This window comes from Ctenocephalides felis, unplaced genomic scaffold, assembly GCF_003426905.1.
Source record: "Ctenocephalides felis isolate EL2017-DRISC unplaced genomic scaffold, ASM342690v1 CF-g0.4_SCAFFOLD_01492, whole genome shotgun sequence".
Taxonomy (NCBI): domain Eukaryota; kingdom Metazoa; phylum Arthropoda; class Insecta; order Siphonaptera; family Pulicidae; genus Ctenocephalides; species Ctenocephalides felis.
In genome coordinates, this window is record NW_020537646.1 from 32,293,586 (window position 1) to 32,437,764 (window position 144,179).

Consider the following 144,179-nt stretch of genomic DNA (forward strand, 5'->3'; position numbering starts at 1 on the left):
TCCAATATCATAAAATGTGTATAATTAACACGTTGACTGCGGGTGCATTCAATTTTGGGGTTTCTCAGCATCTTTAAAACATGTTTTCAAATTTCAAAAAAGAGCACTAAGAATTTTGTTCTCTCTTAGCTCAATGACAAGTTGTAGAAATATTTTTCAGAAGCATAACATTCTTACCGTTTCTAACATATTCTTACTTATTACACTTCTCTTTATAAAAAATAATACTCAGTACTTTAATTTATCTTTCCACTATGTCACAAGGAATAGAACTATCAAAGGATCGACTTTTAAGCTTAATACTACTTTTAATTCAATTGATGGATTTGGTATTCAACTGTTCAATTTATTGCCTTTACAGATATGACAACTAATCATAAATTCCACAACGATTTCATCAATTTATTAAAAGCCAACAAATTTTATGGCATTTTTGAATATATTAATTTTGACTTCAAGAAATACATTGGTTCCATCCCCTCCATATTATAAATATCTATTGTTACTAATTATATGTGATATCTTACAAATACAGCATTTTTTGCCTATAACTGAGTATTTCTTAGTTGTGAAATATTTTTCTTCGTTAGCGGATACAGCTCTTTTTTTTAAAAAGAGCTGAATCAGCTCTTTTTAAAAAGCATCTAAAATTTTTTTAAATTTTTGCGAATCAATGGAAATACAGGATCTCAACTGTTGAAGATGCTCTAAACGAAAACTTAATATTAAGTTTCATAAAATCAAGACCCAAAATTATTTTAGCATTCCTTTGTATTTTATATATTGGTTGTTTTATTATTTTAGAAAATTGTGAATTGTATATCTAATACATCTAATCTAATCTAATCTAATCTAACTTTTCATCACCTATTTAGGGAAAAATGAAGAATTGAGAGAAAATGGCTCAAAAAATAAATGTTCACGTCATACTTTTTAACATATATTTATACTAATGCAAACTAATGCAGTCAATAAAATATAGTATAAGATACTTGAGCTATATAAAAGTTGAAAGTTGATAGTCCTGGTATCTCGGACGAATACATTTTCGTTCTTGTATTCAATATCGTGTAGAAGCCATAATACACGCACGTTAAATAGTACCAGGGCATGCGAGGAAATTGAGAATCCAAGTTTAGATTGTTTACGATAATTACGCAATAACGTTCTATGTTATGTTCACATAACTTATAGTTTATGTTCCATTCTTGAAGGAGCATTATCCCTTTTAGTATCAAACTTCTATATGCAGAAAAATATCTTTTGGGAACGAAAGTATATTGGATGTTAATATTTAAACAGTATATAAAATCGCAAGACGTATCTATATAAATAGAACAAACGTTAAGGAGACATAAAATTTAGTTCTTCAAAATGCCGCATTAAGTTCTTAATAAACAAGACTATTAATATCATATCTTCCATAAAATATCAAAATTATAATACTAAGTTTGCAATTAATTTAGTAAACTATATATTTTTCGGGGTGGTGGTAGTGCAGTTGTAAGAGCTTCAGGCTTGTAACCGCAAGGTTCCGAATTCAAACACACTACATTCTATAATTTTTCACCAAGTAGTAGTGAGACATTTTTACTTGAAAATATGCATATTTATACTAACTGACCCGACAACGTTGTTCTGAACTCACTTAATTCATAGTAATCATAAACTCATTAAATATCCCATATCCAATGCCAAAAAAATTAATTTTTGAAGCAAAATCAAATTTTTTTTGGAAGAAATTAAAGTATTTCTTAGTATTGTGAAATAATTCAGTAAAATTCAGACAAAATACGATAGGCATAAGTATAAAAAAAATAATGTATACGCAAGACAATAATTTGATTTTAAACATCACCAATTAAATACATATTTTACTGCAAAATTAATCTTGATTCCATGATGAATAAATATTATAGAACAGCCCACATAGATTTAATTACAGGTTAAGAGGTTTATAAATATTCTTATGTGTCATAATATTTGAGTTCACGAATACTATTCAGATGGCGCAAGAATTTACTTAATGACGTATGTTAATAACAAATATGCGATTAGAGTGCGCTCTATCTAAATGTTCATATTAAAAGCTAATACTATTAGAGATTCATTTTTTATTAATTTGGAAGCATTGGCGCCCTTGGGAGCAAAAAAATTCAAAAATGTCCTTGTTGAGGGCCACCGTAATATATATATATATATATATATATATATATATATATATATATATATATATATATATATATAGTGGTGTTCCATAGCGTAACGGTTAAGTGAAGTACGCTGCCTTGTGAGGACAAAATTGTGAGTTCAAACCCGACTCGGAATAACGTGATATCATGCAGTAGTGATATCAATTATCACTTGAAAATATATATCAAATGAATTTTTGACATCAAAATTAAAGAGAATAGATCAAAGATTTAGAAGCCATTTAATGTAAAGCGTAAAGTACTCGACAAACGACGGGCGGAGCCATTTCTTTCAAATTGTAAAAAGTTTTGTAATTTTAATCAAAAATGCTGAGCCGATTTCGAAATATTTAAAACTTCATCAAAAAAATATGTTTGGAATTGTTTCTCCGTATTTAATTTTTAATACTACTTGAAAGTGGCTTTTGGCCTCAAGGCAAGCTACATGAACTTCTTGAAATATGTTGCAATGTTTTCAATTAAAAATAGCCCACAAATTCGTGCACTGCGGTGTGAAATGGCAATTGGTAATCTCTCATATTTTTTCTGAATCATGTTGAAGCTTAACTCAGTTTATGGACCTGCCCTAGGGCAGTACTACACTTTATCAAGAGTAGATATCAGCTCTAAGTAGTGTTTACTCGTCTTCACCACATAATCTATTAAACCTGATTTTAATTGTCGATCTACTACCTCCAATGCAAGTGATCCATAATGGTAACCGAAACTTATAGTTTGATTTGACCTTTCGTATTATATTTCTTGCTCGCCTGGGCATTACACAAACATGACCCCTCTTCTCCGGTTGCCCTCAGTACGTTTCGAGACCGCCGGATCAGTATGCAAGTACACATGCGATACAAAGTTGCGAAACAGATTGTTTCGTTACAAACTGCAAACTGTAATGGCCGGTAGCGAAATCGGACAGCTACAGCTGTGTCCCCTTAAGCACTTCCAGTTGACAAACTATAGTTGTATTTAGTTTAGCTATAAATGCATCATGTAAAGATTACGCAAATTTCGTGCCGATGGATACCAAACTATCGAAAGAAGCTTCCGAAGATAACAATAAACCTTTCGGAACAGTTCTTAGGCGGAGGGACACCAGATAATTTACTTTCGAGTGTAAGTAGAATGTAATTTAGCAAAAGCCTCGTCAAAATGACCCCAGGTTATCTTTATTTCAGAAAAAGTAAAATTACCCCAATAGTAATATTACAATAGTATTTTTAACTTGCTGTAGGGTTGGCTATAGTGATTGCAAAACAAAATCTAATTTCAAAGGTTTCTAAGTATTTTGGAAAAAATACTAGAAAAAATGAATTTTTGTGTGTTTATTGTGTGGATATAATTTTTTGTTCACGATTTCGAATCTACGGATCAACCAAGTTGAACAACGTAAAATACATATTTCTATTGATGGGACGCTAATTAGTTTTCGCAAAGACAAAGTACTAAAAATAACAGTTGAAAGTATTCAAAAAATATTTTATTTGTGCTAACGTAATAAAGAATTGATTGCATTTTTGAGAAGACATGTCTAACGGTTTTGCAGATACAGATTTTTTTCCAAAAATTGATGTGTTGTTCAAATATAATTTTTATGAATCCTCATTATTGAATGTTTATACATATTACATTAAATTATTAATAAATAGACAGGTTTACAGATAGACAAGTAAACAGAATAATATTTAAAAGAAAATAAGTAGACAGAAGAGGTTGCCAGTTATAACTGGTAAACAAATAGACTGAAAAAAGTAGAAAAGGAAATATGTAGACAGACAGACTGGTAGACTGCTGAACTTATAAGCAAGTAGATGGGTAGATGGGTAGATAGATTAATAGAAGTGGGCTGTTAGACAGGTAAACATCTAGACAAACAGACAGGTAAACAGGTAAACTAGAATAAATAGAGAGAAGGAGACAAGTGGGCAGGCAGACTGGTAGACAGGTAGATCATATATTAATTATGAAATCAATATTGATTAAATCGATTATTTACACATAAAGGAAAATTTATGCAATTTGCGACAAATATTATATCCTTATGGTACCTCTAGTATTCTACAGTTTAAATGTATTTATTTATAGGCGTTAAATCAAAAGGTACATGATTTGAATGATTTTTTTTAATGCACTGATTATAAGTATTTAAATCATCGGTAAACTATTTAAATCTATTGTAAGTTATTAAAACTTTTAGTCAGACAATATTAGATGTAATACTTATAGCCGGAAAGTTTCAATAGCTCAGGACATTCAAAAAATCAAGTTTTGAGACAAATCCTAAACGCACTATATTATTATTAAACTGCAAAATATAACAACCCAATGAAATAAAAACAGCAATATAAGGAGTATAATTGGCATTTTAAATTGATGTCAGAAAACTGCAAAGAAATGTCAGAAACATGTCTTGTCAAAAAGTTTAATTTCATTAAAATTTTCATAAAAACTTGATGAAAAGATGAAATTAACATATCTATAAAATCATGTCTTGTTCGATTGATACATTGAACTTGTGTTGCTTGCTGGATTAAAATAAGTTATTGAATGAGTTTAATGTTGAAGTTATTTCATTCCTGCGTAATAACCACAAAGAAATTTCAGAATAAATTTAAAATAAGGTTTAGAAGTACCTCAAAATTGTGAAAATAATATATTTAAAATTGAATTTATTCTACAAGTTATATTATGATATTACGACAAGCTATATTATGATAATATTACAAATTTATTAGTAATGAATTTTGAGCTCAATTTAAAAAAAAATCTCAAGTAAAAAAAATTAGTCAAGTAAAAATTAAATATATTCGAAATTTTGAGGTGCTTTAAATCTTCTTTTATATTTATTCTGAAGTTTCTTTGTGGTCATTACGCTATTACTACTAACTATATGATAAACATTTAGAAATAGAAATAAATTTTACTGTGGTTGTTAAACTGTACTATTTGTCACGTAATCTCCGAAGTGCAGTATATATGTATTACTTCCAGTTGATTAGACCCTTTGAATCTAATGTAAGCAACTAATGTAATTCTAGTCCCATCACCTAATTATGGAAAAACAAAAATATTCACCGATATATATATATATATATATATATACATATATATATATATATACATATATATGGAGCTCTGTTGGCAATCTGCCAGTGTCAGAACCAGATTACTAAACTTCTAACTATTCATTTTGATGTCCATAAAACACCAGGTTCTAAAACATCGATCCAATCGACCACTATCAGCATATAAGTGTAAAATTAAATTTATCAGAGTCTAGATCCAAAAACGAAGTTACGTAACCCAATATTTTATACCATGCAGCTTTAAATACAACAAACCCGCGCTTTATTAAAACTCTAATTATATCTATAAAAATGTATAGGACACATAAACCTTATAATAACTTCTGATGCAAAATACTTTGCAATCACGTTATAAGGCCTTTGATTATACGCTCCACTGGAGGATAGGTTGGTTCATCGATCGATTCTTTTTAAATTAAAAAGAGGTGACGAAATGTATGAATTTTATTCATGAATATTACATGAAAATGACGCCTCTTAAATTGAAGGATTTTTAGAAAATTATTCTCGGGAGGAAGGTAGATTAACTTAAACGTAAAGATTTGGAAAGTCATATATATTTTGGTATTTCTAACCGATTCTACAGATACGTAGCACTGTGCGCATGTTATAAAATTATTGAATTTAGGCCGAAGAGTGATAATTTTTCAAGCTTAATCATATAAATAAATTAGGTGTAAGAGGTATTTTACCTTCAGGCAAGTTGCATTATGTGTTCGACATGTGTAAATAATAGATTCAATTAGAATTTAAAAAATAGGTTAGTAGTTTATGAGTGATTTATGAGCAGACTATTAAGCAGACTAAGACTATTAAATTTGGGCGAGTTTGTCAAATTTAACCTGGTATAAATATTACTAATTATCAAAAAAATACGGATCTAATACATACATAAAATATTTTCTAAAAGCGCGGCTGATTAATCCATACTTACTAATTAAGAACTATTATTTTAATATGCTTATTTAGACCAGACTCTATCGATATACAAGGTTTCATTAAAAACGCAAACAATTTTTTTTACCAGGAAACTACCAGGCCGTTCTTTAGCTTTTGAATTTTCAAAACCGTTTTAGTATTTTCTTATGTGGACGAAAAATTTTGACATTTTTCTAATAATTTTCTGATATAACTAACCAATGCAAATTCTTGGTAGTTTGTGCAATTGTCAATGAACATGAAGTGACATAGTATTATACATTCAAGACAATAAAAAATATAGTGTAGTGTATATATTAACTATGTTATGATAATGTTATATAAGTAAATTTCATATAATTCAGCAAATCAAAATACATTTATTACATTAAACCAACTGAATTTGCTTAATGATATAATTTATTGGGTTTTGAACTAGTATAGTTTAAATAATCATAGTTAACAGTATTGTATATGCATTTGTGAGAAATATCAAAAAATATAATAAATATCAATTCAAATATAGTCAGATGCAATATTTCATAGACATAGATATCTACATTCCATTTCTTAGAAGACATGTTGAAATATTTTACGTACAACCCCAAGAATTTTGTAATATATATGACGTCTATTAATTTCCACATCCCTATATTCATAGGCATTAGGTTCAGTGTGATCCATCATTTTAGAACTTGCTTTATTCGGATTTTGATTAATTTACGCCTTTGCACATTATGTATTGTAAGGGTATTCGACTTTATGACGTTCATTTTAGATTTACGAACTACATTGTTGGGACTAATTTAATTATTTTATTATAACTAAAATAGAATTTAACTATGAAGAATTGGTATAACAGTTCAGAAAGATTTGTGTCTACGTTATAATGATTATTGATAAAGAAGAGAATATTAATAATTTATTAGTTTATTCATTAAAATCTCTATTTTATATACTGAAAGTAAATACTTAATCAGAAATTAGTCCCTTCAATAAAAGTCCGCCGCATTAACATCTAGTAAATTATTATTGAACTACACGAAATACAGTAAATTAATTTGACTCTACACGAAATTAATATAGTATGTTGAATTGAGTCTGCTGGAATTTGAACAATTACATAACAGCAAAACATTAGATGCAAAATAATTATTGATTGAATCCAATGTATGTAAAAATGAAGTATGTAAATTGTTTTGTTTTCAATGTCGAAGGAAATATATTACAAAATTTTTATTTTTCTCAACTATACTAAATGTTTCCTAACAAAACAATGTCATAACTTTTGTACAATCATTAACTTCACAAATATTTAATAAAATATATTTTTAATATAATATAAGAGATAATTCAAAATATCTCGATTAACATACAGAATGAAAAATCAGCTTGGATTTTTAGTAGGCATATAAGCTAAGCGATTCATAATAAATGTTTTTTTGAAACCGATTGAGATTTATTAACTGAATAGTAGAATTATTTTTAAATAAGTACATAATATTAATTATATATTGAACATTTCGTATTACATTTAAAACCTTGCCCCTTTTTATATAATTCCTTCCAATTAGTCAAAAAACAAAGAAAGAATATGATTTTTAGACGCTTTACAAAACCTGTTGTATTGTCTCTTAATTTTATATAGCACAATTGTTAAAAATTTATTAAAGAAAAATCATTAAATAATAATCTTTAGCAAAAAATTATAATATAATCTACGATATAATTACGTTAATATCTTCGTATATAAAATTATATCGTGAATGCTGAATAGAATGAACTCATATTAACTTGATTAGTAAATAAATGTACATGCAAAATTATTGTGATAAAATTTCAACGTGTAATATCAAAATATTGTATATATAGACTGTACTGTAGGACTTATTAGAATGTAATAAAGATGTAAAAGTATGTAAGAATCAATATAAAGTGAAACATTTAATAAAACTGTGCATAAATGCTATAGCAAGGAGAGTAAAAATTAATATGTATGCACCGAATCTTAATTCCAACTTGTAGTAATTACTACAAGATCAAGCATGAGATTTCATTAATAATATTAGTATTAAAACGCTATCAAGTGCAAAGTTAGCTCGTGTATGCTGATATAAGACACCATATTGTCTTCATTGAGAATCCCATATGCAGAAAACAAACTAAATATAACATGTAGACAAAATTGAAGCGATATTACTATAAGCTTTTCCCATCTCGCATGTTCACAGCATGGAGTGAAGATTTTCATTGCTTGGGTCGAGCAAATATAAAATCTGATGATTTATAATGTGTTAAACTCAGCACGAGTTTGTATCTCAAACTGTGAGATAATTGTTTTCGCAGCGGGTGGACAACGCTCGTGACGAAACTACATTTTCTGAATACGTTATAAATAGAAAATGTTGATTAGTATACATACATACATACATTCATTATATATATATATATATATTATTTATTTATCATACGCGAATCGGCTATAATATGCGTGTGTATTAGGCACGGTTATAACCAAATACTTACAATAGTCAATAAAGTAAAATCTTTTTCAATTATCTATCTATTGAAAAAAGTTTAACTTCATTATTTCATGATTTTAGAAATAGGTTAAACAACTATGAGTATAAAAGCAAACATATACGAGGTCTGTTCAAAAAGTACCCGGAATTTTCGTTTTTTCAAAAAAATATTTATTTATTCGTCTACATTAATGTGGTCCCCTTCAAAGTAGTCCCCCCCAGATATAATACACTTATGCCAGCGTTTTTTCCAATTTTCGAAGCACCCTTGATATTCACTTTTTGATATGTCCTTGAGCACTCTCAGCGATTTTCTTCAATCGAGGAAAACCGCCGTCCTTTCATGGGTCTCTTCAACTTTGGGAATAGGAAAAAGTCACACGGAGCCATATCTGGTGAATTTTTGCACTTTGCAACACTTTATTTCATTTTTTACGCAAAATTTAATACAAATTCTTTGACTTTTCAATTCTTCCATTATAAAAATCGCCGAGCTCAGAAAAACACGTCGAACCTTAGCGACTACCACAGACAAAGTAAACAGTGAATATAGCTGAAAATTTCATCATACTTTAGGGGCATGTATACCAACACAATAAAAAAAAATTTGACAATCAGACACTCCAGACCCGCGAAATTCAATTATTAGTAATTCCGGGTACTTTTTGAACACACCTCGTATAAGCAGATACGCATAAAAAATCGGTTAAAAAATCTAACAATTACGAAGAAACAGCGTGCCTGTTATTTTTATCTTACTTCAAGATTTTTTTGAATGAGAAATCTGAATCGTTACAGCAAATTTTTAAAAATGATTTTGAATTTAAATCGTTACAGTCAACTCATAAAAAAACTCGCATAATAATAGCGCACTTTTTCGGATTCATAATAAAATACATAATCTTTTTATAATAAAAACTTAATATAATGCATAAAATGAGCTTGAATATAAGCAGCCGCGAAAACCTCAGTCTCCGCATAATAATCTCATAAGAGTAAATTTTCCTGAAAGCATATACGGATTTTAAAACATGTAGTTCAGAACTTTACAAGTTATTATATTTATATATTTTGAAATATGTCTAAAAATGTCACTTCTTTTTAAGCATGTAAAATAAATCAAGATTTGTCAAAAAATATTAATTCAATTTTCATTGTATATTTATTTGAGAATAGCTTGGTTGTCAAAAAAGATTATGTATGCTATGAACGAGTACTATGTTTAAAACTTTAAAGCAATGTTTAAAATAATAATTCTTGGTAATTTTAATGTCTTACAATACAATACATATTGTAACAATAACAATTTTACAGTAATTAGGCATTACATAAATTAACTTTAAAAAAATTAGAAAAATAAATATTAAAACATAGTTTTCAGTTATTCAAGTATCAAGGAATCTAATATCTAATGATTTTAGTTTTCGAGATAAACCTACAAGGCGTCTCCACCGGAATTTATGAAAAATCTGTTCTTCTAAACTTTTTAGCGTAACATATTCTTTATAAATTATTTAGAATGTATAATCAATTATTTACAAGCTAAATACGTGCTTTACAAGCTAAATACGTGCATCTTCTCTCTATTTTAGTTATTGTAGATCCAAGCATTTACCCAAGGAAAATGGTCAAATCCGCATTGTATATAAATTTCATGTACCTCTATATAGTAGAGAATTAATATTTGTAAGGGAGTACAGAAGGATGTTTGTGCTTTGTGTGTATTGAGGGTTTGATTGAGTGTTAGTAATTGAATTCAGGCCGATCGAGTAATTTCGTAGTAATTATAGCGGACTCTGCGCCCGAACTAATCAGTCACAAAGATACAGAAAGGTATTTGGTGAATTGTTTAAGTAAATGATTGTATAAAAGTATAAAATAATAAATTAGTTATTAGATTAATAATATCAAATAGTTTAAACACTGTGAAATTTAATTTTGATTATATCAAATATTAAATGATTTACCTAATGTTGCTCTTTCGTAAACACTTAATACTCAACTAATAATAATTATGAATGTTTCATAATATTCGCTAATAATATTGCCATTTAATATAGAGCTTATTAAGGATTATACCATTTAAATTAGTAAATTAAACCACTAGTAATAAATAGATTAAGTTTTTTATCTGTGTTCTTTTATTTTTATCACTTGAATGGTATAAATATAATGGTAATTGTATAGATATATTTTTCTTATTTTTAATATAAAATTAATTTAAAATTTTCATAAACAATCTTTTTTAATTAATATGAAGCTGTATGAAAAAAAATATAAATGTTGATTGAGAATTGAGAATTACAGGAAGGGTATAAATAAATGCAAATGGAAATAAATTACTTGATATTCTCATAGGCATATAGTAAAATGGCACTTTAACATTTTGTATACGGCATGTAATCATTAATAAAAATAAACTATAAAAATTTACAAAAATCTAAAAATAGTAATCTGTTAAAGTAAAATATTAAACTTTCAAGAAATAGTCAAGTCAAAAGTAATAATTCTTAGAAATAAATAATACGTCGGATATTGTACTCATCAGGTATAGTCACAAGTATGAAAACAGAGTATTTGAATGGCGTATAAATTCATTGGAAAATCTATTTGTGAATAGATAGAAATGACCTATTTGTAACTTACTAATAAGTAAAAAAAATAATTTTATATATTATATTCCTCGTTTTGTACTATACTTTCATCAAAGAGCTGCGTCATTGGACGTACTTCTTGGGTATATATATACTCTATTCTTTATAAACAATTGATGTATAGTATTATGTAAATAGTTAATAAAGCAAAAAGAGGCAATATTGCAGTAGTATTATACTCAAATATGACGATGCTTTATCTGTACAGATTATTCTGTGTAGAGTGTGACAATTCCATCACGCATATATTCTTCAAGCATCAATATTTATGCGAAAAAGAAACAAATTGTTTTTATTCCATTATCCCCAGTTCCACGCAGTCTGCGAGCTGGGGACTCGTCTATATGAAAGACTCTTTTCGTCTATATGGTTTTCTTGTCAGGAAAATTCACTTATCTCACCTGAATGCGCGCACCTTGTACAATAATAAATTGAAATAAAAAATTCATATTTTACAGCGACTTGCCTCGCTTCGGTAAATATGGTCCTGTCTGTATTAAATCCCGCGGTTAAGCCCTTTTGCGAGCGAACCGAACGGCGGAGGGATAAATATCGCACGCGATTAATCGTATCGCAGAGCAATCTAGTACACGCCGAACTCAGAGATAATACAAGATCGAATCTTCTCTAATGCCGGCAGCTCCATCACGAAATCAGAGAATCAAAAATAGAAAAGTCATTTGCCGAAGACAAAGGAAAACCTTGTACTGTCACGGACAATTATTTATACGGCAAATTGAAAACGTTCGCGCACACATTACAATTTCACCATTATACCACAAGTGTTTATACTCGTATATATAAATATAAATATATTTATGATGACCATGATAATAATATGGTATATCGTTCTATTTTTTATTAAAATCCATGTTTGAACTGCTGCGTGAATAAGGGTGCTGACTTAATGCAATAATGTGAATTTGTTTGAATAAACATACATCTTTTTTCTTTGGTCTCTATATCATTAATCAGTATAGTTAAGCGGCAACTATTTAATAAAAGTGACATAAATCTTATTAAGGATATCTTAAATATAAAATTCTTCAGTAATGATGTATGTAAATATACTCATTCTGAACGATTATTCGGATTTTGATAAATCTTTCTGAATGAAATGGAAAAAATTGAAAAAAACAACATATCATTGTTTGTCATTGAAAATATTTTGATACATTTTTATGAGAATTGTCATCTGCCAAAAATGTCGATTCACTTGAAATTAAAATTTAGTTTAGAGCATAGACAATATTAGTATATAATATCCATATTCATGATTATGAAGAAGAAAAATGTAATATATACAATATTATTGCCGAAAATCCCCTGAGATGTGCCAGAAATTAAAACAATATAAGATACAATATTTATGAAATTATATAATTTAGTTTAATAATTAACACAATATGTCCAAAATTGCATATACATTATTTTCTTAAACTTATGCATGTTTTATTTTGCTTTACTTTACTAAATTATTTAATTACAAAAGAATATTTCTACTTATTGAAAAAATTATTTAAAATGTTGTTTCAAATTAATTTGTTTCATCATGATATTAGATTGAACAGTGCCATATGAACTAGATTTTACAAATTAATTCATCTAAGATTTTAACTAAAGCAATAATGTTTATCAAATTATTGCCAAAAAGCAACTACGCGAATATAAAACATACAGATTATTATATATTATATAAATTATTGAAGCAATTATATTGGTAGAAAATAAAGATGACATTGTTCTTTTACCGTAGATACTATATTTATTCTTTCTGAATTTATTATACTAATATAAAAAACTGCAGTTTCTAATACGTATATATCTTATAGAAAGACATTAAATAGAAAATTAATAAGTATAATGTAGGATATTGAAAAATTTGGAGCTTGAATTGTAGACGTGGGTATAGTACAACGTCTGTCGGGTCATCTAGTATATATATAGATAAAAATTTGAAGTACAAATTACTATGCACACAGGTGATCATTCAAGTTTTGTACAATAACAACATCAATTGTCAGTGGAAATTAAAGTTAAAATTTTACTATGCCCACAATTGTTAATGTAGAGATGTTTATAAAATATATATATATATATATATATATATATATATATATATATATATACATATATATATATATAATTTAAAATTAAATTGATCCTATTTAGCAGTGTGCATTAATAATTAACTAATTTCCTTTCAAAACAAACATAAAAGTGGCACTTTAAATGGACCTCTCCGTGTGGGTTATATTCCTTGCGGGCGTTTGGCCATGTTCGCTTCTGTGTACCATACCGCACCGTAGAGCATCGTGGAGCACCGTACCGAACATCGTGGTGCACATTTACAGCCCCCTCGCGTCAAGTGTTATCTGTGATCCAATATGTTTTATCACCGCATTGGGGCCAGTTTTTGTCTTTTCATGCAGTACACAAACACACATTGTATTTGTATAGAAGGCTCTTCTATACTTTTTTGTTTACTCGGCATTTAATAACTGATTTCAAAGATTTTGATTATATATTTCAAGGACCTAACAGATTTAAATAATTACTTTTAGTTCTGAAGAACAATTTGTTTCGCAGTTTTTAGTACCTATTACAAAGTCATTTTTCTTAAAATTCTGTTTCCGGTATTTTTTCTTGGAAACATTAATATCTATATTTCCAAATAAAAACGTGTGTTTCTACTGCCTTACATCAGGCTGTTTAAAGCTGTGTAAAACCCGGGACCTCTGAATGAAATCCTGAAGATTTAATGAATTATCTTTGTGCAAACCAAAGTTTTGCAAATAAGAGCATAATTTTCCAACGTAGTTTTTACCATCTATAATCAAAATTAGGGGTTAAACCACACAAGATAGAGAAACATAAATAAAATTTCCGATCTAGTAATTCTTCTACGTAATAATTAAATAATTATTTCTTTAGTTTTCTGATCCTTTTTATAATAAATGCCTATTGCATTTCACTAAAATGATCTACCAATTTTTTTGTAGAATACAGCAGTAATTTGGTAGCACATTTTAAAATATTCAACTGCAAATATCGTTGTAGATTACTCACAGGCAAAGGGAGGCAATGTTTGCAAATTATTGGTGAATTATACAAAAAATTAATAGATCATTTGAGTGAAACTCAATAGTCAAGGTAAAATAAATAGGCCAAGAAACAAGAGAGAAAATGCGAAATCGAACATTTTTCATTCAATAATTTTTTACACCTGTTATTTTTTTAAACGTTTGGTATTATTATTGATCAATCAATGCATATTTGGGGAAAAAGAAATCTATTGTTTTTCCCTAACCTAGTATTTCACATTTGGAAAACAATATATATTATAAAAATATCAAATTGTATTATGTGCAACTTCAATTTAGAAACACAAAGTACAATATAAAAAATTTACACTAGAAATATTTCTACGATTATCAATATAATTTAATTTGTAAAATATACTTCCCTTGATATATATTGAGCAGTAAAATTTCAATTATAAATTATATATTTATAAACGAATATAACGCATTATTTAAAAACGATAATATAATTAAAGTTGTACTTCGAATATGACTTGATCGGTTTGTCATTGTAATTAGCATTTAGAAATGAACTTTCATTAAAGAAATCAAGAAATTGCTGATTAATAACTTCTATAGTATTCGTTCACACAGTGGATTATGCTAACCAACGCCTAAACAAATATCTTCGCAACTTCACTCATCATGTAATAATTGTGTTGGAAGAACTTCATGTAATTAAAATTAATATACATTCATTGACTGGTGGTATTTTTTTACTTTTTCGCTGGCGTTATAATTTCATTCTTTGAACAGCTGTAATCTCTTACAGCTCTTAATTGCAGGGTCAGCTTCTGAATAATACTAAGAAGCACCAATTTATTAAAACTAAAACTATATCATTTATACATTTTGAGTGGTACACTATAATAGCTCTTAATTGTTCATTTGTTATATTATCGATCTAATTTTTTTGGATTATGCTGATTACAGATTTATTGAAGTACAACACTCTTTCCAGAACGCATTCTATATTCTTAATTACTACATTTTTTTAATAATTCATTTGATTGAAAACACATTCTGTTTTTAATATAAGATATTATTGTGATAACTGAATACGAACAACTGTGCATGATTAATTTTCGTAAGCAATTATGATTTTAAAGCATATAAATCAATCTGTAGATTTCATACGTGTACCATAAATAATAAAACGAGAATATAATTCACACCGTCATAGCATAACAATAATAAACTTAATTGTTCATTTGTTATATTATCGATGTATTTTTTTTAATTATGCTTATTACAGATTTATCAAAGTACAACACACTTTCCAGAACGCATTCTATATTCTTAATTACTATATTTTTTTTAATAATTCATTTGATTGAAAAAACATTATGTTTTCAATTTAAGATATTATTGTGATAACTGAACACAAACATCTGTGCGTAATTAATTTTTGTAAGCGATTATGATTTGGAAGCATATAAATGAATCTGTAGGTGTAGATTTCATACGTGTACCTAAAATAGTAAAACGAGAATATAATTCCCACTGTCATAGCACAACAATAATGAACGACCTTCCTGCAATGATTTTCTTCTCAATGTAGAGTCTGGTCGTCTGTGTGTATTTTTTGTGAGTTTTCTTTTTCATAATGTGATACCGTTTTTTCTCTCTTTTTGCTTTTCATAACCGGCCGGGATATAAAACTTAATAGGGCATAAAAACATAGATTCGGGGGCGAGGGCCGCGTCTCTAATAAGAAGATATCCGACATTGATGCCGGAGAAAGAGCGTCGCCATGGCGACCCGAATGTTATTAGCGTTATTATTAGTACAGTGTTTATTGCAACGTTTTTACGGCACTTTGGACTTTTGCACTTCTTGCCCCTGCTATTTTTAAAGCGATTTTTAAAGGATATATTTTTATAAGATCAGCCCGGGCTTATGGGGAAGCGCTCGTAAAAGATTTATAGAACTGATAAACTTTGGTTTTATATATTATTCATATATATTTTTTACATATTTTTGATTAATCTTTGAGATTTGGGTTTGCTTTTTACAACCGCTTGGAATTCTTGCATAAATTTGAATCTATTTAATTAAACACCAGTCAATGAATTTTTAACTTCCCATAGAGTAAGTTATAGTAATGGGCCAAAAATCGAAAACAAAAATTTTTGTATATCTTTACGTTTCAGAGGTTTCCGAACATTTTGGCATACCTAAAAAAAAATTTTTGAATATTAAAAAAAAACGGATTTTATTTCTAATTCTAGGTAAAGTACTAAACATCATTCACATACTTTAAATAAATAATTTTAATTCTGCACCTCAGTTTATATAGCGGAAAGAAATCCTACTTACAAATCTTAAAAATGTTCTTCATTTTAAATCCGATTCATTAAGTTTTGTTTATTTACTTTTTATAAAAAAAGAATAATGAAAGTTACAATATTCATAATAATCAATTTGAAAATATTTAATATTCCTCGAACATTTCATTAAGAAACGTGAAGTTCCAGCAATTTGTCTTAAGGCACGATGCCAAACCCCATTAGTTTTATTATGTAATTATTCCTGATGTAAACCTGCGATTTGTTTTTGCAATAATATTCATATGTGGTTAAAAATATGAAATATTTTTATTATCTGTTTATATATCTGAGAACATGTGAACTGGTGCTTTTTCTATTGAATTACGTCAAATAATTGATTTATATTTAATTTCAAAACAAATCAATGATTTTAGTCAAAATAATCATAGTGTTCATTATTATATTTGAGTATATATATTGTTTAATATTTATGAATTTACTATATAATGCACGACAGTGAATCTATTGAAATGTTATTAATCAAGTCATCAAGTAATCAAGAGTATTATAAATATTTCAAATACTTCTCTTACAATATGCTTTTTTCGGACAACTTTTATATGAAAAAAACTGTAGAATCAAATTTATAAATAATAAAACACATTATGAAACAAATAACTTTTACATCAAAATTATATTTATGGATATATTGTTCCAACTTGTTTCCATCAGTCATGTTTTTCTAACGTGACTGATGTAATATATTTGCCTTACTTTTGACTGTTGAAATTCGTTTATTATTGAATAATTAATAAAATATTGAGCTATTAGTTATGATAGACTTGATTTTTGCTTCTAAATTAGTTTTTTTGTCATTGCACGATAAATAAAATGTGAATTTAAATATTTTATACAGAGTTGTATTATAATATGATTTAGAACAAAAACTATTGTTTTTCAAGTGCTCTTTAAATGCAATTGTGTTACATACATTAGCAAAATCTGAAATATTTTTTTATTTATCATATTTAGTATAAGGCATATAAACCTATAAATTCTTTTAATTAAAAATAAAATAAAATGCATCTATTGAACATATATACAATTAACGTTGGAATATAATTCAATTAAAATCAAAATCAATTAAATTTTAGCATTGGTATAGCGAACGTGTAAAAATTCTCATGTTAATAGTTGAATAAATAACTTAATTAAACACCTACCCATCTGGCTGGAGAGAGTTTTTTGCATGAGTTCATAAATCTAATGGAATATTTCCAAGTGGGTTTTGCAATAATATGAGTTGAAATATGACCAGATAAAATTTTGAAATAAAATAGAAATTGGGTTATTCAGGTGATACGGAGATAGAAAACTTTAATACACCTTTGTACAAAATAAATTATGTTAATATATATACATGAATATATATACATATATATATATATATATATATATATATATATATATATTTTAAGCAATGAGAACTTAAAAGAACAATGACCTGTTGCGATGATACGTTACTACATGGCTTTTTAGAAAGCCATCGGTTGTATTTTGTATTATATTTATTTTATTAGATTTTTTCAAAGTTATATCTTTGACGGAGCAATACAAAGAAAGATCATTTTCACTGGAAAATATATTTTCATTTGTAATTTCTAGTGAAATTATGCTTGATATCAGGTTGTCTAAAATGCGGGTTTGAACCTAGAACATTGATTAATATTCAAAGCAATCGGGAATTAAGCTACAAAATTGCACGAAAAATAAATTTTGAAAATTAGATAGTTAGAAAATAACTAACGTTTTATTCTAAATTTTGTAATTTGTGAAAATCATTTTGAAATCAATGCATTATTGTTTAAATAGTTGTAAAAAATAGAAACATATTTTTCTTTCAAAGCGAACCAAATAGAATATACCCTTAACAATCATATGTAAATAAAATTGAATAAAGTTGTGAAGAAAGATTTATGATTATGTTCAACAATTATTTAAATAATTATTTTGATCGGCATTTGATATTTTATCGTCGAATTACATTTTTTATATAAATTTAAGTATGTATATGTGTATATATCTACATACCCAGAACGGTTGTGACATACATAAAAATATGTTAAAAAAACAATAGGTATAAACACCAAAATTGCTTATAGCAACTGATATTGTCAGAAATATGTAAAAAAGACATATAGTGCAGTAAACGGATCGTTTTAGGTCTGAATTTTTTTACTGTGCTCCCAATTGAATGAAATTTTGGAATTAGGTTCATCTAACCCTCAAGTTCAAAAGTGAAAACAATTCGGATTGCGCCATCACCCCCCGGGGGGATGACACCCCCTCTCAATTGTGTAATGACATTTTTTTAAAATAACGTCGGAAATCGATAGAAGAACTAATTATAAGAAAAAAATGTCTTCTATAGTCTTTCAAAAAAACTAATACTTTTCAAGTTACTGGCCACTAAATATTCATATTTTTCTGGCATTTTTCTTCGTTTTTTTTGCAAATATCTCCTAAAATATACATTTTAACGAAAATCATGTAATGAACAAAATAATGTCAATAAAAATCTTAATAAATCGGTATTAGATAAAGTGTTCTAGGAAAAATATTAAGCAAGATTTGAAAGAGCAAAGTCGTTTTTTATTTCGTTCAAGATTTAATTGTTGTATTTAAAGCCATCTAGTGTCGAGGTTTTACATTTTATGAATTTCGGTAAAATTGGGTTTTATAGTGCTCAACATAAGTTTTAAAATGAGTGCTGTTACAAGTTTCTTGCGTGTAAAATGAGTGAGCTATCATGCAAATAAGAAGCATATACGAAGTTTTTTTCTTTTAAATCATATGGTTTAATGAGCGCCATTTCCACCAGAATTAAAGTGATTCACATTCCATCTAGAAATCACTTCATTAGACATCTTGATGGATTCTAGCAGATTCACTATTTTAGTACAAACTATTTTCAGAAAATTCACGATTTTATAAAAACTTTTTTAATAACCGTTTTTTAATAACCAGTATATAACAAAACATATCTTTTTTAAACAAAATTATCAAAAAATGAAGTGGCTAGATGATAATGACCAGTTGTGATTTTTTTTTGGTTTTTCTTTTATCTTTTTATTATTTTTTTTAGTTAAGTTATATTTTTTTCCATCTGTTTAATATTCGCCAGAAAACAATAAGAAATACATGTCACAACCAAATCCATAAAATTTGTCACAAGCGTACTCAACGCACATTTTTGCAAATAAATCATTGTTATGGCTGACAATGAGCTAAATCATCTAAGAAAAAACTAATTAGTAATTAACTAGTAATTAACTACTAATGATCAATTTACAGCAAAATAAAAAAGTGATCTATCTGTAGACAATTAACAGTTATTATTAAAAGAAATTAAAAATAACTTAGTTTTTAAATGCAATGTGGTCTTTATACCATGCTGATGTAGGGAGCTAACTCAATGCAATAAAGTAAACTTGTTCGAACTAGCATACTTCATCTTTCTCCTTCATTATGTTGAAATCAGTAAAGACTATCATTACCTGTTACCTGGCACAACCGTACCCAGTCAACCCTACTAGAAACATGTAAAAGACTTACTATTTTTTTCTGTTAACCTGTTGTGATAATACATAACTACGTGGATTTTTAGGAAAACAAGTGTGGTCTCGTATTGGTATAGTTATATCATAACACAGCAATACTAAGAAACTATTGGTATAATTATTAGTTTTTTTTTCAATAATCGGATGTATGGCTGTATAATAAACTATTTTTGCTCACTATTAACTATATATACTGGATTTTTGCATATGAATATACGTTGGATGTGTGTACGTGCATAGTTCTACGTACTATTCTACAAGAGAATGCTCTCTATTTTTAAAGTGCTATCATTTCCGTTCGCGACTAGCAAATCAACACCAATTCTACTGGATAAATACACATGTATATACATATAGATATGTGTATATTTCAGTGTGTTTGTATTACTTTGTGCACATTAGTGTATATATACGAATGCTTTTTCGTCAATGTAGAAGTTCACTTCAGTTACACAGGACAGATAACGCCGTTAACGAGATCGAAACGGTCCCGCTTTCATTTGCTATGTGCATTTTTTATACGCTGTCAAACTGGGTGTATTTTTTATCTTTTATTTCCCAGAAAAAAATTAAATCTCACCGTACATTCTGTGATGTTACCCAAATTGTTTTTTAGTCCATTTCTTTTCGGCATACAGTTATCGGGCGGGTTGTGCGAAATGTTATAGTTTGTTTGAGTGCGTACCGCGCGGTCCTCGCTTGTTTTCTGCTTTGTTAAATTTTATAATATCCGTTCGATACAAAAACTTCGTCGGGAATGGTACACAAATATTTTTTAACGTGAAATTTTAGTGTATCATGAAAAGTGACCAATATTCTAAAGAATGACACATCGTTGCTTTATGGAATAAACTATATTTTCATTTTATGGTGCTTGCTTACTGGTAAGTGGTTAGGTCAACGGGATCTAAATCAGAAGTTCCAGGATCAATAGTCGGTTCGCAGCCTGATGTCAAACATTGACATCAGTTTTCACTTAGAAATATTCCTAAATATCAATATGTTTCGAAGGGCAAGGTGCAAATACCTCTTATTCAGCATTTTTTATGATATATATTAACCTTATAACTAAAATTGTAGAAATACAAATGATCACACAGAGACAAATCGGTAATTCATCATGAATGTTCACAGAACAGTAAGTATTTATTAAAAAATAAATTTATTCGGTTACTTAAATATTGGTTATAAAACTTAATACATAATATATAAGAAAAAAATCTTTGATCTGCGTTTTAAATATAGCATTTTATTTTTTTTCTTATTTTTTAACAGCAATCAGAACCTTACGTCCTATGAGCTGTTGGGCTGAAACTTTTCCTTACTTCCTATTTTTTTTTAGATAGTAACCCAATGGTTACCAACCATCCATATTCGATGATTTTGTTATTAGAATTAATCTAATATGGCTGACTTTTTATTGGTGCAGCGATGCCGGGCAAGGGCTATTTACACTTGGAAATATATTGATATCTATATTTCCAAGTGAAAATCGTTGTCACTGCTGCCTGACAACAGGCTGCTCGAAGTAGGTATCGAACCCGGAACCTCTGATTCAGGTCCCGTCGATCTTAAACGCTTACTTATAGGCGAGCCCCTAGCATTTTATGAGGTTTATAAATACACTATTTTGTTCACAGTAGTTTAAGACTAACTATTGTTATCATTTCACAACGCAGTGCTCGAATGGAGTTGAAACTATTTTCAAGTAATTTTGAATTAAAAAGAAATAATATTACATAATATCAGGAAATCAAAGGAGAAGTTTGTATTTTTAACAGAAAATTTGAATTGTTAATTATGTGATTGATTGAAATCGTTCTGAATCGTTTGAGTTCAAAATTTTTTTACTATTATTATTTGAACAGTGATCAAAGTTTATGGGTCCTATGAGCTGTTGTGATGAATTTCTTACAAACTACGTTTGTATAATGGCAACCCAATCTGTTGTCTCATCTCTATGTGATGAATTTTATCATTACAATTATTGTACTTGAAGTGATGACTTTTTTATTGGTGCAGCAATGGCTGTTTTCACTTGGAAATATATTGCTATCTATATTTTTAAGTGAAAACCGTTGTCACTACTGCTTGATTCTGCTCGAAGCAAAATCAAACCCGGGACCCCTGATTCAGGTCCAGTCCACATCAAATAAAATTAAAAAATAAAACTATATTACTTAACAGGCAGATACATTACACTGTTTCTAGACAATAAGGTATCACCATATAAAACCATTAAAGAACCTCTTTGAGCCTATAGTAAGCCAGAAAATCCAGTATAGTTTTAATGTAAAAAAACTCAAAATCCTTCGAGAAAATTGTGAGTCGTAGTATGTTTCGAATTTCTCAATACTCAATTATCTGAATATACCATTCATAGAAGATATTGTCAGAGACAAAAGCTACATCAATCACCATAAAATAGAAATCCATTCAAATAAATTGTTGCAAGTCCTTCTGCACAAATCAATAAGTAGAACACTTAAAGGGAATTGGCCAAAAGACACACTTGAGTAGTCTTTTTATGTGAAACTCACTAGAGTGATCCAGTCATGTTTTTCCTGCTTTTTTGTATGTATTATTTCATAGATTATTCTTTATCTTAAAGCAGATAAAACTAAATTAAAAGATAAAATAAGTAGAAATTATATAAAAGCTTTCCCGCAAAATTATATTGTATTTTGATTGCTATTTGATAATATATGTGTATACATATAATACATGTAAGTTTTTGATATATTAGTTTATAAAATCCTTAATGTAAAAATAAATGTTAAATGAAGCATATCAATAGATTAAAATGTCTGAAACAATCACATTTTTTAAAGCCAGTAAGTTTTTTTTTTATCAATATGTTAATGAATGTAGTATTAAAGAAATATAATAAATGAAGTTTTACCGTTATTTCAATTTAACTTTTCAATGCGTTCTTAAAAATATAACTATTTTTATTTTTTTTCATTTAAAGCAAATCATCAAATTGTGTTTTGCAGTCGTTAAAATTACATGTTTTTTGTTCTACTATATTACCACAAAAAATGTAATTAATATTATATTTGAATATTATATTCATTTTTTTGGTTATGTACATCTGTTCATTTTGTTAATTACGTCCAAAATTTTGATATTAATATATATAATATAGTAAGTATTTTTTCTCTATAGTGTATACCTTAAATAAAATAAATTAAAAATATCTAAGAAAGCAATTCGATCTTTTTCAACCATTATATCCGATTTGATATAATTTTAATTCTGAATGGCGAAAACAATTTTTGTCCTGATTTATTGAAGAGTATTACGTCAAACAATTGTTTTTCGAGCATCATGTTCAATGACTCCACAAGAAATTATATTTAATACAGCCACTCAATCATTCTAATTACGTTCATTAAACATGAAGGGTTGTATAAGAGATAGAATATTTTAAATTATGTATAATGACAGATTAAAAATTAAAATATCGGGCTTTTGCCTAAAAATATTACAGAAATTCAAGTACTAGATGAGAATATAATTTGTAATAATATAAAAAAATACTCTCAAAGTTTACATTTTATATATTACGCAAGTAATTCACAACAGTCAATGAATAAGCTTTTAAACAGGCACACGCCCAGCTATTTAAAAAAAATTAAGTCATGTTTTAAAAGTTACTTAAAAAGTAAGTTTTTCATAATTAAAAAAAACAAAAGACTTGTCACAGTATTTAATTTGAAAACTTGAACAAAAATTAAATATAAACGCTAAACAAGTAAAGTTATAAATCAAAATAAAACTAAGTTTTTTTCTTAATAATTAAATAGTAAGTATGCATTTTTCGAGAACTATCGATAGTGCACATATTATTATAGATTTGTAATTTATATAGAAAACGTAAATTCATAGTTATCTATCAAAGTAATAAAAATATTAGAAGGTACAATACAGATTTTCAAAATTATGTTACTCTTATGTGTGGTGTGAAACCAAAAACTACAACTAGTTGGTATTGGTATTTTGCCTTGGGACAGTTACTCTATCGTTATACTAAGTAAATCGTCTAATTTTAATTTTAATTAATGTCAAAAAAACTACTCATTTTCTCAAACTTTGACGAATTTTTAAAATTAAACTACTTGTGAGGTCGTAATATTTCACTAAGTTCTATAAAACTATGATCGGCTTAAATTTTTTTTCAACAGTTAGTTACAAGAAACCGGCTCAGTAGATTTTCTCCTAAAACTAATCAGTATCAATCCCAACTCATATCTTTCGAACAGTTTTTGATTTTTGGAAATCGACTTGGTATGAGCTTGAATGTGGACGAAAAGTTCAACACTTTTTTCCAAATTACAAAGAAACGGCTTGGCCGATCGTCACACAAAACTGAGAAACGATAATCGTCATCGAGATACATCAAATGGCTTTTAAATTTTTGAAATCTGTTCAGGCGTTTTTGAGCAAACATCGATGAAAAGTCTAATTTTGACAAATGCCATAAAAACTCTATACTAATTGTGCAAACTATGACGAATTTTTAAAGTTAAACGAGTTGTCGTAGAGCCGTAATATTTCAGTATGATCTATAAGACTATGATATCTACCGTCAAAAAAAATCATAAAAATCGTCGGAAAAAAATTTTTAACACTTTATTACAAAAAACAATCTTTATCAAAAACTAATCAGGTCGATTCCCAACCAATATCTTTCAAACAGTTTTTGAATTTTGAAAATCGATTCAGAATTGCGGGCTAAAACGGCGATGAAAAATTGTTCATTTTTCTGCGATTTACAAAGAAACGGCTTGTCCGATCATTGCGCAAAATTTATAAACGCTAGTCTTCATCGAGATATATCGAATGACTTAAATTTTTGAAATCGGTCCAGCCGTTTTTGAGAAAACGTCGATTTACGGCAAAAAATCACACACACACACATACTTTTTCCAAATTTGGTCTCATTCAATTCAGAATGGCTTGAAACGTCGAGAAAACAAAATTAGCGAATCGATTTTTTTGATAAAAACATAAACTTCTTCGGGTTAAAAATTTAACAAAAGACGATTGTATAATAGTATTTAATTTGAAAAACTTAAACTAAGTTTAGGTAAATAAACTATTTACATGATCGATTACATAAGAATCGAATAATTAATTTTAAGTGTCTAAATTCCAAAAACCAGCCTGGTTATATAGTACAATAGATACATTACATATGTGCCCCTAAAACCCCCCATGATCGGATTGCTATTTACATATTATTTACATGCACGTCTATATGCCACTATAAAATAGCACAAGCTTCTGCTGGTACAAGGATCATCCCTTATCCCTTTTTTCAAGGGAAAGCGTTACAAAGCACAATTTTCCCACATGCCGGAACAGGATTTTCCGAATTGGAGGGAGAAATGTTGAACGTTCTTAGGTCACGTACAAGCGTCCCTAAATTAAACTGATATTTATTGACGTGTTTAAAAATAAACCAACCCTATCCTGTACAACGCATAGTGGGGCAGGGCTAAAAAACCCAAATGGGTTACAATGTAAGGGATTAATACATGATAGATTAATTGGTTTCGTTGGGTTTTGGAAATGAATTAACGAAGTTGGATTAGGGCGTTTTTGTTCAAAATGTCTATCGGTATTGAAATTACTATAAATATATAGCATTTTTCATACTTAATTCTTAAAACAGTTTTATATGTTGCATACAATTATAAAACAGCACATTGCTAACTTCCTGTAGGGTAAGTTACAGTAATCGAAAATGACAATTTTTATATATCTTTACGTTTCAGAGGTTTTTGAATATTTTGGCATACCTTAGAAAAAATAGATGTATGTGTGTGTATGTGTGCAAGTGTGCGGATACAAATTTTCGTCGACAATTTCGGGAACACCGATCAACCGATTTGAATAATTCAAAAAACATTCGATTCGTATTGATAAGGAGACGTGCTGATTAGTTTTTGGCGAAGGCAAGTTCAGTCGTTCCGAAGATACGGGGCAAAAAGTGGCAAAAACAGTAACTCAGTTTTTAAGAGAACGAACCGTCCGATTTTAATAATTCAAAAAACATTTTACTTATATTGACAAGATGAACTACTGATTAAATTTTTGGGAAAGCAGGTCCAGGCGGTATGGACTCTCAATAAAAATAAGTTAAAAAAAATCCATTTTGCGGTTCATTTCCAAATGTTAATTGGACATATGAACATCAAATTATCAGATATTTTATAGAGATTGTAATAATGTGTACACATTTTGTGTAAATTTTTTGGGTTCCGTACCGAGATTTTTAATGACTGTATGAGGAGTTTCAGCAATTTGCATTAAGGCACGATGCCATGCACCCCACTAGTTAATCTGAATTATATAATAAAGCATAGAGAATTAATTTTTATAGTTTTCATAATTAAATTTAATACTTTTTCGATTTTTCAGCGCATTATGCTAGCTACTAACTAGAACTATTTTATTTAATTAAAACTTATATAGGCGTTTTATGTATTTTGTTTTACTAAATATTATATAACATTTTTTGTTTCATTATTTACAATATTTCACAATACATTATTTGAATTTACGTAAACCAAATAATCTTCGAGGTTAAAACAAAACATTGAACATACGATATAGATTTGCAAAAAATAACAAATACAGAGATGCATTTTTATTAGAAATTAATCGTGTGAAAGAAGTAATAATTCTTCTAAATTTAATTACATGTTATCAAATATGATTTAGTTTGTAAATTTTACAATACATTATTCAAATTTACGTAAACCAAATAATCTTCAAGTTTAAAGCAAAACATTTAACAACATATGACAGAATTGTGAAAAAATAACAAAACCCAGTGATACATGGTTTTGCGCCTTGCTGGAACTTTCCGTACCGTAATAAAATATTCTAGAAACATTATTCCTATTTCGTAGACAAAATATAAATCGGACAACGACATGTTTGTATGAAAAGTATATGAATAAAACTTGATGAAGCGTATAAGAATAAAGTATTCTATCTCATATTTATAATTTAAGAATTACTTTATTTCTGATTAAGTATATAAACTGAATTGCAAAGTTAAAATTATTTAATTAGAAATTTTTGAGTAAGCTTTAAAATTTTATCTAGGAATCACTATTAACACAAGCTAACTGTTTTGTAAATAATTAAAATCACATGCTTCGTTCTCTCACAAACTACTATTTTTTGCACATTCAGCTGCTTTCCATATCTCCAAAACTGCTGGGCCTGTCTTTGCCAAAAACTAATCAGCACGTCTTTTCATCAATTCAAATCGAACGTTTTTAGAATCATTCAAATGGGTTGATCCGTGCTCTCAAAATCGTGGACGAAAATTTGTATCCATACTTACACACATACACATTGTTTAGAATACGTTGGCATGTGAAGATATGCAAAACTTTTCATTTTCCGTTTTTTGCCATTACTGTAACTTACCCTAAGGGAAGTTAATATACAAAGCTTCAAGAAAATCGTTACTTAGTTATAAGAAGATACTTTATTTGTTTACATAAACAACATTATTAGAATAAACTTTTGTTTATGATTCGTCTATTAACATCAGTGTAACAGTATCAATTTTTAATTTAAACCGCATATTGAAAAATGTTTCCAAGTTAACAAAGTCATTGCGGAGTGATTCATCTTTATAACTTGTTTGAAACAAGTTGAAATGTTTTCTCCGTCGATGTAACTTCCTACCGACATATGTCTTTGAGAACTGAAGAAACCTAAATGATTTTCGAAACATAAAAGTTTGCGATATCTGTATTTGCAGAAGTGCCTCGGGATATTTTTATATTTCCAACCGTAATTTCTTGAAAACAAACCTTCTCTTTCTGATATTAAATGTTTACCTTTATCATTTTCAAGTGCTCAATTCAAACGCATCCGCATAGCAAATACACAGTCCATTAATACTTGGAATGGGCGTTTTATTTTAAATATTTATTTAGATGTTTATTACAGCGATAAAGATAATGGTAATAAATTATTGATATCAGTTTTTAACAATTAGTTGAACTATCATATAGAATTCAATTTATTATTGTAAAATCAAATATTTTCAGCACATTTAACAAAAATGTTTTCTAATAAGTAATTAATCGTCAATATCAATAATAATTGAGATTTAGCTACTTAGCTAATATTTTCAACTGTTTATTTCGAGAATGAAGATTTTGCCTTTACTAAAAACTTTCATACAAACTTATAATTTTTGTTATTAACGTTTATATTAACGGTGTTTTACCTACATCTCGAACAGTTTTTGATTTTCCAAAATCCAAATTTTGGCGAAAACGTAAACATAGTTTTCTTTTTTGCTAATTATGAAAAGCGGTTCGACCGATCGCCTCGAAAAACTGATCAATGCGAGTTCTTATTGAGTTGTTATATTTGATTAAATCAAATGGTTTTTAAATTTTTGATATCAGTGCAGTAACTTTTGGGGAAAGTTCAAAAATCGACTCATGTATACACACTTATTCTAATTTTGCAGAAATTTATCACAGAGGGAATTAATACGTCGAAAATACTTAAAATTTGCATTGGGATTTTATGAGCCACAACAAACTCTTCTGGAAGATTAAAAAATTCTTTACAATGAGCATTACAAATTGTAACGTCAAGTTTCAAGTATTCACATAAAGATAAAATAATTATATAAAAATGAAAGTTGGTTTTGTTCAAGTAAGTGTGACTAAAACTAAATAAATGTTAATTATAAATTACAATCTGCCTATTAAATGGAATTTAACCAAATGTACTAGAAGACAGCGCAATGGAAGTATAGAAAAGTAGTTCTTGTAATGTTTTTTATTATTATTATCTTTTTTATTTACAACTGTCCAGTAAAGGACAGTCAATAAATTTGATGAATTTACAATAGTCGACCGAAAAGGTACATTGTATACTATATTTCAACATGGAAATATATTTTTATCTGTATCTTCATTTGGAATTATATATATAACTGCTGTCAGGTGGTTCGAATTATGTGGTATTGTATAATGCAGAAAAAAGTTCGTAAAAATATAAGTATTTTTACTCTAAAAACTGCACCAAAATCGTTTAAACATACACGGTGTATTTAAGTCTAATGTAAACTTTAGAATTTTCAAAATCGAAATTTTAATATTCTTTTTACCATTCTAAAAAGTGATTCACTACTTCAACGGAACAATTAATACTATAGCAATTAATACTATAGAGAAAAAAAACTTCAATTTATATTAAAAATAACCTAAATGTTATATTAAAGTCTGGTAAACTGAACAACAGTGCTCATACCCAAAAAACTAACAACGAAAGAAAATACTTTAGTTAAGATTGTTCAAACATTGTCTTTTGTCTCCTGATAAAGACGTCGTAAGAATCTAGAATCTAGATGATGGTTGGTTATACATTTTTTCCCTCTACTTTCAAATGGTGTTCTTAAAAAAAGTTTTTTAGATTTCGGGGGTGGACCCTTTTACACGTGTAAAAAATCGAAAATGAAAATTTTTATATATCTTTACGTTTCAAAGGTTTCTAAATATTTTGGCATACCTTAGAAAAAATTGATGTATGTGTATGTATGTGTGTATGTATGGGTGTGTGTATGTGCGGATACAAATTTTCATCGACGATTTCGGGAACACCGATCAACCGATTTGAATAATTCAAAAAACATTCGATTCGTATTGATAAGGAGACGTGCTGATTAGGTTTTGGCGAAAGCAGGTCTAGCTATTCCGAAGATACGGAACAAAAAGTACTAAAAACGGTAACTCAGTTTCAACAAGATGAATAATTGATTAAATTTTTGGATAGGCAGGTCTAGCGGTTATGGACTCTCAATAAAAATAAGTTAAAAAATGTCATTTGGCGGTCAAAAATGTTTATTGGACATATGTAAATCAAATTATCAGTTATTTTACAGAGATTTTAATAATGTGTACACATTGCGTAAATTTTTTTGGCTTCCGTACCAAGATTTTTATTAGCGGTAAGGGAAGTTTCAGCAAGTTGCCTTGAAGCATGATGCCATGCACTCCACTAGTTTTCTAAATATTTAATTATTTCATTTTTATTAAATTTTAATACAAAGCAATAACAAAACATATTGATATGTTATACCTATAGTGCACGTGGGAGGTTCATGTATTTAGTGTATGACAACCTATCCTATGGATATACTTATAGGCGATATCTGAATATATGAACCTTTAATGTGAGCAAGAATATTCAACCTTTGAACTGTGAAGTATTACCGTGAGGGTTTCCACATGAAATACTTCGCCGATACGGGCACATGTTACTATAAGAGGGCATATATCAAATCTGTATTCGATGCGCAAAAATATATACAGATATATTTACATTTGACGTTTTATTTATAAATATATAGTGCATTTATAGAAATACGCCACTTTTTTAACCGCGAGAAAAATTCTCAATCTATCTCGAACCAGGGTAATAAAATATTTCTAACAGATTTTTTTTTACTAGTAAATTACAAGATGACATATAAAGAAATTCAATAATCCCAATGATAATTCGCCAATAATTTTATGCAGTTACCCAGTAGTATATCTTATCAGTGAAATCATAATATTTTTTTGTAAAATGTAAAAAATAGTAAAATAAACTAACATAAAACTGGTTCGAGTTGGAATTTTATAAATTATGTTCATATGAGACTGAAAGGCTATGTGAATTATATTCTTAACAAATTGTGATTATCGTTAAAGAACCATTCTGAAGAGTTTTTAGCTAATATTTAAACATATGACTTGAGGTTCAGGTTTAGAATAAAATACACTAATTTACGCATAGAACTTTTGATCAAAAATATTAATTTATTATTTATTACTAGTTTTTTTAATCAACATACTACGGATATCATTTTATTGAAAATTCTATCCTTTATTTTGTGCTCTTTTTATTAAATTCATAAATTGTTCATTACTTCTACTAGATGTTAATTATTTAGCAGTTATAACAAATATAGTAATTCAGAAAAAAAAAGTTTTTTTACAAATATACGAGGTGTGTTCAAAAAGTACCCGGAATTACTAATAATTAAATTTCGCGGGTCTGGAGTGTCTGATTGTCAAAATTAATTATTGTCAAAAGTAAAAATTATTGTGTTGGTATACATGCCCCTAAAGTATGATGAAATTTTCAGCTATATTCACTGTTTACTTTGTCTGTGGTAGTCGCTAAGGTTCGACGTGTTTTTCTGAGCTCGGCGATTTTTACAATGGAAGAATTGAAAAGTCAAAGAATTTGTATTAAATTTTGCGTAAAAAATGAAATAAAGTGTTGCAAAGTGCAAAAATTCACCAGATATGGCTCCGTGTGACTTTTTCCTATTCCCAAAGTTGAAGAGACCCACGAAAGGACGGCGGTTTTCCTCGATTGAAGAAAATCGCTGAGAGTGCTCAAGGACATATCAAAAAGTGAATATCAAGGGTGCTTCGAAAATTGGAAAAAACGCTGGCATAAGTGTATTATATCTGGGGGGGACTACTTTGAAGGGGACCACATTAATGTAGACGAATAAATAAATATTTTTTTGAAAAAACGAAAATTCCGGGTACTTTTTGAACAGACCTCGTATAAATATCTATAAAGAATAAAATAATATTTTGAGCAGTAATCAAAATACTGTAATAAATATTCAACCAACATTCACTTCTTGTATTATATAATTTCATATATATAATTTAACATATTCAAGAACTAAAATTTATATAAACAGTGAAGTGGCATCTCTCAAAAACTGCCATTTTTTGCACATTTAGCTCCGCGTCTCCGAAACGGCTGTACCTGCCTTTGCCAAATTCTAATCACCACTTCTTTCCATCAATACAAATCGAATGTTTTTAGGATAATTTACATCAGTCGATCCGTTCTCTTAAAAAATGACATTTTTAACACATAAATTAGTCACTTAAAAACTGATGCTTTAAGCCGCTGAACCTGCCTTTGCCAAAAACTAATCAGCACATCTTCCTATCAATAGGAATCGATTGCTTTTTGGATTTTTCTTCAAACTTTTCCTCTTTCACACACATCTATTTTTCTTAGGTATGCCAAAATGTTCAGAAACCATTGAAATGTGAAGATATACAATAATTTTCATTTTTGATTTTTTTTTCAAATTCAAAAATTTTCATTATTCATTTTGATTACTATAACTTATCTTACGAGAAGTAAGCCACGTAATACTTGATGAATTTCACTCAAATTACAAATAATGGAATCCAACTTTGTTAACGATACGATTGCAACATTAAAAATTAAATCGTGTAAAAACTGAATTTACTTTATAATTACATATAGAAAATTTTAAAATCAATATTTTAATATTAAGCATTATTCAGCTGACATAGTATATAAGTAAGTTCACCATATTCATAATATTTATTGTACTAATTAATTATATCATATATTCTACCTATTTAACGCAATCCTGTATGAGGACGTATTTTAATTTGAGCCGATGTCAGCCGAGCAATCATTTTTTTTATAAATTAGTAAAAAGTTTGAAAGCACGTGGTGTAAACTATTGCAATAATGTAAGTTTATTTTTGGATTCTAAATACCACCCTTAAAAATATCTATGTTACGTACATAGATGTATATATTTTACATCTATGTAATTAATTTTATATATTATGTATATTTTACCAATGGATTAATTCAAGTCAAGTAGTTCGATCAGCTATTTTTTTTCCAAAACAATTACATATTTTGCAACTCATAGTTATCACAACATGTTCTGATTGCTGTTCAATGTATAAAAACATCAGCATTTAATTAAAAACTCAAAAGTAAGTTTTGTTCTAATTTTTAATAAAGAACGAGAATTGTGGAAAATAAAGCATACAATACAATATCCTAACATAAATGTTATTTAAAAATATTATTCATAAAATGTATGTAAAATGGTTTTAACCTCCAGGCTTTCGTCCGGCTGGTTAATTTTTCAAATAAAGTTGTTAAATTTTCATTAACATGCTTCAGTGAGGTAATACATGGAAAATGATTAAACTTTGTACGTACAGTAAAGGTAATATCCTGATTACAAAATATGTGAGGCAAACTTGCGGCGAATAACCTAATTGTTAAACGTTCAAATATATGGAGTCATAATATAAAAATGTTTTACATAATTGAATTTTAAACAAAAAATATTAAATATTTATAAAAAGCGGTTGGTAATTATATAAGAGATTTTGTGAAAATGTCATCAAAATATATAATATTTTGTCAGCGCTAAGATTGAAAATCTACCAAGATTGAAATTCGACATTTCTTAAAAAATAATTCTGTGAACTAATGCGCTCGTTAGAACACACAATAATAAAAAATGTAACATGTATATCTAAAAATGTAAGAATTGTGTAAAAAATATATATGATGCAAAACATGTAACAAAACAGTTTTAAAAAGTATGTAAAAATACGTTGAATAGCCTAGAAATAATGCAAGTAATTAAATGCTGAAAGATGAGGAATATAAAATAAAAAACTAATTAAAAATTGCTTTTAGATAATACTAATAAATTCTACAAAAGGCAATAATTATATGGAATCAAAAGACAAATTTTATGGTCTAATTCCAATGCGCCAATGCAAGAAATTGTTATTACTATTTATATCTTAATTTAATTATTTTTCATTCTTTAGAAATGTATTTGTTGGAGCATTATCAAAGATATATTATAAAAGATTAATGCTTAGTGTGTGGAATATATGCACAAAAATATGGACAATAAAAATTCCCTACAATTATTATTATTATTGCATAAATTGAAAAATCTTTAGACTATATATATATATATATATATATATATATATAATATTAAAATTTTCAAAATTTGACATTCAATATCTCATTTGTATTGTATATATCTAACTTTTTAGGAACGGCTGTCCACCTGAGTGGACAACGTGCTCTGTTTAGGCTATCTGTGAGGCACAGGGTACTTCATAAACAATGACTCAGTTTGCATCGAAACGTTGAATAGATTACATATAGCAGTGATAAACAGTGTTGTATTTTTAAAATAATTGTTTGCTATAGTCTTTATTTAAACATGTAGAAGAAAAATAACAAAAACCAATGTCACATCACAATTTTGTAAAAAGTCTTGTGAAACAGTTGAGAGGTGATTTTCAAAAATCTCAAACAATTCCATGTCATCGTTTTCAGACAATATACTGACTAATAAGTGGCATGTTGTAAATGCGAGAGAAAGAAATAAGGATTGTACAGATCAAAATCAACCCGCTATGCAGGTTGGAAATGGTTTTAAAAGTTACCATTTTTATAAAATGATCAAAAGTAAATTGATATTATAAAAGTATCTCCTTCAACGACCACAAATTTTTATCAAACAAATTGCATAACATACACAATGCCGGTACAGTAAATTGTTTTGAAATCGGCGCCGTCCCGTAAGGGATAATAATGTTCGATTGCGCAAGAATGTCGACAAACCACGTCTTTCTCATAATGATCAGGACCGAATTTAGAAATTTGGCGCCCTGGGGCACTGACGAAAATGCCGCTCCATTTATTATGTCTCTTTTTTTAAATTAAATTATTTTATTGCAAAAAAATTATCAAGCATTACATACTTGTTCTGTGTATAGATAGATTTTTTTTCAAAATTTCTAAATTTTACCGCCTCAGAAAATTTGCGGCCCTGGGCACTAGCCCCGACTGCCCCTACTGTAAATCCAGCAATGATAATGATAGTAACAAATTTAAAATGGCCCAAAAATCCGAACTGGTTTACGTTATGCAATATTGAAATGGAATTTTTTGAATCCTCAGACGATGCTAATTTTTAGTATTATTTCTACTAATGACATCAGAATCAGAAGGCTATTCAATATATATCTGTAATATCTGAGACATTATATAGTTCTAAACGATATTGGAAGGCAACCCTACAGTTTACCCTTTTAATTGTTATATTGCAGTAGTTTTTCAAAAAACTATTTTCACTTAGAGATTTGGAAACATATTCGGATGAATATTTTCAAAAAAACAATGATATGACTACTAATATCAGGAAATCCAAAACGCTTCGATTTCGAAGCCAAGCGCTAACCCCAGCGCTACGAACCGCCAATAAAACAGAAACTTTGCAAATTTGTTAAAATGATATGGCATTGAACAAATAATTTGGCATTATTAAGTAATAATGGCTGAATTTCTAGAGTTTATATAGTCAAATATTCAATGAAAAAGATCTTATTATAATCGGCAAAATTGAAAATTGAAAAAATCCAGAATCCAGGATCAAAATTATGAAAAATAATACCTAATTTAATAGTTTCTATATTTATGACTGTCTAGTTTTAGTTTTTGTTTAGTTTTGTCATTGAGAATTAAGGAATACCCGACTACATCTTTCCAAAGCTGAGCTATTGAATACTTCATTTACCATTGAATGAAAAAAGTTTTAGAAAAAAAGTGAAAATTCATAATTGTTTTAACATATTAACATATGTTAATGTCATAACATATCCTTATGACATAAAATTTACTAAATTTTATTGCAAGCCGTATTAGCATAATGAGAACCTCGATTAACAAATCTTTTTCATCTGGTATATTTTTTTTATAAATGCATATTTATTAAACATCAGCTAAAGCAATTACGTAAAACTTATTTTTTTAAATCTAATAGCATACAAAGAATAATTTTCAGTTTAAAATTAAAATAAATTTGTTATAAAACAAATTATATCACTAAAGATAAGAAAAATCTACCAAAAATAATATTTTACATATTAAATTAATTTAATCAGCAAAGAACAATAATACCGTACATTAAATAAAGTTAATATTAGTATTGTTTTTTGCTGATTTTTCTCATGTTAATTGATTATAATTTGCTTTGTAACAAATTCAATTCAATTTTAAACAAAAAAAATTATTTGCTATAGTAATAACTAATAAAGTTAATACATAATTAATAACTTTATATCTCGTTCAGATTTTACATAATATTTGAAAGACAGGTCCAAACTTATTCAATAAATTATATTCTAAAATAAATAATGGCGTTTTTTACAACCTTTCATCAATATTTATAAATTTTCATCTTTTTTGCTGATTTTTCTCATCTTTAATGATTTAATTCGCTTTAGTAATTAAATTTAATTTAATTTCAGACCAAAAAATTATGTATGCTCTATTAATAACTAATAAAGTTAATAAATAATTAACAAGTGTTAATATCTTGTAGCCTGATGTATTAGATTTTTCACATTATTTGAAAGAAGTCTTTCTTTCTGAAATTGTTGAATAAATTATGTATTCTAAAATAACTAATGGTGTTTTACTACCTTTTAAATCAATATTTAAACATTAGTAGTCAAAGAATTGATAAATTAAAAGAAGCATGTGTATCCAAGTTTTATCTGATAAATAATTATATAATGTTAATAATCCGAAATAAACTCCTAATAGATTCTCCGCTATCAAATAAAAAAATATGAAATTTGTTTTCATAATCTCTCATACCGGACACCCCTGCCATTATATGAAAATAATATATAAAAAAAATATAAACATTTTGTTGTCGTTCTTTTTATATTGTTAATAATCCCTGTTCATTGTTTTATCTAACAGATTGCAGAATAAATTAAATTAATAAAATAATAATAATCCGATATATACTAGCGACGGAGTTCTATGGGAGTTCTATTCAATTTTGGTAATGTTACAGTGCACATTGCTAAACTTAATTATTAGCTTAATTCATTAGTAGTTAACTATCAAATTAATAAATTATTTTTTATAAATATTTTTTATATTTAATAACAATTAATAACAATTTATTAAAATTTACCTTATAAATTATATCGGCAAAACTATCCAAATCTTTCCTGATCAAGCGAATACAACACTGTACACAACTCACTTCAATTACAATCAGCACTTGCGACAAAATTGTTGATATCAAAATCACTATTATTTGATACGAAAACCAAGTTAAATCACTTAAAATCTTATAAGTCACAATGGAATATTACAATTACAATAGCACATATTTAACTATTTCCTTCCAATAAGGAATTCTTGTTAATAATTACTTCACGATATAACACTTACCGGAGGAACACACGAGGACGTAAATCGCTCACCGTATATCGGTTACCGCAGCCGAGTTCCGCACGGTTCGGCTTTTGCAATCAGACTGGCTGGCAGGACGAGGGGTCGGAACGCAAAACCGAAAATCTACGAACTCGGATCTCCACTCGTACGAAGGGCGGCGAATGACTTGGGGATTGGGGATTACAGTTGTGGATGGAACCTGGCGCGCCCCCTGTGAATAAAATCAGTAAAAGTCATCAAGGCTTTGATACTGGCTATGACAGTAAGATAAATAGATATTTTTGTATGAAAATTGAATCAACTTCCTGTACATGGCGATAATAACCTTTGTTTGCTTTTATTTTGAAGCATATATCACATCAACTTCAAGAAGACTGAAGAAGAAGCTGCCCGAAGATAATATGGAGGAACCTTAGAACTACCACAACCTTATATGAACAGAATAATTGAATCATTTATTGAAGTGATTCTCTAAATATGATTGTAATATTGATCAGATAAATTTATATGTGTGTTTGCAAGTGTGTGTGAGTGAATGACATAAGCCAAATAGCTCATAGAATAGTCATGTACTCTGATTGCTATTGAAAATAAAAATTAAAAAAAAAAAAAAAAAAAAAAAAATATCACATCAAACCTTCAAATATTGTCTGCTTTTAAATTTTTCTTGGTTTTCTACAATAAATAGCAGCATGTACTCCTTTTGCAAAATATGCTCAAGCCAGTTGTATCATGGTTTGTAGATGCTGTCCAACAAAGGATTTCCCATGCTTCTTGAATATTTTCCATCAGTTTATCCATTGTTGTCTATCTTCGCTTTTTATTAATCAAGACTATAAAGAAAATTTGGTTAATAAATGGTTAATATATAATAGTGAGCACCCTGCTCGAAAGATTCATGTGGTAAATTCCAACACAAATATAGTGGTATTTTCTCGGTTTATATATTTCCTGTATTAATGAGTTAAAAGTTATAAGTTACCACATCAGAGTGTAAAGTATCATTTACTAATATATTTATCATCCCTTAAATCATCTTGTCACCAACTTTAACGTCGTTGGTAGTATATGATATAGAATTTATTTCATTAGAAAATATATTTTACACTCTTGTTCAACGAAAATCTTGCCTCATCTGAGAATGTTAAAACGAATTTATAATTATGTTAGTTTTAGTTATATAAATATCAGTTTTATTAAACAATAAGATGAAATCAGCAATGTAAAAACAGTTATATATAAACAACTTATAAACTTAATATAGGCTATTCATTACGACTTCAAACCTTGCGTTTTATATTTGTTTTAACATAACTTTTATTTATCAAGGTTATAATAAGAAATTTAATCTTAACTATAATATAATCTAAATACAACATCCAAAAAGAGAAGTCAGATTTTAGGAAATCCTCACAGTATGCAGAACTATCAAACGAACCCTACTACTTCAGATAAATGTCACAAGAGGATCTCCCATAAGATCTATCGATATATACAATCGATACCTATATAGTCCAGTCATTTAAGCTTAAATTAGGTAAAAATCTCGAAATTCGATATACCCAGCAGTAAGTCTGTAAATACTTTTACAGACCCCTGTAAATATTTTTACAGACACCCTAAAGTTGTCTCGAAACCTACATATGGTAGGGTGTCAATACCATATGTAGGTTTTGAAACAACTTTAGAGTGTCAATATACAAGTATTTAGAGACTTACAGCTAGGTATCTCGATTTCCAAGTTGCACGTACTATAATGACTGGACTAATAGTAGTGTGTATAAAAAACGCTTTGTGATTAAATATTTTGCCATAGATATAATTCACTAAAAATTTTAATCAAAATAAGCAAATCACTTAGCACACTGTCGGAAATAAATAAAAGTATACAGTAAGTAAATCACATTTTATTACAATAATTATTTATTTCATATTAAATATTTCCATTACACTATTATTAGACAAGTGTACACTAACAATGATGTGTAGTTCAAGTAAAAAAAATGAACTCACATTGGTACATCAAAAAATAAACCTTGTTTAAGTCTCACATATTCATTTGCTAAAACTAAAATATCTCTTGTATGTATTCTATAACAAAAAAATAACATTTTCAAAAGTATTCCCTTAGTATTTATAACTTCTTAAAAGCAAGCTTTGCATCAAATAAAATCACAATTTAATATTTTCTTCTTTCTAAAAATTAAAGAAAAAAAAAGACCTTAAACACAAGAGCAGCTACTTAGCTTTATAAAACTTGTTATTGGTGGGATAATAGTAATATTAAAAATTAACAATTCATTTCATAGCACATTCATTTCATAGTATAATACAACGTAAGTTTATTATTGGTCAAAATGCAGATCAAATGATGGACTTAGATTATATATGCACAAACAGAAACACATTCTTAAAGATTAATTCATGTCAACACAATCATTATCACACATGTTATGTTAATCTAGTGATCTAGATTTGTTCACGCACACAACAAATAATTTATTAACTAAAGAAATAATATTTAATGGTATAGTAGCAAGTGTCTGTGATATAGATATATTTATTTCTCATATTTTATATAGGTATATATAGATTGTTATATGCTATCTAAAACTATATATATTTATATGGAGGTATATAATATGTTATATAAAGATTTTCTTTCTGTTTTTCTTTCAGGAATTGATTAAATATGGGAAATATATTTGAGGATACAAGGAAAATAATGACAGAGGGGAAAGGAATTGATGAATTTATTTCATTTTTTGTAAATCTTTTATCTAGATATGATAAAAATTATTAAATCACAGTCATTAGGACAGATGGAAAGAGTGCTGGCCTTCACTGGCAGCTATTCTGAGCTTAGTTCTCATTACTTCTATCGATGAATACTCAGGAAGTTTCAAATAATTCACACAAGTCATGACAGAAGGCAGATAATCGTCAGGATTCATATTTTGTTCCAGCGTCTTCCTCACAATTGTTAAAGGAGGAGACAAAGCCTTGAAACCTAAAAAAAATATGGAATTAAAAGTATAATAAAATCCTAGTTTATTATTTTATGTTATTTAGATCGAAAGCATTATGTTAATCCAAATATATATATTTTGAACTACTACAGATGATACTGACATAATCATGTTTTCCATAAGACATACAAATTATTGTATTTCATATTTACAAGTGAAATCTAGCTACTCTTTTTTCTTAATATGCGTGCTTAAAATCAATTGTATCATTATTAAATATATAAAAAAATGTATGATATTTTAAGTAAAAGCAAAAATATTTTGGACAAGAATGTTCATAAATTAATCTTAACTATGGAATGCAATACCGGTATACCGGTATACCGAATTACCGGTAAACCGCCCGATTTTTTGGCGGTAACTTTACCGGTATTTATTCCAAAAATACCGGTATTTTCGGTATTTTTACATAAGCGCTATTTGATACATAATACCCTAAAGTTTAAATATTCTCGGAACAAATTTATCTTTAAATTCCATAATCGCATGGACAGCTATATCTTCAAGTAATTCTATATGATAAACAAATGTCAAATATTATCTCAACTCGTCATTAAACTGAATATTTATTGCTTTCAAAGGGCTTCATATCGTGATGCAATAAATAGAATTGGACTGATAGATAATGATGTTTTTTTCATCTTTTGTGAAAATGTAACGGTTTTTTAAGTGATATTTGCCCGAAAATATTTTATATCATACAGATTAGCCCTGCGTAATCTTTATTTTTTTTCTAACTTTATATATCATAATTATGATAATTACTAAATATTTTTGCTTCTTATTACAATTATAAAATATTATTTTTCGAAAAGGTTTTGAAGTTTGAAAATACTATAGAAGCATCACATTGTTTTAAATAACAATATTCAACAATTATAGTAACTTATTATTTAACTCGACAAAGAATCCGATCTTAAATTAGTGTAGAAAAATTATTTTTTTACAATATTGGAGATTATGCTAATTTCACACATCAGATACACACAATACAGTTTATTATAATAATGCAATTAGTGCAGTAAACGGAGAGGAAAAAAGGGTATAACCTTTTTTTACTGTGCTCGGAATTGAATGAAATTTTGGAATTAGGTTCATCTTACCCTCAAGTTCAAAAGTGAAAACAATTCGGGTTGCGCCATCACCCCCCGGGGGGTGACACCCCTTCTAAATTGTGTAATTACATTTTTTCAAAATAACGTCGGAAATGGATAGAAGAACTAATTATAAGAAAAAAATGTCTTATATAGTTTTTCAAAAAAACTAATACTTTTCAAGTTACTGGCCACTGAAGATTCATATATTTTTGGCGTTTTTCTTCGTTTTTTGCAAATATCTCCTAAAATATACATTTTAACAAAAATCATGTAATGAACAAAATAATGTCAATAAAAATCTTAATAAATCGGTATTACATAAAGTGTTCTAGGAAAAACATTAAGCAAGATTTGAAAGAGCAAAGTCGTTTTTTATTTCGTTCAAGATTTAATTGTTGTATTTAATGTCGAGGTTTTACATTTTATGCATTTTGGTAAAATTGGGTTTTATAGTACTCAACATAAGCTTTAAAATGAGTGCTGTTACAAGTTTTTTGCGTGTAAAATGAGTGAGCTATCATGCAAATAAGAAGCATATACGAAGTTTTTTTCTTTTAAATCATATGGTTTAATGAGCGCCATTTCCACTAGAATTAAAGTAAATCATATTCCATCTAGAAATCACTTCATTATAGTCATCTTGATAGATTCTAGCAGATTCACTACTTTAGTACAAACTATTTTCAAAAAATTCACAATTTCATAAAAACTTTTTTTTCCAATTTTTTTAAAAATCGAACTTATTTTCATTATATCTCAAAAAGAATAAAACATACGTATAAAAGCATATAGATAAAAATCAAAGGGATCTTTCTGGCTTATTATTGTTTTTTAACTTCCCGAAGGAGAAGTTTATGTTTTCATCAAGAAATCCGATTCGCTAATTTTATGTTTTCTCGACGTTTTGAGCCATTCTGAATCGATTGAGACCAAATTTGGAAAAAGTATGTGTGTGTGTGTGTGTGTGTGTGTGTGTGTGTGTGTATGTGAACAGATTTTTTGCCGTAAATCGACGTTTTCTCGAAAACGGCTGGGTCGATTTCAAAAATTTAAAAGCCATTCGATGTATCTCGACGAGGACTATTGTTTGTCAGTTTTGTGCGACGATCGGCCAAGCCGTTTCTTCATAAATGGCAGAAAAGTGAAAAATTTTTCGTCTACGTTTTAGCCCGCAATTCTGAATCGATTTTGAAAATTCAAAAACCGTTCGAAAGATATTGGTTGGGAATCGTGCTGATTAGTTTTTGGTAGAGATCGGCCGGGCCGTTTTCTTGTAATAAAGTTTTAAAAAAAAAAATTTCGACGATTTTTATGATTATTTTTTTGACGATAGATACCATAGTCTTCTAGATCATACTAAAATATTACGGCCCTACGACAACTGGTTCAGCTTTAAAAATTCGTCAAAGTTTGCAAAAATCAGTATGGTCTTTTTGGCATTTGTCAAAATTAGACTTTTGATCGACGTTTTCTCAAAAACGCCTGAACCGATTTTAGAAATTTAAAAGCCATTTGATGTATTTCGGTGAGGACTATCGTTTGTCAGTTTTGTGCAACGATCTGCCAAGCCGTTTCTTTGTAATTTGAAAAAAACTTTTCGTCCACATTTAAGCTCATCCTACCGAACGATTTTAAAAAATCAAAAACTGTTCGAAAGATATTAGTTGGGAATGGTACTGATTAATTTTAGGTGAAAATCTACCGAGCCGTTTTCTTGTAATTAACTGTTGAAAAAAAAATTTAAGCCGATTTTCATGGAAATTTTTTTTGGCGATATACATCATGGTCTTATAGAACTTATTGTAATATTACGGCCTAACGACAAGTAGTTTAATTTTAAAAATTCGTCAAAGTTTGCTAAAATTATTATCGTTTTTTTTAAAGTAGGATTAATGAAGTATATTATTTGCACATTTTTTTTTGATTAAGTCGATTATTTACACATTTCGGGAAGTTCATGTAACTTGCCTCAAGGCTAAATACCAGTACCAACTAGTTATTATTTTTCTTTCACACAAAAATTGACAGAGTTATAAATGTTTAAAGACTGCGCGGCCGCGCAAATTGGAAAATAAAGTTTTTATAAAATCGTGAGTTTTCTGAAAATAGTTTGTACTAAAGTAGTGAATCTGCTAGAATCCATCAAGATGTCTATAATGAAGTGAATTCTAGATGGAATGTGATTTACTTTAATTCTGGTGGAAATGGCGCTCATTAAACCATATGATTTAAAAGAAAAAAACTTCGTATATGCTTCTTATTTGCATGATAGCTCACTCATTTTACACGCAAAAAACTTGTAACGGCACTCATTTTAAAGCTTATATTGAGTACTATAAAACCCAATTTTACCGAAATGCATAAAATGTAAAACCTCGCCACTAGATGGCTTTAAATACAACAATTAAATCTTGAACGAAATAAAAAACGACTTTGCTCTTACAAATCTTGCTTAATATTTTTCCTAGAACACTTTATGTAATACCGATTTATTAAGATTTTTATTGACATTATTTTGTTCATTACATGATTTTTGTTAAAATGTATATTTTAGGAGATATTTGCAAAAAAACGAAGAAAAACGCCAAAAATATATGAATCTTCAGTGGCCAGTAACTTGAAAAGTATTAGTTTTTTTGAAAAACTATATAAGACATTTTTTTCTTATAATTAGTTCTTCTATCGATTTCCGACGTTATTTTGAAAAAATGTAATTACACAATTTAGAAGGGGTGTCACCTCCCCGGGGGGTGATGGCGCAACCCGAATTGTTTTCACTTTTGAACTTGAGGGTAAGATGGATCTAATTCCAAAATTTCATTCAATTCGGAGCACAGTAAAAAAATTCAGACCTAAAACGCTCCGTTTACTGCACTAAATATGATCTTTTATGAGTTGTTGGTCTTTCTTACTCATAAGTTTGTTTTTGGTGAAAAGTACTCAATATACTCGATAGCGATAATGATTTAATTAAATTGCATATACTTTTGTTTAATTATTATTTAAAAAAATAAACTATTTGTTTTATTTTATTGTTAAGTTGAATATAGTTGTAGTTGTATATACATTTTTTTATATTTGTACTAGTAACTTTCAATTTTGTTTACGTTTGTTTAAGATAATAAAAATACCGGTAATTTACCGGTATTCCGGTTTTAAAATGAAAAATTACCGAAATACCGGTATTGAAATTTTCTATCGGTATTGCATTCCCTAATCTTAACTCATTAAAGAACAAAATGACTAATTTAAAAATTTTAGAAATAAATCTAAGATATTGGCAAAAATTAAATTATACAACATCCATAAAAATTCTTGATTTAATAATTATTACTATTTCAATTTTGATATTTTGCACTTATTCAATCTCAATTGACATTTCAAAAATTCAATAGCAAAAAATTGGATTTAACTGTGCCACGCCAATCAAAATATTTAAAAGCAATAAAATATTATATAAAAATTCATTTAGTTTTATAAATAAGAACATATTATAGTATGTTAGAAACATCCAGCATTTAATGTAAACAAAGTTATTTTCACAAAAAAATTGCCCTATATTTTTAAAAATTGCCAAGTTATTGTAACGAACTATTACTTTTTTCTAACTATAAATAGCAAAATAATTATTAAAAGAACATTCTTCTTACCTCCAGTTGGTAATCTAGGACTGCCAGTGATGAATTGCACAAACTTGCGCTGTTCTTCTTTATTGTAAGTACTTAAGATTTCGAACAAGAATTTGATCACTCTACTATCTTGCACATATCCATGGTCAGTACGACAACATTCCTGTAGATATCTTATATCCCAGTTAGTGTTTCCGCCTGAGACGTTAGAGCCACAGAATACACCTTCTAGTTCTTCAGGATAGAACATTCTTAATGCAGATAGGGGGAAGACAGATTCAAAACCTTCACGGAATGCATCCATTTGCCTAGTAACACCTGTGATAAGATAACTCGTTTATTATTTGTCATTAATATCAATAAGCATTGAAATCAGTCTGTGCAAAAGCTGAATGAAAATGTTCAATAATAAGTAAAAGATTCTTACTCATTTCAACAAAATTTTCAACTACAAGTTCCAAAATATTTTTTTCTTTGGTTATATTAAAATTTCATTTGTTATTAATTTTATTGTGATCATTTTATTTCATAGGAAGTTTGACTATATGTATTTGATATGAAATAGGTTTTGTCTTTAAAAAATTAATTCATTCCAAATACAGCTAATACAGTGACACATCGACTTACGAGTGACATGACATGTTTCGAGATACGAGCAAAAGAAGCGATTCGTTGCTTCGAGACGCTCACTCAAAACTCGTATCTCAAATTTTGCTGGAACAAATTAATGGCACAACAACAATTTATATGGGAAAAATTGCTTCCCATTCCCATTCTAATGGAATGAATTAAACTCGTATGTCAGTGTGTCACTATATTTGTTTCAAGCAAAAACAGATATATGTTAGGATTTGAAGAGTCATGGAATCACTTAAATGATATAGAAATTAAAAGGCAAATTTAATAAAAATTGTCAATTACCTTCATACAAGAACCAATGCACCACTAGTTTTATATATTGATCTAAATTATCTAGTGTTACTGGAGTATCTCTTCCACCTTTCTTGAGTTCAATATTAGCATATCCAGGTAGAACAAAATCTAAACCTAGATCCACAATAGAACAGCCATCAAGTGTTAATCCTTCTATTAAGCGTTGCCTTTCCAATGGTAATAAGCTAGGGTCTGCCAGTATTGCATCTCTTCTGCGAACAGTGTCCTGAAGTCTCACAAGAGTCCGATGAACTTCCGGAGCAACCGATGATAAATCAGACAGTGATAGTGCATGCTCTTGCCCAAGCAGCCATCGATAAAATGATGTCGAAAATGGTAGATCTAACTGTGATAGAATTAGATTATAAATTAGCATTTAATTAGTGTTACTTCATTCAAGTTTATATTCTATTAATATTATTAACTATCTAAATTCATCACAAAATTAGCAAATAGGATTTTGGGCAAAAACTTTCTTTGCGAAATTAATAAAATTAAATTTAAAATAGAGCAATTCTTATTTCTCTTCAATATAAAATTCTAGATTTTAGAGTACTAACTTTCGGGAGCTCTTGTTTTCGCGAAAAATCCGATTTGCTGAACTAAAATATTATGGGCCTGCGATAAGTGGTTGAGTTACAAAAATTGAACAAAATTTAGAATTTCATCGCGCTTAAGGGATTCTAATCAGAATCTATGCCAAAAATTTATTGAACGTATATATAGTACATTCTATGTTTCGTTTTAATATAATAAATTTTTAGAATACGAGATGGATGAAATGAAATGTGTTTCACAAGTTAACTTAATTTATACTATTAAAAGATATTGTAAGTATGTAACTATCTACATATAGATAGTATATATTAAAATAAAATTAGTTAATTAGTCATATTAATATTAATTAAATGGAATCAATATATTGGAAATAACCATGTAAATGAAAGTTAGTAGCATAAAATAATTAGTTAGTTATATGAATACTGCTAAAAAGGAATCAATATATTTGAAATACTATGTAAATCAAAGTTAAGGTTGACTAAAATCATATTCAAATTATTTCTTACCATTCTACTATCCATTACAGCTTTAGCCATAAACTTTCCTAAAAACTTGAACTTGCTTTTCAGTTTAGACATCTGAGAAACTTTGGTTGTTCTTCCTAAAGCCATTGGAAATAGTCCAACAGGACTATGGACATAAGATACTGATACATCTGACTCACTTGCCTTTATATTATTGGTTCTGTAATTATCATCATCAACAGTTAATGCTGGCATATCCAATGAATTATCAATGATAAGTTGCTGGCCATTATTATCTGCATGTTTCATTTTGTATGAATCTTCAGAATTCACACTAGTAGTATCATTATTTTTAATGATATCATTTATATTATTCTGACGATGCTTGAAACTTTCACTGCCATGCCATAAATCTAAATCAGCTCTTTGCAATTCACGTGAAACTAAAGCATAAAATTCTAATGTAGGCCCTAATCCTGTTCCAACTTCATTTTCATACTGTATCTCCAAAAGAGCTTTGGAACTGGCAAGATCTTGAATGACAGCTTCAGCTTGTTTTAAAATATCATCACGAGATATTGTTCGTTTGCGCCTGTCTAATCTAGGTGTCACTCTTTCACTTGTATCATTAGAATTTATATCAGGTGATGAATCGATTAATCTTTGCAGTGCCCGATCTCTATCAAAACTATTTGCATAAAACAAAAGCTGCCTTGTTTCAAAAGGAAATAAGAATGGGCATACACCTGCTATCTGATGTAACCATTGTGGTAAATTTCCTGTCATGATCACTAAAGGATCCTGCAATTGTCGGTTTGCTTTTGCTGCTATTTTACTGTTGATAAATTCAGACTGTCCAATTATAGGTACATATTCTAAAGATGGATGAAGAATGTTCCAATAACGATTTAAAGAGCACAATACACGCAATAAGCACAATACTTCTAGACTAGCATCTTGAATAGTTACTGTTTCTGGTAAACTTTGCACTAAAAATGTTTTAAGAGGTGAGGCCACCGCAGGAATGATTCCTTCACTCCACAATTCATCTCCTTTACGTCTCATATGAGATTTAGAACTAATTTTACCTTTCCTCGTACTATGTTGTGCAGTCATGCTCTTATTAGTACTGCTTGCATCTTCAGGTAATGGTCTATAATAAATAGTATGTGTTTGCACCCAAACTCCTGCATTCCCCAGAGGCATCTCAGATTCAGTATCAATTTCACTCTGATCATTAGCAGTTGGGGAAAATTGTCTTACAGCTTGATATACTGTCATCGTATAAGGTAAGACATTATCTCCAATCAAAAACTGTAATTTATGCCTAGAACCAGTTTGAGCAAACACTACTGTAGCTAACGTGTCATCAATATCATCTTCTGAATTATCATCATCAGAGTCAGCATTATCTTTATCACGTAAACGACCATAACCTCGTACAACTAAATATCTTTCTATAGCTTGAACTAAGGCTAATGGATCTATTTTTACAGTACCTCCTTTCCACTGCTTTAAATTAGTACAATCAGGATGTCTCTGCAAATTGCACTTGAGTTGATGAGTGTTAAAGAATTTTAAAGCACTAGTACCTCCACCCCTGGCACCATTTGGACCTGCAGGCAAATCATGAACTTTGACTGGAAATTGTTCTAATTGAGATACACAACCAGATAACTTAGCTACAAGTGCACTGAAGTATGTGGGATTCCATTCCTGTAGATCTTGAATAGATGTGATATTTTGTACATTTATTGGTAAACCAGTAAAAACATGAAGAAAGATTTTTAAACGCATATCTCTATCAACCCTTCCTTCTTCTAAAGTCATAAAACTAATTAAGGCTTTAATGAGTCCAGAATGATTAACTTCAAAAGGTGAAATATCAGATTCTATTAATATATTTCTAAGATCAAACATAGCTGTTTGGCAATCAGATTCATCTCCTGGTAACTTATCTATGGCTGCTGTCAATCTAGACAGAACACAAAGAGCTGGATGTGGTGGACCACATTCTTCACTCTCTGCATAGGATTCCATAAATCTACTAGCTTGTTCACGAACCCAAGTCCTAGCTTTTTCTCTATTTCCTGCTGTAATGTTAGAATTGGAAAGACTTTTATCTAAACCTCCACAGTTTCCAGAGCCACTAGAATCTTTTGAGTAATTGGCAACATGTTGAGATGTACTTTGACCTCTGCCCCATTTTGCTGGGTTTAGTGAAGCCAAAAATGATGTAGTTTTAGAAGTAGCACCGGCAAAACGAGATCGAGAAGGTGCTGTAATAAAAAAATTTAATGTAATTGTTATAAATAACTAAGTTATTGAATTTAATAAAATATATTATATAAATTAAATAATTTTCAATATGATTGAAAATAAAATCATTTTAAATTAGTGTGAATGTGTGGGTGAGCAGCACCTGCACCCAATGTACCTGTTACTCCACTGGTAGCTGGTTGGGTTCCACTGCCTAAGCTGGTGGCTTTTGTAAATAAATCTTGCATCATAGAAGTTGATAAGTTTACTTCTGCATCATTTGTAGTGGGTGTTGTTCGGGATTTAAGTCTGAAAATACATAAACCATAAAAACATGCTCTGTGATTATGATTATTATTCATCGTTTGATGTGCTTACCTGCTACTTAAAGTTGGTCGTTTTGGAGGGCGTTTTCGTTTCAATACATCTGACAATCTCATTTGACTAGGACTGCTTTGACCTTGTACTGTTGACTGATTGTTCTGCCCCGCAGAAGGTTGTATGGCAGGATTTTGGGTAGCCAAATTTGAATGATAATGTCCTAATAAAACTAGATATGTTAGAGAACGAATAATCATTGTTGAATATAATTGCAGAATGATTAGATTAGAATGATAGATTCACATAGTCAGTGACCTGACAAACGAGCAAAGAAGCGATTTGTTGCTTCGACATACAACCAAAATTCGAGATACAAGCTGTGGACAAGTAAAGGATTTCTCAAAAAATTATAATGATAAAATGAAAATATGAAAAATTTTGTCAGATGTCACAATGATTTACCTAATACCTACCTTAGAAATATTTAGGATATTTTATAATAGTAAATTATTTCATAGTTAGTCATTTCAATTATACATCAATATTAATTAATGAAGTAATGATTTATCCACATTAAACTTAGGATTATTTGAACATTTGATTTTTAACTATATGTATATAAATAGTGATTGTGCAGCGATATATAATATTCGTTTGTGTTTTGAGGCTTTCAATACATTTAAAAATTATTAATAAATTTTTGAATCATGTATCCAAAGAAAAGAGACATCTTTTCAATCAAAGGGTGAGATTAATAAAAAATATGAGGATGGCCAGTATGTAAGAGCAACACATGATAGATTTGTGCTGTGTTTAAGCAGACGAGTATAACTCCAGCTAAGACCTCTAAAAGTGGATGAAAATCAACCCGAAAAAGTTGGACCAGAGTTGTGAAACAAAACATGTCTAACACATTTCCGCAATATCATGAATAGATAGGTAAAAATAATAAATAGTAAACTTATTTTTAATCTTCAAAAAACTCAACAAATACCACAGTTCTGGGAAAAATTAATGGCATTTCCCTGTATTTATATGGAAAAAATTGCTTTGAGATACAAGCAATTTGACTTACAGGTCTGGTTACAGAAAAAATTGAACTAGAATTTTTGGTTACCACTGTAAATATAAAAGTATAGAGCCGCTAAAAGTGTGGTTTGTAGATAATCAAAAATGATAAGTATTAGTTATTATTGAGAGTGTGCAAAAAGAGAATCATGTGAAGAAAATATGCAAAAACATAATAAAAAAGTTGAAAAAATATGAATAATACCATTTGGTTTCTTTCATGAATATACTATTGTAAGATGCCACCTAACATATAATATTGGACTATTCAAGTACACAAGACAGTACATTTTTTAGAACATCTGAATCACAAGAAAAGTTATTTGTATCAAATATTCAAATTTATTAATTTTCAAAAACATGTGTTTCAAATGCAAAGTTATATAGAAAATGGTTCAAGTTCTTATTCTAAACAAGTAACTGCAAATTATGTTAAAGCAAGTTCATACCTTGATCTCGATGCTTATTGAGACTCATTTGGGGATCATTTATCTGAGCTGCTTCCCGCAATAACTCTGCATATCGTTGCTTGCTACTCAAGTGGTTATGAGCTTGAACATTGGGTTGAACAGTAGCATATCCATGATGATGAGCATCAACAATTGCCGAAGCCGTGGTATGATGGGAAGTAAAGGCTGATAAGGGTGAATGAGCCATTGTAGATGAAGACAATGGAACTAATAAGTGATTGCCATTAGATGATCCTATAATAATTATATTGAGAATAATATTTAACTTGAAATTCAAATATTCATCTTATTCTGTCAGTTTTTTTCATTATATGAATATTTAATTTAAATATTATTTAATGACTAGATAAAATTAAATGTCTCATTTTAATAGAAGTTTAGTCAAGAATACAATACAAATCAAAGTTAAGTTATTAGACAAACTTATTCTATTAGTATTTAACTAATTAATTAAATAACTTCTGTTGATTTTGCAAGACATATACTGAATACTGTACTATCTTAGAAATTTTGTACAATTAAAATACTAATTTTTTAAAGTCATATTTAAAAACATGTAATACCAGTAAAACTAATTTATAAATTACCTTCAATTGGTTCTACAATTCCAGTTGGAATGTTACTACCAGCGACCGTACCACTAGCAAATGATGCTAATGAGTTATTTGTTGAAGATAGTATATTATTGGCTATGTTCCCAGCATGTGCAGAAGCCATTAAATTCGTTGCATCTATTGCACACATTGTAGGATTAAATCCAGAGGTCATTACTCTGCCTGACCCGGACTTATTTCCAGTTTTCAACGCATTCGTGCTATTTTTACTACTCAAAGTATCTTTTGAAGAAGTGTGGCCAATTTTGACACAAGAAACGGTAGTGAGATTAGAAATTCCAGGAATACCAAATTTATTATCATCATTATTCAAGTTGGTAGTTGGTGGTTGCTTAGGAGGACTAACACTTAATGGTACAGAAGGATCAGCCAATTGCTTAATTTGATGCATGACACCCTCCCTTCGGAAATGAACACCAAAAACATCTGGAAGTTTTTGCATTAAAATATCAGCCATTTGCAAAGCTCCAATGACTATACGTAAATCAGTTGAAGCCATCATTCCTGCTATATGAGATGATACAATCTGGTTCTTCAAAACTTCTTTCAATAAATCTGCATTTGCATAATATACCATTCGCAACAAAGCTTTTAGACATTTGCATCTAACTGCAGGACCAGCAGAAGAACTGTATACTTCATACAAAACTGAAAATAGTGAACGTATAAAAGCTGCTGCCAAACCTCTTTCTTCACGCAGGCAAGCAACTCTGGCATCTCTTTGTGAATTAGATGGTCTAGCTGATAAATCCAAATGTTGGCCAGGAGCCTGGTTTGTTGCATTATTTTCAATATTTTGTGGTTGAGTTACGCCAGATGGAAAACTTGCAGAGTTGTCTATTAAATGTGTATTAATTTTTCTCTGAACAGGTCTTGTGGTTCCTGTGTCTTCATTGATCTGTTGCATTGAATGAAAATCTACAGTGTAAGTTCTTCCTAAGGTGCTCAAACTAATTTCATCCTCTGAATTTAAATAAGCAGCTTCGATAATACGTGAATCTATTGGAGTGTATAAATGCCATAAAGACCTATCATCTTGCCATAACCATTGAACTGCATCTTGTACATTGCTTGAAGGTTTTTCAAGCAATGAATCTACAGAGAAAATACCATCCGTAGGAAGTCTAGGCATCAGCTCACCAATTAAACAAGTAATTTCATACAGTTCTTGAGGACTTCTCTGAGATAATTCTATATCACCTTGTTTGTTAGGAATAGATGAACCAGTTAAGAGATAAAGTAATGTATCAGCAATATTCTGTTTAAGTAATGTAATTGCTAAGTCAGGGCAGTTTGCACACATCACACTGAGCATCCTCAAAACTGTTATAAATGTGCCTGTAGCTATAACTGGAGGTGACACCAATAACTAAAAAAAAAAATCAAAACCTTTTATATATATATATATATATATATATATTATAAAAGAATCAATTTGATTCAAGATCATAGAAAAGTATATAATAAAATTTACAATAATAAAAACAGCAATGGCTTACCAATTGTTGTGCATTAGTTAACAATTCCAGGCTAGCAATTTCTTGCAATCTCTGTGGATCGTGTTGAAAACTATCCACTAAGCGGCTAAATGCTACACAAACACATTCAACTGATTTCTTATCTTGTTGAGTAAGTCTAGCAGCTAAAAGTGGTAAAGAATCTGCCACAAAATGAAATTCTTCAGCATGAAGATTTTGGCAGCAATTTGATGTTACAGAAAGAGCTGCTCGTTGAGCATTAATGGAAAAAAAATCCAAGTACATCAGGCAAGATGCCACACCTCTCTAAAAATTTATTTTTAAATCAAAATTATAATTGTGCAACAACAATGTGCGAGAAATTGATTAACATTAGAACATACCGCTTGTAAAATAGTTTTGCTGTGCCGTCTTGACAGCATATCTAAAGCTGTTAAACTTTGCTCAGCAACATCCATGCATTGAATAACTTGCAATTTTTCTAGAAACACAGGAACAGCATCAGCAACAACTCCACTGGATCTTGGCAAAGCCTCCATCATATAAGTCAATGCCCTACAGGCATGGTTCATCTAATGTACAAAATTATTATTAAATAAATGAAAGTATGAAGTGCTTTTAGACAAACATGAAACCTTTACAAAATACAGTTTATTTCACTTTTTAAGTTCCATATATTTCATATAATGGTGTTTTTTCAATTTTCATTGCAAGTCATAGCATAAAGTATGATTTCCACAGTTAAATATTAAAGTTTTTATACATTGACTAAAATTTAGATGAAAAACGACATATAAAGGCTCCATCTTGCACATAAATTATATTCAGAACATATTTGAAATATTAAAAAGTAAGTATTAAAAAAATTTAGGTTCCTGAGCTCAATAGTTTAGATCTTTTATGCTAATATAAGTTTAAAATTAAATTATTAACAACCAATGATCAAAACACAAATAATCAGTGCAATCAGCTAATGTAACTAAAAGGTAATTTAAATAGTATTATCTAGAAGGTTGAGTCATAATTTTATTACAAATTAAGGATGGTGAGTGTGTTATTATTTTTAATTTTCAAATTTAATTTACACAAAATAACCAGACAAATCTATTATGTTAATTAAGTATTGTGTTACTGATATGGCTATTATTTTAATAGAAGTATTAAAAAATCATACCATATCAAAATTATGTTCCATTCCCAGAAGTGTGATGAGTGCAGGCACAACAGATTTGACTGGAAAACCAGCTAGAGTATCTTCATTTCCCATTACTAACATCTGACACATTTCGATGACCGCTTGTAATTGCTGGCTTTCATCTCCTGTTTGTTGTAGGCCAGCTAATAATTGTTGAGCTTTGGATGCTGCAATTATTAAAATAGAGTAATAAAATAACCAAACATGAATATATAAAAAATCTCAAAATAGCACTCAAATTATCAAAAAATTATAAAATATATACACTTTTACATACATAGAAAAATTTACATAGGAAACTATTTTATATAGAAAATCGTCTTTTTTTTCATCACTTTATTTATCATTCTCAGACCGTTGGAAATTACATTCAATTTACAAGTTAAAAACATTTACATGTGATATTTTTGAATTTTTGTGGAAAAAACGAAAAAAATTAATCCAGCCGTTTTTCATCAATATGTTAGCATTTTGATTTGATGATGGCCCCACAAATTTTTAAATGATGATGCATCAAGTAAAAGTTAATTTGAGTTAAAAAAAAGTGTAATTCAAAGTGATAATTTGTAACATTGTACATTTTACAACGTTTCGAAAATTAACATATTTCTGTTTATGTTTAAATAAATGAGAATTTAAAGATAACACTCAAAAATCATTCTTAAAATGTTTTCTATAACAATACGTACATTGAACTGCCTGAGAAGAACAATAAATAAAGTGACAAAGAAAAATTCCTAAGTGAGTCCAAACTTAGTGAGTGTACATAATTTCTGTATAAGCAGAATATTTTTCAAAATATTCTTTGAAAAAAACTAATTAAGATAAGAAAAATTAACCAAAATAATAATTGTTATTTAGTAATCCATTAACAATTTAATCATTTTAATGTATGAGCAAGTAAATCAAAACAAAATTATGTTTTACGACAAAGTTATGTTAATTAGAGAAAGAAACAATCAATTATGTATTTTAAAATAATAATTTAAAAATAGTTTAGGGAAACCTTTAATATAATAATTTAATACTTAAAGATATCAAATAACAAATATAAACCATATTATTACACTCACATGTGTTGGCTCCCATAGTTCTATGCAATAAGCTTTGCATCCTGGGTCCCAAGGCACCAAATAGCTGCGGCGGTAAGCCTCTTTGCTCAAGTAGCGCCTGAAGCTTACCCACTTCACTGCTGTCGTCAGACTCTGAATCGAGTGCATTAGGAGTAAGTAACGAATTAGAACCAACCCCTCCGGAGAGAGGGTTGGCTGAAGCTTGAGCTGCTCCTTGTTGTGATGAGACATTTCCTAAAAATATCAATGTATGTGATTGCTGATTATTTTCAAACAATATAAATATGTCACATTACAACGCAACAAAAACTCAATCGAAGTATTCAGTGCAACCATAAGGATATCATATTTGTTTTTTTATTCATTGATTTAATGAAGAACGTACACAGACTCAATTAGATTAATCTATAAATACACAATAGCAGGCTTACACAAATATTCGTCACTCCTTATTTCAATTATGATTTGAAACTCGTCATTTCCGTCAAATTTTAATTTACATTTATATTGTGTTTTTTAACTAATGGTTATATATTTTAACATACCGCTTTGTGAGAGACCCGTAGACGCTGCTGGCTGTTGTGAAACAGCAGCATCCAAATCAAGTGCTCCATCTAAGCAAAATGAAATACCTTATTTTGAAAAACTATGTGAGCATACAATAGTTTAATATAGCAATATTTAGAATAAAAAATCGATAAAAAAGTTTTTCCACAAGCCTGACCTAGACAACAACGTGCAAGTAATAAGCTTAGCTCATCTTCCATATAGTGCAAAAACTTGTTTAACAAACCCAGCTACTGCCCTTTTGAAATGGTATATGACTGGTTTTAGCAGATAATATAAATGCATCCGAAATAAACAAAATTTCTCATCTTGAATTTCCCACTTTCCCCTCTGTCATGTGATAAATTAGACATTAGATTTTGTTTTAAAAACTGTGTAATAATTTGTTACTAAATACAATGAAAATTAGCACCTCAATAAGAAATTACTTATGAATGGTTATTATCAGCAAGTTATTACACAAAAGAATCAGATAAAAATAGTTAACAACAATTTTAAAATACCTAATAATAATTAATTTAATTTTTTTTTTTGCAACTACTATATTTCATTTGTGAAGATTGCCAATGACATGAGTCAAGTTAAACAGCTGGGCAAAAATCAATTCATAACTAAATGTTTAGGCATGTTATCATTCATAAATGCTGTAAATTTATGAGATTACTTTAAGATAAAAAGTAATATCATAGTACAGTAGATGAAAGTGAGGCTGACTTACAATAATGGAAACTATTGTGGTACCGCTTAAAGTATAATTTATAATATTACAGATTTTATCCTATTGCTTGTTCGCACTTTGCATAAATATGTTTTTGATATAGATTGCACAATGAATGATTGTCAAGAATGTCATTACAGCATATAAAGTTAATATTTTATAGATTAACATCATCTTGTAAATATGCTCAATTAACTGATCGTAAGTTGCTAATGTTGTTGAATATTAAAATATTACCTTTGTCTCCTAAAGCAGAACTGGGCCCAGGCTGATTTCTATGATAGCGTTGTGAACTAGATCCAGTTGCTCCTGCTTGACCAGAATTCACAGATTGAGGGCCCGATGAAGGGCCTGAGGAGGATGTACAAGAACCCGTTGTGGTGGTTGTTAACTGTTTGCCTATAGCAAAATTATTGAAAATTGTTTAATAGGAATAAGCAAGTTTGAGTATTCACATCAATTTTAACTAATATGTGAGCAATTGCCACTACCAAAAGTCGAATTTAGATCATATACAAATGAGAGCAAAGTAAAATTTTATAGTGACATTTAAATATTTTATTAAATATATTCGCAGAGATATTAAATGATAGTAAAACCTTTTTTGATTTACTAATATCTAACTAACCTTTTTCACGTTTTTTCTTATCTTTGGGCGCAGGCATTGTAAAATGCTCCGGCCCGGCTCGCAGGCTGCGCCTAACTTGCTGTAGATTGTGACTAACTTCTGAATTTCCTGAACTCCCAGCTGCTTGATGTGATCCTCTAGAACCCAGATTCTGCTTTTTTCTGTAATTGTTTTCCCTAACAGCTCGTTTTGATATCAAAGAAACAATCCTTTTACTTTTTGCACTTGTGCTTTTCGGCACAACTTTGCTAGAATTTGTTTTGGTGTGGTTTAATTTAGGGGTTGCAACCGTGGGCCTTAAATTGTTGCTGGATGGTTTTGAGGAAACCGAACTTTTCTTCTGATCAGGAACACTCTTATTAAATGATTGTTGGATTGAATATTTTGCACGTTTTGCAGGAATTGGGCTAGTGTGCCTACGAAGAACTATAGCCGGGCTAGGTGACTGGTGACTATTTGATCTAGACCGACGAGTAGTTTCTACTGTAATTAAATAAACATGTATCAGTAATACAATACACATAGTAATATGTTTAAGAATACTAATGTGACTAATAAAATAAGGATATAGTATATTAAAGTTAAATACTTTATGAAAGGAAAAAAAACATAACATCAAACTAAAAAAACAGTTTTACAGACAAGTAAAAAGAAACTACAATATTTATCAGTATTAAAACTTAAAACTATGACTTTATGTCAAAACCAGTCTAAGCATCTAAATTAAGCTATAATTTTCACATAAAATTTATTTGAAGAATTCATAAAATGACAAACCTTTATAGGTTATACTGCCTGCAGGTCCACTAATCTCTCTTGTCTCTCCCAAATATAAACCTTCTTGAAATTCTCTGCCGTGACTTCTTAATGAATAACGCCTTTCTGATGTTGAACTTGTATCAGAATCTTTTGTACCTAAAAATAAAAATTAATACTATCAAATTTCCAGTTCACTGAAAGAATTATAATTTGTTGGCATGCACAAAATAATACAACTCTTAATTATATATTTACTAAATTGTATATTGTTTAAAATCATTTTTATGACAATCGAAAAGAAATTTCTTTGGAAAATCAAATTCATTCAGTTATAAGATATGATATCTCATAGATTGGAATTAAAATTAAACAGAACATACATGTAAACTCATTCACTAGTTCCAGTTCTCGTTTTGGTGCTTTTCTTAATGGTATGTGTGATTTAGGCAATTTATTTCCTTGTTTACTATTATTAAAACTGGATTTGTTACTTCTCTCTTCTTTTAACTTTATACTCTCGTTCCCAGATTTGGCACTAACACTTGGTTTCCTAGATACTTGACTTGCTTCTTCCAATAAATTGAAACTGCTGCTATGGCTTCTTGATCTAGTATTTCTTGTCAACTTTTGATTAGATATGGATATTTTAGTTTTACGAGCTGTGTTATGGCTTGAAATTCCTACACTTATAGTACTTTCACTACTTTTAGATCTGGCACTAAGACCTGCTGAACTAGATTTTCTGGTACTACTCTTCAAAACAGTATTTTGAGATTTTGTAGAAGAAACTCCTTCAGTTTTGCTTTGGGCTCTACGAGCTTGACTTTGACGAGATTTTCTTTGAGATTTATTTATATTTGAAACCTTGCTTGTTTGTTGTGTACTAGATTTATATGATGATCTAGTGGAAGTTGATGCTACAATAAAACAAATTACTTTAGACAATATATATATATATACATAAATATATATGAGTAAGTTCTTGTGGGGCGATACATCAAAGAATAAAAAGCAAAGATTTATAAATTAATCTTTAATTCCAAACGTTTCGACATTAAATTTAATGTCATAAGCCTCGGAACTTGCAGAGTACACAAGTTGTGGCAGAAATTACCTAACTTTACTCAAATTTTGTTCAAATAAAACCATCATTTTGCTTTTTACATCATACAAAAAAATTATAAAAAATGCATGGTGATGACAAGTTAGTTGTATAAATGTAAGTGCTAATATATATTGTAGTGCACACTTCTCTAGATGTAACCACCAACGTTAATATCCACTGATGATGACATTAAATTGAATGTCAAAACGTTTGGAATTAAAGATTAATTTATGAATCTTTGCTTTTTATTCTTTGATGTATCGCCAAACAAGAACTTACTCATATATCTCAACATCAAAATTAACAACTAAATCTATATACGAGATATATATATATATATATATATATATATATACATTGAGAGGTTTTTTCAGATGGTGAAATATTATAATAATGTTGATCTTGGGCGTCCATCCATTAATTGAAACTATTTTATTGAAGTAAAATGTTTTATTGTCAAACATTTCAAGTCATGATTTGACCCATCTTCAGTGCTATATTAAAAGACTACAGAGCTACAAGTTAAAAATACAAAGATATAAATAAATAAATGAATTCACTTAATAAATCTAAACAATAGGGTAAAAATTTATAAGATTAGTATCTAAAATATGTTGTATATAAAGGTAAGATACAACTAAAATAATTGAATAATATGCAATAACTCACCATACAAATAATGCACCAATTACTCTACAAGTTACAAAGCATGACTTTTAAAAAACTATTGAAATAAAATAAATATTAAATTAAAATAAAATAAATGAAAAGGTTTTAAAGAAAGAACTCTTCTCATCAAGACATGCTATATGTTCAAAAAATTTTTTACTAGTGAATTGTGTTTCATATATAGATGAGAAAATTCAAAGAGCTGTTTCATTATTGGTTGAAAGACTGAGATAGAGAAGGTTTAGTGGCGCTTTGGCCGGCGGAAAAATTACGAAATAAGGATATGGAAAATATACCCTTTGGATTTAAACTGTAATCAGTAAGCAAAAATTTTTTGTATGAAAATAATGTAATCAAGGCATTAACATAGGAGACATTATAAAATATAAAAAAATATGCGAAGAAGAGAATAAAATATATATATATATATATATATATATATATATATATTTTGTAGAGTTTCAAACGAGAATCCAAAAAGTAATAAAAAACAAGAAGTTTTTTTTAAAAAAACAATTTATTTATTTATATAATTACGACGTTTCGGAACTAGGTACGTTCCATCTTCAGGACATCTGTCAAGAAACATGATATTGATGAGATTTAAGCAAACAATATGTTTAAGAAAAGAAAATGGATTTTTCTTAAATAATAAATTAGTTGAAAAATTATAATAATGTGCAGAAATATGATAATACGATCAAAATGAAAATGATAAAAATAAATGAGTGGATTATCTAACAGGATATTAAAAAAGATAAAATTTTTTTTTGAAAGTTATGAAAAATTTTAAAAAAAGTTAATGACAAAATTGAATTAATTACCTGTATGTTTTTTGAATATATGTTAGCACTTTTTCACTAAAACAAGATATTAACAAGAATTGAATTTATGAGTTAATTTGCCAGCCGAATAGATAAATTTTGTAAATCAAAATTACCATAAGTTTTTTCTTTATTCAAAAAATTATTATTTGAAAACACCAACAATATTATTCTCTCGATGTTATGAGAACGGCTATTGGAAAAAAACTGCCTAAGTCTAAGACACTCATTTTCAATTTGATCGTATTATCATATTTCTGTACATTATTATAATTTTTCAACTAATTTATTATTTAAGAAAAATCCATTTTCTTTTCATAAACATATTTGTTTGCTTAAATCTCATCAAGATCATGTTTCTTGAAAGATGTCCTGTAGATGGAACGTACCTAGTTCCGAAACGTCGACAGTAATTATATAAATAAATAAAGAAATTGTTTTTTTAAAAAAAAACTTTTCTTGTTTTTTATTACTTTTTGGATTCTTGTTCGAAACTCTACAAAATATACACAAATTTAAGACTCTACCATTTAATATATATATATATATATATATATATATATATATATATATATATAGAACAAAAGTATAAAAGTATAAAAGTAAGGAAAGCACCATCTGAAAAAACCTCAATTTATATTTATATATATATATATATATATATATATATATATATCATTATGATACTATCATATATATATATATATATATATATATGTATATATATATATATGTGTGTGTGTGTGTGTGTATATATTCAGATTTTTTTTGAAAAATCAAGAACATTTATAGCAGAATCAACATTGCAAAATATTGGGTGATGAAGTAATTACAACACAACATAGCAAATATCTACAAAGCCATGAAGTTTTGTGTTTATAAAGCATAAAATAACTTTTTGATACATACATTTATTCAGTTTAGCTTGTCGCTTTTCAAGTTTTATAGCAGAATCTACGTGAGCACAGTTGAGACTGGCTAAAGTATTAGCAGCTGTGGAAGCACGCTTGCGAGGCAACTCTTCTTCCAGGGCAACTATATCTGGTTTACTAACCAGTTTGGAAGAGCGCTTATTTGATTTCTTGCGCTGAAATTCAATTACATATAGTGAATAATAACAACTCTATCAAAGATCTTTGAAAATTATCTTAATTAAATTGAAATGCTGTTATGCTACAATTTTTCATTCAATGAAAGTATTGTTGTCAGTGAAATAAAAATACAGTAAGAAAATTACAAAATAATTAAAAATATGATATCACATATTTGTATTTCAAAATTATCTATCTTCCTAAGTCTTCAATATTCTTATTGATTATTATACACCTAAGTCTGTTTTTACACGGTCTTTTTGTACACGGTTTTGATATAACACGGTTTGAAAATTGAATATTTTTAATTTCTTTACACGATTTTATTCCATTTAGCACGATTTGAAATTTTATGTACTTAAATTTTGTTTGTCAAATTTAATTTTTGCGAAGTATGTTCATATCACAAAAAAGTATTTATGAAAGAAAAAAGTCTGAAACCATCGATAGTATCGATAGTTTGCGAACACTAGCTTAAAGATTTAAGTGAATTCCCCTTTAGCGCGTACAACCAATTTTTACTGGTCAAAGCAAATGTGAATAGCACTAATTTAGGGGAATTATTATTAAAATAAACATGAATTCTTGTTCTTGAAAATTCTTGTTTTTCACTAATTTTAATAGGTTTTAGAGAGTAGGACAAATCACCCATTTTTGTATAAGATCAATGTCTTTTTTTACACGTTTTTTTTTTACACGGCTTCTTCTGGAACCAATCTCCGTGTAAAAACAGACTTAGGTGTATATTAGTATTCGACAAGACAAATATATGCTATCAGACTACCTGATGTGCGCCGCTCACATCAGAGAGCGTCCGCTCTTGGACCTGGTCGGCCATAGACCACGCCGTCTCTCACAGCTCGCGGTGATCTGCACGCTGTCAGTGGACGGTCAATGATCAGGCTCATTCCTCCCAGCCCCTTCTGCTCAAGTTTGCTTTCAAGCAAAATAAACTAGCACACTTCCCCAACAGATCTTTACAAAAAGAAAAGATAAATGAGCATTTGATTGAAATAAAACTAACATTTTGCATATATATAAATATATATTTATTTATATACATATATATATATATATATATATATATACATATGTGTGTGTGTGTGTGTGTGTATATGGAATGAATAAGATACTATAACACAATCGAAAAATCACTATTACTACTAATCTCGAGTCATAGCAATTACTTAATAATGTCTCGATGAAAATAAACAACACTTTTAAAAATGTAAATATATTAAATTTAACATATTTCATTAATTAAAATGTCATATTTTCATTATGATAATTGTTTGAACACTAGAAAGATGGTATCAAAATAATTTTTGATTTAGATTAGTGCTTTGAACTCATGATTAATAGGAGGTCAAAACTACAAATTGATTCTCTATTAAACTTTGAATGTCTGTAGTACATTATTAAACTAGTATGCATTTATTAAATGCTAGTTTCAACATCATATCTTTGCTGTGCCCGAATTGGTTGAATAAATATAGAATAGCGTTAGCAAAAAGATTGCAGTCTCCAATTAGGATCAGAAAAAAAGTGTTTTAATTTACATTTTGTGCTTGCAAAATTGTGGTATAAAAAATTAACAAAGCATCATAAACATGAATGTTCAATTTAAAATTGTATAATGGTATAAAAATGCTTATGTGTTTGACTGTATTTTGTTGACCAAAAACCACATTGCGAGAAGAAATGAGGAAGGCTATTAAAGAAAGCACTATGAGCCTATTTTGTAACTATTATTGACTGTATTGTAAAAAAATGCACATCTCATACTTAATTTCATTCCAAATCAATGAGGTATTTTAATTAGTCTTAAATTCCAGAATATGATGCATGTATCCACTCAAAAATATAAGAAATATACTTACTGATGAAACAAACTCCCAACTGTCAGAGAGTTTATTCTCTGTGTGGCAACTAGTTTACAATTTGATCCTCACAGTTAGTTTTTTCCATATGTACGAAAAACTTAATGAAAATTATGTAGAAACTGTAAGAAGAATATGTATCGTTACAACAAAAATCATGGCATAAAGTCACTTTTATGAAGTAAAATAATTTCAATAAAATTAGGCAATGTAATTTTACTTAAACAAGTTCATATGTTCATATTGTTTTATCATCGCGTTGCAAATTGTTTTTAAATAATGCACAACACATCTAGAAAAAATATTTTTAGGTTATGTAGTGATGCATGTTCGCTATGAACTCACAAATCAACTTTGATCATTTTAAATTGTTTAACAAATACACAAAGTGATAAAAAAAGTATAAAAATATATTTATAACTAAAATTTCATCGTATGCAAAATACGAAAAAATTAAACTATACGAACAAGTTTACTCAATGACATTTTGAACATTGCAAATGGCCTCTCTCAAATGTGAAACAAACAAATGACTAGCTCTCATTTTACTATCGTAAAAGCACCAGTATAAAATTAAATACCTAGAAAGCAAATTAATGATGCATTTTTATGGAATTCAATATCATTTATTTATAGAGTATCATTTCAAACGTTGCGAATATTCTGGATTATATCGATTTTGTTGCAGTGCAAATACGCTAGGTTTTGTTCTGCCTTATATATATATGGAATTCAGTTCTCATACCCCTTTACGTGACGGCAAAAGCAAGCGTCTAGACTTCGGATGAACCACAGATTCACAAACTAATGACTTACATTTATTATGATCAATAGCAAAATAGAATCATTCTTTTATTTGGAATAATTTAGCTCTAGAGCAGTAAAAAATTTCAGTCACTTATTTAAAATGGACACTTATAGTTGATAGTCGCAGAACTTTATACAGTGTGTAGATTATGAAATAGAATATTTTAATCAATTTTTGATTTGGGCATGTAAATAGTCTGACAATGAGTAAAGTAACCAAACGGGGCCAAAAATTGTTATCTTATCTTACGTCTGGCTGATGTGCAGTCACTTTCTTAGGTTTCTTAACATTTTTCAAACCTTTAGCTCAAACTAGTTTAGCTGAATGGTTGAGTCAATGAATAACGATATTTTATCTAGATTAACTGATTATAAAATGTGTCTTCTAAAACTGTACGGCATTGCCCGCATTACCTATAGCTATTATGAAAACATGTTTTTATATTAAAGTTTATATTTAAGATTTTCAATCAGCATATTTCTTATCAGTAATATTACTTATGCATTGTCTGCACAGCACGTGTCAATTTGCAATCAATAGTTGCTACGTAGATTCAACGGAACTCTAATTACGATAAATATATTGAAACATTTAATTTCATACATAAACACAGTTTGTTATTTTTAACTTCCCGCAGGGTAAGTTATTGTAATCGTCCATAAATCGAAATTGAAAATTTTTACATTTCTTCACGTTGAAGGTTTCTGAACATTTTGGCATACCTAAGAAAAAATGGATGTGTGTGTATGTATGTATGGATACAAATTTTCGTCCACGGATCAACCGATTTGAATGGTTCAAAAAAACATTCGATTCCTATTGATAGGGAGATAAGCTGATTAGTTTTCGGCAAAGGCAGGTGCAGCCGTTTCGGAGATACGGAGCAAAAAGTGCAAAAAATAAAAATCGAGTTTTTGAGAGAACGGAGCATCCGATGTGGATGATCAAAAAAAACATTCAATTTGTAATGACGGGGAGAAGTGGTAATTAGATTTTGACAAAGGCAGGTCCAGCCGTTTTGGAGATACCGAGGTAAATGTGCAAAAAATGGCAGTTTTTGAGAGAAACAAGCATCTGATTTGAATGATTCAAAATTTTTGCTTGTTTTGACAAAGTTATTGCTCTTGGGGAAAAAAATATTTCAAATTTTTTTTTCCAATTTTTTTTTGTATATCGAAAATAATTGAGACTTTAATTTCAATTCTAGCTAAAGTTCTAAAGCTCACTTACATACTTTAAATAAATAATTTTAACTTTGTAATTCAGTTTACATACCTCTTATAAACATTAGATAATGTTACAGTATTTATAATAATCTATATGAAAACGTTTAATATTTCTCGAACATTTCGTTGCGGTACGGGAAGTTCCAGCAATTTGCCTTAAGGCACGATGCCATACACAACTAGTTAATTTATAAATTATCCGCAATTCAATTACTACAAAAATTGTGGTCAACTGTTTTCCTTACATGTTTCGAAAGGCTCACATATAATAACATGTGATATATACTTACTCATGTAGGTACACAATTTAAAGGTTACAAAGCGCATCAATATATATTTGTTTGCAATCAAGTCAGTTTTGTGCCACAATTTATAACAAAACAGATTTTAACGAGAAAATTCTATACCTGACTAAATACATTATCGACCAAAAATACTATTAAAATTTTAGTGTCACATACAATCACTAGGAAATCTATCCAAATCACACAAATGCTATATTTTTTTTAATATCTGTGCCTCTTTTATTGAAAAACATCAGCAATTTTTGGTAGTATTTAGAATGTTTAAATTGAATGCCAATCCAGTAATTATAAGTCCTGGTTAAATGTAATCTAGCAGCACAAATTTGCCAAAATTAAACATCATTCATTGTGTATTATTATTTCAAAAAAAAAACACTCAAGTATGCCCCATATTATTTAAAAATATCAATGTTTAAAATTCACTTTAAGTTTAGTATTTTCATCTCAATATAATTCAATGTTACTAAAAATAAATGTGTCTGTATGCATTGTATGTTTACAATAGGATTACTATGCTGTGTAAGTTTAAAAATAATCTTTTATAGGAAAAATGACAATAAGAAAAAAACGTGGAAAGAAATCTATTGGACTGTCCTATTTCCTATTTGTCAATAATCACTTTATTGAAATAAAAGAACTTTCGCATATATGAATTATTTAATATTAGAGAAAAAACATATGGTCGTATATTTAAATCCCTAACCTTACATTCAAGTTTTATATACTAAAATGATATTGTTCCCCTGCGAATTAAAAACCTGTTCGGAGCCACTACAGCTTCACTAATTTCGTTAACCCAACGGTATAAAAAATAATCCAAAAAAAGCCAAAAATCTTATTATAAATCTGCTTCAAGTAATTTGTTTTATTAAGGTTTTTGGAGAAGGTCTTATTTTATATGTGAAGGTAACCGTTCATTGATACAAGGGAGACAGGTCATAGCCCTTTTCTGTATTTGACAATCACGCGCACTTTGTTTCAGCTGTGTTCGTACCGAGGGGAAAGAACCTCAGGAGGTCGTACACTCTAACCAGGGGTGTTCAACTTTGAGACATTAACCTTGTCCAAAAATATTCATACTGAACGGCTGTTAAACTTTGTTGTAAGAATTATACGATCGAATTTAGAAACGGTTATTTCTCTATAGTTTATGTAATCATTACCAAAAGAATAGAACTGACGTAGTATATAATTGTTGTTGTAGAAAATATTTTAGATTAATCTTTAGCTATTCATTTTATCAGCAAATAGAATTTGAATTTGAATACATAACCAAAAAAGTAAATATTTTCTTTAATTCAGTTTAGTAATGATTTTAAAACAATTTGATAGTTATATACAATACTAGACTCAAAACTATTTTGATAACATTTTTTTTCTAATATAAATTACAAGCTGCCTTGTAAATATATTCTAGTCCAGTCATTATAGTAAGTTTACTTCGGAATTCGAGATGCCCATCTGCAAGTCTGTAAATACCCTAAAAGAGCACCCTAAAACTCAAAACCTACATATGGTAGGGTGTACGTACCATATGCACCCTAAAAGTTGTCTCAAAATCTACATATGGTAAGGTGTACGTACCATATATAGGTTTTGAGACAACTTTTAGGGTGCTATTTTAGGGTATTTACAGGCTTATAGCTGGGTATCTCGAATTCCGAGATTTTTACCTATATTATGCTTAAATGACTGGACTACTCAACAATTGATGTGATACCATAATTTGTTATCAAGCTACCCAATAGCAACCCTAAGAAGAGTGAAAGAAGAATGTATTACATAAATTAATCTAAAAATAAAACATAAGCCAACTAGTGGGGCGCATGGCATCGTGCCTTAAGGCAAATTGCTGGAACTTCCCGTACCATTTTTTTTTTTTTTTAAAGATTAACATTTTTGAAAAAAAATTACTCTGAAAAAATTAGATTTTTGAGATACTATAAATTTTTGACAAAAATTTACTTTTTTTTGAAAAAAAAGACTTTTTGAAGAAAAATTTATTTTGAAATATTTTGGAAATTTTGAACTTTTTTTTCGAAACAATCGCACTGCTTTAACTGCATAGAAACGAAATATCGAAGCGCGTAAGCGACGCGTCGCCGTCTAACGGATAAACATTGGTACGGAACCCATAGGAATGTAAACAAAATTTATACTTATTGTTAAAATCTCTATAAAATATCTGATAATTTGATGTGCATAAGTCTAATGACCATTTTTGACCGCCAAATGGCATTTTTAACTTATTTTTATTGAGAGACCATAACCGCTGGACCTGATTTCGCAAAAATTTAATCAGTTCTTCATCTTGTTAATACAAGTGAAATGTTTTTTGAAATATTCAAATCGGACGCTCCGTTCCCTTAAAAACTGAGTTACCGTTTTTGGCACTTTTTGTCCCATATCTTAGGAACGGCAAGACCTGCCTTCGCCAAAAACTAATCAGCAAGTCTCCTTATCAATACGAATCGAATGTTTTTTGAATTATTTAAATCGCTTCTTCCGTGTTCCCGAAATCGTCGACGAAAATTTGTATCCGCACACACATACATTCATTTTTTCTAAGGTAGGCCAAAATATTCAGAAACCTTTGAAACGTAAAGATATATAAAAATTTTCATTCTTGATTTTTTTGCGATTACTATAACTTGCCCTAGGGGAAGTAAATTAATCTAAAAATCAAACATAACCCAAAAACAACCTAATCATGGATTCTCAGAGTTGTACTTGATAGTTTTACAGAATTAAACTATGGGCAGTGGTGTTGTCGAGCCGGAACGCGCCGGAACGTCGTTCCGGCAAATCATTTTTGAGCCGGAACGCGTTCCGGCAAAAAAAAAAAGAAAAATCGCTACTACTAGAAAATGATTTAATAAGTGAATTTTATAAATTATAATTCAACTAATTTTTATTAAATGTTCCTATTATTGTAATAATCATGCAAATTTGTGCTCAAAATGGGTTTTGTATTTTTGTTTCTTTCCTTCTCGAACGGAACCGGAACAAACATGAGAACCGGTTTTTAAACCGGTTTATGAACCGGTTTTTAAATTTCAGCGCTCCGGCAAAAATATTAAATTTTAGCGTTCCGGCAAAAAAAATATTAGCACAACACCACTGACTATGGGGCAACCTTTTAAACGCTACAAAATGCATCTTTAAAGCAGGTTATACACAAAATATTGGCAAGATTTATTTCAATAATTAAATTTATGTTCAGAACATTCACCTACAGCTGAGTATCTTGTCTACAAGCTAAATCAACATTGTAATTCATTTATTATAATTCCACAAAACACAAACATTAATTCGTAATATACAACCTGATGTTAATCAGTAGTGACCTCATCTTGCACTTGAAAATATACATGAAAATATGTTTTAGATAAAAATCATCATCATTAAAGAAACTCTAATAATATAAAAACATAGAAGTCAACCTTTGGGTTGTCTACTACAAAGATACGTAGTTAAAATATCTCACAAGTTCTGATTTATATTCGAATGCAAAAAAGATTGCAATAGAAATTGTTATGTATAATGAAATCTACAAAGAATTTTCAAAAACTGGATTACGGTTCGCTTACTTGTAGAAAGATCTTTTGAATGTAAGATCTCAAAGAATCAGGTAGATTTTAGACTGATACTTGTTTATTTGCTAACTTTGCAGGTGCATCATTGCTCTAGAGACCAAGTTGTTTGATCTCATGTCATAAATATATAATAAATGGTTCACAACTACGGATTAGTTTACGTCGACTTACAACAGTAGTATTGATTTTACATATAATCTTTATTTAAAATCGTGTCAAACCAAGTCTAATAATCATGTCATGCAAAGTTTAAATAGTTATCGTCATTAAACAAATAAAATATGTGTAGGGACCATAAAATCTTGAATACAGGCAATTTTGCAGACATTTTGTTTGAGGAATTGTACAAAGAACAACAAAAGCTCAGATTTGTGATATATATGATAATGAATGCAAATATGTTCAGCAAAGATTCTAAAGATAACTATAATATATATATATATATATATATATATATATATATATATATATATATATATGGTGGTTTAGGATCAGACTCCTAAACGCCAGGAATGTTTCATTTACTTAATTAAATTAATTACTGTGTACTTATTCAAGCCATTAAAAAGATCTCAATATCAAAAATAGTATATTTGACAGAGGCAAATGATCCATTCAAATCAGTTCTCAGGGAAATGACTTTTTGCTAAATTTTTTTTTATAGAAACTGATCCCAACTATTGCAGACCTTATTTTATTTTAACAACAGCTTATTAAAAACATGCGCGTTGTATGCAGATATTATATATGTATATATTTTATAAATTAAATAATTATAATTCGCAACTAAAGTTAGCCTTTATGAATAATAATTTAATGCAGCACGTGTATTTCATAATTTTGCAACGATTATTTCGCTTAAAACCTCCAGATAAATGCATTGAAATTCAAGTCTAAGGCTTAATGTAAAAATAATTTCAAAATTCATTGGCATTATTTCTGGTCACAATTTCCTATTTATATCAATATAAATTATTCTATTTTAATAAAATATTTGTAATTTTGATTAATAAATCACAGTCCAACGCTTAATGTAAAATTAATTTCACAACTCATTCGTCTTAAATCTGGTTCACGAATTCCAATTTATAACAACATAAACTTCCTCGAGTTTAATAAAACATTTTGAATGATTAGTAAGTATACGAACATAAAAATCGTCTAAGAATTTACATTTTTAATTTGCATATTATTTGTAAGATTAAATATTAGTACATGACGCTATGCAGTTTGCTTGTTCATGAGGATTACTAAAATTTATGTTTTTTTTTAAATAAAAATGAATGAAATGAAAAGTTGTTCTTTTTCTCTTTCCACTATTTTTTGGTATATTGTCTGGTTCCTACTTGTTCTTATTTTTACAATAAACAAATTATTATACATATATACTTTATTGAGATCAATTAATTTATGTTGCATAATTTATATAAGTTAATGCGAATTTCAAAGTCATATAGCCTTGGAATGCAAAGAGAATTTCTTATAAATAGTTAACCTCATAGACCGATGCTTGGCAACAATTATTTCCCCAGTATTACTCATCATTCAGAAGCCTCAAACGGTTATAAATATTCAAATAATAGTATGGCAAACCTAATAAAATCTGGGCTGGTGATGTAATTTGTTGATAAAACTAGTATAATGTTATGATGTATAAATTATTATTTACTGATCGTAAAGAATCTTGTGCACGACAAACAAGAATATAAATAAATTACAAAAAATTCAAACTGAAGCAGTTTTTGGCAAATCAAGGAACACAACAACAGTGTAATTCATACCAAAAAAGTGAATATTTTCTTGTAAAGTATTTTCTAAAATTGTACTTCACGCATTACATGTTCCAAAAATTATAGTTCAGTAAGTTCACCTCGGAATTCGAGATATCCAGCTGTAAGTCTATAAATACTTGTGTATTGTCACCCTAAAGTTGTCTCAAAACCTACATAAGGTAGGGTGTCAATACCATATGTAGGGTTTTGAGACAACTTTTAAGGTGTCAATATACAAGTATTTACAGGCTTACAGCTGGGTATCTCGAATTTCGAGGTTCTTACCTAATTTAAGCTTAAATGACTGGACTATTATGAAAATTTCAAAATCATTTTTTAAAATAATAATACAAATAATACAATTATAAACTAGATAGGTTCTGTAATAGAAAATATGTTTAGGTATGCCAAGTGTTACCAAGTTTTATAAAAAATTTAAACCAATTTTGTGTAAACTACAAACAAAAAATATTATATCATCTGATATTCTCCATAAAATGTAATTTGTGTTGTCTTTAAATATATAGTTAATTCCGTGGTTTCCAACCTGTGGGGCGCGCTCCCTGGGGGACACAAAAGGCAGTTCTACGAGAAGCATACTGCTGTTCTCAAAATATTACTATTTTCGAAAATATACCAAAAATGTTAAAATAATATAAAAAAAATAATGATTAAATAATTATTTTTCATGTATATACATGTTTTTACATAATATTTATTGTATATTAATTTGTAGCCTGATAAAATCTGTAGAGTATTTATGAAATTAGAATCCAAGAAAAATGAAGAGGGAAGTAACATTTTTTAAAAAAAAACGCTAAAAGGTTGGGAACCACTGACTTAATGGTTTTCATGATATTTTCACCACAGAATTAATATTAACTAGATATAAAATGATATGTATATTTAAAAAAAAAAATCCTTTGAAGTGAAGATAGGTGTTTAAGTAAAAAACATACAATGTACTTTTTAAATTAAACGAAATAAAAATCCTGGAAAATAAAAAAAGTAACCAAAATGCATATATAAATGTATAGATTAGATTAAATTATATAGTACTATAATAGATATACTCAAGTATAGAATAAAACATTAGATAATATTTAATATAACATATATGAAATAATTTGCAACACATTCATGCCAATAAAAAAAGGTTAAAAAAACATTATTAATTATACTTTTCGACCCTTGCTGTGTGTCATCATTCAGCCTATTAAACAATTATATTATATATAACCAAATATTTAATCCAATAGATAAAAAAACAATTAGGTTTTTCTGTCAAAAACTTTTTTACTGTAGACTAACAATATTAATGATGATAATTACAGAATATTAAGAAAATATTATAAAAGAATGGATTACGTACGAAAGATAGTAAAGAAACAAAGAAAGACATGTAGAAACGTATAAAAATTATAAAATAGAAGCAAAAATTATTTTCCTGCAATATTGATCTATAAATCTATATCACTGAATTAGATCTATATTGCAGATAAATTTTGCTGCTCAATTTTATACATTTTTATACTTTTCACTTTTTATACACGTCTTTTTTTTACTTTCTTCTCTTCTGGTACATGAATTATGTCTATCTCAATATTGTGTAATTATCATAATGAATATTGTTAATCTATATTAAAAAAAAACTGTTTTGGACAATACCTGATCATGGAAAGTATTTAATTGCAAAACGTCCTAATTAATTATCTCCAAAAAGCTAATACTCTTTGAAGTAAAACTTCTTTAGGCGCGACTAGGGTGTAAAACTGTGAGAATGCAACGGAAATTGCGTTACGCCCGAACTGTACGTCATTCGCTCTCGATGAAATAGCCGTCGTGTCGTGTGAATAGAGATCTATTGTTGTATGCGTCATTTTATGCTTAATTATGTATGGTATGCGTATCGATATCAACAAGGAAATTGGCATAGATAAATAAACATTATAAGATCGTAGAACAAATCTTGATTTAATAAAAAAAATTCCTGAAGTAGAAGAATATTTTACCCTGCTTCCCGTAAATAATTATAATGCGAATAATAAAATAAATAAAACATTTGTGCCTTGCACTAAACGTGAGTTTATTGAAATAATTTCAATATTATTCGTAGTTTCTATAAATTTTTGAAGTTATTAAAATGGAAAATACTTTTTAGGCAAAACAGATATTAAAGCTGTTCAAAGAATGAAATTATATCGCCAGCGAAAAAGTAAATAAAATACAAGCAGTCAATGAATGTATGTTAATTTTAATTACATGAAGTTCTTCAAACACAATTATTGCATGATGACTGAAATTGTGAAAACAATATTTTTTAGGCGTTGTTTTACATAATCCACTGTGTGAACGAATATTATAGAATTAATTAATCAGCATTTCTCTATTGAAGGTCCAAGTCCTAAATGCTAATTACAATGACAAACCGATCATGCCATATTATAACTATGACTTTAATTACATTATTGCTTTTAAATATTATACATATTTTTAATGCTAATATAAATATATAATTTATAATTTATTATTATATAAAACGTGTATAATGGTTGACACTAATAAATGTGTGCATCACAAATGTTACCATATTACTAATAAACATTATTCAAAATTGTTACATGATGTACTTACTTACATTTGAAAGGCCATCTTGTGATTACAACAAAGTTTTACTTCAACCTTACGCGCACTCTTTTTTATTTATTGGATTGATTGTTTGGAAAAGAAACATGAATTTATTGAAAAATCCATGGCTTATCTATGATGTCAATAGCGAAATAATTAACTTATCAATTAGCTAAATAATTAATATCTAATCAATTTTCATACATAGTTTATAAAATCAAAGAATAAATTTAAAGTATGCATATATGTACATTATCAAAAAAATTATTTATATTTACATTTCATAGAAATAAAGGAATTCAATCAATATCGAACATACAGAATAAACATATGCGGATGTATATTTTCGATTTCCTTCGAATCTAGCGACGTGTTTTCTAAAAGTTTAAACTTCGATCGTTTGACGAGCGAACACTTTTTTCACGGCGACACACGCTAGCATTTCTAACACAATCAAATGTATTGAAACAGCTGTTGTCAGGGCATATACCCATTACAATACAAGTGCCTTGATCATATGTTCGCTAAGCAATCAAATCACAAACAAAATGGAGATGCACCGAAACCATTCGGATGGAATGAACGAAATTGATTTAAACTTGACAGGAATAAATTAAAACTTTTGTAGGAAATTATTAGATTTTTTGTATATTATTACATTTAACTTATTGCATTTAAATTGAAGGTCATACATTATTTGTTATCAAGTATTTCCATGCAGCATGCTAATAAATGTGCTAATTTAGTATGTTTGTGTGTAGAATGATATTTAATAAATTGATATGAGCGTAATGAATTTTGAAATTATATTTATTAATAAATGTCAATTATAAGTCTCAGTTGAAATAAAATTAAAAATAAGACATTACATTTTTCACTAAAGCGTTTAGCATGTTTAGCATGAAATATATTTCCAATGTCAAGTAAAAATTCGTATGCGTCAAACTTCATGTCATTGCAATTTCATAATAAAGTTTTAAATTTGAATTACATGTAGCAACTACAAAATTTTATTTATAAAACTTCTATTATTTGATGAAATATCAAAATTTATATGTTGTTTCTTAAGTTAATTATGATGTAATATTTTTATGAATGCATCACACTTGATGACGCACATAACCAATTATTTAAGATATCAAGATTTCTCTAAGTTTAGTATATAAATCATATGAAAGCTTACTGTTTCTCCAAAATCTGCGACGTACGTATTTATGTTAACACATTCTGCATATTTCGTATGACATTAATCAATTGATCAGAGCACGGTATGACTGCATAATCAGAACTCACATATCGTACTAAATCGTCTACTCAAACTTATCATTAAATCAACCTATGTCGTACAAAAGCAGTTGATATTGTCGATAACTTATAATATATACGAACGACAGCCATTATGATCGCACAAAAATGTAAACGTTATTAACAAACAATGTTCCCGATTGGTCATTGCTGGTCGTCTTTAGAATTATTATCGCAATACGTTCTGCTAATAATTTATAAACATCGAACTTAAAACAATAACAACGTTATTGAAATAATTTTTGTTGCCATATACTTCATGCAATATGACTCCTGAACGACGATAACAATAGTTATATAATAAAATACTAAATTGATCCCAACGACGATTACACATGAAATATCAAGTTTAACTGACCTGCTGATAATTTGCAATTCATATTCACAAAGATATTATATTACACAAAACTAAAATGTACATTCAAAATGTCTTCTGTCTTGTTTTTATATTCATTAAAAGCTAATTCACAAACACTTTCACAAACAATTGTTCTTTATACTATTAATGCAAGTTTTAAGCCAGCTTTGTGGCGTAAATTGTCCATTTTACACCAAAATTTGTCTTTCGAATAGCATCAAACTGATTCTGGCACAAACAGCTGCTTGGTCATTATCCAGAATAATAAAGAGCAAGAACGAAACTAGACTTAAAGTACCATAGAGGAGGCGAAACGTATTAATAGACTGCGCGCAACGAACGACTCGGTAGCTCGCCAAAGAATAACTTGTACAGACAGGCGCGCCAACATCGGTGGGAAGTTGGCGAAGTATGTTACAGTTACAGTTTGAATGTTTGTATATTTAAAATATAAAACAAGAAACTTATTCGAATAATATCTGATGTACATACATTAATATATAAAATGAATAATCTTTAATGTATTGCTTTCGATTTTTTAATTTATCAAGGTATCTTATTGAATTATTTATGCATAACAATTTAAAACAATGTATTCTGAACACATTTCTTTCTTTAAACACACTTTTATACCATATTCATCTGCCCAATTTTTATAAAGAAAAAATGTGGACCTTGAAAAACTTGCAACATGGTAAGAAAGTTATAGATAAAATAGTGATGATCTGTTTTCATCTTTTTAGTTTCTACTAGTGCAAACAAACATAACCTTTTTTTATTTTACGATAGCAAAATTTATTAAATATATGTAAGACTGAATTGTTTCCTTAATTCCTGATTTCTTACAATCATATTTACATATTGTTTTTGTTTCAAAATTCAATTCAGTGCTGCACTTTTAAAATAGTACATAGTAAATAACTATTAGTTCAGTGATTTAAGCTTTTAATTAGGTAAGAATTTCGGAATTCGAGATACCCAGCTGTAAGTCTGTAAATACTTGTATATTGGCACCTAAACGTTGTCTCAAAACCTACATATGGTAGGGTGTACGCAACATATGTAGGTTTTGAGACAACTTTTAGGTATCAATATACAAGTATTTACAGACTTACAGCTGGGTTTCTCTCAAATTCCGAGGTGAACTTACTATAATGACTGGACTATATATAGTTTATTCTGAAGTGTTTTTTAGCCTAAAATTGTATATCTTTTGGTTTAAAATATTAGTTTGTGTTTCTGAATTATTTGTTTGGTAATTTTTTTGTTGGTTGGCGTAAAAAATATTATTTAGTATTGTTGTATTATAATCCTTACTTTTGTATATTTTTTAGCTTAAGGATGTGACATTTTAGAAACATAAGATCTCAATTTATATTTTATTTCGACGTTTTGGCTGCTAAATTAGTGCATTAAAGGCAAACACACATATAGGCTTTTAAGACATTCATACAATCAAATAAACTAAATATGAGTTGAAAATTTAATTTATCTAGCATGCATTCAAATAAACCAAAGATGATTTAAAAATTTAATTTATCTAGCATACAATCAAATTAACCCAAAGATAATTTAAACATTCAATTTATCTAGTATATGTTTGGAGCATTGATTTGACTCACATTTGTGCGGCACATATGTATAAATAATTTAACTTAAGCACGATATAAACAATTATTGAATATAATTAACAAACATATAAAAACAAAAATATAATATAAAACTTTAATAGAAGACAAATTATGATGTGAACACCAACTATGAATAAAGTTTAATTTGGTGTTAATTACTCAGTTTTGATTTTTTTTAATAATTATCTACTAATTGCTTGATTTTATATTGTTTATATAAAAATAAATAAATAATTTAAATAAATTAACATTAGTAATTTAAATATTTGATAGTATAAAAATAAAATTATCCAAATAATTGTTCCTGTGTCTTACCCCTGATGCAAGAGATTCTTTAAAGCGTCTTCATTAATGGTTTCTAAACTATCAGAGCATTCATACAGTGTCAAAACATCAACATCCTCATATGCTTGATTTTTTGGTTCAGGACTATCTTCTTGAAAAGTAACAGTATAGTTTGGACAAACATCTTCTGTTTGCAAGAGCATACTGTCATATGACTCTGCAACTATATGATCAATATTTGTTATTTCAGGAGGATCAATTGCATTATTTACAAGTTGGTTTTGAATTTCAGAGACGGGACTTGGTTCTGGTGGCAATTGTTGGGCTGTGCCTTGTGCGCTCGACTCATCAGACAATAATTTTTGAATGAGATCATCTTGCTTGCGTGCAAGATTACTTGCAATTTGAGCAGCGCATTTATGAGTTCTTTGTGACACCTGTAAAAGGAAATTTATTGTTTAAATGATCAATTAATTCACCAGAAGCAGTTGTTAGTATTAATAGTATTTCTATGTTTTTCTACTACCGTTATTAGAGTGAAATACGTCATTGATTGTTGATTTGTTTCAGAACATTGCGATTATAATATTTTCTAATAAGGATAAAATATGATATATATTTTTGCTTATAAAAAAAATCCATTCAAAACTATTAAAAAAACATTGCGTGCTTGTAATGTTTTTTATATTTTACTATAGGAAATTGGTTTGATTAAAATATAAAGTACAAAAATTAAATTGCAATAATAAACTAATTATTTCATTGTGGCATTTGGTAGGCACCAGTATTACGTAAGCAGATTTATTACAATTATTCACCCCCCTCCCCTTTGTCAGCAAAAGTAAGCAAAGTTCTTACCAAAAATAAGCAAAATAAGCAAATAATACCCTCCGCCCCCCTATAGTGCTTACGTAATACTTGAACGGCCCCCAGGTATTCGGTAGACAACGATTATGTAAAAGCTCCTCTCTGTTAACAATATTATGACGATTTGAGAATTATCACAAAAATTTATGAAAAACCCAAGCACGAGTTTTAAAATTCCACTAAACTGTCTTAGTTTCTTCGAGACTCGAGGAAGTCGACCCGGTTAGCGCCCGGGTCGACACGCCTCTTTTGTTGTCCCTACGAAACGCAGAAACGAAGGAAAAAATGAAGTATTAAATATACGTCGGTATTATTTTTTTAAATTTGAAGTATATAGTAAAATTTAATAAATACTACACTTATATCCTTATATAAGTTTATTTTTAGTTACCAATTGAATTGTTGCTTATAATGGTAACGAAAAAATAGAATAGATAGCAGACAAAAGAAATTATAATATGAATATTATAAATATTCGTGAACTGATGAAAAACATATATTTAAAATATTTGCATATCCTTTACCGATGCATTTTACTATTTTTTCAAATATTGTTTTCGAGAAAGAAAATTTTTAATGTTTAATGAGGAAATTATTATAATGTTCATATATAAGGCAGCTTCAGTAATACAAGTCATAGACTCCAAAAATGCCAGAGTGTACTTCTAGATGTTTGCAATAGACTTTTACTGAAATCAGTGATTATTCTCGAAAGCTTGCAAAAACTTTGTTGAAAAATATTTTTTTTTGCATAAGGTTTACAAGATTGTAATACAAAATATAATTAACTGAAATGCTAAAAAGATACTTGATATTATTACCTTATATCTGAAGCTCCTGTTGCAAGCTGTACATTTATACGGCATGGCTCCTGTATGAATTCGTCTGTGAACCAGATAAGATACTCTCTGACGAAATGCTTTTCCTAAAAAATATATATTATTAATAGAAATATTGGTAAAAACATACTTAAATAAAAGTCATACATAAATAGAAGTCAAATTTTAGAAAGAATTCAAATTAATATTTTGCCTATTCTTCTGTATCAATACAACAGACAAGCGATAATAAAAAAGTTTCCAATACCCAGTAGTAAGAAATAAATATATAAATAATTGCGGCATATGAAAAAAATATGTCTTTGATAAAACCAAATATAATTGTGAATTATTACACTTTATTAGCATTTTTTCGTAACATATGAATTTTTTCATACTTTCTGAAGTATTACATATTTAGAATATTATCTCATTATATATTTTAAGAGTTTTTGACTTTTTGGCACTTTTGATAAATTACTTAAATAATTATTGTCTAAGAAAGAAATTTTATAATAATTTTTTTTTATCCTTACCGCAAGTTTCGCATGCGAATGGTTTTTCGCCAGTATGGATCCTTTGATGGTTGTGCAATGTTGACAATTCCTTAAAAGTTCTTCCGCAATGTGAACAGGCATGTGGTTTTTCATCGTTGTGATAAAGTAGATGTTTATGATACGATTGTTGGAATGTAAAAGTTTTGTTGCATTTTGTACAACTGTATGGCATCTCACCTATAAATATAAAAAATATTTGATACCTAATCATTCTTTTAAAATCCCCTATTAGGCTCGATAATTATATTGCCAAATTCATTGAGAAGATAATAATTATAAAAATCGTTTTGAACGCTATGCAATTTCAAAATTTATTTATGAGCAGAAATATTCATGCAAGCAATGAAAATAATATAAGTTAAACATATCTTGATATATAATTCAAAGAAAACTTGGATATATTATTCTTCAACATGCCAGTGCAACCTATAATTATTTTTTTGTTATCGAATAATATATATATTATTTATTAGTTATAACAAATGTGAATAATGTGAATAACATCCTCCGTTTGTCGTATCAACTGATATCTAATCAAGATGTTTTCAATTTCATATTATATTGTTCACAAATATTGTTTATATTTCATATTGTTCGCAATCTTATCTCTGCTCATTGTTTTTATAAACGAATCGCAGAACAATAACATTTTAAAAAAAGCGAATATGATGAATAGGAGCTTTCGCGTTTTATATTGATAACATACCATAAACATTGGAGCGTAGTATAATTGATTTATATAAACACTCAGCAAAATATCGAATTTTATAATTTATTATTGAATAATAATGTTAAACGAGGAACACGTTAAAAATAATAATACGAAACAAATGTTGCTTGTTAAACTGATAAAAACACGAAATCTACTAGTATTTTATATTTATTACTAATAAGAAACTTCATTTATTTTATAACAAATCGACTGTTTTACCTGTAATTGTATCTTTTACCTGTGTGCAATCTTTTATGTTTCTTTAAAAAATATTTAGTGGTAAAACTTTTCGAGCAAATATCACAATTCCAAAGTTTTTGATCGTTGCCTTGACTGAATGGTGCCGTAATTACAACTGTTGAATTGAGAGGTACTTGCTTTTCTGAACTGGAGTTAATTTTTGATTGATTTGCTGCAGTTATATCATGTATGACTGATCGGTGGAGAAGTAAAGCTGCAGGCATCCTAGAAAGAAAAATGAAATCAATTTGCAATTTAGGGCTTGCCCGTAAGTAAGCGGTTAAGAGCGACGGGACCCGAGTCAGTGGTCCCGGGTTCGATACCCACTTCGAGCAGCCTGTTGTCAGGCAGCAGTGACAACGGTTTTCACTTGGAAATATAGATAGCAATATGTTTCCAAGTGAAAATAGCCCTCACCCGGCATTGCAACACCAATAAAATGTCAGCCCTATTAGAATAATTCTAATAACAAAATCATCAAATATGGATAGATTAACCATTGGGTTACCATCTAAAAAATACGAAGTAAGGAGAAGTTTCAGCCCAACAGCTCATAGGACGTAAGGTTCTGATTACTGTTAAAAAAAATGCAATTTGCTCATTAAATAATTACATATTTAAAAAAACTTACTTAAGTAAGTAATTATTCGTTTTTCGATGAAATCTGGTTTCGATAATACTTTTTTTTAATTTATTTTGTAATAAAGTTATAGATCTTATTTTTATTACGATAATTCAATGTAAAACTTAACTTTCCGAAAGAGAAATAAGGACTCGCTTTGATTAGTTATGTGGGCCGATGGGTCAAGCCGTTTCTTTATAATTAGTAAAAAGTGCAACATTTTGCACAATCCTGCCAATTTTGAAAACTTAAAAGCCGTCGCGTCGGGATATCAGTAGAGAATCGTAGTGGTTAATTTCTGGTAAAGATTGGCAGAGCCATTTCTTTGTAATTGATTCTTCTGCCAATTTTGATAAAGCGTTGTATGATGATAAGGTTCATTGCCTTAACGAAAAAGTGCAACATTTCCATGATTATTCATGTCTTTGCTAAAAATCCTGCCAATTTTGAAAACTTAAAAGCCGTCGGAATATCAATAGAGAATAGTATTGGTTAATTTTTGGTAAAGATTAGCGGAGCCATTTCTTTGTAATTAATTCTTAAACATTCTGCCAATTTTGATAAAGCTTTGTATGCTGGTAAAGTTCATTACCTTAACACATATCTTAAATATTTTAGGCCTACGAAAAATGATAATAAAATTCATTATAGTTTAATTGATCAGTTTTTAATTGAACGCAAAAGCTCTTCTTCAATTTGCTAAATTTCAATTCTTATTGATTAAGTATGTGAAATATTTACAACTTGCCTCAAGGCATACTTGTTAATGTCAACCTTACAACCTTATATCTGTATGGTTGACAATGAATTGACCTATGATTAATTATTAATTAATTTTTAAGAATTATTATTAATTCTTTATTAACTTATGACTTATAGTCGCCTTCAATAAAATCATTTTCAATACATTTTGATGCAAAAGTTTTTATTTGTTAGATTTGTCAACATAAAATTTTTCAAGTTGTTGTATGTTGCAATGACAAGTAGTGTTTATAAATTAAGAAAAAAATCTTCGTTGACAACTTTATTGCCTGTGCTGTTTTTAATGCTTATAGGTTACGAAAATATATACGTGAATCAACAATTTAATAACACTTATGTATTTACCTGAAAGTTTTCTCACACAAACCACAGGCGTGAAGTTCCATTCTTGTTAAAGAACTATTGTTTTCATGCGCTATGAAAGCGTGCATTGCTAGAAGTTCTACAGAATCGAAATGAAATCCACATAAATCACACCTGAAAGACATACGATACATTTAATTATGAAATTACAATACAATATAAAATACAGTAAAAATTGATATACATACAAGGTTTTGGAACTATTTGCGATAGAAAACTGATTTCCGGAACCGTCAGCATCCATATTGGCTCCATCAGCATTTCGTTTGTTTTTATTTGGCACAAGCACAGTTTGCTATAAATTCAAATAAGATATTAATTTAAAATATTTATTACTGATATTAAATTAGTTTCACATATTGCTTTAGATGTTTCAGAATGTTTAAATTGCATTATTTATTATAACATTACCCCATTCGTCAACCTGGTAACTACAGTTTCTAAAGGCGAAGGTCTTAATTGAAATTTAGGGGATATTTGTTGCGTTTGATTTGTTATCTTATTATTCACCATATCTTGATTATTTCCTATATTTGTATCAATTTCTAACATATTATCCTTTTGGGTTACAGTAGCTCCAACTTGCATTGATACATTCATTGGAAGAGTTATTAAGCTTGGCTGCATAACCCTTTGCTGACAGTTTTGACTTTCCAAAAAAGTCATTTGTTGCTTGTTTACTACTGTGCAATTATTGTTTTGTTGATTTTGGTTAATTGCTTGGACATTTGCTTGATTTTCACCATCGGCTAGAAATTGGTTGCCATTGTCAACTTCAAACTGTTCACTATTCTGATCAAAGGAAATTGAAAGATTATGATTAATTTGAGAGTTATTAGTTTGGGTATTGTTTGGTATCGATTCAGATATGCTAAGTACATTTTTGGTATATTCCGGCAAATTTTTGTATTCTCGATCGGTTTTGTTACCTAAATAAAAAGTGGTTTCGTTAACATGTTTTCACAAATTTAATTAATTTATACAGCTTACCTAGTACACAATGAGTAAATAAATGGATGGTCAGTTTGTCCAGACCCAAACAAATTGCATTACACAATGGACATTGTAAAGGTTTAGTGGTAACTTCTACTAATGCTACTCGAAGAATTTCTGCATTAATGAACGACTTTTCGCAACAAAGTGGACAAGGAATTTTACACATTTTTAATGTTAGATACGCAATATGAATATTTATTTAAAAACTGATAATTATTTAGCTAGTAACTAACAATGGATTAAATTTGAAGTTTTCACAAAATGTTATGATATAGTTTTATGATTAAACCATATTTTAAACCAATCTCTTCTTGATTTATAGATTCGTTTTGCACAAAATGATGACATATTGATGCTAATTTTGAGTATGATCTTAACTTATGATTTGTAACATGATATTACGTAAAATGTAACATAAATTTAATTATTATTCATGAAAGACTGTCACATGTTAGCAACACATTTTCATGTATTTCATAAAGATATCACATAAAATAGCTCGAACAACTCCAAAACTATTAGAAACTTATTTTCATAGACACTATAAGTTTGCTACTTATTATTGACTTTATTTGGAGCCTCTAAAAAATATTTCTTTATAATTAAGTATTTAAAGGCACACATTTGATACCACAGAACATCAAGTTGTACTGATTTAGAATTTTCAAGTTGTGTTTATGCGTTTAAATTGAAGTCAGAGCTATGAGATGAAAATTTTCTATTTATAAAATATGCTATTTGAAACGCGCGGTATATACGTGTAAGATGAATCGGCAAAGGACTTTGGTTCTGTATTTTTGAAAGTTCCTTATCCAAAAAACCTAATGTAACATATTTAAAATAAACATATGTTATTAACATTGATACATGCCTTCAAGTATTCATAAATCGAAACGCAGCTCATATAGGCGAAAAAAGTACTAACTTATAAAAGATACTCTTGCCCCATGCTGTTCATCAATCATATTTGGCAAATAATATATGTTCATATATTTTTTATTAATATAAACAATATTTTTATTATATCTTGAATTCCATTCTAAGATATATAAAAATGAACTGAAATTTGATCCTGCCCTAGCAAATTGATTCAAACAGGTGTCAATAACAAGAAAGCAAATAGAGGCATTTTATTTAAATAATTTTGACTTCTTCATAAAATAAAATCAATAAAACATTAGAGTATTTTTTGTGATTGAGATAAAATGTACTTGACTACAGTTATATATATGTATAATTATTGAAATTTTAATTTCAAAATGGTAATTATCTGAAAATACTATAACTTTAAATATATATAATAAGTGTCTAGTTATTCTTCATCAGTACCGTCAATGATATAATAGCCATAATTTGCTTTTAGTCAAAATTAATTCATATTAATTGATTAATTTATGATTATAGTTTAGTACATTTGCGTAATTATTACATCGGATGATTATTTTTAGATCAGATTTGGATATTAGATGCAGTGCACAGAATCAGACCAAATCCAAGGTACAATAGATTCGACGTGGCAAAGCGTTGCAATATTCTTATTGACAAACTTTCTTCTCAAGGAAAATCAAACTAGGTGTAAGTGGCATTTTGCCTTAAGTTAATGTTATTCACTCACACACATATATACACGCTTTCAAACACACATAAAAATTAATCTGATAAATATTAAATTGATAGAGAATCACTTCAATAAGTGATTCTACTATTCTGTCGTATAAAGTTGTGGTAGTTCTAAGGGTGCTCAATATTATCTTTGGGCAGCTTCTTCTTCATTCTCCTTGAAATTTCAACCAATTAATTGGTGTCTCAAGAAGCTGAGTGTCTATAGAGTTTGTATGATGTTCTAGTTTATGAAAATGTTTGACACTGTTGATTTGTATAACTCTGTTTATAAATTCAATATGAAAATCGTCGTGTAAGGTCTTATTGCTTACGAACCACGGAGCATCAGTAATCTAAAATAATCGATTCAATAACAATTAAGGTTTAGCATCTCATAAAAAGGTAACTAAATTCGAAACTTTGATATCTTTTTCTAAATTTCTAACATATATTCGAGATCTATATAAATTCAAGATGTTTTTTAGAATAAAAAACACAAAGTTACATAGAAAATATCAACAATAAATTACGCAAAATGCCTCGCGCAATCTTCACCAAAAACTAATTATCGGAAATTTAACCATCAATTTTTTTAAACACCGATATCGAGTTCGATCACATGGCTTTTTGAATTCGGTGAAACCGTGTTTAAGAAAAAGTCGACGAAAGGTCAAAGTTGGCTCACATACACGTAGACATATTTTTTTTCCAATTTCGGTCTCAAATGAATCAAATTAGCTTGAAACGGTCAGAAAACGCGAAATTAGCAAATTGGATTTTCTGTTTAAAATAAACTTTTTCTGAATGTTAGAAATAATTATAAATTCAGATCAACCTTTTTTATATGGCGTTAAATAAATTACAAATTACAAATGATTACAATTCGTTTTGATGTTTCAAAATATTACAAATTATTGAATTTTGAGCAATTAGGCAAATATTTCAATCATCATCAATTAACAGTTCAAAATGCAAAATATATAAATTCATGAACTGTACATTTACCATTAAAAAAGCGGCTATAAGTAATGCTATAATAAAATCGGTTAGAATAGCTATTCCTAGGTTATTAAAATTCGTGCAAAACCTAAATATATTTTACAAAAAATTAATTGGAAAAAGTCAAATAATTTATTTCCAAAAATATTATTGATCAAATCTAAGTGAATGTTCGCTCTCACTTGCTTTAATTGAATCAGCCCTATTTGAATGGTGGCAAATCGAACGTTTCTATGGATATGAATGACGCTACTAAACAACAGCTAGTCAGCGCACTGACATGAGCTTTATTAAAAAGTTTACTACGATATATTTTTTTTACTATTTTTATATTGATGAATTATAAGTATTGCTGTTGACATAAATTATAGAATATATGGAATTGATGCCATACGTTTTATGAGTCGAAGTTATGGAAATTCTATCTAAGGTGAGTTATTAATAAATTTTTTAATATTTTAATTAAATTATTATTTTATACAAAATATCATCAATAATAATTCGATTTCATTTGAAAATTCATAACTCTAAAATTGCGATTTAAATGAATCTATATTATTTTGCTATATTTTTTATATAAGATTGCATTCTGAGCGTGGTATTTTAACAATAAGATATAATTTTTAATAATTTTCCGAAGAAGAAGTTTATACTTTTGCAGAAAAATCGATTTGTTAATTTTATGTTTTTTCGGATTTTCAAGTCATTCTGAATCGTTTGATACCAAAATCTGTGGGTGCATGTGTGCCAAAATTTAAACTTTCAACGAGTCTTTTTTTTTAAACAACTGCACCAATTCGAAGCATTTGAAATTAAAATAAAAATTGAAAATAATTTGATGAAAATATTTAAAGACTCGTAGTTATTAGCGTCGTAGTAATTTTAATGGTCCGTCAATCTCAAATTTCATGAATTAAGTTAGAGTTGAAGACTATATTTATTCGTGTCAGAAAGTTTATGCTACTTGTCTTAAGACAAAAAGACACTTACACGTAATTTTAATATTTATTTATTCTAATATTATTAATTCTCTAATCACAACTCACCTCATTGGTTTCAGTTCATTTATTAGCTCCGCGGAAGTTGAAAATAATTTATCCAAAATGTTGAAAATGGATGATCACATAACCGAAATCCTCGGCAAGTTGGGCTGGGGTGATGGTACTCGCATTCCTGCCGCAGATGCTGCCAACAGAGAATTGGAGGAAAAGTTGGTTAAAGCAAATGCTGCCAAAGTCGCTGCTGCTACCAAATCGGCGAAAGCCGGAGAACGTCTGGCAGAATTAGAGAAGCATCTTTCGCGTACCAAGGCTAGGCAAACGGAAGTACAAGTAATTATTTAATAATATTCAAATAATAATTTGAATAAATTCTTAGATCTTCTTAAAAAAAACTGCCGGCGAACACATTCTATAAGTCGTCCACCATTGGACCACTTTCTTCTTTCTTCATTTTATCAGAACATAACATATTATGAGCAGGTACCCAAACTGTCCAAAATTGATATGCGTAGCACATATGTTACACTTAGTAATGAAAAATGGCAGCTAAACGTAAAACTAAAAGCTGATTTCTAGATAGAGAGCCGTCTTATCTTCCTTACACTTTTATCATTGGATAATTCCATTACTCTTTCAGGCGCACCTAAAATTTGAATCTAAGGAGAAGGAATAGAAATACATTGTATTTCCTATTTATTCCCTCGTAAAATATACTTTTGTTGATTTGTTACTTTTCATTTTTAAGAAATTACTTACTGCACACAAAGAACAACTTATAGCCGAACAAGGATTGTACAAATATTGCGAGGCTGATGAATGTAGACTGAGAGCAGATATAAGGAAATCAGAAAAGCAGAAAAATGATACCGAAGAACTAAACTCTCGGATGCAAAGTAAGTTTGAAAAAAAAATATAATTTTTAACAAATCTGCAATCATTTAACTGTTTCCAGATGATCTGGTTAGAGTTGCAAAGCGTTTGGAAACACTTAAGGAAAGCGTATCTTGGAACAAAGATGCCTTGAAAGATTGGGAGGAGTTCTTGGCTCGAGGCGAGGAAACTAACACACTTATTCAAACATATTCATTTCAAGATGCAGCTAAATTCAAGGTTAAATATTTTGTAAATTATATTTTTATTCTTAATATTTCAGTACTACTAATACTAAAGTATCAAATAGGAAATGGACAACCAGCGCGCCAAACTGCGGTTGGAAGTAGACAAGTTACGCAAAGAAGCAGTTACAAAATCAGGTTTTCCATATAAAAAATAGATATTGAATACTATTTCTAAAATACGATTGAAAAACAGCAAATGGCGTTATTAAATAGGTGAGGTACAAATTGCTGAACAAAGCTTGGAAAAGGTTGGCCAAATGTATCGGAATGGTCATATTGAAAGACAGAAACTGGTAGCGCAGTGGACGGAAAGTGTAAACCAACTTCAAAATAGAGATAAGCAGATAGAAAATATTTCAAAAGTAAGTAAATTCTAATTATTTATTACATTACAAGTATACTACAATTTAGTGTAATAAATTACTACAAATATTTATATAATAGGATATAGAATTGTTGGTAAAACAAGAGCAACAAAGGTCTAGTGAAATAGAAGAAGCAGAGTTGATGGTAAAAAATATGCAATCCAATAACCGTGAGCTACATACAAAAATTGCTAGTTCTCAAGTTCAAAATCAAAGATTTAGGGACCAATTAACAAATTTGATGAAAACATTAGAAACAAGAGCTAGTGATGTAAGTTAAGAACTACTTATTGATCAACAAATTATATGCTTTTATAACAAAACAATAAATCACAGATACCAAGTGCTAAAAGCATTTTATCTACACTGTCTACAAAATTAACTCAAAAACGTCAAGAAATGGCATCTGCTGTAAAATCTGTAGAAGAAAAACGTCAAAAAATATCCGAATGGAATGATACTATAGAAGAATGGAAGTCTAAGCTTCAGGAAGTAGTTGATAGATGTTCTAACGCAACAGATAGAGCAAGGCAACTTGAAGATTTATTGCAGGTTTCAAATTAATAGCATTATTGAACGATTCATTTCACTTTTTATTCACAATTGGCATTTTTTAAAGAATGAAGAAAAGCAAATTCAAAAACAAGAAACTGAAATAGAACGATTGCAACAACTATGTTATAGGCAAAATCCTTTACTGCAACAATTGAAAGATGAGGAGAAGAATATTAGGTCAGAAATCGCTTCCCTTGAAAATACTTATGGAATGATAAAAAAAATTATTATCAAAGCAGAACAAGAACGGCAGAAATCTAAGGAAGAACTTTACGCACTCGTAAGTTGCCTTTTCTTTATGATAAATTGCTTATTTTAGCTGATTGATTATGTTGTCGTACCATATAAAAGTACTTTATTAAATTATAGGATTTTCAAATTGAAAGTTTGGAATCAAGAATATCAAAGAAAAGTGGCGAGCATGATGATCCAGATGAAAATTATGAAATTGTGAGTTATTTTTAATAAAAATAAGTGTTAATTTGATTTATAAAAAATCTAAATTAACTCAAAATACTTCTTTAGTTGGAAAAAATTAAAGAACTAGAATCAACCCTAGCAGATCGCTCAGAAATTTTAAAAAACATGGAAACACAAATAGCACAAATTGAAAATGAAATGAGACGACTTGGAAGGCTTATGGAAGTAGATAACAAAGAATTAGGAAAATTGGTAAATAAAATTGATGTCTTCCAAATGAAAAACCATTTTTGATAGTATGCAATACATTTTATATTTCACTATTTAGCAAGTAACAATGGCCGATAAACGATTGTACTTTGAATCAGGGAAAAGATTGCTAAAAAAATTAAAGAGTGTCATACCTGAGCGGCAAGTTGAAGAAAATGTTCTCCGATTAAAAGTCGCTCATGTGGAGAAAGCTCTAGCCATGGAAGGTGAAAATATTTACACACTAGAAAAACACAGAATAGAAATGGAAGCAGTAAGTAGGATGATTCAGTATGATATTTGGAAGATAGTTTTATAATTTAATATTTATAAATTTGGTTCAATTTGTTATAGGCAATGAAGGAAAGGGCTGTGGAAGTTGAAGTCCAAACAGATATGCTCACTGCGAAAAAGAGAGCGTTACTAGAAGAAAAATCCCGGTTAAGACAGGATATTGCCGAAAGAGACACTCGTATAAGAACTTTACAATCAAAGTATGAACAATTAACTCACATCTTCTGACAAATATCTCTCACATAACTGACAAATTTTAAGCTATTATCAAATCCATACTCTAATATCAACACTTATATCTGAGAATATGGTCAATTTTATCATTTACATCTAGAAATGATATTGATCAAAATGAACTTAACAAAATCTTAGAAAATTTAGACTAAAAAATAAAATTTACCTTTAATTACAGACACTCTTTGGTAACATCACAATTAGGAACGGCTGAAGATGGAACCAATCTTACCGTCACGCAATTAAAAATCAGGGTAATTTTTATATGCTTTCTCAAAAACAACGTCATAGTTGTCTGTCATAAACACAAATCAATAAAATATCAATAAATTAAAACTTTATTTAGGATGCCCAAGAAAAGTTCATTTTGCAACAAGAAGGTGATCGTTTGGATGCAACTGTTCGAAGAGCCCAACGAGATATTGCATCATTGGAAAATACATTAAAAGTTTTGCATGCGAGTAATAAAGCATACAAAAGATCTTTAGAAAATGTGGAAGACGGAGGTATATAGATTATTCATTGGCTCCATACTACTTTTTACTAAAAAAACAACATCTACCGTGGATTGACTATCTCGATTTTTTTTATTACATTTTAAATAAGATTTTTTTTCGGAACATATCGATGGGTTTTAAAATAACCTGAATTGCTAGATTTTTTTGTACAGGATAGATTAAACAATACCAAGATATGGATGCTTTAAAATATAATATATCGGCCCCAGCAAACGTGACAAAACTAATATTTGATGTTTGTTCGCAATTGCCTCTCATATTTTGCGATAAAAACTTTCGATAAAAAATTACAAGATTTTCTTGCTCGTTGAATATTTTAAGTTCCATATTATACAAATCAACGATTTTTTGTAGTAGCTCTATGATAATGTGACTATTTAATCAATAATTTTTTTATAGGCGAAGAAGTGGTGGAATTGCGTCATTATGAAGCTAAATATTACCAGCTACAACAACAATTAAGCAATGCTAAAAGAATACTAGAAGATAAAGAACTTTTAGCTCAGCAAATGGGAGAAGAAATGCGTGAATTACAGAACCGCCAAACCGAAGCAAAAAATCTAAGGTAAAACTATTTGTGTGATGAATTTAATAAACAAATATAATTAATTAAATTTTACACTTCAGACAAGACAAATTAGACATGCTATCAAATTTGAATAAAGAAATAACAGAACAGAAAAATAAAATGACGAGAGCTGATGATTCTCTGAAACGAAATCTGAAGGAAGCTAGGCAGCGTGTTACAAATCCTGATATGCTCCGAGTATATGAAGTCAGTTAATTTGAAAAAAAAATATCGAAAATGCTACAAGAATTTTTTATCATGATGTATATATTTTTAGATAGATATACTGACTAGAGAACTAAAGGAACAAAATCAAAGTGCCATGACTCAATTGTCTCAAATGTCACATTCTTCATTCGAGACCCATCCTGAATTGTCTGAACAAGTTACAAAAATTTGTGAAGAAAAAAATATTTCTTTGCCAAGCTCGGATGAAATTAAACTTAGACTGCGAAGAAAAACCAGGTTGGATAATTATCATTTTCTTTACGGATAATACTCACAACTTATAATATACATCTTCAAGGCAATATAGGACATATCAGAAATCTTTAAAGATTTTAATAATTATTACCTTTGAAAGTTTCTGAAAGTCCTTTTTAAACTTTCGATATGATGTGTTTTCTTGAAAACAATATACCAATACTAAAATCTATATCCAATGATATTATATTTTTACACATAAAAATTTAAAAATAATCTTCAAAAATGGGTTTATTGGCTTTATTGCCATAGTATATATAGATGGTATCTCAGAAACCAGTGACAACAATCGATTGGATTTGTTAGGGATTTCAATAACTCAATAATACCTTACTTCAGAACTTCAACCTTTCAAACATTGCATGATATAATAATTTATGTTTAAGAATTCCTTATATTACTTACATGTGTTTCCAGTTTCACTGAAAGGAGTAGAGATACGGTATCAGTATGCAGCAGCGTGTCTACAATTTACACCACCCACGATTTGGGAGATTCTGCAAGTGGTAAATAAAATTAGTTAGGATAAATATATACAGATCAAAAAATATGAAATTTTATTACTTTAGATATATCTATATCAAGTCGGTCACAAGATAGTCGTCGGGATTCACGGAAAAGTAGCGCAGCAAGTTCAGTATGTCGTTCAGTACAAGGAATTGTTCATACACCTTCTTCTCCAAATATCGTAACTTTAGGTAAGGATCTTACCTTAATGTGGTTTAAGTTTATTAGTCTTTTTATCTTCTTAAAATCAATACAATTATTTAATTATAACTTGATTAATTTGAAGAAAATTAACTAACCATTTTTTCTTACAAACTTATAAAACATTTAAAAAAATCAAAATGCGAAATTCTATTTACATATTTATATATACATTATGTTTATAAAAAGTAAAAAATGGTTAGTAATTTTCCTAAAATTAATTATTAGTTATAATTAAATAATTGTATTAATTTTAAAAATATAAAAAGACTAATAAATTATACCTTCTAAAATTATACTTTAAAGTATTATATTAGAATTCTAATGATAGATGGAAATTGAAAACGTTACATATATTTACAGATTTGGAGCAAAGTAAATACGCATCAGCTAAAAGCCACCGTTCCTTACCACAATCAGCAGAATCTATAGCAGGTAATTACTTCATGTATACAGCAGAACCTGGTTAAAACGATCATGCTTAATACGATTTTTCGCATCATACGCCCGCTCCTGCACTTTGAGACTTCTACATTTCTTAACGTTTAATTTTTGCCATGTTTTTCATTGATGTTATGCGCAATTATATCTAAGCCAACATTAAATTTACAACATAATTATGTTGTAAGAATGAATTATTGGCTTTGCTGATATTCTTCAGGTTTGATTGAATATAAGTCTTCATAGCAATTAACAGCCTTCTAAACTTACTTAGTTAGTATTCTATGGAAAAGTTTTATTATATTAATGATGTTGCCAAACCTAGTATTATTACTATATGCATGGAACTTATAGCGTGCTGTCTCTTCAACTTTCTTAACTCATATTTTCTCATTATCTCCTCCTCAGACTAATCCTGCATTTTTACTCCTAAATTATATAGATTATAAAATCACTAATATATTATAAACTCACTTTACTATTACTATCAATCTTCATGTTTCAGGCTATTGTCATCCAAAATATTGTTGCTACTTGCGATTGCTTCTCCTTTTTAGACTAAAACATTTAACATTGCTCCTTATTGTATGCACAGCTTTAATATAAAAAATAATCATATGTTCTTCAATCTTATCCAAGTTTTCTATTTTTTTAATTAAAACTTGAAAGTGTTATTCTTATCAACCAGGGTTCGAGCTTTAACAACACATGTTTACTAAACAATCAATCGACTAAACTAACATTTTTATTTTATTATTCTAGGTGCTAGAAAAAGTAGATCCAGCGTAATAAGCAGACGTTCTGTTAGAATTGATTCTCAAACATCTATTATGAAAAAGAGCAATCTAAAGAAAAGTATTTGAGATTTAATTACAAAGAAACTTCATTTCATATGTCTTATTTATGAGAAAAGTGAAAATTTTAAATAATTCCCACAATGGTTTGATTTTTATTTAAAATTAATAAATCTCTTTCTAGCAATACATTATATGAGTCATTTTCTAAAGAATACTTTAGTGTGCATTTTATATTCAACATAAAAAATAAGTGATTATTGCAATTGATAGTATAAATCAAATATTCAAAATTATTCAACCAATTTAGTAGTAATAACTTGAAATTTTATAATAAAATTAGAAAGATGAGAGTTTTTATTTTCTTGAGAGATTTATTTTTAATATTTGTGTTGGACAACATAAATATTACATTAAAGTACTATTGCTAAAATATGTCACATCTTTCTGTTTGTATTTTACAGATCACATTTTTTATAAAAAAACTTTTATATAAATCATAAATATATTATATACAGACAGATATAATAGCATACATAAAATGTATGTCAACTTTTATTGCCAATTTGATCTTATAGACCAAATTAATATTAAGATAAATCTGATTTCCAGAAATAATTAAATAATACTATTTTTAATTCTTATCCTATATCCTATATATTTACTTGTGAGTAGATAAAAAAATACTATCAAGTGTAGTTTGTCTTTTTCTTGGACTAGTCCTTGTACCGCGTTTATAATCACTTACCAAATAATTATTTTTGGTGTTATTCTTACGTAATGTATATGGTCTATCATCATTATCACATTTGTTGAGGTAATCTTGTAGTTTTTTTGCAAATTCCAAGTCTTTTTGCTCTTGAATCAATTTTTTATTAAATGCATCATCATTACTATTTTCAGTATCTTGAAAATCTTCACAAGTTCCAAGAGGTTTGAAATCATCAGAAAATTTCATGTTAGTTAAACGTTCAAAAGGTTTGATACCAAATAAGTCTTTGGCGCTAGATTTAGATTTTTTAGGAGATTTTGAGTTATATTTTACTCGTATATTAGAATAAGTTTTCTTGGGAGTATTTACAAAGTTTAGAGTTAATTCTGATTCAGTTGTTTCAGAATTTGCAGGTAATTCAATTATCTCATCATCTGACTGTATTTTAGGTTGTTTGATATTTTTATTTTGATCAGTATTATCAAATAATCTCTTTTTGCTTCTGATTAAATTTGAATTATTTGATCCTTTTTCTTCATATCCAGATATTACTAAGTTATTACAGAAATAAATTGTAGGATGAGCAGCAAAAGCTGAGCCTGCTCCTGAGTATTTTAATACTTTAGTTCCCTTCAAAGTAAAGGTAGTAACTTCATTTATACTAAGTTTCCTAAAGTGAAACAATATTGATAAGCCATTAAAATTAAAATACTAGACATATGAAAAAGCTGGTGATACTTGAAAATATTTTTTTGTCAGCTTTATAAAGTAAACAATATTTCTAAAGAAAGAAAGCAAAGTTGATTATCGAAAAGACCCAAAAAAAATACTAAAAAGAAAGAGTAAGGTTAACTATATCTAACCATTTTTTTATACAAATTTGTTGTGAATATATATGACTGAAACAATTAGAATTTTTATAATACAATTAAATTCTAGGATTTAAAAAAAAATATTAACAATTTATGAAACACCAGTTTCCTATCTTCATATCAACTTGAACTTACTGAGTTCTAGGTATAGGCCTTCTTGGTGGACTAATTGCCAAAGGATTGATAACAGGTTTTCCATTCACCAATCTAGTATATTGAAATTAGGTAAATTCTTGACATAACTATATATGAAATATAATTAATTAAAAAATGTACCTTCTTTTGGTTATGAGAGCAGTTTTAATTGGTTTGAAATGGCACAGTTCTTGTGTGATGCTATCATATTTTTTTGCAAACTCATCATTATCATCATAAGTTTGACCAAGTTCTTGTAATAAAGACATTGCATGAAGTTGTTGAGTTTTTGGCGAACCTAAAATATATAAACATACAATAATAAATTGTAAATGAAAATAAAACCATTTAAAAGCTATTCATCAGTCAATATTATTTCACCTTGCTTCATGACATCTTTTCCTTGTGCTAATTTCATTGAAAAGCTTTTAATTAAGCAATCATATTTCGATGCAGATGTTGGAAGCTTGCTTTGTTCACAACTTGTTTGAGGATTTACAGCATTCACCTTAAATAAATATAAAAGATAATTTAAACATGAGTAAGATATATTAATCAACTTATTAAATATATTTACTTGTGTTCCAAAATTTTTTCCTACATTATTGCTTTGAATTTTCTTAATGTTATAGTCATAATTGTATATAATATTTGTTGGGAGCGCCTGTCGGGGCTGTGGGTATTTTATTACTTTTGTTTCTTGGGATGAACCATTTGAACTAGAGGATTTATTAGCAAGCAAAGATGTATTTGATAACGAATCGGCCAATCTTTTTGCAATTTCTTCATCTTTCTTAATAGTTTCTTCATATTTAATTCTGTTTAGCTCTTCTTGCTCCTGAAGCTTCCTGAAATATCAATTGTTATAATTCAGTAGAACACAGTAAATAAACATAGAATCAGTAACTTTTAAACCAAAATCTCATTTTGAACATAAAAAAAATATTATTTAGTAAGTATATAAATAGTAATTTACAAATATCATCTAATTTTGTTTAGACTAAGCACCAAGTGTTTGATAATTGATTTCATCAAAATTTCATCCAAATTTGCTTACTTCAGTAATTCTTGGCTTAATTTATCTTCTTTTTCTCTTTCCAATCTATAAATCTCTTTCTGCACAGACAATTGTTTCTGGTATTCTTCTCTAATTTCTCCTGGTGCAGCTAACTTCAATTCTATAGGCTCATTAGCTAGATTTTTTATAAAAATAAATTAAATTATAGAGAGACATATAAAATTGACACAATACATAAAAAAGAGGCAATACAGAAAGATACTTAATACTAAAGATTAATACATGTTTTAAACAATAAATCGCTTTGAACCCAATATTCTAGTTTTGTCTATTTTAGTGTTCACATAAAGACTATATATTGTCAAAATTGTCTAAATTGCCAAGGGTTTTGTATTGACAAAACTAGCCAAAATCTACACCAAAGAATCTCTCAACACAGAAATAATTCAAAAAATAAGAATCAAAATAAAACAATGCTTAAAGAACACATAAATAACCTTCAGCACAACATTGATTTCTTAAACCCGAGCATATTAGATTAGAAATCAATATATTTAGAAGAAGATTTAGTGATGGTTGTCTAATATCGTTAAGCAATAAAGCTATCAACAAAGGACTTTACAGCTGTTCTGCAATGATTACAAGATATTACTCGACCATTTTTCAACCAATATTATTACTGAATGAAGCGTGCCCCTTATATTACTTTCCGAAACCATATGTTTTTACCAGTTTGCACATTTTTTTAAAAATTTTTGTAAATACATTCTAATTTAGACTTCAACAACTATGTACACAAAGTTAGTATTTTAAGTTCATAGTTCTCTAGTTCATAATTAGTTTTAAATGTTTGAACTACTGATAGCTTGGATTTTACAATTGTGTTAATTAGTGTAGTGTAGTGTTAAATTGTTTTTGTCTGTGAGTACCAATCTTTAAGTCCAATATGTTGTATCAATTTTCTTTTCTAAATTAATTATAAAAAAAACTTTTTAGTTTTCCACTGAATGAAGGTCTCAATGAAGACTGAAATACATGGATTAATAAAGCTGTTTTCCTAATTGCTTTAGTTTTTTTGGTGATATTGTCTGATTCAACACACTAATTTTAATATATATACATACATACATACATACATACATATATATATATATATATATATATATATATATATATATGATTTAGTGGTTAATTTTGATGTTGAGATATATGAGTATGTTCTTTGAGGCAATACATCAAACTAAGAAAAATCAAAAATTTATAAATTAATATTAAATTCGAAACATTTTGACATACAATTTGATGTCATCTTCAGTGGATCTATAAGGTAAAATATTTGAAATCTCTCTTTAGTTTGATAACTGTGCTTGTTTTGTTATTTCTTTTTTTTTCTATTTATAGCTTCTATATATAAATTATAATTCCCATAGTTACCTAGTTTATATAATTTTTTCAAATTTTGTACCTTATAGATCCACTGATGATGACATCAAATTGTATGTCGAAACATTTGAAATTAAAGATTATTTTATAAATCTTTGTCTTTTCTTCGTTTGATATAAATATATATATATATATATATATATATATATATACACATATATACATATATATATATATATATATATATATATATATATATTAGATGGTAGTGTCTTGGATTTGTAAATAATTTGGAGAGCTTCGAACAAAGTACTTTATTTTATTTAGTTTTTTATTACTTTTTGGATTCTTTGTTCGAAGCTAGATATATATTGTTGTTCCTGGAACAAAGAATTCTTGTTGGATTCCTTGTTCGAAGCATGACAATACATACAGATCCAAGACATACATATATATATATATATTGTGTATTATATTTATACATTTTTAATATATATAGTTTTTATATATATACATTTAAAAAAAAAGGATTATTCATCAAAATACAAAGTGGAGGTGTCATTAATAATTCATTTCATTATCAAACCATATTTGCTCATTTATTATATTCCTAATAATGCATAATAGCAGGTATGCGACTAAAACAAAAACCATAATAAAAAACTCAAATTTTTTAATGATTCTTGCACTGAAAGTAAAATGAAAATGTAGTGATAGTTTATGAATTAAATCATGCAGTAAACTACCGCCATATAACATTCTAAGTTTCGTTTTAAAGAGAGCCATATAAATAAAAATACTACAATTTAATTTAAAGAACTAGTATGTTTTTAAGTGTAATGTATTTGACATTGAAAACTTACTACTGCTCGTCGTCAGTTCACATCCCTTGAATTTAGCTTCAACTTCTGCCTTAAAATTACTTTTAATGTATTCCCACAATTCACTATTAACTATTCCTCCAGTTTTTGAGGCTGATCTCAGCCATGAACCAATTCTAAGACGACAGATAGGGCAAGAAAGACTGTTGTTTTCAATCGTACAATTGAAACATTTAAAGCAAAATAAATGATGGCACGGTAACGATACTGGTTCTATGATTATCGACCTACATATTGGGCACAACACATCACTAATTTTTAATGATTTATAGTCTATTATTTTATTTTTATATCGAGCATTCTTTTTCTTAACCGGCGCCATGTTTTTGCAGAATATCACTTTGTGAACATCAGCTGTCATTTGCTATAACCTTTACGAGCGGGATTTTTGTGTAATCATTCGAATGATGGCGGTATTAGTTTTGTAACGAAATTTTATTTAAAATGGATTATTAATATTGTAACATTGTCTAATATTTATAAAAATTATATAAACTGAATTGCGAAGTTGAAATTATTTGTTTATAGTATATTAGAACTATAGTCAGAATTAAAAATAAAATCTGAATTATTTTTGACATACAAAAAAATTTTTTTTTGACAAAAAAGAAAAAAATTGAAACAAATTTTTTTTTCCAAAATCAATTATTTTGTTAAAACAAGCAGAAAGTTTTTTGAATCATTTAAATCGGACGCTTAGTTCTCTCAAAAACTGCCATTTTTTACACATTTAGCTCCGTATCTTCGAAATGGCTGGGCCTGCCTTTGCCAAAAACTAATAAACACTTTTCCCAATCATTACTAATTGAATGTTTTTCAGATCATTCAAATCGGATGCTCCGTTCTCTCAAAAACTCGATTTCTATTTTCTGCACTCTTTGCTCTTTATCTCCGAAACTGCTGGACCTGCCTTTGCCAAAAACTAATCAGCTCATCTCCATATCAATAGGAATCGAATGTTTTTTGAACCATTCAGTTCGGTTGATCCGTGCGCCTGAAAACGTGACTAGAAATTTGTATCCATACATATATACACACACACACATCCATTTTTCTGACAATGAGGTATACCAAAATGTTCAGAAACCTTCAAAACGTCGAGAAATGTAAAAATTTTCAATTTCGATTTTCGGCCCATTACAATAACTTACCCTACGGGCGGTTAATATATCGTATTTATTGTCAAAAAATTTTAACATTAAATTACGAAGAAAAGGCTCGGCCGATATTTACCAAAAATTAATCAACGCGATTCTCACAGTTTGTAATTTTTTAAAATCGAGATTGTGGACTAAAACGTGGACAACAAATTTTACATTTAACTTTTCTGCAAACTACAAAAAAACGGCTTGGCCAATCGTCGCGCAAGACTTACCAACTCCAATCTTACATCGTATGGCTGTTAAGTTTTTGTAATCGAAGCAGCTGTTACACACATACACACACATACTTTTCTAATGATAACATTCTAGATCCTCCCCCCTCGAAGTAATGCCTAGCGGCGGTTTCCGTAGGGCCCAGAAGCAAGGGAGCAAAGCGGAGGTTTTAGGCGCTTATTATATGCCAAGGCGGTATTCAGTCGGACATGACCAGCCTGGATGTCCTTCGATATACAAAAAAACACATACTTTTCTCAAATTTGGACTCACGGGTTTATCAGATTCATTCAGAATGACTTGAAACGTCGAGAAAGCATAAAATTAGCACATTGGACTTTTTCGCGTAAACATCAAGTTTTTTTTCGGGATGTTTACAAAATAAAACTTTCTCTAAATAGAATAAGTCAATGGCCTTTAGATTTAGTTAGCTTATTTATTAGCTTCAATATATCATAAAATATTGAACATATCGTTCAATTGTTAAACTAAGAAGATCTCATTGGAGTTCTTCTCCCAAATATTGTCAATTTAGCTTATAGGAATTCTTATATATTTCTGATTGCTAAATAAAACAGAGTTAAAAAAAATTTAAAAAAATAAGAAATTTAGTTACAAACTTGTACCCAGCTTGTTGATTTATGAAGATCGCAAATATTCTAAAATTAAAAATTCGATTCGTACTGAACAAAAAATATATAATTATTCTATATTTATTACAATTACCTACATTAATAGTTTTCCATCTCTGTCCAGACTTATCACACTTCACTCAATTTGATACAAATAGTTATTATTGAAGGTAAGTAAAAGCAAGATTGAATCTATTATAAAGTAGTCCAACTAAAAATTCTAATATTAATTTTAGCAACACTCACTAGGTCTTTTTATTTGACCTACAAAAGTAAGAGTTCAGCAAAACTTGGACTTCCCGAAATTCTTAAGCCCATAATGTATTCATTAACTGTGCCAATCTAATAGAGAAAAAACAGAATACTTTTCTAAAGAAATATATTTTTGAGTAATTATTTATTAAATTTTGATCAGTGTAATATTTTATGAATACTCTTACGATTATATTTTATTTGATCCAGCTTAATCTTTAGAACTGCATGCCAATGTAAAATCACTAACTTGCTGGAACTTCCTATACCAAAAATTAACAGTTTTAAAAAAGCTTTTAAATTTTTGCGTATCTTCACATTGGTACGAAACTCATAGAACAACATTTGTAGTTATTATTAAAATTTCTATAAAATTATTGTTAATTTGATGCGCATGTGTCTAATGATCTTTTTTGATCGCAAAATGACCGTAGGGTAAGTTGTAGTAATGAGCCAAAAATCGAAAATGAAAATGTTTGCGTATCTTCATGTTTCAGAGGTTTCTCAACATTTTGGCATACCTCGGAAAAAATTGAAGTGTGTATTTTGTCTGACCACTTTTTCGGGCGCACGGATCAACTGATTTGAATGGCTCAAAAAACATTCGATTCCTATTGATAGGAAGATGTGCTGATTAGTTTTTGGCAAGAGTCGATCCAGCCGTTTCGGAGATACGGAGCTAAATGTGGTAAAAATAGCCGTTTTTGAGAGAAATAGGCACCCGATTGGAATGATTCATGCTGTGTTACCGAAACGATTGTTTTTGGGGAAAAAATTGATTCGGTACGGGAAGTTCCAGCCACCTCCCTCAAGGCACAATGCAATAACCACTAGTTGTACTTTTTTAATTAAATATACTTTAATTAATTTAAATTCAATTTAGTAATTCACATAGTATATGTGAAAAATTGAAATCAAGCTGTTGTACGTAAATGAGTTGATGATAAACAGTAAACAGATGATTTCAGTAAATAACGTGACAAGAATTAATTCGCAACAATGAAATACAATCTGCATGCACACGTGCGCTAAAATGTCTGCCATTACGAATTCTCACCTCAACTTAAACCGAGAAAATTATGTAACTTAAAACAAATGATTTACGATTGAAATTCAATTAATTGTAAATATTACACTTAGACTAAATTTAAGTCATATGTGCTATTTGAAGACCGCAAATACAGCAGGATTGCATTGATTGGCAATAGGAGGATGCATTGCTTCAAACGAACGTGCAAATATTGTAAATTAATTTAAACTATATTTAAACTTCTTAGAAATAAATTATTTAAAGATTGTTAATTAGGTGCATATATATTATGCATTTATAATTAACTTCCCGCAGAATAAGTTTATGTTTTGACAAAAAGTTTGGCTTGCTATTTTTTTTTCTCAACGTTTCAAGTCATTCTAAATCGTTTGAGACCATAATTGGAAAAAAGTATATGTAAGTCGATATAAGGTTGAAGTTCAAAAATTCGCGTTGATTAGTTTCTGGAGACGAGTTATGCTTTAGAATTAGCAGAAGAGTGCAAAATCTTTCGTCCACGTTTTCGCAGAAAATGAACCTACTTTGAAAAATTAAAATCATTTTGAAATTCAGAAATAATACTGAGCAGTTTTTGGCGAAAATCGGCCAAATCGTTTCTTCGTAATGAAAAGTTAAGAAGAAAATGACTTGGTCTTAACGAACGTCGCTTTTAAAATATATAATTCCGTACTTGTGCAGTGCAATCAGTACAATTGCTGATATTATAAGTGTGTTCATGAGCAGAAGATTTACATGGAAAAATCACATCATAAAAAAACGATTCCAGCTTGAAGAAAGTTTCAAAAAACTATACTGGCTATTGGGTTGCAAGTCTAAACTATCCACTTAATACAACAAACATCTGGTATACAAAGTAGTCTTGAAACCAATTTGGACTTACGGCCTTTCTCTCTGGGGTAGTGCAAGTCGAACCAACATAAACATCCTACAGAGATCTCAGAACAAAATCCTTAAGAAAATATTGGAGGCACCCAAATACGTTCCTAATTGGCTAATCCATCAAGACTGCAACTTATACACAATAGCAGAAGAAATCAGTAGATTCGCAGCCAAATACAAGACAAGATTAGAAAACCATCCAAATGAACTTGCGAAAAACCTACTCTCTACAAATACTATCAGGAGATTACAAAGATTAAACCCATTAGATTTAGCACAGCTTATTTAGATGTATAATTATTTTCTGTATATATATAGATACAAATTTGGAATACTACCAATGGGTAATATTTTAAAATATTATTTATTATTTTAGTCATAATCATAATAATTACTGAATCCCTTTTAGGCAGTTGTAATTTGATGGAAATAAATAAAAAAAAAATCGATTGTGTTTGGAAGATATCAATTGGAAATAGCATTGATTAGTTTTTAGTGAAAGCGAAAACTTTATTTTTGAAATAAACATTTGATAATTTTATCTAAATAGCTGAATCTCAATTTTCAATTCTTATTGATTGAATCGAATATTCATACATATCGTATTTATACGTAGTTCATGCAACTATAGGCATAAGGCAAAATGCTACTTACAACTAGTTAAAAATATTATGTGAATTGTATAATTTATTTTACGTATTTATTGCAATAATAAACTTAGTAAAATTGCAATTCATAAATATATAAAAATATACCAAAATCAAAATAAAAAATGTAAATGAAAACCTGAATGAAATATTTCAAGTCAAAATTTTCACCAGCAATAAATGTGCTTACCTATATCACATCTAGGATGTTGAATTCCAAATAATGTTGTCATCTTGTCAATATGTTCTTTAATAGTGAATAAGCACTAGACTAAATACTTTACAAAGTTTAGTTTTTTAATTGTCCACTTATAATTCCTCTTTTTCATAATTTACACTTTACTCGCATTTGTTTGAATAAAATTATTGGGAAATCAAAGCATGCCACTAGATCAATATTAAGGATTATTGCACAATATATTCCATCAAATCACGTCTTCAATATTAAATTATATGATGCACTCCATCAAGAAATCTCATCCACACCACATTCCTTGGAATTGATTACCCAAAGCGAATGTATGAAACCTTATAGAAGATGCAATATACGAATTTTATTGAGACAATGAAGTAACAGAACTTAAAAAAAAAATCATAATTAGATTATATATTCATAATATCTAACCTTTGATGATCCTTCAATAAAAACTTCCTTTTTTGTTTTTCATAATCAACCAGGACTCTAAAGAGTCTACATTTAGGTTTAACCTTAACAACATTTAGAAAGAAAACGTTAATGTTTTTTCAACTATGTTTATATAAAGAATATGATGATAGTTTTGGCGTATTTGAGAAAACGTAGACCAGAAATCAAATTTTGGCTCACAAGCTCATACCGGTTAAGAGTGACGGGCCTTGATTCAGAGGTCCCGTGTTCGAGCTGCCTGTTGTCCAGCAGTAGTGACGACGGTTTTCACTTGGAAATACAGATAGCAACATCAATTTTAGTCAATATCATACACGTATTTTAATAAAATTTGGGATTAAACGAATCACAATGGCTTGAAACGACAAGAAAACATAGAATTAGTAAATCAGGTTTCATGGCAAAAACTTCTATATAAAAATAGCAATATAAAATTATCTTGCAGTGTCGTATTAGGGGTGTTTTTTTTTTTAAATGGAGTTTCAAAGTATTTTTTGAAATATTTACATCCAAAAGGTTTTGGGCAATTACTGAAACTGGAACAGGAACTTCTATAAGTGCAATTTTTTTTTTCAATTTATACCACACCTTTTTGAGCAATTTAGTTACATGGTAAGTTTACTTTTCTTTTCAGTCGAATTTTGGAGGTTTGCGCAATAAAATGTGACTAGTTTATATTAACAATCAATAACGCTGTCGATACGATTGGAATAGATTATCGAGACAAATTTTGTTTTGTCACCTTTATTCACATGAATAGAAAATAAAGTTTTAAATATATTTCAAAGATTTAACATATTTCTGTCACGTAGTACAAACGATCTGGAATAACTTTGCGTATTACTTAATATGTATGAAATAAACGTTATATATAACGAAGAATAATAAGTAAATGAGAAAATTGACGCCTAGTAAAAATATTTATACCTGACATACTTGTAATTAATAGTAAGTCACTGATAGTAAAATAATTTTCCTACAATAGAAAGACCAGTTACTGTATAAATAATATTATGCTTACATTTTGAGGTACAAAATATTGACATAAATTTCAAGAACACAAAATCTTGTCGGCTTAGTACTAAAATTACTGAATCTGTGCAGGAAATTGGTATTATATATTATTAGTACTAATACTAATAATAAATTCGTATAATTGTACAATTTTATAAGCTTTATATACATTACAATTTCGTTCAAATGATTAAAAGTTTAAATTAAACTAGTTTAATAGTAAGCAAATAAGAAGATTGCATTTTCAGACCGGTATAACAGTAAAATTTCACTTCCAGTTATTGTACAATAGCAATAGAAATAGGAAATTTCAAAATTTAAAATAGAGCAACAAGAATTATTCTATCGCAATTTGAGTATAATATACAGCAATAAGTAGAAGTTAAAAATATATATGACTATTTCATTATTGTGCTTAACGTATCAATGTACTGAAATTTTTGGAAAATAGCACAAATAAGAATACTGAATAATAATAAATAATTCTGAATAAATACTTATTAGTTTAATCGATACGACATGAATTCGTCGTATCTTCTTCAAAAAATCATTTTTACTGTTTTAAAAATGATATAAATAATTTGTAAATTGTATTTTAAAAACCATTTGATTTCTTTTCATCAGAAATAAAATTCTCTTTAAATTCCTATAAAACTAAAAAAAGTTGTTAGATCAAAATTATAACAGAAGAATTAAAAGACTACTGAAAATCCATTCGTTACTTCTTTTCGTTACGGGACGTATTTCTTAAATATTTTTAACTAGCTATATGAGCAATTTATTTAATGTTTGTAAAACAACAATAAAAATATTAATTAAGAATAATAATGTTTGTAAAACAAATAAAAAAGCAATAGTAAACTGGTCGAACTGCTCATTAAATTTTAATTACCAAAATGTTCGTCGTTTATAAAATTCCTTCCTATAAATTGAGATATAATAGGATAGAGTATTTTAAACATAAATATAAATAGGTAATTCATTCCTTCAAATTTTGTAAATAAATAATTAACATAAAGAACTAATGAAAAAAAACGTAATTGTTAGGAAATTTCTTAAAATGTTTATAATTCTAATTTATTTGTGTTGATATGTACGTAGCATTAAGATTAACAGCAGATATGATTCCATTTGATTTAAGATTTAATGTAAATGTAAAAAATTGATTAAATTTTATAGATTATTTATGTAAGATATTTATTAAAAACCAATAATCACCAATGTGACAATTTTTACAATTTTATATTTTTATTTTATTAATTTAATCATACTATTAATCTCATTTTTGGAAATATATCATTAATTTGGTTTTATTTTCTAATTGCCGCTAAAGGTGTCACTCGATTCATGTTTTGAATAATTTTAGGACAAACTCATTGAAATTCATCAAAGGACTTCGAAAACCAAATTTAAGACAATGTTGCAAGTGAACAATGAAAGTTATAAAAAATTTAAAATGCATATAAACGTGTCGATCAGGTGGCCATTACATACATTGCATAGACATACATATATTTAATTAAATGCAAACGTATTAATAAATTATGTTAATTATAAACGTATTAATAAATTATGTTAATAATAATTGAATTTGCGTATAGCATATTATAATTATTATTTACGTTTATATTGATTACATTTCATTGTTGACATCATGACATTGAAGTCACTTATTATTAGAAAAAATATTTCCGCATTTTTGTCTGATATTCATAAATACTTTTACATTCTCTTTGTCACATATCATGAATTTAAATAAATGCTCATCTAAAATAACATATAATTTATCATCTCAAAATCATTTTTTTCAAAGTGTTTAGTTAATAATAATACAACCATAAACTTGATTTTTACTCAGAATTTTTTCACCACACCTATATTTTTGTTAATTTTCCTTTTTGTCCTTAAATATATTGTTTGTGGTTTTTAGGATTTTTTTTCCACAAATTTAATATTATCTATACTTAAAATAAAAGTTCGCTTCAAATGAAGCTAAGTATTATTTTGTAAATATCCATAGAATGTCCTTTCTTTGCAATAATGTCCTTAATGTCCTCAAATATATTGTTTGTGGTTTTTGTGATATTTTTGTCACATATTTAATATTATCAATATCTAAAATAATAGTTCGCTTCAAATGAAGATAGGAATTATGTTGTAAATGTCCATATTGTTGCAAATGTCTTTTCCTTCATGTAAAATGAAATAGAAAACGTTATTAAAACAAAAAAACATATTTATGATTTATTTAGCCAGAAAATGCACTTTACTAGAAAATGATTGCTGACATTACAAGCGCTTCTATTTATTTGCATTATTTTAGTAAATTATAATTTTCAAAAAAAACATTACATATATAATTTTGAAGATAAAATATTAATAAGGTAGAATTAAAGAAGATAAATATAAGTAGAATCCAAAAATAGTGTTTCACTAAGCCTTTTCACTATTTTGTTAAATTTTGCAGCTATATGAAGTTAAATTAAAATGGCAAATATAAAAATATAAGTATAAAGAATAGTAAATAATAAATTTATACATTCAAATTTACTCCTATTTACACATTTGAATTAAACTAGTCATAAAAATAACGGCTAGTAAAACTACTACATTTCCAGACCGGTAACGGTTTTTACAAATAAATTTTTACTTCCAATAGTTGCTTTAGCAATTCAAATAAATAATTTCAAAATTTAACTTTGAGTTAATATGAAGTAATTTACAATATGACTTATTATTTTACAGTATTTGTAATATCAAATAAAAAGCATTATTATTACAATTGAAGAAAATATCGATAACAGGTTCATTTCATAAATAGCTCTCGAGTACACACAAGCAGTGGCGTCGGAACCGTGTGGGCTGTGTGGGCTTGAGCCCACCCATGAATTTTGATGGGGGGGCTCAGCCCACCCATCAATTTCAAGAAATTATATGGGCTAATATCTCTAAAAAACGAACCCACTGGCTGTCTATCAAAAAAAAAAACGAGCCCACCCATCAAAAATTTGGTTCCGACGCCACTGCACACAAGTGATGGGATTTTTGGTACGTCTATTATTCTAGTCAATATTCGAAACAGGTTTTGGTGAAGCACATTTATACGCCGAAGTCATGGAGAAATTTTTATTTCATCTTATTTTCTTGCGAATTTATAATTGTGGAAATTTTTAAAATATATAGGTAGCCTACTAAATATGTTACCGCTAGAAAAATGTAAATGTAAAAGAATCGTGCGAATATTTCCTGTTACTGATACACTAGTAATAATACTATGATGATCTATAAGCTCTATGACAATATTTTGATAAACTCTTTTATTTGGGAATTGAAGTTTATATATGAATGTAATGATTTATATTAATTCGGAAAATATCGACAATGAGTTGCTCAAAAGAATTCCAAATTGCATATTCAAATATCGGTATAAGGTTTAAATTGAAATTAAATTTTGCACATAAACTAATATGCTTGTAAACTTATATTTTTATATTAGAACATTTCATATAAGGCTTGATTTGGCAATCACAGGTTCCGAGTTCGGTACCCACTTCACTCAGCTTGATATCAAGCAATAGTTTTTAAACATTTTAAATTGTAGATCGAAAATATAAAGTAAAAATAGTCTTTTAGGCATTGCTGCAATATATTGCTCATTACATTTCACATCCGATAGAAAATAGCCAACCATTGGGTTGCCTTGTAACAACAACAGTAGGTTATATCATAATTATATACAATAAACAATAAACAGTAGTAGAATGAATTCAAGTTCAAACTAGTGGTTTATGGCATCGAGCCTTGAGGCAAATTGCTCGAACTTCCCGTACCTTAACGAAATCTTTGAAGAATATTAAAGGTTTTCAGATAGATTATTGTGAAATACTGTGACTTTCTTATTCTTAATTTCATACAAAGTAAATAAACAAAACTTAATGAAGAACATTGTCTAATAATTATAGAATTAAAATTCGAATTATTTTTAGATATTCAACAATTTTTTTTTGAAAATTACAAAAAAAAATCTTAACCTAAAAGCAATCGTTTCATCAACACAAGCAGAAAGTTGTCAAGAAATCATACAAATCGGATGCTTAGTTCTATCAAAAACTGCCATTTTTTGCAGATTTAGCTCCGTATCTCCGAAACGCCTGAACCTGCTTTTGTTTTTTACAAAAACTTACACTATGGCAAGTTTATATAAATAAAAGAAATACATTATTAGATTGGAATTAATTTTTTGCATTTACAAATGTTTGGATTTTCACTGTTCGGATGCAATTATTTATTTTTTTTGTTAGTTTCGAGATACACATACCTCAAAATATGTAATATTAATATGGTAATAATAAACAAGTCATGGTATGCATGGTATTCTAAATCAATTGAATGCATATAAAAACATGTAAAATCAAAATTGCATTGATTCACAGAAAGTAATTAAGCACACAGAATACAGATTAAGTAATATGTTCCTGCAATAATTTCTAAAAGCCTTTCTACATCGAAATACCAATATAAGTAATTAAAGACACATTATTTCTTTTTACTAGCTTATCATAATAATATTGTTGAAACAAGCGCTCAAAAATAAAATTATAATAAATTTTCCAATGCTTTCCGTATTCTCAAAACTAAGTAATGAATTAAATTAATAAAATTATCTATTAAAATTAGTTGTGTATTTGTGAAACTTTATATATTTATTCTCAAGTTCTGAACTATTCAACTAAATTTTGTATTCAGAAATAAATTGATTGACTTTATCATATACATTTCTATGAAAAATACTCACGTATTCTCATAGGGTGTTAGGAGCGTTAAATTTTACTTTACTATTGTAATATTTTACTACAGGAAAGTAGATTGCATTTCATAAATTTTTAATAGTTTGATTGAAATTGTTATTTCGTTTATCAATATATAATATTACTAAAACATTTATGTAAATTCGAGATAGTACAAAATGAAAATGATATCGATGGCATTTTGAGTCGTTCGACCTGTGAAGAATTCAGCAATAGCTATTGCTATAGATTGCTATAGATGTTTCAAATATCGCTTATTATAACTTTCTATGAAATATTAATTGAAATATATTCAGTGCAGCATTTATATCTAAAATATAAATGTGCTTCATCTTGGAACTCCTTGGAAATTGTTCAAATTAGATTTATAGTTGAAATCTTGGTTGTAAGCATCTTATAATAAAACTTGTGAATGACCAAATCTATTTGATTTAAATAATAATAATACGTATGTATTTCAGAAGCCAAAAAAAATTTCACTACTTTATGTCACTTTCAAAATTCATTTATCAAAAGTTTTATTTATGCATAATTTATTAATTCCTTAAATAGGAAATTTGCTCAAAATTTTTTTTGAGAGATATATAATTTTTTTAACAATATTCATTAATAAATTTATTGTAAATTATTATTTTAGTTAAATTTTTAACTAAAGTATAAATTCGGTCCTGAATGTATTCGGATTAGATCGATCATTCAATTTCAAATAGTTCATGAGTTGAAAGAGAATTTACATGGATGTATTTAAGTGTATCTCATTATAAATTTGTATTATTGGTATTAGATAAGAACAAATTAAATTAATTGTAAGATCTCACAGGAGATAGTAAATGCAAACAAAATTTTCCAATATTACCGACACCATCAATATATACTTATAAAATCTATAAGGAAAATATAATCTAGGTGCAATTGGATTTTTTCCCTAAGGCAAGTATACATGCTTACATGCCTACCTGTCAACCTGTATACCTGTCTACCTGTCTAGATGTTTGCCTGCCTATTTGTCTACTTGTCTACTTGTCTACCTGTGCACCAGTCTACCTGTCATATATGTATTAATATTTCTACATGTATATTAATCAATAATAATGATCTGTGATGCTCATTTCAGACGAACAAATATCAAATATATATTTAACATTTTGCCCTGCAACTCCGAAACCGCTCGACCTGCCTTATTCGCAAAGATTTCACTCGGTTAATACCAGAAAAATTTTGTTTGAATCAAAAACTAAATTTCAATTTTTTGCACTTTGCCAGAAACTAATCAGACGCGTATCCCCATCAATAGCAATCGAATGTTTTTCGAATCGTTACAATCGGTCGATCCGTGCTCTTAAAATCGTGGACAAAAAAATGTATCCACAAAAGACAGATACATCTATATTTTGAAGGTATGCTAAAATGTTCAGGAGATCTTAAAACGTAAAGATACATCAAAATTTTCATTTTCGATATTTTGCGATTACTATAACTTACCCTTCGGTAAGTTAAATACATATTATTTACAAAATAGTATATAAGAAGTTAGAAAGTCTTCTACATGTTACACATTTTTCCCCAAAACTGGAGTATTGATTGTTATCGATTCTAAAAATGCAAAACCAGAATTTCGTTAACGAAACCGAGGCAACAACCAACAAATAAATACACAAGTAGTCAGACAAGATATTCTTACAAAATTTAGGTCTACTTGCAATAAATCATTGACAAATCCAAATTCTTTTTAATGCACCGTCATGCACCCGAAATATATTTGGAAACATTGTATGTATATAAGAATGCAAGTCAGGAGCCATGGCTATATAAGGATATATAGAGAAAATATGCAAATCGTCTGAGTTTCTTTCGTAAAAAGATTCACGAAAATTTATTAAAATACAAGGCATGCATAAGAAGAAATGTGCAAAATTGCCCAATAAATGCAGCATAATGTAGAAAATTACCAATTTTTGATCGCGTAATGCAACCACAAAAACTTTTGCCTTTAGGAAAGTTACATAAACTTTCCGATACGTAAAAATTGTCCACTTAATCCAATTTATTGATTTTTCTCTAATTTAACCACTTTCCGTAGTGGTCCTCTATCGTTACCTCTAAGTTTCATTAAAAAATATAAAATATTATTTTTAACATTTAATTACGAAGAAACGTAATTTTACTGCTTATTCTAAAAAAACGTCTCGGCCAATTGTCCCATAAAACTTATCAAGGAAATATAAGAAAAATTTGTGAAATAAATTTTTTCGTTTTTAAGAAAACACCAACAAAAATCAAATTTTTTCTCACATTAGACTTACCAATTTGGCTATCACAGAATTCAGAATAACTTAGAACGTCGGGAAAACATAAAATTAATAAGTTAGTTAATAAAAAATCAATCATATTTTCTAATCCTAGTATTCTAGTCATTATAGTAAGTTCATCTCGGAATTCGAGATACCCAGCTGTAAGTCTGGCTTGTATATTGACACCCTAAAGTTGTCTCAAAACCTGCATATGGTAGGGTGTCAATACCAATACCGTGCAGTTTCCATTTATACAGTATATCAGTACAGAAGAATTTCATATAAGATTATATATTTATGTAAATCTAAAGTATGCATTAAAGAAATATCTCTGAAAGGCGATTTTCACAGATTATAACTGAGATCTATTACTACATGTGGAAATCTGACACCACACTGCTCGATATTGGGCTGGCCAATATGACGGGCTCGCGTAAATAATAAATAAGCATATAATACTCAATAACCTCGGATTCTTCCCAGTGTTTGTACAAATATTTGTTTGTTTACAATCGCGATCGTGCAAAGGTCATGTTCAGAATTTCGTGCAGACTAAAATTTGACTAATATTTTATTATTAATGCGTACTAGTTAGAATCTCAAACAAACCGCGGTTTGTATGTATGCACAATTTCCTTACAATTCCAGCACCAGATATTTAATACGTTTACCGCAAAATTTATTTGCAAATATTTACTTGTATTGCAAGGCATTTACTTATTTTCTCCTTACTGAATGTATGAGATCTATTCGCGTTGATATTTATTTAATGGATAAAAATCGAATAATAAAATATGAGCTAGGAGTCATATTCATATCTAGATTTATAATTAATTTATTTTCAAAATCTTAGTAATCAAATGATAATAGATTATTTGAAAATAGTTGTTTTTATTAGTTTTTAATAAAGAATTAGTTTTTTCTAACATAAAAACTTTAAATGTTTAAAACTTTTTATGAATATGTTTTTTTAGTCGCAATCAGAACTATGAACTCTATAAGATGTTGGGGTGATATTTCTAATCAACTCTGCTTTCAGAAGGCAACCCAAGGGTTGTCCTTTTTCTGATGATGATGACATATATTAATTTATTTAATTATTAACTAATATAAAAATTAGTAGTATATATTATATCGTGATTATGTAGAATGGGTCTGTTTTCAAATGGATACTTATTGATCTATATTCATGAAAAACAAAACATTATGAGAAAGGTGCTAATTAATTATTGAATTCAGTCAATATAATCTATTATATTACATACACAATAGGGGTATTGTTGTATGTGACAAAAAAATATTTTTTACATCTCTGATCATCTTCAGATTTTCATTTTCACATATTATAAGCATATATATTTTATCTGTATTCATTTGATGTAGAACAAAGAGAAAAATTATCTACAATAGTACTTATGTTTTGTATCAACGAATTGTATTGTTATATTAAGGAAGTAACCAGAAAAAGGTTTTCAAAAAAAACATTAATAAAAATGATAAAAATAATGATATGGTTATCTTTCTTGATACATATGTAAAATAAAATATGCAACTTAAGTATTATATTCATAAAATCGTATTTCCTCGCGAATATATTATAGACTTTTATATATCATTTTTAAGACTAAAATGCCACCTGGTTAAAAGCCATAAATAAATAAATATTTTCCAGGAAATCATAGACATCAATTTTAAAATTGGTTTGGTAATAGCATTAAATGTAATAATTGAATAAGTAAAAATTATTGATGTTGTTAATTAAATTTTCCAATAGCTTGCAATTTATTATAAGAATAACCAACATGATACAAAGTCATTCAAATGTTTTGTATAAAATCGATCAATATTGATAAAAAATATCCAATTTTAAAATAATAAATTATATAATATTAACAACGCAATTATGTATATGATCAAAAACACAATTATTTAGGTGTTATTAAATTATTATTATTCTATCCAATCATTTCTAATCTTGTCTATGCATATATCAATTTTCCATTGCTCATTAATGAGAGCTTTGAACTTGCAACTATAATTTGAGAGAGTGAAGTTTAGGCTTCACAATATAAAGGTAAATAAGATTTCAAGTGAAAATAACATATATGAGATCACTATTAAAAACATTAAATAAAAATCTCGTCACAAAGGGTATGGATAACCCCTGAGTTTCCTTTTAATGACATCATGATAAAAAGAATTTAGACTTCAGAAGAGTTCATAAAACACTAACATGTAAGAATAGTTCTGATTGTTGCTCAAAAATATATATGAATTTATGAATTTAAGTGGATTTAAAAAGTCATCTTATCATATCCAAAATTAATTTAACATTTATATATTGTGGAAACTATAAATTTTCAATAATTAGCATATTTATGAAAATGTTTCCTACTTGTTAAACGGTACGCGCGTAAAAATCATACAAGGCCAAGGATCAATCATGTGTTCCATCGCTAACGAGCTTATTTAATTTATGTGTAAATAGATGAGAATTTATTTCCTATTACATTATTATTATTATTTTTCAGAGTCGACGGAGTAATTATGCAACTAAATACACAAATACACCTTCTAAGTTACACAGAATATTCACAGAGAAGCATTATTTAAAAATATATTATAACTCATTTGGATTGACCAAATTCATTATTTAAAATAAGACGAAAATAAATTAATCATTCGAACAAAACTGTTTGCAATTTGGAACACAATACTTTTTTTAGTTCATTCTTATTGACCTTCAATAAAAAATTACTTATATATATATTGTTTCATATATATTTAACAGCAATACTTAACGAACCTTATGAGCTGTTTCTGAAACAACGTGGCTTTCTATAGATGGCAACCCAAACGGTTGTCCCATCTCTATGTGATGTATTTGATTTGAAAAAGATTGATTCAACTATCCAGAGTGCCGGCTATTTTCAACATGTTACGTATATTGTATACAAGTGAGAATCGATGTCCCTACTGCTTGACATCGGGCTGTACAAGGCGGGTATAAACCCTGGAATTTCTGATTCGAAGTCTATAAACTATACGTATCTATTTAAGATACAATTAAATACTAACTTTAGATACCTTATAAACCGAATTATAGGACAATGCCAAAATTGATACGAAACCAAAAAGAATTAATATAGGCGACTTAATAGAATATAATTTCTCGCTACCATATTTTTTATATAGTCCTTAAATTTATATTTTTATATTGTACTCTAAAATGTAACACACTCTTGATAAATATACAATTCATTTCTTATTGCATTTTAAAAAAATGCGTAATTTGTATCCATATTAAAATTTTAATAACTTTGAAATAAAGAAAATTCATAGTAATTTCTGCGTAAGAAATTGTACGTATTTAAAGATAATAAAAAAATGATAATCTAATGCTGCTGAGTTAGTCTACGGAAAAATACTGCTGCTTTTGGCTTGTTTTATTTACAAAATTTTACCTTCATTTACTTTTATTTTAGAAAAGCAATCGGATTTCATCAATGTTTTATGGCACCTAAAAATTTAAGTTTAAAGTTTAAGCCTTTAGAGATCCTTTAATGCAATAAAATTATGATCTAACTCAATCAATCTTGGGACATATAAATAAATTATAAAACTGAACAATGAATAATTTAGTGATTTTTATTTAATAAGAATGAGAAAAAATCTCTTTAGAAATTTGGTTCAATAATAATTGTTTCATTATATGCTTCTTAAAAACATGTTTCATTAATCCAGTAGACCGTTTATATTTCGTGAAATTTTGGGGAAATTCAAAAATCTATTTTTAGTTAAGTGAATGAGTATTATGTTTGTAATTTATTATTTTATTTATTTTAGCTCTAATAATAACTAAGTTTTTAAATTAGTAATTTAATCTTGTTTGATGATACTTCTACTAAATTGCATGTGAAACTCCAATCATGTTTGAAGAAATTGAGTAAGAATTTGATAGAATTATAAGCCTCTATTAGAAAACGATGAATGTAAGGTAGACATGCATATAAATTATATCGGCCAGTAATTAACTATTTTATGATTTAAAAATACTCATTAATACACTATAAATCAATATAGTATTAAACGATCAGAAATTACTATCATGCCATAAAATTTATGCCACTATACCAATTTTATTGGTATCAAAAATAAATATATTTGAATTACCATTATATTGTGTAATAATATTTCTTAAGTAGTTAAAAGCAAATGTACAAAAGTTGGGATAGATTTATATATAGTTTGACGTAAAGTTTTTTTTAATAAAATTAAAAACAATAAAAGAAATAATTTTGGTATTCGGTGTTACAGTAAACACATCAAGACAAGTGAAATAAATAGCAAAATAAGGCTTTGTTTGCTCAAACTAATTGATACCAAATATTTAAAAAGTAAAAACACTACAATTGAACTTTTCATAAAAAAATTATATCATTTAATTGTTGTCGTTAAGCTTCTGTGTAGAACAAATTTAAATGCTTCATCCATAAAAGCATCTAAAACTTTTCCAATAAATTAAATTTTCAATTTTAAATTAAAAAATCTCCAAATGTATATTTTTTTAAAGTACCTACTCTATCTTGATGCTATTGTTCAAATAAATAAAATAATATTTTGTTTTTATTGTTTAGTACAAAAATAGAAATCGCAAAACATCCTAAATTATTTTTATGTTTTTATGGCCTTTTCATCAGACTATGCATCTTCTAGAAACAAATTAATAAAACAATGTTTTTTCATGACGAATTGGATGTCTTTCTGTATGTTGGTTTTTCTTTTAATTCATATTTTATTCTTTATGTTATTGTCAGCTCTATAAATAACTCACAACTGATGAACTAAATAAAATAATAAAAGAATATGTTTTGTTTATTGCTTTTGTACTCATATACATTTTTTGTACTTTTCCACATTAAAGTATTCTAGAATTAATAATATCAGAGCATTGCTCGTGTTTAAAGATGTTATTAGATAACAAGTACTACAAAATTTATAAATAATTTACCATATTGACTTATGACTTGCATTTCAGCTTTTCTCAAAATATGCGTCGTTTGCAATCGGGAATAAATTACAGATATCAAAGTGCTAATATTTCTATGCAATTTACATAACTATTCTAAATATAAAAAATTAACAACAGAATAGAAATAACCTTGAAAATGTTACATAATGTTTATAAGCAATATTTTGAAAAATACAAGTACAAAAAAATTGCACCAATTGTAACAGTTTTACTGATCATAGACAGATAGTTGTTTGTTTGATATATGTTATTCTTTGTGATATACTTGGTTTATCACAATATAATTGCTTAAAATCAAATTGGACCTTCGTACCTCGTGCAACCCTTCCTTGAAAGCTCCTAAAATTATTACTAATTACGAATATTTTTATGTGTCTTAATTTGTTTTTATTTGTTTAAATTTAATAATTATGTTTATGAAAATCCATCATCTATCCTATACATTTATCAAAAAAGACTTCATTTTGTAATATTTCTCTGAGAATGCTATATATTTTTCGTAAAATGTTTGAATAATTTTCTTCCATTGCTTAATTATGATAAATATTTTTCATTATTTATTACAAATGTATTTTCGACATATTTAAGTCATTTTAACAATATGTTTATCTAACAAAATTTGGTAAAAAATAATTAATTTTATGATACGATTAAAAGTAATTTTGTTTTGTTGCGACCAATTATATTCTCTATTATGGCTAATATCAAGATAATTTATCGTAGGTAATATTTAACATCCCAAAGAAGATGTTAATGTTTTCATCAATAAATCCGATTAGCTAATTTTATGTTTTTTCGACGTTTGAAGCTATTCTGAATCAAATGAAACCGAATTTGGAAAAAGTATGTGTGTGTGTATGTGTGCGCGTGTGTGTAAACAGATTTTTTACCTTAAATTGACGAAATAAACAGTTGAAAATTTAATCTAATTATCTAAACCCCAATTTCAATCGATGATGCCAATTATTACACCTATCGGGAAGTTTTTGCAACTTGCCTTAAGGCACTTTCGACTAGTTTACTATTGAGCTATTTTGAATATTAAAAACACACAAATAAAGAAAAATCTGAAACCTTGTCAATTTTTTTAAAATGTCGATTTTAAGGCGCCGTCAAATCGTTGCATCCTCAATATACCTTTGAGAAAATATATCTATGACGCATAGGAAAAACAGACGTTAGATTTAATCAATGAGCTTCTGTTCGCAATCATACAAACTATTTGGTAAAATATATTATATGTGTCAATTTCCATATTCTGAACATAAGTCAATTACAAAGATTACGTGTTCTCAAAGTAAACGTCATAACTTTTACATATCTCATTGTGCACACATCACGAATGGCGTTATTGAAATTGAGAATGTACGTGTGATACAAAAGCTACATGCTCGTTCAAAACTACTTTACCTCATAATATTCAGGTGTTAATTTGTTAAATGGACAACGACTCTGCCATAAATATTGCACAATTATGGCATCTGCTTGAATGCAAATCTATTGAAATGTAGAAACTATTGCTTTTCATAATTAAAATCGAAAGTGTCTTCAGATGTCTATGTCAAATAAAATTTGGTGTTTCTACACATACTATATTATCACTCTATTAGATAATCAAATTTTACTATATTATTACTCATCGTAATGAACTAACGAATAGTACCACCAGTTGGTTTTTGTTTAAAACCAACCAACAAAATTTTGTATTAGGGTACAACGGGATTTAAAGGTCTGCAAACCTCAAAAACTAGTAAAAATAGAATTTTTCTTACCAATAATATCAGAAGATAGAGGAAAAAAGATGTGTAATTAGCCATCGCATTAGATCAGGCAATACCCCTATGAGGAGTTAGATCTTTCGATGTTAGTTTTATTGGTTGTGAGTACTGTTGTTTAGTTTACGAGACTTTAAAATAATATTTAACAATGCGTTATTCAATTGTTTTATAAGATGTATTGTTAATTTTAAGTTAAATTCAACAGATGTTTTTATATAACCTCTATAATAGTTGCTGGGGTTAACATGTCTATAACATGTGGTTGAGGAAAAAAGGACCAACTAAACCCTTACCCTGGAAGGTGTAGAAGATAAAAAATAGTAAATAAATATGTAAAGTCAGTTAAAATACAATTTTATAAGAATTTCTATAAGAAATATTTAATTTATTTAAATAAATAGTAATTCCAACTCTGCTGATAAATAATTTTGACGAAATGCCAGATCAAGTTCATATACAGAACTATATTATCTTTGTCAAAACTGAGCCTATAAAATTAATTTTTTTAGCTTGTATTTTTTAGATTGTAGCTATTATTTCGTAAATTCATTTTAAAATTAGATGTTGGATCTATTTACCCTGCCTATGTGGTAAAAAGGGACTGATAACAAATTTCAGAAAAATAGTAAAAAACACATTTTTATAATTAGCAATTAACTCGAAATTAAACTGAACATTGTTCGATAGTTGCATGTTTAATACTTCTTATGGGTTGTGGTGTAGTTCATACAGGATAATTAATTAAAGTCAAATTGGACCTTTGAGCCCCGCTCATATTTAAATGTTATAATTTCACTTATTTTGTTCACTAATAATAAGATTTACCCCGGAACAGCAATTGAAACTCAATATTAAATATATCATCCTAATCCTATAGTAATTAACAAATTAGGATGTTAGTAATTACTAATTACTAACATCCTATGATGATTACTAATTAATAATTAATATATAACATGTGACCGAATCCTAATTTTAAAAATCCTAAATCCTAATTATTGTGTTCCTAAATAATATTATAAGTTACACTATTATTATTTCTATTTAATAGAAAATTGACTTTTGTAGGTAAATTAATAGACAATCATCAAGAGCCCTATATATAATGTACTATATTTAATCGGAAATGCAAAATTGTATAATTCGAATAATATAAATTAAGAATAAATAGTTCAATAAAAAATTAGCTTTTCTTGATAAATTATTAGTGAATAATTAAGTGTTTTGTATATTATAATTTGTTTGACTTATAGAATTGTAAATTGTAAAAATCGAACAAAAAATTGAATAATGATCAAAAATATCTTCCATCTTCTTATGTTGTTATTTGCAACCAACTATAAAAAAATAATGAACTAAAAATATTATCCAAAAATTGTCTAAAAATATTATTCAATTCAATATAATATAACTTGTATTTATCTTATGATCTCTAGAACTATGAGATTAAGGATAATTTGATCGGATTGCAGATTTATGAATGCAAATACTCACAAGTGTTTTTTACGATTTTTGGATTTATGATCACTATTCCTACCGGGACCGGTCAAATGACCGTTTTTGATTTTTCGATTAGTATTTTTCATATTAAACGTAATTGAATCGTCATCAAACTTTATGACTTTTCCTAATATGTGAGTATGATACGTTTTTCAATGTTAATTTGTTTTTTCAATTTTTATTTTTGGAAAAAAAATTGTATACTGCCTTACCTACCGCGACCGGTCATTTGACCGGTAGTACGAAAGACGATGTTCGGACGGCATTTTTTGTAGTAATTGTTAAGAATATGATCGAACTGACAAGAAAATGTAAATTCAGATGAATTTAGAGTGGTAAAAGCTGCCTTCTGCAAATTTACATGCATTTTTTCCAATTCTGTAAACACACTGCGCATATGAGGCAAGGAGTATAAATATTGCACTTGTACCGTATACAAAGTGGGTTTTCTCATTTTTGCTCAATGTCAATGTGTAGGCAGATTTTTATGAAGGAATCCAAACAACAAATTGATAGGTTTTTTTTGAACCCTAAGTTTGGTTCAACTACATTGACAGCAATCAAAATTGTTGTAAAAGATCACGTCTTACGATCGACAAACATATATTTTCAATAAAGGTAAGATGTAAATTTATTCAACACATGTTCAATAATATTCTGCTGGTTTAGGAATACGTAGTATAAAATTTTAGTAACGGTTCAATATACGATGTAAATATAATTATGCCCAGCAAATCGCACAAATGGGTAGTTAGTAAAAAAAACTGTGATGGTAGATACAATTGAAACAATATAACAGCTACAAACACTGGTAGAAGTAAAAATCAAGGACTTCACTCAAATAATATTTACAATTTTGGAAGCTAAGAAAGAAGATTCTAATTTTCACTTACATACACATTTGTTGAAAAAATTACACTAATACGGGAGTCAATTCAATTGGTATTAGCGTCGGGACTGGTGTAGATGTCATTCATAAAGTAGCCAGAAATCATTCGGTAAAATATGCACTTTAGAGAGAATTCATCAAGGATTTACATTATTTTGTATTTATTCAGGATAAATATTTCACATAAAGAAATTACGGGAAAACAATGTACAAGGCTGGAACTTTCTATTCCAATTAACTTGCCGTATAGTTGCAACAAGAATTCAGAAAAAAATCAACTAAGTACAAGTACAAAACAGATTCCCTAAAAGAAAATATTCCAGATAATGTTTTAGAAAGATGATGTGGCAAACAAAATCAGCCAAAATCGTAAAATATGCGTGTGCAGAAAATATACTCTGAGAAAAAAAATCGTAAAAAATTAGATAAAACAGTATAAAATGTAGATTTCGCATTCTAAAACAAAAGAAATATTTTGTATTTGTATTTATAAACTCTTAAACTAGCATTAACTCTTCATTCAATACTGAAAAATATAGATTTTGCATGACCGGTCATTTGACCGGTTGTGGTAGGAATAGCAAACATGAAATGTCGGTAGGAATAGTGTTAAAAAGTACAATATATATTTAACAATAAATTATGGTAATAAATAATTATAAATATTTGCAATCAATTCTTCATTTTTTAAATGTATGAAACTAGTGTCCGCTCAAAAGCTTGAGACCAACACAAAAAGTAGAAAACTAAAGCATAAACACATTTGTCATCTCCTAAAATGTAAAGGACCTATCAGTCAAACTGAAAATTATATTAGTTTTATTTCAGAAAAATAATTTGGACTTCGATATTTACATATAAATTTTAAGTGTTTACGTCTTCAAAAGTTCAAATAACTTTGTGAAAGAACGTTTGGTATTTCTAATAAGTCATATTTATTTGTTTAAAAGCACATGATAGTAAATTAAAATTTATTTTTGTCATTTGAGTCAATAACTAATGTCAATATCAATCCAGATATAGGTAATACGATTATTGTAAATTACCAATGCGTAATATAAAAATTACGAGTATGATGGGGCAAAACCCATAATTGTGAATATCTAGTATTTCTTATTTATTATCTAACTTTTATACTTTTAATAAGTATTTATATAGCTTGAAAATTTATTTGAGTTCATGATATTGCCTATTAGGTCTAAAAGCCTAGGAATAATATTTTTAAAACGTGATCAAAAGATGATTGATATCTAATGATAGCAATATTATAATTATAATAATAATAAAAATATTACAATTTCGTTACAATAACCTATTCGTAGGAACATACAGATATAGTTAATACAAAATCAGTAACACGCCAAGATTATTTATGCCAGTTGCTACAAATATTTTATATTTAAAAGAATAACAATGGGCCTCGGCTCAGCATTAGGAACTTTGGTCTTGCAACCACATAGTTCCCAGTTCGAATACGTTTTTACTGAAGAATATAATTTTAGTAATTTAAATTAGCCAATGCTTCTACGAATTAATTATCACAACTATAACTTAACCTCTTCCACTGATGCCGCTGTTCTGGCGGCAAAATTCGTATAAATCTCGCAATTTGCAAAATATATAAAATGCCAAAAATCGATTTTTAAAAACATCTAGACCAGAATACTCACTTAATGTAAAATTAATATATTGACAAAATGACTGTTTTAGTGTTTATATATCTTTAGTCATATAATTGCTGAACTTTTATAATTATAATTAAAGTAAAAAAATAGAACTTGACAAAGCACACAAATAATTTTCGGGGCTAAATATCATAATTTATAGGTTTTTCCATCACAGTATTTAATATTAATGTTAATACATTGTTGTATTGAGGAAAAAGGCAAGTGTAAGATTTTTTAATTAATGATTTAAATTAATGATTTATAACACTATTTAATAGAGTTGAATAAAATATCAATAGGATACCGTTGATATAATCTTATTTCAAGAAACACTATAAATTATATGTAAATTATATAAAATGCTGTAAAATAAATTATATAGTACACTATAAATTATATTACTACTAATATTTCTCATGTAAAATATTCAACTTGCAGCTTTGGCAGATCGAAAGAATAAGCGAATTGGAATACAAAAAACAGTATTGTTTAGTTTAGAATAATCACAAATTCCCAATATAAATATCATCACAATCGAGTATTATTTGGGGAATAACTATAGATAGTTATTAAAATGACATTATTTTTATTTAGTAATATACAAGAATAGTTGTAATATACAAGAATAATATATAGATTCAAGTTAAGAAGATTGGGTGGAATGTATACTTTGCAAGATATGGACACATCTAAATTGTATTACAGCTGACACTCCATCTATTTTTATATTGTGATAATAATTGTAATTTACGCTTTTTCATGATAAAACTTTATATTAAAAAAGACATTATATATTTTAATGTATTAATTAAAGTATTCATTGATTAGAAACAAGTCAATTTTCTCAAAAGTAAGTAAAGAATAATTTATCAAATGTATTATTGTCGTATTTTTGTTGTAACTACTTGCCCAAAAGATGCGCTTTTTTAGAAAATCATTAATTATAAGATAATGAACAACAGTTATGGAATTATTGATTGTCAGAGGAGTAGTTAAAGCGACCATCTAGCTTTATTTCGTAGAAATATAATCAGTGGGTCTCAAAATATATTAATTTCAAAAATAACTGTTACAACAAGCCCCCATCAGCTCCTCTAAATTTAGTTACATCTTCAAAGTTAAATTTCCATATTATTCCTTTTTTCAAAAATTAATATCAAAATTTCTTGCCCATTGACAAAAATAAAATCACGTGTAATAAAATTCCCAGAAAATTATAAATAAAAATGGAGTCATACAAACTAGTTAATTATCAATAAGTACATAATTTGAATTTGTTGTAACACAATGTTTAGAGTGAAAATTGGACTATCCGGCCTCCGGATACTTATTTGTTATATATACTGGTGGGGACTTATTTCTACGCATGTATTGAAGAGTCTTTAAGCATTCAAACCATACTTAACATTGGGATCAGTGCGAAATGCAAACGAACATCGATTTGTGCCGAAGAGAAAAGTTCATAAATTCGAGTATTCGATAGGAAAGGCTCATTTTAATTATTTATTTAAAAAATTGCAGTTTATTTCAAAAATATAATAATACTATTTATGCTACCTAATTTTTTTAAATACCCAAAAAAACTACACAAAATTGATTTTAATTCAATTTGCTTTAATATCTATATAAATACTTGTTGATTTGTGCAAATAAAATAAAAATGTTTTAAAGTAAATGAAAAGTGTATAAAAATAGTGTTAACCAGGTAAATTAAATGAAAATCAACTAACTATATTATTAAAAAAAATTGCAGTTTATTTTTAATATTTAACAATACTTAGAATTATACTGAAATTTTTAAACACTAAAAAATTATATAAAATTTATTTAAAATAATAAAAATAATTTAATTATTATTCAACTAATAATAATTCTTGCTATTATTTTTGTAAGTTATTCACCATATAAATAAATCTGTTCATTTAAGCAACTAAAATAAAAATGTTATTAAATAAATAAGTGTATAAAATTAGTGTAAATCAGGTAAATTAAGCAACTAAATACATTGTGTGAAATTTTATAGTGTTTATCATTACTGTGCAAATTTAAACATAAACAATTCTAAATAACTGATATCGTTTTTATAAGGTAAAAATATATAAAGGATCCATGTTCATTGCTATTTTTATAATAACGGTAAATTTAATAGCAAATTTTTTTATAATTTTTCTACATAATTCACATTTTTTATAAATATTAAAAAATATAATAAAATCATATAGTGGCTCAAATAAAAAACGAACATCATTAATTAGTGCTAATTCATTTAAAATTCATTTAAATAGCAATAATAAAAATAAAAATTATGACTATTAAATTAATGACTCATTATGATCCATCGTGATAGCCATAAACAAAGGTAAACTAATAAAAAGGTGATAACTAAAAATAAATCGGTAAACTTCCACACAAAAATATATGATTAACAAAAAATACGCATGGCAAATACAAACGTATCCGAAACCATAAATAGTAAACAATCTATACTGCTCTGCTCGTGTTAATTTAACAAAACTGAAACAAAATAAATAAAACATGAATAAACCGATTAGCAAAATGCTTGTGAATTTCTTCACGATTCTTTTCGTGGTGTTATGCATTTCTCGAGCAGAAGAAAATTCTTGTTCGCGATTATTGCTGCAGGCGCTCAACGAAAATCAAAATGCGACAGGTGAATTTTCCCAAATAAATGGGACATCCCACGTTAATGTGACGGTGCTTACTTTGCCTTGTCTAGATTATTTGTCTGATGAAATGCTAACAAAACAAGTCATCAAGGATGAATTTGATAAAAACGAACATACTAGAAAAATTGAGAATAATGGAACTGCAGGTGTAAAGAAGGAAAAATTACCAGGTAACTAAAAAAAACATTTATTCGAATCTACAATGTACCTAGCGCTTAAGTATATAATACTCGTACGAAACAACAAACGTTCACACAATTTTTGTCTCGTCCAGGTGAAAATATTTTTTGTCAAACTTTTACTTTTATTTAAACTAATTTAACTATTAATGAAATAATCAAGTTAAACACAAACTGGATTCTAGGAAGAAGTGTATGATAAATTTTCCATTGCCATTTCACACCGAAGTGTCCAAAATTTTTCATTCAAAGTTATTTTCAATTCGAAACATATTTTTCATCTATATTTTACTTTTACTGCACGATATCAGGTTGTCCACATGAGGCAGCGCGATAAACCGTTGTGACATGGAAAGACAATTATACTATTATTTACTATAAATTTCCCACTAAAAATGCTTGTTTTTCGCTCGCAAATGCATGCGACCTTTGTACTTTTTCGAAGAAAAAAAAATTTCCAGAGATTACAAAATGCTAATTGTAAGTTTTGAATACGTTTCGTCATTCTGAATCCTATGACAGCAAAATTTAGAAAAAATTATAATTTTGGAAGACAAAAATATATTTTCCAGAGATTCCAAATTGCTAATTTTAAGTTCTCAATCCGTTTCAAGTCATTCTGAATCCTTTGACAACAAAATTAGAAAAAGTATGTGAGTGTGTGCCTGTGCCAAAATTTGTCACCGATGATTTTCCAAAAACGGTTGCTAGAGCCGGTGGTCAAACCATTTATATATATAATTAACATTGATGTTTTCGTCAAAAATCTTAAACCTATTTTGAAATTCGAAACCTGTTTGAGATATATTTAGTGGAAAATGTGTTAATAGTTTTTTTTTGGTAAAGATCGGCCAAGCCGTTTTTTCGTAATTAATTAATAATAACAAAAGTGGTGTGGTCTGAAAAAACATTTTAAAATTTAGGCCTACGAAAAGTAATATAATTAAAAAAATGTAAAAGCTAAAGCATTACAATTAATTAAAGTATTTTTATAACATTTAAACTATTAATCGAACATAATTAGTAGTATCTTATCATCACAACTTTGAAATTCTTTGACGTTCATTCAAAATGCCATTTGCACCCAGTATTTTTTTATTTATTAATTTGCGAAATTATTTCGTATAAAAATTATTTTAAAGCGAGTTTATACGGTATTTTTATTAAATTACAAGTGCATGGTTCAATACCGACTAAATCTGTTTTGTATGTAGAAGAATGTTACTATTCTTTTTTTATCGCATAGAAAGAAGACACTGTATAATATTTTTTCACATATAAATGTACTGATCTAAAATATGTAATATTAAAGTATAATACCTAAGGGTAGACTTCTGTACCATTCCACTATTATATTGTATACATCACAATACTGAAATATATGAATGCCTACAAAAGTAAAGAAAAAGAATGTTTTCTATTATTTCAGTAACACTTCTAAAAAAATGTTTAACGAATTTTTTAATCAAAACATCAGAACGTGCTGATAAATTATATGAAAATTTAATAAATTCTGAACCAAGAGATATCACCATTTTTAAGCACTTTTACATTTAGTGACATGAAATAATTTAAACGCAATAAAAATCTAATTACAAACTATAAATATAATTGCAATTTATTTCCGCAAATATAAAATGTATTCAACTGCTAATGAATAATGTAGTTTAATCGTGTATTAAATGCAAATCTTTGCAAAGAATCCTAGTATTGACTTGCATAACAATTAACTATTAACAATTAATATATAATAACATAATAAATTAACAGTTACTGAGCGATATATTGAATATTTAGTTTAAATTAATGAATAACTTTTAGCGTTATTTTAATATCTTTATAATATAAAAATTTCATAAACCATTGAGTCAAAGAGAAAAAAAACACCAATCCCGTACAATGCAATTATTCTTTTAATTATAAAGAAAACTTGTAGTAATTTGATTTTATTTGTAATGTATTGTGTTTTTAAATATAAAGAATAAAACGATTAAGCCCAAATGATGTTAATTTAAATTTGATATTTTTGTTTATATATTCTAAAATGAGTTTTTAGAGATCCCATATAAAGTCGTATGGCTTAATGTTTCTGTTGCAACCTTGTTATTTGGATGTTCATTAAAAATAGGTACAATAATAATAAACAGATAAAACTTTTGTTTTATCAGATTTTTCCACACCATTAAAAGTCGTATAAAAACTATCAAATTGCTGAAGTATTTGCAATAAAACTTATATCAATTAAGGTTTCTGCTCAAAAATTTTTTCTCCTCACTTCATTAGGTATTTATTATTGCTTACAAAACATGCATTTGAATATAAAATGAAAAAGAATTGCAATTTGTTGAAAACATTATATATAATTTTGCAAAATTAATCTATATGCTGCAGATAATTTAGTCAAATATTTGTTTTATGGTTTATTGAGCAAGCCCTAAATAAATTGTAATAATTTATTTCAGGATGCAAATTATATGAAAAAAACTCTCATTTACTTATATTGTTCTCCGTGCCCTATAAATTTTACTTAATTGTAAACTATTTACTTATTGTTATTAATTATATATTTAAATAGAATTCTTTGTTAAGAAATACGACATTATTTAGAGAATCAGGTACATAAACGGAATTAATATGTTTTTGGACCCCAACATTCGAGTTAATTTTGTTAAAATTAATATTAAAAGATTAATAAATAAATTATGAAAAAGTACATGTACAACTGTACATTGTACACTGTACGTTAGAAATTCTTTCTTTATAAAAAAGATCAAAAAAAAAAATTGTAGTTTACTATAAATATATTTAATAGAGGTTATGTTTTTTGAAGTAAACATAACAGTCCATATAAACTAAAATGTTCAAATATTTAATATAGTGTTTGAAAGTTAACAATGAATATTTAAAATACATAAAGAAAATCGCTCAATAAATTTAATTATCAATTATCTAAAATTACAAATGCTATATCAATAATTAAAAACAAATTTTACATGATATTTAAATAAAATATTGACACCTCGATACTTTTGTAAAATTAATATTTTAATCAAATCATTTTTTTTATAAATGAAAGTTTACATTCAATTTAAGAGTCTGCACTTCTTACAATCGTTAGAAAATAATTTAAATATGATTTTACAAATTAAATATTAAACGTATAATAACGCTATTACATTATATATAAACATTTATACATTATGCATTATGAAAATAATTTAATTTGTTTAAAATATTGATTTAACAAATACATCAAGGTGCTAATATTTCACTGAACTATCACATAATTTCTGATTTTAGTTTATATGTATATTCATATACACATGCATATATATATATATATATATATATATATATATATATATATTTATTTAAAAATATTTTAACAATCCATTAAAATATAAGAAGCATTTTGAACTTTAAAATCGTTAACAAGTATGGATTTCTACATAATATTTAATTTTATATAATCTTTTTCATAATAGCAAAAATAATTCAATTAGAAATGCAAGAAATATTAAAATATAATCTCATCTTAGTCCAAAATCAATCAGTTATAATTTTAATTCTTATTACAAGAAATATAGCATATCATCTTTATATCACAGCCTAAAATATTATCATATTATATTTGCAAATGCAATTGTATACTACAGAGAAAATATTTCGAATATTCCTAATCAATCATTTTATATATATATCAAACAATCAGTCCAAGTAAGTTTGACTGATCGCATCCTGTGAAGGATTTTTTATTTGAATGGAAAATATACTTCAAATTTTTAATAATGGCAAAAAATGACCAATTTCTAATCTGAAAAAAGTGAATTCATGTCAATGCCATTAGAAATTATTATGCCAATTTTACATTCTGAATCATCACAGTGCAAAAACAATCAGATTAACATAAATTATATACAGTAAGTCTGCGGCTGCTCTAACATATCGAACAAAAAACTGGTTTCCATTCAATTTAATATTCTATTTATTATGTAAAAAAAAATTTGCCAAACAAAATTTCCCTTTAAAAGAAATGTATATATTTTTGGACATAGATGACAAATTGTGGGATATGCTAAAAAGTGAGAGAAATTTCACCTATAAATAAATAGAAGATACTTTGTTTTATAATAAAATGAATTAAAAAAAATTCTATGAACTATGGTTCATACTTGTTACAATTTCATATGAAAGTTTACTTAGTTCGACTCAAGCTAATTTACTTCAATTAGTATTATATAGAATAATATATAATTACCAAAACCGAAGCATATACATACTAATTTCAATCATCATTTTCAGATGTATTCTATTGTTATTTGAAGAATTATTTAAATAAAGTATACGACTATAAGATACTAAAAATTCGAAGTATGTCATGTAGAGCTTATACAATATATTAATACGAAATTTTTGAATAAAAATAAAATCTATATTATTTCAATATATTAAACTAGCATCGTATAACAATATTCTTACTGCGATTAAAATGTTCTAGAATCTACAACGACTGAAAATCAATAAACAATATATAAAGTAATAAAAAAAATTTATGCCGAATATTGAGAAAATCACAGAGATTGCCTATATAATAACGGCCTATCAAAGCCGTATATATTGTCAAATTCCAAGCAAAGACATTCTGTTAGAGAAGTAATGTGACTAATGGCCATAAATTGATAAAAATCTGATGTATCGTAAAATTATATTTTATTCTAATTATGCTGTATTTTATTATTTAAAATCTTCCTCTTTTTCAACATCATATTTATAGCAGTCCTCCGCAAATGAAAATTTTTATATATTATTTAAAATGTTTTAAATTTAAAGTATTTTGAAATATTTTATTCAATATAACTCAAAGATGGCAAGAAATTAAGTACTGTAATCAAATATTGCTTTAAATGAAATAATTTCACAAATATTTCAAAAGGTATATTTGATTTTTTTTGTAAAAATTATTTATTAATAACTTTATTTATAATAGAAATTTTGTTCTCATGAATATATAACTCATTGAATTATAAATTGAATGAAATAAACATAATTTCTTCTGATTATAATACATTTTATATTTATTTCTTCTATTGTTAGCATAATCAGAATTCATTTGACTAATTTTTAATTTAACAATTTGTGGCCATCATAAGTTTAATATAAAAAAAAATTATTTATTACTTTAATATACACTTTCATTTTCATATTTTTGCGATAACTCTTACTTGATATTTAGTTACTAATTTTTACTACTAAAAACTAATAAATGCAAATTTCAATTTATGTCTTTCAAAAGGACTTAATATTGTATTAATTATAATGCACAAACACGACTCTATTGTCATGTTGAGTTTCATTAAAAACGCAAAAAAAAATTAATTACGAAAAAACGGCCATATCGATATCTTTTGAAAAGTTTTTAAATTTCCAAAATCAGTTCAGTATTTTGCATGAAAAGTGTAGCCCATTTTCTGCTAATTCTAAAAAAAACGTTTTATTGAATGGCTTTTAAAGAAAACATCGACAAAAAATCAAATTTTAGTTCATCTGGACGCATACAAACATAAACACATTTTTAACCCAATTTTGGTCTAATATTATTTAGAATGATTTGAAATATGAAAAAACATAAAATCAGAAAATTTGATATTCTGTCAAAAACAAACTCTTCTTTTGGAAAGCATACATAATTATTCGAGGTAAACTAAATATTGCAATCAATTCAATTGCATCATCCGAATTTTGAAGTAGATGTAAAAGCACACTAAATGAAATTAAGTTTGAACTTTACAAATAAAAAAACAGTTTGTACAGCTTTTTTATGGTGAATTAAATATCCTGAAACGGTTAGAACCACTCTGTATATATGCATAATCAATATAAAAACATGTTTATAGTTCAGTGCACTTTTCCAGTTCGACATCACTTATATGGTATGTTGATGAATATTTTATGCAAGTGCATAAAATATTCAGGATGAGCAAAGTTACTAATATAAAAAAATATTCGAGAAATGATATTTCTCATCAATAATTCCTACATCTTTGTCCAATATCAACATCTTTAGAAATTAAAAAAAATGTGTAGGGTAGAGACGGGCACCAAGGTCCAATTTGACTCTGTAAAATTCCTAGCTAATCCTAATTATATAAATGTGTTTTTTTACTATTTTTCTAAAATTTGTCATTTGCTCCTTTTTATTCAACTTACATTATTCAACGAATGCAAAAGATAAATTTTACAGGTAAATTTTTTTACAAAGATAAAACTGTATATAACTTTGATCTGGTATTTCGTAAGAAATATTCATTAGCAGAGTTGAAACAACTTTAATTTATCTCTTGTAGAATAGCCTTCTTTAACTTAATTTACTTTTTTATTTACTTTTTTTTTTATTGTTTACAGCTTGCCAGCGTAAAGGTTCAATTGGTCCTTTTTACACCCACTACATGTAAACCTTTATAGAAGTTATATAAAAAAAACTGTTAAACTGTTAAAAGCTGTTGTCTTACAAAGAACTATACATCTTACAAAACATTTAATATCTTATAAGGGAAGCTGGGTACGGTTGTGCCATATGTAACACTACATAAAATTTAAACAAAGCTTATGAACAAAATATAACAGTATATAACAAAACATGATTTTTAAACAAAGTTAACAAGAATTTTTATATTGAATGCTACTTTTCTTTTATCTTCTGTATTCTGTCTCAGTCAAGTTAGATTTTTTTCTATTTGTTTAATTCTCACCGGAAAGAATAAGAAATACAAGTCACAACCGTACCCTAGAATTTGTCACAACTGTACCCAACTTTTAATTCTTTTAAAGCAAAACTTGTTCGAACAATCATTCGTCATCTTTCTCCCTTTGGACCCTATTTCAAAATCAGTATAGCTTAGCTGTTATGACGTCTGTCACTACCGTACCTTGGCACAACCGTACGCCTACTTGAAAATTATATTAAGGTCTCGTAAACTAAACAACAATGCTCACAAACAAAAAAAAACTAACAACAAAAGAAAATACTTTTGTTGTAGTTTTTCAAACCTTGCCTTTATCACTTGATAGTAAAAAGTCGTAAGAATCAAGGTGATGGCTAGTTAAACATCTTTTGCCTTCTACTTTCAAATATTGTTCGGGATATCGATGGTAGACCCTTTTACCCACGGATCTTTAAACGCGGTCGACCCTATATAAAGAAATACAATAAATTATGCAAATTACATAATTTGTCAAAAAGAATTCTAAACGTGATTCGGTGTTATCATTGATCTACGCCAAGTCGAGGCTATTTATTTCTATTACTTTCGAGGAATGCGTAAGCGAATTTCTTTAGCAAAAATCTGATTGCATCTGGATGCGTCTCGCATAGTTATCACGCCAAGGACGGTCGGTCAGAAGATGATAGAGTCCGGCAAGAAAAAAATATTAAATGCAAGAACCGGTATCCGGGCAATGCATTTTTTCTCGAGAAGTTCAACGATCTGGAAATAAGATGAATCGCGTGGACAAAAATAAAAACGCTATCTTCTCCAAAAACGATCAAAATGAAATGTTTTCTTAAAATAGAATACGCTGATGACGTACGAGATTAAAATCGGGATCATCAGGATTGAGAATAAATATTTAAAGAAAAAAAAATGAATATGAGAATTTGATGAAATAAATATTAAGTAAATATTGCGTTGTTTGATTTGATTTGATACTATTTATAACTTTAAAAATACAGGGTGTCCCAGACCTTGACATCGACCCGAAATGGGGTGAAAATACTGACTTTAAATATCCTGTAAAAATTAGAAAAAAAATTCTCACGTTATTTGGAAATTGAGCTTGTGAGTTCAACCGAAAGCTTTGACTCTAGGTGAAATTATGACGGATATTTCGGATATCGTGGTTATTTTTTACTAACTTTGTCTATTTAAATTGAAATCGGGAACATAACATATCTAAAACCAAAGTTAAAAACAGTAACACAATTGCTCTAAGTTTTTGTTTTAGTTGAACTTGCTTAAACTAGCAAAAATCATGTCATATTTAGGTTTTTAATTTTCTACTCGAAATATTTCAATATTATAATCATAAAGTATTTTACTATGATCAAGTGCGACAAGTTTTGATGAAACTTGCCAACACACTTTAGTTCATTTTTTTTAAAGAAGCTTCCCAAAATCGATCGATTTTATAAATCTTAAATTGATAGTTCAACAAAAGGTATTATTTCTTAAAAACTTGAATAAAATTTTCGAAAATTTTTATTATTTGTTTTTTACGGTAGATACCATAGTCTTATAGATCATACTAAAATTTTACGGCCCTGCCACAACTCGTTTAATTAAAAAATCGTCAAAGTTTGCAAAAATTAGTATCGTTTTTTGGCATTTGTCAAAATTAGATCTTTCATCGACGTTTGCTCAAAAACACCCGAACCGATTTCAGAAATTTAAAAGCCATTTGATGTATCTCGATGAGGATATCGTTTCTCAGTTTTGCGCGACTATCGGCTGAGCCGTTTCTTTGTAATTTGGAAAAAAGTGTTAAACTTTTCGTCCACATTTAAGCTAATGCTACCGAAACAATTTAAAAAAATCAAAAACTGTTCGAAAGATATTAGTTGAGAGTGATAGTGATTGTTTTAAGTGAAAATCTACCGAGCGGTTTTCTTGTAATTGACTGTTGAACAAAATTTAAGCCAATTTTTATAGAACTTTTTTTTGGCGATATATATCATGGTATAGAACTTTCTGAAATATTACGGCCTTACGACAACTAGTTTAATATTATATAATATATAGTATATAATATATAATATATAATATATAATATATAATATATTTGACATTTGTTAAAAATAAAATTAGACGATTTACTTGCTATAACAATAGAGTACGGTACACAGTATAATAATTATTTACGAAAATTAAAAGGTGTAAAAACTTATAAAAACTGTGATTAGATGAATGTTTTAATATTATTGAAATAATTGATTAAAGTGCCTAATACTGAAAATATAAGAGCAAAATAAATAATTTAGATTATAAGCTTGGTATGCAAGCTGAGCGCCTTGAAAAGCTCAGGAATTATTTAAACAATAAAAATAAATAATGCAAAAAAGCAAAATAAGCATGAAATACGGCAATTTGTTTGCAACCATAGATTTTCTGGAATTTGTGAACAATATATCAAACTGTAATTACATTTAATCATCAATCAAATCAATCAATTATAAACCAAACTTGAACATCAAGAATTTGTACTCTATCACTTGAGCTTTATGCATTATAAAAATTTAACTATGTAATAAATGCCAGACATAGCATTTCAGTATTTAGTAATGTTATTATGTAGATTATGTATTGAAGAAAACTATGCTACAGACCGAGCCAGTAGTAAAACATCAAGTTTGTTATGAAATGCTTCAAGTCAAGGCGCGCATGTATAAACATGTGTCTAAATAAATTTTAAATTATCTTTGGATAAATTAATGAGGTATTCTGCAATAATGATTAACTACAAACTTGCCATAAATGTAAACTATTTAGAACATATATGCATTAAAATCATTTGCCAAAGATCTATGCTATTTATTTATAGGATTACTAATTCTGAGAATTAATGAAATATAATTTTATGGTGGACCACTAGACGGTGGTGGTTTTTATGACGCGAAGAAAGAAATGAGTTATCGATCATTTTTCGAGTTTTATTATTTGTATAATTATTTATTTCGGTATATAAATCAACCAAAATGTGAAGAAATAATGGAGATTGTACGTAGAAGCTGAATGGCATTGATTTATATATAATACATCAGTAAATTCCTAAATGATATTCAAATCAATAATTCTATATGAATATATCTTAAAGACAGTAAATTGTAAAAATGCAAATACTATACAGAAAAATACTAAAGATTATTTCAATAGTTATCAAGTAGCACCTTCACAATAATGTAAGAAATATATTAAATGGTCTATTTTAGTTTTAGTGGTTTGTGCGAAATTCTTAATACATAAGATTAATTGTATTTAGAAAATTCTTAATGCAATAGATTTAATTTTTTACTTGAATACACGTGTTCTTATTTAGGTAAAATAATACGCAAATCAATCGTAGATTCTTAATGCATTACACATTTACTTTTACCTGAATAAGTATGTTACTGAAGTAAAAATGACTAGATTTGCTTTGTATACTAACATTTCTAATTGAGCGTAACATTTTAACGAAGGTCATTTACTTTTTAATTGAAAATAACAAATTAAATGCATTCATATAATTATAATACAGTAGTTCTCACGTCAACATGAATTATCTGCACTTCACAATGGCTATTAAAGATTATTTAAGGTTGTTTTGAATAATACTTAATTGTCAGTAACAAATTAATTACTACACCTTGTTAGGAAATATTGACCTTATGTATAGTTATAGTAAGAAAATTTTATAAAAATGGGTACACCACCATTTTAGTAAGAGAGACAACAGTCACTAACAAAACCTCCTCATCATCAACGAAGACGATCATCATGTATTTGGAGGTTGATGATGAAGTTACATTTTTCAGAAATATGAAGGCATTCTGATAGTTTTAATGTATAATGTAAGAATAAAATAAAAAAAATAGTTTTATTCAAACACGAAGCTTTACTGCGCTTAAAGCAATTTGGAGATTGTTGTATAGTTTACATTTTCTACAGGGTGCGCCACCAAAATCCGGACAAAAAACCATTTAATATTCCCGCAATAATATACTTCTGAAAGATGTCGCTTTCAGTGTCTGAATACCTCGTAGACTAAAGTTAATAATGTCAGTATAGAAATTGCCACCATGTCGGAAACAAGCCCAGAGTTTATTCGAAGAGCCGCAATCATCGAAGGCCACCGCGCTGGACGGTCAGCGACGGAGATAATTAGATTTTTTGGTTACCCAAAATCAACTGTCTACGATGTTTTGTCCAAATACACTGATAAGGACAAGTATGGAGAGTGTTCTAACACACCTGCAAGAAAGCCCCACTCAAAAAAATGTTCGTCACGAACTTCAGAAGCCATAAAAAGAACCCAAGCGCTTATCTCAGAGGATCCAGGTCAGTCTCTAAGAAAAATGGAAGATATTGCATCTGGAAGACCGTATGTATTCCAGCAAGATGGTGCACCGGCCCACACGAGCCATTTGGTCCAAAATTGGCTCTCGGACAACATGAACATGTTTTGGTCTAAGGAATTCTGCCCCCCTAACAGTCCAGACCTGAACCCCTTGGACTATTACGTGTAGAGCGTGATTGAAAGGATCACTAACAAGTCTCATCATCCCAATTTGACATCATTGATGGTCGCTATTGAAGAAGCATTCGCCGAAATGGACCGCGCCACACTCCAGAGAGCATGCGAACGTTTTCGACCAAGATTAGAGGCCGTTGTAGCAGCTAATGGAGGATATATTGAATAATTATTATCTCCATAGATGTATCAATCATTATGTAAAAGGGTTTTTCTTTAAATAAATTTATTCATGGCAAAAATTTGTGATGAACTTTTTGTTGAATTTGTCCGGATTTTGGTGGCGCACCCTGTAGAAACGTGCTAAATATAACCAATATATTTAATAGTAACGGAAGAAATCAAAAATTAAAATTTTGTTTCGACAATGCATTACAAATAACATGCTTTGTTTTTCAGTTATGGATAATTTGGGATCGATCCCAGAAAAATGGTTGCAAATTTTACCTCCATTTGATCCTGCAGCAAGTCCAACGGTATCAGCAAAATGCCGCTCTCAGAGTAAGAAGTACTTGGCAGCATTGCAAAATTTTGAGTTTTGGGCACTGAAAAGTAAGTTAATTATTATATTAGTTTATTTATCAACTTGACTTGAGTATTATTAAAGAAACATTATGAGCAAATAATGTTTGAAAATTGTATGTGTTTCAAATAATATAATTAAAAGAAATAATTTATGTAAAAATTAATCTTTGATTAAATTTCACACTTGATTTTCTATACATTGCGGATTTAATTCATTATATGTAAGCTGGTCTAAACAATGATTATTATAATATTTGCCATATTATTATAATTATTGTTTAATTAACAATTTACAAAGCAATTAGATGCAATAAAATAATAAATAAGATTATCTTTCACCAACCATCAAAGTATGAAATTTTCCTTCACATTTAAAATGATTTTGTTTTAGATTGGATATAATTATGAAACTAAGCTCAGAAAACATATGTTATAAAATTGAAAGAATTTTTGGAGTAATACTAATTATAAGAGTACCAGATCAATAAATAATAATATTTCAGAGGTCAATAAATAAAATCTATGTTTTGAATAAAATTTTATTTCTATTTATTTAACTACTATCATTTCAAACATTGTCCAATATATCCTATGGTCAATATTTGATAAGAGTTTTTTCTGCAGGAAAATTGCAGCAAGATTGCATGTTTGTTTTATGATAAATATCAGGAAAATTAACAAAAATTTACAAAATTCTTATGGAATCAAATAATATTGTATTTTTATTCTAGTTTTCATTTGTTTAACTATATGAACATTTCTTAACATCTTTTTGACAAAAAAATTTATTAGCATTATTTTTTACAGTGCATGATGCTTCAGGAAAACTATCCTCTGGCATTCTTAATGGTAATATCAACCAATTTGGTGACTTTGATCAGTGCTTAAATATTGAGTCAGAAACGAAGACAGGACAATATTTTGATATTAAAACAGCACATGAAGATGCTATACGAGGAAAATATTGTTTAGCGTATTTAGAAATAAAATTGCCGCAAAATCTCTTGCCAGGAAATGAGAAGCTTGCAAAATTGCACAAATTGGTACAGAGTCATTATGCTTTTCAGAGCCGTTTGGAAGACGTAAGTAAAAAAAAAAATATATATTTTATATAAAAGATGACAGCTTATTTCTTGAATCCATATTAGAAGAAGTAAAATAAAATTCAATCAAATTTATTAGAATTTATTGTTTACACCTTTGCCATGGGAAAGGTTTTGAGTTGGTCCTTTTTACCGCCCACCCAAACTTTTATAGAGAATATTTAAAGAAATCTGTTGCATCTAACGTATTAAAATAAACAATACATCTCAAAAAACAATTGAAAAAAGTATATTTAAAAAATTATATTAGGGTCTTGTAAAAAAACAACAGTGCTCACAATCAAAAAAACTTACAACGAAAGATACCACTTTCGTTTTGAATACCTTACCATATTATTAGCAAGTTTGCACCAAAATTCATTATAGCAAAATAGTGCACGTATATTCATAAATAAAATTCATGATAAGCAATTACATACCTAATAAATATGAAAAATGTTTTAGACAATAATGAACTCAATCTCAATATTTTTTTAAATCGCTTGATTAATTTTTGTTCATATAATTAACCGATCAAAAATACAATTATATTTCACGATATAATTAACTTCCCGTAGAGTAGTTATAGAAATGGGCCAAAAATCGAAAATGAAAATGTTTGCATTTCTCGACGTTTTGAAGGTTTCTGAACATTTTGGCATACCTCAGAAAAAATGGATGTGTGTGTGTGTGTATGTATGTATGGATACAAATTTTCAGCCAAGTTTTCGGGCGCACGGATCAACCGATTTGAATGGTTCAAAAAACATTCGATTCCTATTGATAGGGAGAAGAGCTGATTAGTGTTTGGCAAAAGCAGGTCCAGCCGTTTTGGAGACACGGGGCAAAGAGTGCAGAAAATAGAAATCGACTTTTTGAGAGAACGGAGTATCCGATTTGAATGATCTAAAAAACATTCAATTAGTAATGATTGGGAGAAGTGTTTATTAGTTTTTGGCAAAGGCAGGCCTAGCCATTTCGAAGATACGGAGCTAAATATGTAAAAAAATGGTAGTTTTTGGGAGAACTAAGCGTCCTATTTAATGATTCAAAGAACTTTCTGCTTGTCTTAACAAAATAATTGATTTTGGAAAAAAAAAATTTGTTTCAATTTTTTTTTTCAATTTTTCTGTTCAAAAAAAATTGTTTGTGTATATCAGATTTTATTTTGAATTCTGACTATAGTTCTAATATACTTTAAACAAATAATTTCAACTTTGCTTTTCAGTTTATATAATTCTTATAAATATTAGACAATGTTACAATATTTATAATAATCTATTTGAAAACATCCAGTATTCCTCGAACATTTCGTTACGGTGCGGGAAGTTCTAGCAATTTGCCTTAAGGCACGATGCCATACACCAACTAGTTACTTTTTTGATTGGATCTCTGAAACCGATAGACCTACCTTCCCAAAAATTTATTCAGTTCTTCATTTCGGTAATACAAAATATAATTTTTTTTCTAAAGTATGCCAAAATGTTCAGAAACCTTTGACACATAAAGATATGCAAAAAATTTTAATTTCGATTTTTTTGCGATTACTGTAACTTACCCTACGGGAAGTTAAAAAATAAATCAAGCCAATGGCATTAAGCTTAGAATTTATAATAGCTCATTATTTTTCAGAATTAATATAAATCTATATTTATTTAATATAATTCATATGTCACAGCCAACAAACATCTAATCATTAATTGAAATATTTCAATATCGCAGAAAACAAAATAAAATATAAATAAAACTTTTACTTCAAATAACTTCCTTATCGTGATGTTATGAATTTGAACTTGACATTCGCTTACACATTGCATGCAGTGTAAATGTAATGTAATGGTAAACTTTCGCTTTCGAGTAAACAAGCACATGTGCTTCACACACGCGATATTAAATAATCGCTATTTCATTGTCACTACTAACATAAATACATAACTTTAACGTATGCGAAGTGAAAGCATTTCACAATAATCTCCATTAATTAACATATACTATATCGAGGTCAACAAATCATGATGCGGATTAAATCAAATAGACTAGAATTTAGTATCGATTTATAATAATTGGGTTCTGATTGGGCAATAGTAAAATTCTCCTTATTTTTAACCTCCCGTAGGGTAAGTTATAGTAATCGCAAAAAAAGTCGAAAATGAAAATTTTTGCATATCTTCACGTTTCAAAGGTTTCTGAACATTTTGGCAAACCTTTTACAAAAAAATTGATGTATGTATGTGTGTGTGTGTGTTGGGTATGTGAGTGTGTATGTAGTATATATGTGTATGTTTGGATACAATTTTTTGTCCACGATTTCGAGAGCAAAGATTATCCGATTCGAATGATTCAAGAAACTGTTTGAAAGATATTAGCTGGAAATGATACTGATTAGTTTTAGGTGCAAATCGACTGAGCCGTCTCTTTGTAATTAACTGTTGAAAAAAAATTGAGCCGATTTTAATGGAACTTTTTTGGCGATTTATATCATGGTCTTATAAAACTTACTGAAATATTACGGCCTTATGACAAGTAGTTTAATTTTAAAAATTCATCAAAGTTTAATAAAATGAGTATTTTTTTGACATTTGTTAAAATTAAAATTAGACGATTTACTTGGTATAACGGTAGGGTACTTGGTCTTAATTAACATACTAAAACATAAAAGTCCTACGAAAACTGGTTCAATTATAATTATTGATTAGTTAAAATTATTGATTTTTGATAATTGGCTTTTAGAAAATACTCCGAGTTAACGTGTTCGTTCGTTCGTTTGCAATGATGTGTAATAAATCCACTCGGAATACTTATAATCACTCATAAATTAATTTATTTTTTATTGATTAAGTCGATTATTTACACATTTCGGGAAATTCATGTAACTTGCCTAAAGGCAAAATACCAATACCAACTAGTTTACTATTATATTTCTTTTTACAAAAAGGATAAACAAAAACAAAAAATATAATTATTAACAAATTATTATAGCAAACAGAAGTTAAAAATACTCCAACAATCTACTAAATGGACATGAGTTTTACTTGTTTACAGTTCTAAATATAACGACAAACACCATCTTATTTTTCTTATTGTACAATCCCTGTGTATTATTTGAATATAAAATTTTCAATTTTTGATACAGATTTTAATAATATGTATAATTTTTATAACCGTAAGGTAAGATACAGTACTAATCGCAAACAAAATCAAAAATGAAAATTTTTAGTTTTACCTTTTTGAACATTTTGAAATATCTTAAAAAAATGGATGTATATGTTTGTCTGTGTGCACGTATGTATGCATGTGTGCTTGTATATGTATGTGCGGATACAATTTTTCGCACGTTTTTGAGAGCACGAATCAACCAATTTCTAACTAATTTAAGGATCAGTGCCCATACACAATACATATAACATTTAAAAAGCGACAATTTGAATCAGAGACATACTAAGAAATAACTAACAATAAGAAATGGTAATATTTAGTACAATCTTATTTCTTCGTTTTATTAACTTCATGTAGAGAAAGTTATTGTAATCGTCCAAAAATCGAAAATGATATTTTTTGCATATCTACACGTTTCGAAGGTTTCTGAACCTTAGAATTTAACAAAAAAATGTAATCTTTTGTAAGCTTTAAAAAATTTTAACTTGCGATAAGGAAGCAATTTGCTTTAAGGCACAATGCCATGCACCAAGAGTTCATATTAATCAATCAGATAATTTGCCTAGTGTAAAATCAAAGTAAATATTATTACCAAAAACTCATATATACTCTAAAATCTGAAAAAATGACTTATTTATTTATACGCCAATCGGCTTCATACAGTTATATAATATAGTTAATTTTTATTTAATTTAATATATTTTGCATTATATATACACATTATTTAAAGTTTCACACTATTAGCATAATCTTAAAGCTTATTTATAAAACTGTAAGTACTTGCAATTTTCTTGCTTTAATTAAATACATTTGGGATACATCATAGTTAATATTAATATTTATAAATATATCCATAGCAAACAAGTAAAAATCTTTTAATTATTTGACACAGTTCTCTTACTTGACTATTAAATGAAAGTGAAATTATTTTCGAGGTCGAATCAGGTGTTTGTACCTTACTCCGGTTTTATTCAAGATCAAACGAAAAAAAAAATGTTAATGTGTCCAATTCGCATACACGTTATAAAAACTCTATAAAATATGCATAAAATAAGATATTCTTCATTTTTTTGCTAGATTCCAACGATGTCGAAGAAATAGTAAAAGCGTTACGATTTTAAATAAATAATTGATGAATTTATTTATTCCTCTACTGATATGACCTGTTGAAATGAAAGTTATGGAAAGTTATATAATTAAACTAGCCGGCCCGACAGACTTCGTCCTGCCAAAAAAAAATTGTAATGTGGCGGTGTTTTGTGCCTATTTTTTTTCTACTCTTTGCAAAAAATTATTTTGAACAGAACCGTCACCTTGGTAATAATTCGCTGTGAATTTAAAATAATTAAATAAAACACTATAAGCATTTAAAAAGAAGTAATTTTAATAATGTAACTCATAACTCAAAAATCAGTTCAGTTTTCATTGTAGTGCTTTGTGATAAACGATGTTTTTTGTTTGATTACCTGGCGCATAGACAAATAAATCTGATGGTTTTCCAATACGGGAACAAACAACATACAATTTTCCATGTGAGAAACATGGGTTTTCTAAATTAATACCACAAACACTTAATGATACCATAAACGCACTGGAAACGCATTGGGATGCATGGTGCGAGAACATCTTCTGCTTTATACTATCCTTTGAATATAGTTGGTCGATATTTCGCAACA

General features: G+C 28.1%; 5 protein-coding genes across 6 annotated transcripts in view; 2 read left to right on the plus strand and 3 right to left on the minus strand.

The window, feature by feature from the left end:
• Positions 1-39,581: 39,581 nt before the first annotated feature.
• Positions 39,582-76,236, minus strand: LOC113371625 (E3 ubiquitin-protein ligase TRIP12). 2 transcript variants are annotated; one of them, XM_026612270.1, is made up of 21 exons: positions 75,927-76,236; positions 63,929-64,050; positions 62,833-63,023; positions 61,867-62,044; positions 58,740-59,276; positions 58,378-58,515; positions 57,601-58,083; positions 57,210-57,371; positions 56,233-56,301; positions 55,688-55,921; positions 54,594-54,781; positions 53,803-53,991; positions 53,441-53,725; positions 51,915-53,310; positions 51,307-51,561; positions 49,847-50,009; positions 49,647-49,777; positions 47,252-49,488; positions 46,173-46,530; positions 45,273-45,569; positions 39,582-40,506 (listed from the first exon to the last, which is right to left on the minus strand). In XM_026612270.1, exons 3-21 carry the CDS (start codon positions 62,884-62,886, stop codon positions 40,310-40,312), a joined length of 7,551 nt encoding a protein of 2,516 aa, XP_026468055.1. In that variant the 5' UTR covers positions 62,887-63,023; positions 63,929-64,050; positions 75,927-76,236; the 3' UTR covers positions 39,582-40,309. The 2 variants fall into 2 exon arrangements, with proteins under 2 accessions (XP_026468055.1, XP_026468056.1); XM_026612271.1 differs by lacking the exon at positions 56,233-56,301.
• A 1,632-nt stretch (positions 76,237-77,868) lies between these two features.
• LOC113371125 (zinc finger protein 836-like) lies at positions 77,869-83,945 on the minus strand. Its single transcript, XM_026611770.1, has 8 exons — positions 83,774-83,945; positions 83,195-83,712; positions 82,972-83,078; positions 82,766-82,897; positions 81,035-81,261; positions 80,064-80,261; positions 79,531-79,634; positions 77,869-78,279 (listed from the first exon to the last, which is right to left on the minus strand). Exons 1-8 carry the CDS (start codon positions 83,943-83,945, stop codon positions 77,869-77,871), a joined length of 1,869 nt encoding a protein of 622 aa, XP_026467555.1.
• A 3,538-nt stretch (positions 83,946-87,483) lies between these two features.
• LOC113371126 (coiled-coil domain-containing protein 39) lies at positions 87,484-94,197 on the plus strand. The gene is made up of 21 exons (XM_026611772.1): positions 87,484-87,711; positions 88,127-88,274; positions 88,334-88,491; positions 88,562-88,634; positions 88,713-88,861; positions 88,944-89,135; positions 89,201-89,416; positions 89,484-89,699; positions 89,789-89,869; positions 89,945-90,091; positions 90,168-90,362; positions 90,443-90,582; positions 90,795-90,870; positions 90,963-91,122; positions 91,534-91,699; positions 91,762-91,909; positions 91,980-92,167; positions 92,603-92,691; positions 92,755-92,883; positions 93,257-93,328; positions 94,097-94,197. The coding sequence occupies exons 1-21, from the start codon at positions 87,484-87,486 to the stop codon at positions 94,195-94,197; spliced, it is 3,072 nt and encodes a 1,023-aa protein (XP_026467557.1).
• Positions 94,198-94,751: 554 nt separating this feature from the next.
• On the minus strand, positions 94,752-99,451 carry LOC113371127 (E3 ubiquitin-protein ligase RNF169-like). The gene is made up of 7 exons (XM_026611773.1): positions 99,112-99,451; positions 96,905-97,040; positions 96,425-96,695; positions 96,229-96,355; positions 95,989-96,145; positions 95,848-95,919; positions 94,752-95,510 (listed from the first exon to the last, which is right to left on the minus strand). The coding sequence occupies exons 1-7, from the start codon at positions 99,449-99,451 to the stop codon at positions 94,790-94,792; spliced, it is 1,824 nt and encodes a 607-aa protein (XP_026467558.1). The 3' UTR covers positions 94,752-94,789.
• Positions 99,452-138,141: 38,690 nt separating this feature from the next.
• LOC113371128 (O-acyltransferase like protein-like) overlaps positions 138,142-144,179 on the plus strand; it is a 22,936-nt gene continuing 16,898 nt past the window's right edge. Inside the window, exons 1-2 of the mRNA XM_026611774.1 lie at positions 138,142-138,292; positions 139,073-139,347. Of these exons, the coding sequence (XP_026467559.1) occupies positions 138,142-138,292; positions 139,073-139,347 (426 nt within the window). The remainder of the gene's footprint in view (positions 138,293-139,072; positions 139,348-144,179) is intronic.

Excerpts from the sequence above, each read along its gene's own strand:
- LOC113371625 (XM_026612270.1), bottom strand. The coding sequence starts at position 62,886 with ATGGCCGACCAGGTCCAAGAGCGGACGCTCTCTGATGTGAGCGGCGCA. Across the intron at positions 58,084-58,377 it reads AGGCAGTATAACCTATAAAG|TAGAAACTACTCGTCGGTCT; the intron begins GTTTGTCATTTT and ends ATTTAATTACAG. Across the intron at positions 55,922-56,232 it reads TACGGGTCTCTCACAAAGCG|GAAATGTCTCATCACAACAA; the intron begins GTATGTTAAAAT and ends TGATATTTTTAG.
- LOC113371125 (XM_026611770.1), bottom strand. The coding sequence starts at position 83,945 with ATGTGTAAAATTCCTTGTCCACTTTGTTGCGAAAAGTCGTTCATTAAT. Across the intron at positions 83,713-83,773 it reads ATTTACTCATTGTGTACTAG|GTAACAAAACCGATCGAGAA; the intron begins GTAAGCTGTATA and ends CTTTTTATTTAG. Across the intron at positions 79,635-80,063 it reads ATTCGCATGCGAAACTTGCG|GAAAAGCATTTCGTCAGAGA; the intron begins GTAAGGATAAAA and ends TATATTTTTTAG.
- LOC113371126 (XM_026611772.1), top strand. The coding sequence starts at position 87,484 with ATGTTGAAAATGGATGATCACATAACCGAAATCCTCGGCAAGTTGGGC. Across the intron at positions 89,417-89,483 it reads AACTTGAAGATTTATTGCAG|AATGAAGAAAAGCAAATTCA; the intron begins GTTTCAAATTAA and ends CATTTTTTAAAG. Across the intron at positions 89,700-89,788 it reads AGGAAGAACTTTACGCACTC|GATTTTCAAATTGAAAGTTT; the intron begins GTAAGTTGCCTT and ends ATTAAATTATAG.
- LOC113371127 (XM_026611773.1), bottom strand. The coding sequence starts at position 99,451 with ATGGCGCCGGTTAAGAAAAAGAATGCTCGATATAAAAATAAAATAATA. Across the intron at positions 97,041-99,111 it reads TGAACTGACGACGAGCAGTA|CTAATGAGCCTATAGAATTG; the intron begins GTAAGTTTTCAA and ends TAAAAAATCTAG. Across the intron at positions 96,696-96,904 it reads TTAAGCCAAGAATTACTGAA|GAAGCTTCAGGAGCAAGAAG; the intron begins GTAAGCAAATTT and ends TTGATATTTCAG.